Source organism: Grampus griseus (genome assembly GCF_964374135.1).
Source record: "Grampus griseus genome assembly, chromosome: 1".
NCBI lineage: Eukaryota > Metazoa > Chordata > Mammalia > Artiodactyla > Delphinidae > Grampus > Grampus griseus.
The window spans coordinates 77,375,252-77,492,417 of NC_139017.1; the positions used below are offsets into that span (position 1 = coordinate 77,375,252).

The window sequence follows — 117,166 nt, forward strand, 5'->3', positions numbered from 1 at the left end:
AAACAAAAAAAAAAAACAAAAAAAAACAAACAAAAAAAATGAGCAGAAGACCTAAATAGACATTTCTCCAAAGAAGACAACAGATGGCCAACAGGTACATGAAAAGATGCTCGACATCACTAAATTAGAGAAATGCAGATCAAAACCACAATGAGTTATCTCCTCACACCAGTCAGAATAGCCATCATCAAAAAGTTTACAAATAATAAATGCTGGAGAGGATGTGGAGAAAAGAGAACCCCCCTACAGTGCTGGTGGGAATGTAACTTGGTGCAGACACTATGGAAAACAGCATGGAGATTCCTTACAAACTATATATAGAGTTACCATATGATCCAGCAATCCCACTCCTGGGCATAGATCCAGAAAAGATGAAAACTCTAATTTGAAAAGATACACACACCCCAGTGTTCATTGAGGCATTATTTACAATAGCCAATACATGGAAAAAAACCCAAGTGCCCGTCAACAAATGAGTGGTTCAGGAAGATGTAATATATATATCACACAATGTAATATTACTCAGCCATAAAAAAGAATGAAATATTACCATTTGCAGGAACAGAGATGGACCTAGAGACTATCCTACTAAATGAAGTAAGTCAGACACAGAAAGACAAATATTATATGATATCACTTATATGTGGAAAAATATTTATATGTAAAAATAATACAAATGAATCTATATACAAAAGAGAAGCAGAGCTACAGACAAAACAAACTTATGGTTACTAAAGGGGAAAGGGAGAGAGGGGAGAGATAAATTAGGGGTATGGGATTTACATATAAAAACTACTATACATAAAGTAGATAAGCAACAAGGATTTATTGTATAGCACAGGGAACTATATCCAATATGCTGTAATAACCTATGATGGAAAATTATCTGAAAAAATATATATACATAACTGAATCACTTTGCTCTACACCTGAAACTAACACAATATTGTAATCAACTGTACTTTAATAAAAAATAAAATAAAATTGCAACAATAAAAATAAAATATTCAAGAATAAAATCAACATGAAATGAGTAAAACGTATACAAGGAAAACTTTAAAATACCCCTAGGGACTTCCCTGGTGGTGCAGTGGTTAAGAATCCACCTGCCAATGCAGGGGACACAGGTTCGATCCCTGGTCTGGGAAGATCCCACATCCTGTGGAGCAAATAAGCCCGTGCACCACAGCTACTGAGCCTGCACTCTAGAGCCCGCGAGCCACAACTACTGAGCTCACATGCCACAACTACTGAAGCATGTGTGCCTAGAGCCCGTGCTCCGCAACAAGAGAAGCCACCGCAGTGAGAAGCCACACACCACAATGAAGAGTAGCCGCCACTTACTGCAACTAGAGGAAAGCCTGTGTGCAGCAACGAAGACCCAATGCAGTCAAAAATAAATTAATTAAATAAATAAATTTTTAAAAATCAGGGTAGAAATGACAAAAAATGGACAAAAGATATGAGCAGACAATTAACCAGAATTTTATTATACTTCACTTACGATTAGTGAAACTCAAAACTCCGCTTATAAGTCATTTCTCACTTATCAGATTGGCAAAAATTCAAATGTTTGACAACAAGCTTTTTTAGAGAGATATAACTAAATAGGCACTATTATTATATTGCTAGTGGGAATACAAATTCCCCTATAGGGGAATAGCTAACAAAACTACATATTCATTTACTCTTTGACCCATTAATCCCACTTATATAAATTTACCCTAAAGATCTATGTCTACTAAGAAAAGATAAATACACATGACCTATTTGAGCATTATTATTATTATTAATTTTTTTGCGGTATGCAGGCCTCTCACTGTTGTGGCCTCTCCCGTTGCGGAGCACAGGCTCCGGACGCGCAGGCTCAGCGGCCATGGCTCACGGACCCAGCCGCTCCGCGGCATGTGGGATCTTCCCAGACCGGGGCACGAACCCGTGTCCCCTGCATCGGCAGGTGGACTCTCAACCACTGCGCCACCAGGGAAACCCTTGAGCAGTATTTTTAATTGCAAAATACTGAACCTATCTAAATATTCATACCTAGGATATGGGCTGGAAAATTATGGTACAACCACACAATGGAGTAATATGCAGCTGTAAAATTTTTAAAAGCTGGTTCAACTAGTGAAGCAGAATGAGCTGAGGGGTTGCTGAACTGGAGCAACTGAGTTCTTTCCACACCCAAGACTGGGAAAGCTTAAGGAAAGGAGGATAGAGAGGCTTCTTCATGGTAACTCCACTGGAACCAGACAACACCCTGCCTCACTGAGCCACAGGAACAGAGGCTCATGCTTTCTACTACTTGTGAATCCTCCATCATCTAAGGCAGACGAACACAAGCTAGTTTAAGGAGACAAGAGAGGGGCTTCCCTGGTGGCACAGTGGTTAAAAATCTGCCTGCCAATGCAAGGGACACAGGTTCGAGCTCTAGTCCAGGAAGACCCCACATACCATGGAGCAGCTAAGCCCGTGCGCCACAACTACTGAGCCTGCACTCTAGAGCCCGTAAGCCACAACTACTGAGCCCATGTGGCACAACTACTGAAGCTTGCACACCTAGAGGCCATGCTCCACAACAAAGGGAAGCCACTGCAATGAGAAGCCTGTGCACCACAACGAAGAGTGGCCCCTGCTCGCTGCAACTAGAGAAAGCCCACACGCAACAACAAAGACCCAACGCAGCCATAAATAAATAAATAAATCTGTGACTCTAAAAAAAAGAAAACTGGACAAAATATAGAAAAAAGTTTTCAGACATTGGACAATAAGAAGCTCTGAACTGTGACCCCTGAAAGAAAACAAACAAGGTGAATCCTACCACACCTAAACTTTCTTCTTGCAGACAATTTCTGGAATATGGCACAGGGTAGGAACGACAACGACAACAACAAAGTGCGGGAAAATTGCTGAGTTAAAGAAAATAAACACAGTTCAAGAAATCTTGAATTTTTGCACAGAGTAACTGAGGAGGGAGACATACAGAGAAGAGTTACTGAAATATACATAATGCACCCCATGAATCAATAGCTGAATGTAAGTCTGTGTATGGTAGGGTAAACCTCCATGAGGCTGGGAAAGGACAGATTCCAGGCAAAGAACAGTGACTAGGAAGAAGACAAATAATTCCTAGAGATCACACTGTGCTGGAGATCACTACAGCCAGAGTGGAAAAATGGAGAAATCTCACTGAGTATACAGGGCATCCAATAGAGACATCAAAAAGGCCATGCCTTAGAAGTGGGTCCAAGTCAGCCCTCGAGCAAAGACTACTATAGACTTGCCCTGAATGAATTTTAAAACAAGCCTCAAAAGAATCATACTGAACACAAGTAACAACTTCTGGGGAACATAAAGTTCAACAATCTTTAAAAACAAAATTCAGTAACCAACAATGTATAATTCATAATGTCCAGCTTCTAATAAAAAGTATTATACATAGGACAGGGAAATATGACAACAGAAACAAACTCAGAAATGAAAGAGATGATGAAGTTAGGCAAAAATATTAAAACATATATTATAATTATGCTTATATGGTCAAAAATGAAAAGAAATATGAGCATAAGGAGAGAAATGGAAGATATAAGTATAAATGGAATTCCTAGAGATGACAAAATATCTGAAATAGAAATATTACTGGATATGTTTAATAGCAGATTAGAGACTGCAGAAGAAATTTTCATTTAAATTTGAAGACATAGAAAAAGAATTTATCCAAAATGAATCAAAGAAAAAAAAAGACTGAAAAAAAAATTTTAGTGACTTGTGGGACGATGTTAAATAATATAGTATATCCAAAATTGTCTCAAAAAGAGATGAGAGACTGGGGTAGAAAAATATTTGAAGAAATAAAGGCTCAACAGTTTCTAACTTTTTGGAAAAGTATAAACACACAGAATGAAGACTCTCAATGAACTCTTGAGCAAAATAAACCCAAAACTCCAATAGCTATTCTCACTATAGAAAACGTTCTCTCCTTCCTACAAAAGACCATGTCTGTGTGTGCATGTTTCATACTAAGCACTGCTTTTCCTGGGAAGTCACAAAAGCCAGAGGCTTCAGCTCAGCACAGTCATGTTTCCAGAGGTGGGTGGTCGCGCCCAGGCCCCTTTCCTCCCTGGCCACACCAGTCACCAATTGGAGAAGCAAAGAGAGAAGGTGGAGAGAACAGAGCTACCCAGAACCAGCAACCCCAAACTCCCATACCTATTCTCACCCTAGAAAACGTCCTCTCCTTCCTACAAAAGACAATGTCTGTATGCATGTTTCATACTAAGCACTTCTTTTCCTGGGAAATCACAAAAGCCATCCTTTTGCTCCAAAGTAAACTGGAGAGTGAACTGGCCCCTGAAGAGGGAGTGGTAGGATCCGGACACCTGGTGTGCAGTGGATTTGAGCAGAGATATGACCACGGGAGGCAGTGGGAAGCTTTTCCTCTAACTTGGTGGCCCCAGTTGCTCCTCCAGACCTCAGCGCGTCCCCTCAGCTCATCCTTGTGACAGGCTCTCACCGTGCTCCTGGCTTCTGTCACCACTCAGATCCCTCTCCAGCCTCAGTTAGCCACCAGCAGGGCCAGATAATGGAGTCTTACTTTGATTGTGGTATTTTGGCCTCCAGGTGAAATCCCTAAGGGCTCTGCCATGCACTCCAGTCCTGTGACCCTTGCCTTCCAGGAGCCATTCAAGAAGCAAAGCCACCAGAGGTCCTTAAAACTGCAGGGAGGATGGGGTGCCCCCTTTCTTCACAGCTCCCTGTCTGCTGAAGAGGATCTGGGCCCCACTTCTCCACACTTGCTGGAGGGTCTGGAAGGAGTCAGAGATGTGGCCTGGTGGGGCAGGGCGAAAGGCAGAGAGAGGGCCTCTCCTGCAGTTGAGGAATAACCAGCCAAGGTCCACCGGGCCCAGCGCTGAGCAAAACAGGCACAGTTTGTAGAGGACCTTGGGGCACTGCTTCTGAACGCCCCAGGGGCTCGGGAACCAGCAACAGCACATTTCTCGCCTCATCCTCCGAGGGTCAACTCAGGGGAAATAGGACCTGCTTCCCAGCAATGGAGCATGTGGTCCCCACGCTGGAGCTCCACGGCAGATCGAGAAGCTCAGGACTGAGCAGCGGTGCCCTGCAGGACAGTGTTGACAGGGGCCCGACGACCTGACCCGGGGCCAGCGCAGCTGGGTCACAGTCAGGCTGGGCGTCGGTCTACACTGCAACACCCGAGTTCTTTGAATCCACGTGGTGAGAGCAGCGACTCCCAGATGCCGTCTCTTGCTTAGCCTAGACCTCCTATTTCTATTCTTTTATGAGCTCCAAGAAGGGTACTGACCTCACTCTAAATATACTGTCCGATTTTGTCATCCTAACTTCTCCCTGGGACTTGGGGGCTACTGGCCACACCAAGCCTGTTGAAAGTCTTGTGTAAATGAACCAGTGACCATTTTTAAGTGACACGTGAGCGGCCCCCAGTTGTGCTAAAGCCTAGTCTGTGTCTTCGCAGTGCTTTCGAAGGTGTGTATGTGTGAATAAATGTATGATATATATTTATACATGCTGCTACAGCGATACGTTAAAGGCCAACATAACTGGTGGACAGGGTCAGTGAGAGGAAATGAAACAATCTTTTCGGTGGCTATTAAAGCAAAATGTGTGTAAAGAAATAAGTTTTTCTTCCCCTACTTTGTCTCTAATTTCTGCACGAGTCCCTAGGCTGCGTGGGGAAGAATAGGAAAGACAAACTGTCACGAAGAGATCACCTCACTGTCTAATGCTTGAAGTCTAAGTTTAAAAGAATGATTTACCCTCTTGTCATTTTGTAACAATCCCCTTATCTAAAAATATTAAAGGGCAGTTCTTACATTTAGAGTGCCTCAGAATCAGCTGTGGAGATTACAGAAGCTCCTTCCTGGGCTCCAATCCCCTGAGGTTTCGTTGGTGTGAGGCCCTAGAGTCTGCAGTTTTTCACGTAAACACAGACCACACGTTTCTGATGCGGGTGGGTTGCGGATCCCAGTCGAAAACCTATTGTTCTATAACACTGATTCAAACCTATAAATAAGCTTGTTTTCCTTTAATTAAGAATCCTTAATTGAAAAGTGGGTAAGTCACACCACAAATGGACATAAAGATCTCAAAGCGTTCCTCGGGAAAAGTCCTTAGTTACGTTCTTTTGCCTTCCAGAATTAAAACCAAGCACTTGCTCCACAATTATTTCCTAGTAACAGTTGAGAAACTAAAACGAACGACAACATGAACAAAAAACTCACGGCCTTCCCCGGCGGTCCAGTGCTTAGACTGTGAGCTTCCACTACAGGGGGCAGGGGTTCGATCCGTGGTCGGGGAACTAAGGTCCCGCAGGCCCCGCCGGCGTGGCCAAAAATATAAATAAATAAAATAAAGATAAAACATAAAATAAAAAATAAAACAACTCAAACATTGTCACCACCACCGCCACCAGTTACCAAAAGACCCAGCGAAAGACTCAGGCCTGAGGTAGACACATGCCCCACTTCCGTAGTAGATGAAGTGACCTCGACTTCTGCCTTTACGCTTGGTTAAGTATTTTCCATGAGTGCCTTTGGCTGTCACTACAGAGGAACTCACTGGCAGAATCAGCAAGAATGGATGAAAAGTCAGCCGAACTATGAAGTCTTACTTAAAGATAAAGCAGTAAAATTTGAGGACCTCTTGCCCTGTGGTGATGCAAGCATCCCAGCAATTCTTCCTTCCTCCCTGTGCTGCCAGGGCTGGAAGGCATTGATGGTGTAATCAGTAGTCAATGGAGAACTCAAATAATGCTTCTAAGAACTTCATTTTACGGACGTTAACATTTATGAAAACAACAGCATATGCATCGTGTAAATCTCAGAGCTGGTCAGGATTGAAACCGTGTACGAGGCCCCGTGCCCTTGTCTTTTGAAGTAAAGTGCTGACTCAAGAGTTAGTGATTCGGTAATGTGAAGGTGTAGAAACAAAGAACAGCTGTTGGGCTGGGGAACGGGCAGCAACGTAGACTATAAATCCGCCACACGGCAGAATCACCGAACTCCCAGTTCACTGAAGCTACCGATGAAGGCCCGACACACACTCCTAAGTGGTTGTACAGGGCGCAGACCCCCTCCGGATGGAAAGCGCCGCCCACAAGCACATAGACCCTGGACTGGTTGAAACCAGAAGGTTGATGACGCTTGAAACTTCACTTTGATGCCAGCCAATCCGAGAACTGTCTGCGAGCTGATCACGCCCTGCTCCTCCAACGCTGTAAGGCTCCTCACTACGCCCTCCAGGGTGGGTCACACAGTCTTGAGGGCATTAGCCCGCTGTGGCCCCCTCTGCCTGGCAAAGCAATAAAAGCTACTCTTTTCTGCTTCACCCAAAACTCTGTTTCCGCATTTCTCTTCGGCACCGGTGAACAGAGGCCAAGTTTCGGCAACAGGATCCAGTCACAGATTACTTTGGGGGAAAATTCCTAAAAGCCATTCTTGTGTCTCACCCTTTGAAAAGTAGCTCTTCACCCTAAAAAAAAAAAAATGGTTGCAAAAAATGAATCTTTGGGATGGAGGAGTCTACGGTATTTAACTTTCCATAAATTATATTCTTTCCCTCTACGTGTTAGAACCCGTTCTTAAAAGCAAATGAAATCAACCTGTGTCACCACCACTGTCTTCCAATTTGCTGTAATTCCAGTGAGAACCATGTTGGGTACCCCTGTGCAGGAAATAGGGCGAGAGTCCTTTAGGGAAAAAACGGAAAGGAAAAAAGATACCTAATGTAATGCTTTAAACATGTACCAGTATCTCTTGACCTGTCAACCTAGGACAGACAGACGACCTGCAGATTTATATAGGGCTCATTATGTCCCCCATCTTATTACTGCTAAGGTGAATGTGCTAGACACTTATTGAATTGGTGTTCTATGTCTGCTGTAATAAGTGACCATGAGTTTAGTGGCTTAAAAGAACACACATTTATTATATTACAGTTCTGTAGGTTAGGAGTCCAACAAAGGTCTCACTGGACTAAAATCAAGGGGTCAATAGGGCTGCCTTACCTTCTGGAGGCTCTAGGGGATAATCTGTTTCCTTATCTTTTCTAGAGATTTTTCTAGAGATCTTTTTCAGAGATTCTCTGCGCTATTACTATCCCTGGAATAAAGCATATTTCAGATGAAATGAGCCAGAGTTTATTTCTGACGGCTGCAGAGAGAGAAAGGAGGGGAAAGGGGAAAAGCAGGGGAGGAAAGGAAGCTTCTTCCTGGAAGTTAGCTGGGTGCTGAGTTCCTTTGTTGTCGGCTCCAAGATTCTCCGGAAGAGTCAGCTTCCCCCTGGAGCCAAAGGCACCCTCAAGGATCAAGTCACTCCGCTCCTTGCTCTCTGGTCTGAAAACACAAGTTGACTGCCTTCTTCAGCCTCCCCTCGCCCCGCCCTCAGGTCTAGCCCAGTCTCACCCAGGTGGAGAAAACAAACGAAAAAACCAACCTCGCTCTTCAAGCAAACAGGTCATCTTCCTATCCCTTGTTCTGGTCATCAGCTTCTTTTTCAGAATCGTCATTTCTTGTATTCTGTATGGTGAGGAAAGGAAAAACATGGTCCCTGGTATACCACGAGATTGAAGTAGGAAGGACGTGCACAGAAAATACACCGAGTAGCACTCTGAGATGTAACCCTGAATCTACATGTCTACACACAAGACACATACATAAATATATACTTGTATCCATTGTTTTACAACTTCTTTATTTCTTAAAAACATTTTGGATCAGCATAACACACGATCCCAGAATTCCTTTCCCCGGCGTGTAACGCAGGACAAAAGGTAAGAATTCGAGGAGGCTGGCGAAATCCGCCGGTATCTCAGATAAAGGGTAATAGGCGTGTTACCTCGGCTTGGTGGACTCCCGAAGTGGGCGGGTATGATGACGTCACTTCCCCCTTCAGCAGCCGGCCCGCCCATTGGTCATCTCGGCAGGGCGGGGACAGGGCGGGGGTTGGAGGAGAGGAGCCGCCTTAGAGGTCAGGAATGGGGCTTGGCTTATGTAAATCTTGCAGCGTAGGGGTACAATTCCCGGCGAGCCACTTCCCGGGCTGTGGAAGTTTTCGGGAGAAGTTACTTGGATTTTATTAGCAGAGTGGTTTGGAGGGGCTGGGAGGCGTGGAAGAGGAGGGGGTGCGGAGGGTGGGTGGGGAGCGTGTGTGTACAGTGTAGGCGTCTAAGGCTGTACGGGGGGGCGGGGAAAGCGATTCATACTTACCTGGCAGGGGAGATACCATGATCATGAAGGTGGTTTTCCCAGGGTGAGGCTCACTCATTGCACTGCGAGTGTGCTGACCCCTGCGATTTCCCCAAATAGGGGAAACTCGACTGCGTAATTTGTGGTAGTGGGGGACTGCGTGCGCGCTCTCCCCTGGCAACAAGTGTGCTAACGGTAGAATGAAGCCAACGACACTCCTGGGGCCCCGTTCCTCTGGCAATAGCTCGGTGAAGACGGTCGTTTTCTTCTGTTTGTTTTTTTTTTTTTTTCTGTGGTGGTGGTTGTTTTGGCGCGCGGGTGCCGGAGCACCGCCACGGTGGTGGCTACGAAAGGGTGCGCGATAGCCGACCTTTCTTTTGTTTGTTTGTTCTCCTTTTGCGGGAGAAGTGAGTGTCAGCTCTCCGCACAAGCGCAGAGAGTTTGCGTTAGTACTTATGAGTTCGTCTTTAGCTGATCTGCGCCGTGCAAGACGCTGAGAGTTTCGGTAGTTTGCTCTCCTGCCTTATACTTTGAAAGGGGAGTGCTACGCCGCGCCGCACGCAGGCACGGGAACGGCATCTGCGCTCTTGCCTCAAACAACAGTAATAGTACCAGCCGGGGAACGTGCAAAAGAAAGTTTTCCCGGAGACCGGCCGTCTAGGCCTCCCCGGGGATGCCGTGGATAAGGGATCCGCTTGCCAATGCAAGGAACACGGGTTCGAGTTCTGGTCGGCGGCGAATATCCCACGCGCTACAGGGCAAGTGAGCTCTCGTGCGGCAACTACTCAAGCCTGCGTGCCTGGAGCCCGCGCTCACGATCTTCGCAGTGAGGGAGAAGCCCGGCCGCGGCAGTGGCCCCACAACGCTGAATAGTCAGTTTATTCAAACAAACACACTAAAACGGCGGGCAGACGGGCCCATCTAATGAAAGAGGGCAGGGAGTGGCCCCTGCGGGAGGGGAAGCAATCCCTTCACTTTTTACTGCCTGGAGAGTTTCCCCAGCAAAGCACACGAGGACAAATCCAGTGTGGACCTTCTTACGCTGAGAGCCGAGCTGTGAGTCCAGGGAGGCCGAACGAGCTGCTGTCCGCAGGACAGACTCCCAGAGAGGGGAGAGATGCTAGAACTAATTTAGCGAGGAAGGCAGCAGGGCCCCCCGCCACCGTGCAGCACAGTCCTGAGCCGTGCAGCTCTCGGAGGAAACTCCCCGAGGTCGGCGGAAATTTTTGACAGGACCAAGGCTCGCACAGATAGTGCTCCTCCTCCCAAGCGGACAGACTAGAAGGAAACAAACAAACAACCGCAACCAGAAAACATCGTGGTTCAGGAGGGCATGGGGTAGAGTACTCAGGAGGAATGTCTTGCGGCAGTAGCGGGAGCTCGTTAGCCCCAGACCGAGCGCTGCTCGGAACCACTTCGCAAATCATAGATGCAAGACCGGAAACGATCCAACAGTTTGCAAGTAACTTAAATGCGTCCATGAACAAAGTTCAGCGTTTCCAGGAACACACAGCTCTCCAGCAAGGCACCCTTCACAAATGCCTGGCATTCCATCACAGATTCTGAGGTATCCAAAGAGCCAGGGGAAATGACCCTTCTCCATAATGCAGAGACACCTCGGTCATTTGCAAGTGACCCAGAGCTGACACCGATGTTAAAATCACCAGAGGAGGACATTAAAACATTTATTCCAAGTGTATTCCGTGACTTCAAACAGTTAAATGTACACACACACACGGGGAACATTTTAAAAAGACCCGCTCTAACGTGAAGAGTGAAAACTACACTGTCTGAAAGGAAATGTACTGCAAGGGATTAAGAGCGAGCAGTTCGAAAACGCAGAAGAAAGAATTTTGAACAGGAATTGCGTTGACTCTGCCTTGATTGCAGATCACTTTCAGTAGAAAGCGACAGTCCCAAACGAAAGGGCGGAGGCGTCCTGAGATGGGGCGGTGAATACTCCGCGCGGGCGGTGCCATGGAGCTTGATTTATGACGTCCAGCTTGAGTAGGGGATGGCCGCCACCCGTGTGCGTGTGCCTTCATCCTCTGGCAGGTGTCCTGGAACGTACAAGACACATGACTTAGTGAGGGCAGCCCTCCAGGTGGTGCAAAGAGACCACGGGCACCGGCTTAAAAACCGGGAGCAGGCGGAGATCATCAGCTGGGTGGAGATTCCGGGAGAGGGGCGCTGGGGAGGAACTGAAACGGCAGGCGCATAAAAGCGACAGCTGAGACCTCGCTCATCAGATTCTAAGCCAAGTTCGATCCCTGGGTGGGCTCGAACCACCAACCTTTCGGTTAACAGCCGAACGCGCTAACCGATTGCGCCACAGAGACGAGCGGCTGCGAGGCATTCTTGTAACATCCTGGAATCAGAACGTATTCCCCGTCCCTTCCAACCCCAGCGGAAAAGAGATTCAAATGTCTTTATCTTATCCAACCTCGCCGGCGCTCTCAGAGACACTGAGTCTCGTGGACCGTGGACACCGACCCCGAGTGAGCTGGGGGCTCCGACGGAACAACGCCGGGCCCACGACCATCCTCGCCTGCTCCTGGCCGCCTCGAAAGCGGCCCCTCTACACGAGACGACGGCCGCCTGTCTTGGGCTCTAGTCCTCCATTTCCCACTCGTGATCGGCCTCACCCGTCGCGCTCACCGCAAGTCCCCCTCCAGGTCCGGGTGGTCGTACGGGGGAAGGACAGCAACCGGCTGTGCCCCCACCGTTCTGCCCCCTCTGGGCGCCTCCAGAGAAGGGCTCCACGAGGCACGACCCGGAGTTTGCTCACCAGGCAGCCCCTCGCCCGGAGCAGGGCCTGGCATCCAGCAGGCGCCCAATAAATGCCTCGCGGAGGATGCATTCCGCCGCCGGGGCCCGGCGTGGTGGGTAGACCAAGAATTCTTATGCCACCTGTAAGGTTTTAGTCCTCGAGGAGCCTAGATTTTTCAGATCGTCTGTTCTTCAAAACCTTTCTTCTAGCAGCTGATTTAGAACCAGATAAAAGTCCTAGAAAGGCCAGGAGGGCACCACCCCGACCTGCTCTCAACTCCCCACCCAAGGCGGTGCTGCGGCCTCAGCCTGCGGGCGCAGGTGTCGGGTCTGAGAGGCGTGAAGGAGGAAAGCTGCAGAGGAGAAAGACGGCTGGGCTAACGTGGATCCGACCACAGCTCCGTAGGTCCCCGGTGGAGCATAGCGGTCGTGGTGTGATTGGTGCGGTGATGGGAGCCTGCCTGCTTGGGTCTGAATTCGAATCCTAACAGAAAACGGGTTTCCCGTGCCTGAACAGCCCCGGCAACACCGTATGGTTCTACCTTTTGGACTTGGTGCCTTGTCCCCTACTGGCCACAGAGCAGGCGGGCGAGGTGGCGAGCCGCACACCTCACCGGAGGACTCCACGTTCTGAGGACCCCCCGACTCCGCCCGAGACCCCCACGGCCTGGAGTCAGCATTCCCTCCAGCTGCGCCCTCGCTGACGCTCCCGGTGCCGCCCACTCTGAGGAGAGCGCCCGCGGCTCCAAGAACAACCTTCTCCTCTGTCTGGGAGCATTTGGCTGGGTTGATCGGAATCTGCCCTTTTCGGGCCTCACACGTCCCGGAAAATCCTAGGGCCTAGCGCCGGCCCTGCATGGGCCTGGAGGAGTCGCTGTGTTCCTGCCGGTTGGAGCTTGGCCTGCAAAGAAAGGCTCCCGCCGATTTCGATTTCCCCGGCCTAGGCTGTGCATGCTAATTCAAGACTCAGGAGCTGCAGCGACCCAAAACAGTGAACCTCTCCTGTCGTTGTCTTTGCGAATGGCGTGCTCCTATACATAGAAAAATCCTCCATAACCCACACAAAACTACCAGAGTCAACAAACGAATTCTGTATAATGGCAGGGTACAAGATAGACAAAAATCAGTTGTTTCTATACACTAGCAGTGAACAATCTGAAAAAGAAATTAAGAAAACAATTCAATTTACGATAGCATCCAAAACGAATAAAATATCTACGAATTAACTTATCCAAGGAGGTGAAAGACTTCTAGACTGAAAACTACAAAACATAGCTACAGGTGATTAAAGAGTACCTAAGGCAATGGAAAGATAGCCTCTACGGATCTTTCTCTCTCTCTTTCTCCCTCATACTCCCAGGTTGCCTAGCCCAGCCGTCTTTCTCCTCTGCAGCTTTCCTCCTTCACGCCTCTCAGACCCGACACCTGCGCCCGCAGGCTGAGGCCGCAGCACCGCCTTGGGTGGGGAGTTGAGAGCAGGTCGGGGTGGTGCCCTCCTGGCCTTTCTAGGACTTTTATCTGGTTCTAAATCAGCTGCTAGAAGAAAGGTTTTGAAGAACAGACGATCTGAAAAATCTAGGCTCCTCGAGGACTAAAACCTTACAGGTGGCATAAGAATTCTTGGTCTACCCACCACGCCGGGCCCCGGCGGCGGAATGCATCCTCCGCGAGGCATTTATTGGGCGCCTGCTGGATGCCAGGCCCTGCTCCGGGCGAGGGGCTGCCTGGTGAGCAAACTCCGGGTCGTGCCTCGTGGAGCCCTTCTCTGGAGGCGCCCAGAGGGGGCAGAACGGTGGGGGCACAGCCGGTTGCTGTCCTTCCCCCGTACGACCACCCGGACCTGGAGGGGGACTTGCGGTGAGCGCGACGGGTGAGGCCGATCACGAGTGGGAAATGGAGGACTAGAGCCCAAGACAGGCGGCCGTCGTCTCGTGTAGAGGGGCCGCTTTCGAGGCGGCCAGGAGCAGGCGAGGATGGTCGTGGGCCCGGCGTTGTTCCGTCGGAGCCCCCAGCTCACTCGGGGTCGGTGTCCACGGTCCACGAGACTCAGTGTCTCTGAGAGCGCCGGCGAGGTTGGATAAGATAAAGACATTTGAATCTCTTTTCCGCTGGGGTTGGAAGGGACGGGGAATACGTTCTGATTCCAGGATGTTACAAGAATGCCTCGCAGCCGCTCGTCTCTGTGGCGCAATCGGTTAGCGCGTTCGGCTGTTAACCGAAAGGTTGGTGGTTCGAGCCCACCCAGGGATCGAACTTGGCTTAGAATCTGATGAGCGAGGTCTCAGCTGTCGCTTTTATGCGCCTGCCGTTTCAGTTCCTCCCCAGCGCCCCTCTCCCGGAATCTCCACCCAGCTGATGATCTCCGCCTGCTCCCGGTTTTTAAGCCGGTGCCCGTGGTCTCTTTGCACCACCTGGAGGGCTGCCCTCACTAAGTCATGTGTCTTGTACGTTCCAGGACACCTGCCAGAGGATGAAGGCACACGCACACGGGTGGCGGCCATCCCCTACTCAAGCTGGACGTCATAAATCAAGCTCCATGGCACCGCCCGCGCGGAGTATTCACCGCCCCATCTCAGGACGCCTCCGCCCTTTCGTTTGGGACTGTCGCTTTCTACTGAAAGTGATCTGCAATCAAGGCAGAGTCAACGCAATTCCTGTTCAAAATTCTTTCTTCTGCGTTTTCGAACTGCTCGCTCTTAATCCCTTGCAGTACATTTCCTTTCAGACAGTGTAGTTTTCACTCTTCACGTTAGAGCGGGTCTTTTTAAAATGTTCCCCGTGTGTGTGTGTACATTTAACTGTTTGAAGTCACGGAATACACTTGGAATAAATGTTTTAATGTCCTCCTCTGGTGATTTTAACATCGGTGTCAGCTCTGGGTCACTTGCAAATGACCGAGGTGTCTCTGCATTATGGAGAAGGGTCATTTCCCCTGGCTCTTTGGATACCTCAGAATCTGTGATGGAATGCCAGGCATTTGTGAAGGGTGCCTTGCTGGAGAGCTGTGTGTTCCTGGAAACGCTGAACTTTGTTCATGGACGCATTTAAGTTACTTGCAAACTGTTGGATCGTTTCCGGTCTTGCATCTATGATTTGCGAAGTGGTTCCGAGCAGCGCTCGGTCTGGGGCTAACGAGCTCCCGCTACTGCCGCAAGACATTCCTCCTGAGTACTCTACCCCATGCCCTCCTGAACCACGATGTTTTCTGGTTGCGGTTGTTTGTTTGTTTCCTTCTAGTCTGTCCGCTTGGGAGGAGGAGCACTATCTGTGCGAGCCTTGGTCCTGTCAAAAATTTCCGCCGACCTCGGGGAGTTTCCTCCGAGAGCTGCACGGCTCAGGACTGTGCTGCACGGTGGCGGGGGGCCCTGCTGCCTTCCTCGCTAAATTAGTTCTAGCATCTCTCCCCTCTCTGGGAGTCTGTCCTGCGGACAGCAGCTCGTTCGGCCTCCCTGGACTCACAGCTCGGCTCTCAGCGTAAGAAGGTCCACACTGGATTTGTCCTCGTGTGCTTTGCTGGGGAAACTCTCCAGGCAGTAAAAAGTGAAGGGATTGCTTCCCCTCCCGCAGGGGCCACTCCCTGCCCTCTTTCATTAGATGGGCCCGTCTGCCCGCCGTTTTAGTGTGTTTGTTTGAATAAACTGACTATTCAGCGTTGTGGGGCCACTGCCGCGGCCGGGCTTCTCCCTCACTGCGAAGATCGTGAGCGCGGGCTCCAGGCACGCAGGCTTGAGTAGTTGCCGCACGAGAGCTCACTTGCCCTGTAGCGCGTGGGATATTCGCCGCCGACCAGAACTCGAACCCGTGTTCCTTGCATTGGCAAGCGGATCCCTTATCCACGGCATCCCCGGGGAGGCCTAGACGGCCGGTCTCCGGGAAAACTTTCTTTTGCACGTTCCCCGGCTGGTACTATTACTGTTGTTTGAGGCAAGAGCGCAGATGCCGTTCCCGTGCCTGCGTGCGGCGCGGCGTAGCACTCCCCTTTCAAAGTATAAGGCAGGAGAGCAAACTACCGAAACTCTCAGCGTCTTGCACGGCGCAGATCAGCTAAAGACGAACTCATAAGTACTAACGCAAACTCTCTGCGCTTGTGCGGAGAGCTGACACTCACTTCTCCCGCAAAAGGAGAACAAACAAACAAAAGAAAGGTCGGCTATCGCGCACCCTTTCGTAGCCACCACCGTGGCGGTGCTCCGGCACCCGCGCGCCAAAACAACCACCACCACAGAAAAAAAAAAAAAAACAAACAGAAGAAAACGACCGTCTTCACCGAGCTATTGCCAGAGGAACGGGGCCCCAGGAGTGTCGTTGGCTTCATTCTACCGTTAGCACACTTGTTGCCAGGGGAGAGCGCGCACGCAGTCCCCCACTACCACAAATTACGCAGTCGAGTTTCCCCTATTTGGGGAAATCGCAGGGGTCAGCACACTCGCAGTGCAATGAGTGAGCCTCACCCTGGGAAAACCACCTTCATGATCATGGTATCTCCCCTGCCAGGTAAGTATGAATCGCTTTCCCCGCCCCCCCGTACAGCCTTAGACGCCTACACTGTACACACACGCTCCCCACCCACCCTCCGCACCCCCTCCTCTTCCACGCCTCCCAGCCCCTCCAAACCACTCTGCTAATAAAATCCAAGTAACTTCTCCCGAAAACTTCCACAGCCCGGGAAGTGGCTCGCCGGGAATTGTACCCCTACGCTGCAAGATTTACATAAGCCAAGCCCCATTCCTGACCTCTAAGGCGGCTCCTCTCCTCCAACCCCCGCCCTGTCCCCGCCCTGCCGAGATGACCAATGGGCGGGCCGGCTGCTGAAGGGGGAAGTGACGTCATCATACCCGCCCACTTCGGGAGTCCACCAAGCCGAGGTAACACGCCTATTACCCTTTATCTGAGATACCGGCGGATTTCGCCAGCCTCCTCGAATTCTTACCTTTTGTCCTGCGTTACACGCCGGGGAAAGGAATTCTGGGATCGTGTGTTATGCTGATCCAAAATGTTTTTAAGAAATAAAGAAGTTGTAAAACAATGGATACAAGTATATATTTATGTATGTGTCTTGTGTGTAGACATGTAGATTCAGGGTTACATCTCAGAGTGCTACTCGGTGTATTTTCTGTGCACGTCCTTCCTACTTCAATCTCGTGGTATACCAGGGACCATGTTTTTCCTTTCCTCACCATACAGAATACAAGAAATGACGATTCTGAAAAAGAAGCTGATGACCAGAACAAGGGATAGGAAGATGACCTGTTTGCTTGAAGAGCGAGGTTGGTTTTTTCGTTTGTTTTCTCCACCTGGGTGAGACTGGGCTAGACCTGAGGGCGGGGCGAGGGGAGGCTGAAGAAGGCAGTCAACTTGTGTTTTCAGACCAGAGAGCAAGGAGCGGAGTGACTTGATCCTTGAGGGTGCCTTTGGCTCCAGGGGGAAGCTGACTCTTCCGGAGAATCTTGGAGCCGACAACAAAGGAACTCAGCACCCAGCTAACTTCCAGGAAGAAGCTTCCTTTCCTCCCCTGCTTTTCCCCTTTCCCCTCCTTTCTCTCTCTGCAGCCGTCAGAAATAAACTCTGGCTCATTTCATCTGAAATATGCTTTATTCCAGGGATAGTAATAGCGCAGAGAATCTCTGAAAAAGATCTCTAGAAAAATCTCTAGAAAAGATAAGGAAACAGATTATCCCCTAGAGCCTCCAGAAGGTAAGGCAGCCCTATTGACCCCTTGATTTTAGTCCAGTGAGACCTTTGTTGGACTCCTAACCTACAGAACTGTAATATAATAAATGTGTGTTCTTTTAAGCCACTAAACTCATGGTCACTTATTACAGCAGACATAGAACACCAATTCAATAAGTGTCTAGCACATTCACCTTAGCAGTAATAAGATGGGGGACATAATGAGCCCTATATAAATCTGCAGGTCGTCTGTCTGTCCTAGGTTGACAGGTCAAGAGATACTGGTACATGTTTAAAGCATTACATTAGGTATCTTTTTTCCTTTCCGTTTTTTCCCTAAAGGACTCTCGCCCTATTTCCTGCACAGGGGTACCCAACATGGTTCTCACTGGAATTACAGCAAATTGGAAGACAGTGGTGGTGACACAGGTTGATTTCATTTGCTTTTAAGAACGGGTTCTAACACGTAGAGGGAAAGAATATAATTTATGGAAAGTTAAATACCGTAGACTCCTCCATCCCAAAGATTCATTTTTTGCAACCATTTTTTTTTTTTAGGGTGAAGAGCTACTTTTCAAAGGGTGAGACACAAGAATGGCTTTTAGGAATTTTCCCCCAAAGTAATCTGTGACTGGATCCTGTTGCCGAAACTTGGCCTCTGTTCACCGGTGCCGAAGAGAAATGCGGAAACAGAGTTTTGGGTGAAGCAGAAAAGAGTAGCTTTTATTGCTTTGCCAGGCAGAGGGGGCCACAGCGGGCTAATGCCCTCAAGACTGTGTGACCCACCCTGGAGGGCGTAGTGAGGAGCCTTACAGCGTTGGAGGAGCAGGGCGTGATCAGCTCGCAGACAGTTCTCGGATTGGCTGGCATCAAAGTGAAGTTTCAAGCGTCATCAACCTTCTGGTTTCAACCAGTCCAGGGTCTATGTGCTTGTGGGCGGCGCTTTCCATCCGGAGGGGGTCTGCGCCCTGTACAACCACTTAGGAGTGTGTGTCGGGCCTTCATCGGTAGCTTCAGTGAACTGGGAGTTCGGTGATTCTGCCGTGTGGCGGATTTATAGTCTACGTTGCTGCCCGTTCCCCAGCCCAACAGCTGTTCTTTGTTTCTACACCTTCACATTACCGAATCATTAACTCTTGAGTCAGCACTTTACTTCAAAAGACAAGGGCACGGGGCCTCGTACACGGTTTCAATCCTGACCAGCTCTGAGATTTACACGATGCATATGCTGTTGTTTTCATAAATGTTAACGTCCGTAAAATGAAGTTCTTAGAAGCATTATTTGAGTTCTCCATTGACTACTGATTACACCATCAATGCCTTCCAGCCCTGGCAGCACAGGGAGGAAGGAAGAATTGCTGGGATGCTTGCATCACCACAGGGCAAGAGGTCCTCAAATTTTACTGCTTTATCTTTAAGTAAGACTTCATAGTTCGGCTGACTTTTCATCCATTCTTGCTGATTCTGCCAGTGAGTTCCTCTGTAGTGACAGCCAAAGGCACTCATGGAAAATACTTAACCAAGCGTAAAGGCAGAAGTCGAGGTCACTTCATCTACTACGGAAGTGGGGCATGTGTCTACCTCAGGCCTGAGTCTTTCGCTGGGTCTTTTGGTAACTGGTGGCGGTGGTGGTGACAATGTTTGAGTTGTTTTATTTTTTATTTTATGTTTTATCTTTATTTTATTTATTTATATTTTTGGCCACGCCGGCGGGGCCTGCGGGACCTTAGTTCCCCGACCACCGATCGAACCCCTGCCCCCTGCAGTGGAAGCTCACAGTCTAAGCACTGGACCGCCGGGGAAGGCCGTGAGTTTTTTGTTCATGTTGTCGTTCGTTTTAGTTTCTCAACTGTTACTAGGAAATAATTGTGGAGCAAGTGCTTGGTTTTAATTCTGGAAGGCAAAAGAACGTAACTAAGGACTTTTCCCGAGGCACGCTTTGAGATCTTTATGTCCATTTGTGGTGTGACTTACCCACTTTTCAATTAAGGATTCTTAATTAAAGGAAAACAAGCTTATTTATAGGTTTGAATCAGTGTTATAGAACAACAGGTTTTCGACTGGGATCCGCAGCCCACCCGCATCAGAAACGTGTGGTCTGTGTTTACGTGAAAAACTGCAGACTCTAGGGCCTCACACCAACGAAACCTCCGGGGATTGGAGCCCAGGAAGGAGCTTCTGTAATCTCCACAGCTGATTCTGAGGCACTCTAAATGTAAGAACTGCCCTTTAATATTTTTAGATAAGGGGATTGTTACAAAATGACAAGAGGGTAGATCATTCTTTTAAACTTAGACTTCAAGCATTAGACAGTGAGGTGAGCTCTTCATGACAGTTTGTCTTTCCTATTCTTCCCCACTCAGCCTAGGGACTCGTGCAGAAATTAGAGACAAAGTAGGGGAAGAAAAACTTATTTCTTTACACACATTTTGCTTTAATAGCCACCGAAAAGATTGTTTCATTTCCTCTCACTGACCCTGTCCACCAGTTATGTTGGCCTTTAACGTATCGCTGTAGCAGCACGTATAAATATATATCATACATTTATCCACACATACACACCTTGGAAAGCACTGCGAAGACACAGACTAGGCTTTAGCACAACTGGGGGCCACTCACGTGTCACTTAAAAATGGTCACTGGTTCATTTACACAAGACTTTCAACAGGCTTGGTGTGGCCAGTAGCCCCCAAGTCCCAGGGAGAAGTTAGGATGACAAAATCGGACAGTATATTTAGAGTGAGGTCAGTACACTTCTTGGAGCTCATAAAAGAATAGAAATAGGAGGTCTAGGCTAAGCACGAGGCGGCATCTGGGAGTCGCTGCTCTCACCACGTGGATTCAAAGAACTCGGGTGTTGCAGTGTAGACCGACGCCCAGCCTGACTGTGACCCAGCTGCGCTGGCCCCGGGTCAGGTCGTCGGGCCCCTGCCAACACTGTCCTGCAGGGCACCGCTGCTCAGTCCTGAGCTTCTCGATCTGCCGTGGAGCTCCAGCGTGGGGACCACATGCTCCATTGCTGGGAAGCAGGTCCTATTTCCCCTGAGTTGACCCTCGGAGGATGAGGCGAGAAATGTGCTGTTGCTGGTTCCCGAGCCCCTGGGGCGTTCAGAAGCAGTGCCCCAAGGTCCTCTACAAACTGTGCCTGTTTTGCTCAGCGCTGGGCCCGGTGGACCTTGGCTGGTTATTCCTCAACTGCAGGAGAGGCCCTCTCTCTGCCTTTCGCCCTGCCCCACCAGGCCACATCTCTGACTCCTTCCAGACCTTCCAGCAGGGTCGAAGAACTTCATGACAGTGTAAAAGTTTGAGGTCTCTTACTTGTGGAAAAGCCTTAAGATCTGTTTAAAGAGAAGGTGGGGTGACTTCATGACAGCCCTACAGAAATTAAGACCTGTTGGCAAACTATTTCTCCTGTGAATTTTTTATACACAGAAGAATGAACAATGAGAACTCCGCTGAGATTTGTTTTGGAAGGAGATAGGTAAGTGGTATCAGGACATGTGTAGACAACTTAAGAGTGACTGCTGAGGGATTGGTTGCTATCAATGGTGACCTTCACAAGACCCCAGGCAGCCTTGTGTATTAGCATGGCCTAGGCAACTGGAAGGCAGGTGCCCCCAAGATTCCATGACCGCCCCCCCACCTACCAGTTCTGTTATTGCAACTCCAGACGGTAACGTCACATGCTGGGTCCTCCTCTGTCACTCCTGTCTGAGTGTGAGCTATAGACGGTGCCTTTGGCTCTGAGCGCTGGCATAATGAACCTTGTTTTTGCGGTTGCAAACCCTCAAGTTTCTCCCAACAGTAAGTTAAGAATTCCAGTTTCTGTCATCCCTCAGTCCTGATTAAACTTATGTGATTTCACATGTTTTTAATCCATCATATGTTTGGGTTTCTTCTCCCCAGTCCCTGGCTCTACCTTTTCTGCCACATGTCACCATGGCAGTATCTCTTGGCCCTTTATCTGATCCGAGGGTAGAACTTACACTCACGCAAATCAACCAGGAGCTTCAGTTGTAGCTGGCAGAGAAGAAGCAGGACTTCCAAGACCTCCCAGAGAAATTCCTTGTATCCCAAGCTACTGCCTACTCCCTGGCCAACCAGCTGCAGAAATACAGTTAAGTCCTAGGGGTCATGGTCACCAACGTGATGAATGATCATGGTCTTCCTTCTGAGAAACAAAAACTCTCCAGACTTGGTCTCCTATTCCCTTTGTCATTTTGAATTTCATTCTGACCACAATCCAGGAAAGGTAGAAGTGGCTCTTTTACCCTCAGTTCCCTGAGGATGGGAAGACTCAGGCACAAAGAGTTGAGCCACTTTTCCAGGTTTGCGGTGAGTTGTAGGGTGAGATTAGAGTTAAAATCCCAGATATTGATTCTTGGTTCAGGCACTGAACTGCCTGTTTCTCTCAGGAACAAGCTAAACTGTGTCAATTGGAATCTTTTCTGTTCTGTATCTGATCCTGCATCACTGTTGGCTAAACGACTGGGACTGATGAACTCCATCAGTTCAGGTTTCCCTGAGGTCCCATTGGCAAAGCCCTGTGCTAGTTACACTGGGGTGACATGGTGGTTACACACTGGGGGAAGCAGGGGATAGTACCTGCTTAAAGGGAGCTTAAGGATGAGTCTGCTCCTCCCTGAAACCATGGGCTACCTGTTTGAGTTGTAATGAATAATGAGGAAATTCGGACAAAGCTCTGACAATAGTCCCTGGCACAGTATAACACAGTAAGTTCAAGTTCTACTATGTCTAATAACACAAACTTTCATAGTATTTGGGCACATTTTTTCCCAGGTCCTTATGGTTTCATGTATTCTCTTTCACACAAGTGTATCCAGGTGAGTTTTTTACCTTTGAGATACTTGTTCATTACTGAAATCCCAGCACAAGGGAACCATCAGTCCTATAGTCCTAGGGGTCTTCCCAACCACACAGGAATCACCAGGAATGCCCCTGCTCAGCGTTTCACCTAAGAGGCTGCAAGTATTGGTAAGTGGCCCAGGATTCAGTGTCAGTTTGCCAAACACCAGTTCATCTTGTCTAGTTACTTTCTGTGCCCAGGAGCTTCTGTTTCCTCAGCTCTAAAACAGGGAGTAACCAAATGCCATGCAGGTGGGAGGCTGAGGAATCAGATGTGGAAATCCCTGTGTAGAGCCTGGTACCGAGGTTACATCTGTCCTTGGGATGGACCCTGCCTCTTCCCTTGAAGGCAGTGACCACAGCAGCCTGTCCAGCTTTCCCCTGAGGCAGCGTCTCTCTTTCCTCAGAGTATGAAGCATTTAAGGACATCATTGAATCTGTGCTGGGGGAGAAGCTGCTGTTTGAGGCGCTGAGGCTAGCAGAGAAGCTGGCAGAGAAGCCCACGCAAGCTGAGAGGTGAAGTAAGGAGGGCAGAGATGTTCATGGCAGGCACATGGCACAATATTTATAAACCAGCAGAACACCAATTGGTGAATTACGGACTCCAATTGTTATTCAGAGCCTCATTTACTCTGCTTTTAAAAACACTATTGACTTAAAATCACATATCATGAAATTCACCAAATTCAAGTCAACAACTCAGTGGTATTTGGTACCCTCACAATGTTATGCAATCAATACCTCATTTACCTTTAAATCACAACCCCCTCCTGACTGACTACACCTTGTCATCCATTCTTGACCCTGTCATTCTCATGTTTTTTTCCAATTCACACCAGCTGTATCTGTCCACACTCCTTGGGGATGTTCTCACAGAAATCCCTAATAGTGTGTCATCTTTGCATTTTAAAATTGTATCTTCTGTCCCACCTTAGGACATGTGATATCCTAACTCGAAGTCAGGCACGAGAGCTGACCCAGTTACGGCGGACATTACGGGAAGTGAAAGATGACTCTGTCCTACTCCAGCAGCACCTCAAGGACCTCCTCACCCACAACGACCTTGACAACCACCAGGGGCAGGGCTTCTAAGAGCGGCTGACTGAGGGACACAGGCTGGCAGAGCACCTTGCCCACAAGCTCAGCCCAGCTAAGGGGGCCACAGTACCTGATAACATTGAGCTGCTCCAAGGTCCCCTGCTCACAAGAGACTCCACACCTGCACTAGGAATGTTTTTTATCAGCTTTCCTGTTTCATGTCCCGTTTAGGGCTATGATAGGAGCAGGACTGGCTGAGTGGGAGAACAGAGGAGAAATGCACAGGGTGGAAGGCATAGTATTCCAACTGTCTGATTCCTCCCTGATGGACCATGGCCTTTGGCGCAGGAGGCAGCATCCGCCCAGTGTTAAACCACAGAAAGGACGATGTAACAGGAGGCAGCTTGTTAGAGTGAAAAGAGCTCTGGACTAAGCATGAAAGTTCCCAGGGTCCAGCCTGAGGGCGGCTGTCTTTAGTAACAGTGAGTGAGTGATTGATTTTTCCCTATCCCAGTATCTGTTTCCTCTTCTGTAAAATGGATCAACTAATCTGTTGATGGTAGCTGTAGTGATGAAATGGGGAAATATTTACGAATGCACTGCAGAAAAAAGAAAGCCCTTCACTGTGTGGTGCCAGATAAGGTACTTGATGTGGTCAGACTTGGTGTTGGGAAAGTTGTTTAGACTGGACCACTTTCCATAGAGAGACTTTCCCTTGATAACCAGCAGAAGCCACCTGGAAGAGCCCAGGATGTTCCCAGGTGGAGGGATGTGGGACATGGTTTTTCTCCTTAGAGAAAGGAGGGGATCTTGTGAGAGCTGTGAAGATTTACAGAGCCTGTGTCTTTGGCAGAATTTGTGGCAGGATGGATGATCCAGCTGTAGAAGCCAAGATGGAAGGTGGACAAGTATGCAGTGATATAAGGGAGAAAGGACACTTTAAATGTTTGTCCAATTCCAGGCAGAAGGTGTCATGATGATGATCCTCTGGTTTAGAGTCAGACTGCCTGATGGATCGGAAATCCATGCTAGGGCAATTGTTTAAAGACAATGCATTAGAACTTCCATACAGTACTAATTCATACCTAGGTATTTATGAGTCTATGACCATGTGAGTTGCTGTGTTGGTAGTGAGTGAAGTGGCAAGAAGCTGACTTCTTGGATATTTCTGAATTTGCAGAAATTCGTGAAGATGAGGAAGATGAACAAGCACAAGAGATACTCACATCTAGGTAACAGTGAACTAGCAGGAGCTGGTAATGGGTAGGTAAATTATGGACAGGGTCACAGAAAGCACAGTGAGGTCAAGAGAGTCACAGATGCCAGACGCAAGGAGAAGCAGAACTGCAGATTGTATTGATTTACTTCACTCAACCCACATGGAAATGGCCGTGTTAACTTGGTCGTCTGTTGTCTCCGTGCTACTTGTATGTACGACCCAAGGTGAATGCACCACGCTTAGGATTTCCTGCACACACAGAGAATATCTATTCTCTCCTAAAGGAACTCCAAGGTGAGATAAATATCTACTCCTACACAGTTGTTTTAGGTCCTTGGGAGGAAGGTACCTAGCAAAGGAATTAGTAGAGAAGTAACCAGAAAAATTAAGCATCAGGACAACTATCTAGAAAAAAAATTGGTTGTCATGTGACAGTAGTAAGAGAAAGAGGCCTTGGAGGCCTTTCTATTCCTAAAAAGAAGGCATAATATCTCTGGGAGTCTATAATGCCTTAATAGCTGTATTCACTTGACTACTTTATCTTAAATTGAACATGACTTAGGACCACGGGGGTAGCATCTGGTATGGAAGTTCTTTTGTGTTTCGTGTTCCTGAAGGTACCATACTGGGATGGTTGAGTCTCACTCCTCATCAGACGTTGTGTGGCCAGTGCACGGAGCACCTGCTGGTCTCCCTCTCCTGCCCCATGGCAGCCACACTCCACCTCATGTACGGGAGGATAGTTCCTTCCCTCTTTAAGGGGACTGCCCTTTTGGTTTCTCTGACACTCCCGATGCCTCCCATCAAAACCAGGCAGGGCAGCTTGGGGTCGGATCCTCTTTGTTTAATTTTCTGTCATCCCTCTCCCACCTGGCACAGCGTGGAGCTGCAGGAGGTTGAAAAGAAGGAAGTGCCTCAGGAATCCCAGGATGAATGTGTTTTGACTCCTTCAATTCTCCAAGGAAGTTCTGACTGCAACCAGCCTTACAGTGATGGCAAATTTGCATTTGATGAATCAGAAGTGGACCCTGCTCCGGATGGAGCCTGTGGTTGCTCCCATGCTGAAGAGGATGAAATTCCAACTGATCTCCCAAGTAGCCTCCATATTTGTTCCCCACACCTGTGTAGACTGAGGAAGGTCATCTCTGAAGATAGTCCCTATAGATACATCTTGCTTAAATCAGGGAAAAGGATCTATTATAAAACACAGACATCAGGTGGCTCAGGGAGCCTTTATCCCTTTCTAGGCCCCAGTCATGCCTTTGTCACCCTGACACCAGTGTCAGGCATTTGGACTCAAATCAGGTGTGACAAACTCTCATCCACCTTGGGTGGAAATCTACAGGAGGTGTTTGTCAGACCTAGTTTGGATCAAATGTGTCTTGTCACCTGCAATGACCTAATTTTTGTTTTTTTGTACAATGTCCCTGGCCTTCCTATCCCTATCCAGACAAAACGGCAGACTTGCATATACATCAGGAGAGGTTGTTTCCCTGGTTTCACTGCTCTCAGTCCCAGTCTCCATCTTCTCTATGTTGGCTTCTAACTGTTAGCTAAGCAGTCATCTGAAAACCAGGACAGACACAGCTGTACCATTGCCTTGTTTGGATGTTTCCATGAAGCAAGGCTGGGCTCTGGCAGTCCCTCAGCTTTGAATGGGGATGGTTTCTGTGTCGCACCAAAGATTCTTTTTTGGTTTGAGGGTTTATACAATTCATCCATCACTCTAGTCTCAAGTATAAATTCCTCTAAACCATCAGCAACCACATAATCTGATGGGACTAACCAATATTGTAGAAAGAATTCTAGAAAATAACTCAGCTCATTTTCTAGGATCACTGGGGAAAATATATCATTAACTATTTATACAGGCTCAGAACAAAGGATGTTGGGAGAGCACTCTACCAGATCAATAAGAGAATTTCCCTGATGGGTCTGGGGTCCAGTCTAATTCTAAGACTTAAGTGTCCTGGAATGTCTCTGCTAATGTATTATGTTCTTGCACTGAGAATATTCATGTCCTTGTGGTGTGTTCACTGAGTAGGTATGTGTGAGACGTGATTTGCTTATTGTGACCCACTGTCTCTGAATTTCTTGCTAGACAATCAAAATGATCATAAGCAAGTGGATGGACAAGAGCCAGTATCCCCCAGGTAATTCTGAAGATTTGTGGGCTGTGAATGTCAGTGGTGACAACAGGAGACCTCAAATCCAGGGAAAAACAGAATTACTAAATGTAACTCTTTCATCCATTCAGTCAACAGTCAAATATCCCTTTTCACAACGTTGTCTATTTTCATTGCGGTAGTTGTGTGGGTTTCAATTTATTAATCCTTCAAGTATAGTAACGTACAGTGAGTTGACCCTGGTGAAATAGCCAAACTTGGCAGTTCCTGTAATCAAGTGTTCTCTCCTGTGTGGTTAACAGCAGGTGAGATTCATATCGCCTTGTGCCTGTTTGGCATCAGCATGTTGGTAAATATTTGTTAGCAAGTGAAGAAACTAGAAGAAATTCATATTATAACAAAATATTGAGAAAATAGTTCCTGAAGGCAGAATATCTAGAGTCTATAATTCCTCAAAAGCTGTATTCACTTGGGCACTGCATATACAGATCAACACAATATAGCAAACAAGTTGGAACCACTATCTTAGTCTGTGTGTGCTGGGGCTCATGACTACAGCATGCAGGGAGAGTTCAGTCTCCTCCTTCAACAGCTGATTGTGTGGCCAGAGCATCTGCTGCTCTCTCCCTCTCCCAACCCATGGAAGCCACACTCCACTTCACATATAGGAGCATAATTATTTCCTTCTTTAAGAGGACTTCCCCTTTGCTTTCTGTGTCCACTCCCTATGCCTCCCATCAACACCAGCTAGGACAGCATGCTGTCTGCTCCTCTTAGTTTAATCTTCTGTCTTCCCTTTGCCACCTGACACAGCGTGAACCTACAGGATGTTGGAAAGAAGGAAGTGCTCCAGGAATCCCAAGATGAATGTGTTTTGGCTCCTTCAACTCCCCAGGAAGGTTCTAACTGCTACCAGCCTTACAGTGATGAAAAATTTGCATTTGATGAGGAGAAAGTGGGGTCTGCTCTGGATGGAGCCTGTGGTTGCTCCCATGCTAAAGAGGATGAAATTTCAACTGGTCTCCCAGGTAATCTCCATTATCTTTGTTAGTATACTCAGAGAATTAATCTGCTTAGATAGACTGTATGCTTACATATTGAAGCCTGGTTTGAACCAGACTATACAATTGCATTTAAAATAAGACATTCTACAAGTTAGTGAACTTTTCTCAGTTCCTAGTCTTGTTTGTCCCTGTGGCAAATCACTGGAACGAAGGCAGTCCTGCCAGACTCACATGTACATTGTGGAACAGGAAGTAACTTTGAGGCCTCCTAATTTTGAATGAATGTCTTATATCACATGAAATTCTCTAATTTTCATTCCTGAGCAATGTCCCTGAGTTCCCTTACGTGTCTGAGTCTGATGGCAGTCTTGTTTCTGTCTTTGGAGATGTCACTACATTGATTCACTTCTGTTAACCCACAGTCTACCTCCTTTCATTTGTGTTATCTTGTCCAGAGTCTTCTGAAACCAAAATATAAGCCCCACTGTCACACTTGGTACATTTCTCTGAAGCAAGGCAGGGCCCTGGAACTTCCCAAGCTGATGAATGGCCATTGTTTCTTTGTAGCTTTGAAGATTCTTTTTTTTTTTTTTGCTTTTATAAATTTATTTATTTATTTATTGGCTGTGTTGTACCTTTGTTGCTGCGTGCGGGTTTTCTCTAGTCACGGTGAGCAGGGGCTACTCTTCGTTGTGGTGTGCAGGCTTCTCACTGCGGTGGCTTCTCTTGTTGCAGAGCATGGGCTCTAGGTGCACGGGCTTCAGTAGTTCTGGCATGAGGGCTCAGTAGTTGTGGCTTGCGGGCTCTAGAGTGCAGGCTCAGTAGTTGTGGCGCACAGGCTTAGCTGCTCCGTGGCATGTGGGATCTTCCCGGACCAGGGCTCGAACCCGTGTCCCCTGCATTGGCAGGCAGATTCTTAACCACTGTGCCACCAGGGAAGTCCCTGAATATTCTTTTGACTTGATGGTGTGTAGATTCCACTCCCATCTAATCTCAATGTATAATTCATCTAACCCATTAACAAACAGCATTTCAGATAGAAAAGCCTGACTATTACAGCAACGCTCTAGGATGGCAGCTGGGTATTTCCCCAGGATCTGTGGGGAAAAGGATTTGTTTAGCCATTTGCACAGACTCGGGACATAGGATACTCTGAGGATGACCTGTCATATCAAGGAAATTTGTCCAGTGGCTCAAGAAGGAAACCCAGTGCCTTCTTATGAGGCTCTCTTTGGGGCCTCCTGGGCTATTTCTCTCACAATAGCCTGTTATCACACTGTGAAGACTGGCACAGGATTGGGCATTTGTGAAGGGGTTTTGCCTGATGTAACTGTCCTGTTAATTTATTTGTAGAAAACCAAACTGATCACAATGACCTTCAAGGACCAGTAGCTATTGCCACAAGGTAATTTTGAATATTTGTGGGCCGTTAATACAGTGATGACATCTGCAGGTCTCTGGTCCAGGGAAAAGCAGAAAGTGCTGAATATATTGTATCATCAATTTTCCCAACCACGAATTATCATTTTTTGTAATGTTTTCTGCTTTCATTGTGGTACTTATATTGTTTCCCATTTCTTATTAACTTTTCAAGTTTATAACCCAAGCCAGTTGACCCAGGTAAACTAAGTCAGAGTAATTTTTTGGCACTCACTCGTTATCTCCAGTGTGGTTTATGGAGTGAGATGCATATCTGTTTTCTGCCTGTTTGGCGTTAGCATGTTGGCATGTATGTCATAGCAAGAAATGTAAATAGACCATAATATTATTATACCATGCCACAGTATTTAGAGAGGCCTCGATGGCATGAGATTTCTGGGATACCAGAATGTCCCAAAAGCTGTATGCACTTGCCCGTTCCATGTGACACTCAATGCAACGTAAATGAAAGGGTGAAAGCCACTGGTACGTGACTCTATATGTTGTGAGTCATGACTGTACCATCCAGAGATAATTCAGTCTCTTTCTTCATCAGCTTGTTATTTGGCCAGAGCACTGAGCACCTAGTGTCCTTTCTATCTCCTGCCCCTGTGAAAAAACACACTCTGTCCCACACACAAAAGGGAGTTTTTCCCTCTTTAAAGGATCAGGCCCTTGGCTTGCTTCACCACTCCCTTAAACACGCCATCAGAACCAGGTAGGACTCTACGATTGCTGATCCCTCTTGGGTTAATCTTCAGTCCTGCCTCCCCACCAGGCTCAGCAGGGAGCTGCCACAGATGGTAGAGAATGGTGTCCCACGGGACTCACTGGATGAATACTGTTTGATTTACTCAATTCTTCCTGGTCTGTCAGACTCCTTCTGGCCTTATACAAGTGCTGCCTTCTTCTCATTTGAGGAAGTGGATGTCTCTTATGCTTGGGATGTAACCACTGAGTATTCTTTATCAATGTGATAAAACTCCAACTGGACTCCCAGGTAGACTCTGTATTCTTTGTATCCCACGCCTCAGGCAGTGCTGAGATGTGTCATCCCTGTGTACAGGCTCTGTAGACACAGTGATTTGAATCAGGCTCTATGACAGAATTTTAAGCACAGACATCAGGGGGGTCAGGGAGCTGTGCTCTGTTCTTCATCCAGGCCAAGCCTATGGGTCAGGCGCCAAGTTAGATAATGGATCCAAGGCAGGTGTGACAAACTCACTCACTTGCAGGTGTGCAAGTGCACAGGGATGACTGTCTTTTTTCCTGATTCCCATGAAATGTCTCTTCTTACATACAAGCCTCCCATTTTCATACCCAAAAAATGTCCCTTGAATTTCTGTGCCTTTCCAGAGACGTTGACAGCCTTAATTCCATCTTTGGATTTGTTGTTTCACTGGTGTCACTTCTGTCATCCCCAGTGTCTGTCTCCTCTAAGTTGGCTGTCTTAGTGAAGCAGTCATCTGAACACCAGGACACGAAGACCTCTACCATCACCTTGTTTGTATGTTTCCATGAACCAAGGCAGAGCCCTGGCATTTCCCTACCCCGTGAATGGCCAAAGATTCAGTGTAGCAACAAACATTCTTTTATTTTTTTTATTTTTATTTTTTTTTGCGGTATGCGGGCCTCTCACTGTTGTGGCCTCTCCCGTTGCGGAGCACAGGCTCTGGACGCGCAGACTCAGCGACCACAGGCTCCGGACGCGCAGGCTCAGCGGCCATGGCTCACGGGCCCAGCCGCTCCGTGGCATGTAGGATCTTCCTGGACCGGGGCACGAACCCGTGTCCCCTGCATCGGCAGGCGGACTCTCAACCACTGCGCCACCCTGGGAAGCCCAAACATTCATTTTGATTCAAGGTTTTGTAGATTCCATCCATCATTCTGCTAAACCAGCCAGTGTATGATGATAAAAGCCTGAATATTACACTATTCTGTTGGGATGCAGGTGAGCTATTCCCCAGAATCTGTGGGGAAAAGATGTGTTTAACTTTTTACTCAGACTTGGAAGAGGATACTGTGGTGACGATCTACCAGGTCAGGGAGATCTTGGCTGATGGCTCAGGAAAGCAAACCAAGGCAGGTACATAAGACACAACCTGAGGCCTCCTGTAATATTCTTCTTAAAATATCCTATCGTCCCACTGGTGATGTTTTTGTCCCCATGGTAGTATTGGATACTGGATTATTATCGTACACAGGATGATCTGCTTAGTGTTTCTGGCCCGGTCTGAATTTTTTTTTTTTTACATTTTTATTGGAGTATAATTGCTTTACAATGGTGTGTTAGTTTCTGCTTTATAACAAAGTGAATCAGTTATACATATACATATGTTCCCATATCTCTTCCCTCTTGCGTCTCCCTCCCTCCCACCCTCCCTATCCCACCCCTCCAGGCGGTCACAAAGCACCGAGCTGATCTCCCTGTGCTATGCGGCTGCTTCCCACTAGCTATCTATTTTACGTTTGGTAGTGTATATATGTCCATGCCTCTCTCTCGCTTTGTCACAGCTTACCCTTCCCCCTCCTCATATCCTCAAGTCCATTCTCTAGTAGGTCTGTGTCTTTATTCCTGTCTTACCCCTAGGTTCTTCATGACATTTTTTTTTCTTATATGCCATATATATGTGTTAGCATACGGTATTTGTCTTTCTCTTTCTGACTTATTTCACTCTGTATGACAGACTCTAGGTCCATCCACCTCACTACAAATAACTCAATTTCGTTTCTTTTTACAGCTGAGTAATATTCCATCGTATACATGTGCCACATCTTCTTTATCCATTCATCCGATGATGGACACTTAGGTTGTTTCCATCTCCTGGCTATTGTAAATAGAGCTGCAATGAACATTTTGGTACATGACTCTTTCTGAATTATGGTTTTCTCAGGGTATATGCCCAGTAGTGGGATTGCTGGGTCATATGGTAATTCTATTTTTAGTTGTTTAAGGAACCTCCATACTGTTCTCCATAGTGGCTGTATCAATTCACATTCCCACCAGCAGTGCAAAAGTGTTCCCTTTTCTCCACACCCTCTCCAGCATTTATTGTTTCTAGATTTTTTCATGATGGCCATTCTAACAGGTGTGAGATGATATCTCATTGTAGTTTTGATTTGCATTTCTCTAATGATTAATGAAGTTGAGCATTCTTTCATGTGTTTGTTGGCAATCTGTATATCTTCTTTGGAGAAATGTCTATTTAGGTCTTCTGCCCATTTTTGGATTGGGTTGTTTGTTTTTTGTTATTGAGCTGCATGAGCTGCTTATAAATTTTGGAGATTAATCTTTTGTCAGTTGCTTCATTTGCAAATATTTTCTCCCATCTGAGGGTTGTCTTTTGGTCTTGTTTATGGTTTCCTTTGCTGTGCAAAAGGTTTGTAGTTTCATTAGGTCCCATTTGTTTATTTTTGTTTTTCTTTCCATTTCTCTAGGAGGTGGGTCAAAAAGGATCTTGCTGTGATTTATGTCATAGAGTGTTCTGCCTATGTTTTCCTCTAAGAGTTTGATAGTTTCTGGCCTTACATTTAGGTCTTTAATACATGTTGAGATTATTTTTGTATATGGTGTTAGGGAGTGTTCTAATCTCATACTTTTACATGTACCTGTCCAGTTATCCCAGCACCACTTATTGAAGAGGCTGTCCTTTCTCCACTGTACAGTCCTGCCTCCTTTATCAAAGATAAGGTGACCATATATGCGTGGGTTTATCTCTGGGCTTTCTATCCTGTTCCATTGATCTATCTTTCTGTTTTTGTGCCAGTACCATACTGTCTTGATTACTGTAGCTTTGTAGTATAGTCTGAATTCAGGGAGCCTGATTCCTCCAGCTCCGTTTTTCGTTCTCAAGATTGCTTTGGCTATTCGGGTCTTTTGCGTTTCCATCCAAATTGTGAAATTTTTTGTTCCCTGTCTGAATTTATCTGTAGGAAATTTTACTGTTCTTGAGGAAGAGGAAGACCAAGACCTTATCTGTTCTAGGTAACTATGAAGAAACATGGGTCTTGATTCAGTGGTGACATCTGGTCATCTCAGGTGCAGGGAAATCTGAAAGTGCTGAATATGCCTATTTCTTCCATTCTGACAACCACAAAGTGTCCCTTTTAATAATGTTGTCTGCTTTCACTGCAGTACTTGTATAGGCCCCTTTATGAATCCCTCTCAATTATAGTAACCTACAGTCAGTTGATGCAGGGGTACTAATCAGCCACCCGATTTCTTGCAGTCTCCTGTTCTCTCCTTTGTATTAAAACCAGCATGAGATGCATATCTGCCTCTGTCTGTTTGGCCTTACCACACTGGCAGGTATTTGATGGCAAGGAAAGGAACGAGAAAAAAATTCGTGTCACATCTCAGTATTAGAGAAATTGGCCTTGAAGACACAGGACTTCTAGGAGCCCATTATGCTGCCAGAGCCTATTCACTTGGCTGCTACATGTAAATTTCACCAAAAACTTATGCTATAGTTGAAGCTGCCTTTATGGTTTCTGAAGGCGTGTGTGATGTGACTGCTGTGTCCTGGGGTAGTTCAGTGTCCTTCTTCCTGGGCTCGTTTCTGATCAGTGCTCAGAGCACGTCATGCTCACTTTCTCCCCCTCCCTCTCTCTCCCTTTCCCTTTGCAAGCACCCGCCGGCCCCAGATAGGAAAGGATTTTTACACCTCCCTTTATGGGGACTTCCCATTTCTTTTCTGTGACTGTTAGGCAGCTAGCTACAGATGAGCAGCAGGGGAAGGCAGAGGTGGAGACTCAGGATATGTGAGCCAAACAAGGAGGGGCTGAGGGACAGGTTGCGGTCAGCACGTCCTGAAGCAGCAGGAAGCACCTGGCCGAAGGGGAATTCCCCGAGGCACGCAGGCGCAGTTTGAGCCAAGCGATAACCGGAGATAATCCCAACTTCATTATGTCATCATTATAATAGAATTTACATGTGGTTTCAATCCCCCCCTCCCCGCCATGGGCTTTTCTTAGCGAATTTGGGTAAAAACATGGAATTATGGGTAAAAGCATGCGCAATATAACCCGTCACTCACGTGACGAGACCTTGTCCCTGGATCTTAACCCAACTCCTACCCTTAGGTTCAAAGCGCTTATAAACACCCCGCGCCCCTATAGCTGGGCTGGTTTCACTTCGCAGAAGCCAGTCTGCGCTCTCTCCGAGAGTGTGTCTATGCTTTAAGGAAACTTTGCTTTGAACTTACACCCGAAGTGTTCGTCTGCAATTCTTGGCTTAATATTACAAGGACCGAGATGGCTGGTCCAGATTCATCTATTGACCTCCTCGGTTGAAACCCTCCAACACAACGCACACCAAACCCATAACATGACCGGTCCCTTAACCCTCCCATCAAAACCTGCCAGGACTCCGTGTTCACGAATATTTGCTGTTTAATCATCAGTCCTCCCGACCCCACAAAGCTCAGTCTGGAGCTGCTGGCGTTAGAAGAGAATGAAGTCCAGCAGGACTCACTGGATGAATGTGATTTGGCTGGTTCTATCGGCCATCGTCTGTCAGACTCCTGTACTCCTTACACAAGTGCCTCATTCCAATCGGATAAAAGGGAGGTCTCCACAGTTCTAGACGTAAATGGTGAGTACTCCCGTTATAAAGAACATTAAGATCCTAGTAGGTCACGAGGTAGCATCTGTATTCTTTGTATCCAACAACCAGTACAGGCTATGAGCGGCATCCCTGTAAACAGGTCCTCAGACTGATGTTGATTTGAATTACGTTCTTGGATTTAATTTTTTAAAGGCATCCATCATGTGCCTTTTCATTCTTCTTGTCCCAGGCTGACCTCTTCACCTGGACCCCCCTCACCAGTGCAGGCATTCGGTATCAAGTCAGGCTAGAGAGGGGAAGTGGAGGGGTAAGGGCAGGATCTCGGCTGCCACCGTCTCACCTGCAGGAATTTGTGTAACAGACCTCTTTTTTTCAAGATAAGGATCCTCATACTCATGAAATTATGTTGCTAATTTTATTTATTGAAGAGTTTCTTACAAAGTCTCTGGCTTTCCACACGTTTTCAGTCTGCTCCATATTTGCAGTGTCTGTTATATTGTTCACCAGCTCCAGGCTTTTTCCCTGGGCTGCCTACCTCCCTCTGAAGCATTTACATATCAGATCCTGAACATAAAATCCTGTCCATGCCCTGTGATTTCCAGGAAGCCAAAGATCTGTCTCTGGTGTCCCATCCTTCAGAAATAGCCATGGTTCTCCTCCTTTGTGTAGCAACAATGAGCCTGCCACGTGTGGGTTATAGTTTCAATCGTGTGTGTAGTCTCAGTGGTATAATCTCATGGGAGCTATCCACAACCTGTACACCTGATGGGGTTATTGACCTAATTTATGAGCAAGTTCCCCTTGGGCAGCAGTTCATAGGGCGTGTAGATTAAAACCTGGTTTGCGTTACTTCTCGGGCTATGTTTTTGACTTTTCTTCTATGAGAAGCATTTGGATTGTTAGAAGCTTTACTCATAAAATCATCTTGAAAAAGTAGAAGAAACCCCATTGTGTATTGGACTATATCTGTTTTCTTTTATAATTAAATTGGCCATGAAAAATGGTTCTTGTTCAGTGTGTGCCTTTTCACAGTGGGACCATCCTCTTTCCTGTTTCCCGTTCCTCCTGAGGTACAGAGAAGCAAAGGCTTTCTCAGGATTATAGTAGTTCACAAACCAGAAATGGAACACGTAGTTATTGTGCACCTGTTGTATACCATGCACCTTACTAAGCAAACTCCATGTGAGCCATAACCCATTCAGTCCTCGGGGGACACTCTCAGGTAGGTGTGTTATCTCATGGTAGAGCCGAGGGCACTGAGGCTCAGCAAGGTCCCTTCACTTGCCCAAGGCTCCCGGCCACTGGGCTGTGGGACACTGGCCTGTCCTTGGCCTGACTCCCTGGCTCAGGCTCTGTCCGCTCCTCTCAGCAGTCGGACCCGTCAGCGACTAAGAGAGGATGTTGCTCACGTTTTTCTTTTTGCCCTGAACCAAATGATTTGAAACTATCTGAATCTTAAACACAAAGTTGCCAGACTGGCGCAGAGAACTCCTGTGGTCCCTCGCTCAGATCTGCCAGCTCCTAGTCCATCAGTGCACTTTGTTCCATGAGCAGAGCCGGCTGCTCATCCAGCCCCTCCAGGCGAAGCCACAGCTCCACGAGCCTCTCCGTGGAAAATCAGCAGGGGGTGAGAGGTCCGTGTCTCTCAGCGCCTCCTGCCCCCAGAATTATCTGCTCTCACTCAGGGTCCAGGGAGGCCTTGAGTTTGGCTGTGCTGGTGCCCTTAAAAAGCTGCAGCGCTCTATCTCAGAAACACCAACAGCCAGGTCTGAGTTTCCATGAGGAGGAGAAGAAATTCTCAGACACACGTCTCAGAAGTGAGATGTGTGTGATATGGCACAGCCCTGCCAGGCCATCATTCACAACGGGCCAGGAAAGGCCAAATTCCCCACAGATGGGCTGAGAGGAATGAATGGAACATGTAACTAGTACACAGATCCACCTGTGTCTGGGTTCTGATGATAACCTGAGGACAGTGTGGCTAGCTGGGATGCAGCAGCATGGGCACAGGTTGTCGGGTCTGCCTCATCCTCTCTGTACAAGGAGAAACCCTGTAGAAACCATACAGACACTAGATTTTTCAATTACAACTTGACCTTGTATTGGAGGCTTCCCCACACAGTAATTATATTGGTCAGTACTGTCGATGTTTGATGAAATGTTTTGTCCTTTTCCCATTGCAAATGCAAAGAATATTCCAAGCATAGGTAGACAAATAAAATTACATGATGAAATTACACAGTGAGAATTAAAAACAATCCTAGACATTGATTCAAAATCACATTGGAGAGTGGGGATACCAGGTTTTGACAGTTCTTTCACCGACCAGATTTATTAATTTAAGAGGTTTTACCCTTCAGCCCAATGTGAATTATCATAAAATCTGATTAAGTGTCCTAAAATTGATGATTAATGATTAATGAACTCTGCCTGGAAGAAATAGGAAGGGCACGCTGGGCTGAGAGAAGTGCTTGTGGAAAAAGCCCTGGAAGCTCAGAGAGGCTCCTGGTGCAGGGCTGGGGTCAGGGAGGGGCCAGCCGCGTCCAGGAGGATTTGTAGAAGGGAGTTGTGGGAAGTGATGTTGCAGAAGAAAGAGGGGCAGAAGGCAGGAGGACTACAAAGGCAGGTGAGGAGTTTAGAGTCTGTGTAGTAGAGGAGGGAGGATGAATTTCCACAAGCCGAGGAGCATGTGATGAAACAGGATTTGGGGGTAATAAGACAGGTGACCTTTGGTAGTGTGGAGAGGACAGAATCAGAGAAAGCAGTTAGAAGGAGATTGGATGAATCATTGATGAGAGTCCGACATGGATGCTCTCTGGAAGACTAAGTGGTAACAGATATATGAGAGACACTTTAAGGAAACAGTTAAACAAACCTCGCTGAGGATGAGGATGTATGGGGGGAGGTGGGGGGGGCCACAGCAATGTGCAGCAGGTCCTGTGGGCCATGACTCCACCTGAGCCTGACCTGAACTGGAGGAGGGTACTTCATACCTTTGGTTAGCCCACGTTCTGAGAATATGTGTTCATTTCACAGGAGAAATATCAAAATATTTGATTAGGAGCACTTTCCAGACCCCACTGGAGGGGTGTGTAACATAAGGAGTGTGCACTGTATCATCAGTCTAAAGGAACACAAATTCTGATTCTGCAGCACTTCTGTACCTAAGCTTCCAATGAGGGATTCAGGCCTCTACTACACTACTTCTATCTGCTAATACCATCCGTCCCCACTCCGCCCCATATGGTAATAGAATATACACATGTATGGGTGAGTGGAAAGGTAGACAAAAGTTAAATGTAAGGAAGTTCGAAAGGTTCCAGAACTGTGAAACATTCTATTAACTTGGTCCATATACTGTAGATTCTCAATTCCTTTTTCTGTTGGTACCTGAAGGCTTTAGGCCATACTTCTTCCCCTTTTCTTTTATTCTTGTGGGTAGATATCAACAACTCTCTCCCCCATGCTTTGAGGCCTGTTTAGAGCCTTCTCTCTAGGCTATAGGACTAAGGCTAATAGCTGAATAATAGGCGTGACCTCATATGCCATCCGAAGCCCTCTAGATTCAAGTGGGTGATTTTTCATTTCAAGGATGCTGCAGCCTAGCACCTGCCATCTCAGCATGCCCAGGCACAGCCATAAAAATGACATCTCCTTCATGTACGTGATGTCTGCCTTTATTGTCTGGGTTATTGGGTGGTTTCGCTCATAGGCAGGGACATCAGAAATGGGTGTTTTGGGAGGGATTAGCTCAGGAAAACTTGGATTGGTCCTACTGAACCCTCTTTTCCTTTCAGGTGACACCTGGGAGGACTGTCACCAAAGGCCTTTGAGTTTCCAAGGCCCAGGGGTACAAACTTCACAAGCACAGCTGCAGAAAAGCACCCACATGACCAATTATCTGCAACTGCAGCTGGACCAGCATTTCAATTGTGGGCACAGCAAAGCCACACTTGGTCTTTCCTCCACCATCTGGGGCTTTACTGCCAACCCCGATTCTGGAAGCCAAGGACCACTCTTCCTAGATAAAAAATAAAAGGGGATTAGGAAGCTCAAGTTGTCTCATGGTTGAGGTTGGAGGGGGCAATGGGGCCTTTCCCACTCCCTCTGTAGTAGGTCTGGTTGAAATCTGTGATGCTGTACCAGAGTGAGGTGAGCAAGAGCCTGGGATTTAGGACCAGCTCTGCCTCAGGCCCTGGGTTTGCAAACTCCTGATTGTTTCACTGGGCCAAGTTATTTATCTCCTTAGGTATTCAGATCTCACATCCCTCATCTGAACTCTTGAAAAATTACATCCCCATTCCATGTTTGTTGGGAATATTAAGCAACATGATGTCCAGAAAGCCTGATCAGTAAAAATGGTTTGATAACAACTATGAATATATAACATCTAACCATTGTGTCTTTCTGGTGCTTTAACACTTACAAAATGATTGCACATGTGTTGTTTCCTCTGAGGTAGAGCACTTTTTTGATCCCCACTTTCTCTGGGACCCGTGTTCCCTTGCTTCCTCAGAAAGGTAGGTTGGCCAGTATTTTCCTCTCCTTTCAACATCCACCCTCAAGTCAATTTTCCCCTGCTAGGTGCTCTCAGTAACAGTGTATTAGTAACATTCTGTAGCAATGTAAACCCTGGCCACACAACTCAGCCTCCAGTTTAGTTTTCATATCCAGGTTATTTTCCTTTTTTCCCCTCTTTTTAAAATAAAGGGCCACCCTCACCCATGAGGTGTACTGATCTATTTTATGCCACTCCATTTAGTTCATAATCTTCACTCATCTCCATGGCCATGTCCTCAGTTTTCTTCTCCTTGGGATCCACCTCTGCTCAGATTTTCTTTTTTTCTTTCTTTGTTTGTTTGTTTTTGCGGTATGCGGGCCTCTCACTGCTGTGGCCTCTCCTGTTGCAGAGCACCCGCTCCAGATGCGCAGGCTCAGTGGCCATGGCTCACGGGCCCAGCCGCTCCGCGGCATGTGGGATCTTCCTGGACCGGGGCACGAACCCGTGTCCCCTGCATCGGCAGGCGGACTCTCAACCACTGCGCCACCAGGGAAGCCCGGAACTTTTTCTTTCTTTTTTTTTTTTTTTAAATCAGTTTTATTTTTCTTGAATTTTTCTTTTGGCATTTGGGAACATGTTTGCCCCGTGGCAATCTTACCAGTACTGGGTAGTGTTAGGAAGATCAACAAAAAGCAAATACAAAAATGTCTCCATTGGTTTCCACTCACCATAAACTTTCAGGCAAAGTTCCTGGACACTTTCCTTACCTGATGTCCCTCCTGGGTGGGGGAGTAAGTCATAGTAAGATCATGCAAAACAACGGCTCCTGTTGCCTGTGGTTTTATCTTCAGAGCTGGGTTTGGATGCTTCCATTGGAATGAAGAACCCTCCCAAGCTGGAGGGTGAGGTCTTAGCTGCCAGCAAGCATGAGTGTCTGGTCTGTAGCAAGATTAATGCCTTAAGTCTCCTGAAACAGAAGATTATCACAAGAAAACTGCTGTTCAGCAAGTGGAGACTAGCATGCCAATTCCCTGGCCTTCAAGCTTAGGGTACAGAAGTAATCGCATCTGAGGCTCTTATGTGTACTTCTTCCTTATACTCTTTACCTAAGATTATAGCTCAGTCTCCCACTATTTTTTCTCTTCCTCGTTTGTTCACTCAACAGCTGATGCTACCTTGTCTGGTCTTTCCTCTCTTTTCCATGGGGGCTGCCACCCTGCCAGGCCCTTCCATCTCCATCTCTTGTTTGCACTCTGAACTCTGTTGAGTTCCTATAGCTGCTGTCCTGATATTCCCTCTGACCTTCCCTTTTAGCCACAGGGAAGCCCAGATCCATGGTCCTCCTCATCAGAAGAGCATCATTTAGGCCGCTGAACACATAGTCCTTCGCCTGATCTCACACACTTTCTTGGTTTCTTTGCCTTATTCTCCCTTGCCCGCTCCCAAACTCCACTGCCTATTTCTACCAGGATCATGTGTTGATGAATCTCTTGTATGTGGGTTGGCTTTTGGAGAACCTTATCTAGGAAAGCCCTTAACCCTCAACTCCTGCACATGAATAAGAAGAAATGAAACAGGAAAAAGAGCCCTGATTACAAAAACTAAGTAAGAACCTGGGTCACAGGTGGGAGTGCTGGACTGGCCTGGAGTCACCTCAGCCCCAGGTGGGCAGTTCTGTGCTACTGTGCATGGGGCTTCCAGGGACTCACTGGAGCTGGCAGTAGGTGGGGGCAGTAGATGGCGCCCTAAAGGGACATTAGCCAAAAGGAGATGCAGAGGCCAGGTTTTCAATATGCATAAAAGCATGAAGTGCATAGGCATTCAGACCTCTCCCCTGTTTTCAAATGACTCCTTCTACATGTTCAGTAAAAATCCTGAGAAATGAACTCAGTTGGAATCTGAGGCCAAGGAATGTAGGAGAGCATTGTAGTGAATAAACTTTGGGCCAGATTTATGAAGACCCAGGGAAATACACAAGAATCCAATATAATCATTGCTTCAGACAAATCTAATTGAGAAGGCAAGTTATTTATATGAGAGTGTCAGAGAAAGACCAAAAAATCCTTAGGGCCAATGGGAAAGAAATCTGTGCTGGAGTAGATGGAGAGAAGAAAACGAATGGTGTGAAATAGTGTAGGTCTACTGAGTAGTTCTAAATCATGCTATTATAAAATAAAAACTGGGTGAGTTTTTTTTTTTGTGGTACGCGGGCCTCTGTGCTGTGGCCTCTCCCGTCGCGGAGCACAGGCTCCGGACGCGCCGGCTCAGCGGCCATGGCTCACGGGCCTAGCCGCTCCGTGGCATGTGGGATCTTCCCGGACCGGGGCACGCACCCGTGTCCCCTGCATCGGCAGGTGGACTCTCAACCACTGCGCCACCAGGGAAGCCCCCTCTTTTTTTTTTTTTTAATGAGGGAACCGGCGGTAGGAGCTGGAGGAGGAGCCCACCGGGCCCTTTAGACCCCCTAGTGGCACAGGATGGCTGCCCCACCCTGGGAGTGCCAGCAGCCTCCCTGCAGAGGCCCGATGGTATGCCCAGGCTGCCCCCAGAGCAGGGTCCATGACACACTGGCTTAAATCTACAATTACATATATTCAATGATGACCAGCTGTACAAAACTCAGTTTCCTCAGTCAACTCTTGATGAGTGGAGTTCATCCTTAAAGATTCCTGATGATGGAGTAAGGACTCCCTAAGTTTGGCATATTTAATACTTGTTTTCTATTGCTTTGATACATGGACAGCTTGACTGAATACGAAGGACTTGTCTACAATGAATTTATTGATTTTTAAAATAATATGGTCTCGGTTTTTATGTTCTGTTGAGATGTAGAATATAAACTTGTTTTCTTTACATTCATGGCAAAGGGTGGTCTGGAACTTCACAGGAAATTTTTTCTTTTTTCAAAAAATCTTTTAGCTCTAATAGGAGTTGACCATTCCAGTTCTGTTTCTCCCAGGTCTCTATGACTTTCTCTCTGATCCTTTCTCATTATCTTTTATTCATTTCTCTTCTGTTTGATACTTTCATTTTTTAGTTCAATGTCCCTTATAATTTTAGATAAATATCCCTTATGTACCTTGTCATTTAGCCTCTTTTTCAGAGAATTTTCTGTTCCTTCAGTTTTTTCTAATCTCTGCCAATTCTAATTTCTCATTTCTTCTTTCTTGTCTACTTCTATTTTGTGCTGTGTATTTCTTATGTGAAATTTTGGAGCTTTTCCCCACGTATGTGTGTGTGTGTGTGTGTGTGTGTGTGTGTGTGTGTGTCTACAAATGCTTTGTTCAGAAACAATTCCGATACGGATGCCATTTTACATTTTTCCTATGTTTTGTGATTGATTTTTTTGTGTGTGTGTGATTGATTTTGAAGGGAACGTTTTTATGAGCTGAAAATTTTGACTCTCTATGTTCTTTTTTCTTCTGTCACCTTGGAATAAATGTCTGCTGTATGATTTTCATTTTACCATGACTAGGTGTACCTGAATGAGAAACTGCCATTCTACGTAGGAACAGATGAGTGCTTTGAGTGGCTTCGTCGATTTCTTAGGTCTAGATGTCTCTGTCTTGTGTAGTTACTCTAGCACATGTAAGGTTTTGGGGAAAGCCATGGTGTGTCTCCTGATTCTGGGATTCTGTTTCTTCCAGTAGGATCTTTAATTTCTACCAGTTGCTTCATTCTTTTTCTTCACCACAAGCATCCAAAGGATGTTACCTTCAGCTTGGTCTCACACCTGATCCCAGTAATTGTGCCTCCCCAAGACTGTCATGCTCTGGTCCTCTGCACTGTCGAACCCCTTCCTGTCAATTCCCCAGACACCAGAGCTTTAGTCGACCAGGTCACAGGCATCCTCTGAGTTTATCCACATACTCTTTCTGTGAGTAATTTTACCAGGGTTCCCTCCTGAGTATGCCCTCCCTCTGACCTCTCCTCTATGTGCAGAGTCTTTGCTGATCCCTCTACTGCTGTGTGGCTCCCAGACCTGGGTAAAAACAAACCAGTTGGAGTCCACAGTGCACTCTGGCCCCTGGTTGTTTGGGGCAGGGTTTTGAGTGGTGTCCTTGACTCTCTATGTTAGTCCCTAGCCCTCTGAAATGCATGTGGAGAGATTCAGCTGCCATTATCCTAGGTAGACCTGTGCTCTCCTATCATTCTTTTTCAAATGCAGATTTTCAATAGTACACAAAATAGACAGAATTATATAACAGAATATCCCCATCTTTGTCAGCCACGATCAACAAATACCAACTTATGGCTGAACTTGTTTTACTATAATCCACTCACTTACCTTTTCCTATATTCTTCAAAGCAAATCTCAGACATCACATTTCATCTGTAATTAGTTCAGCATGTTTCCCTAAATGAGGACTCTTTTTGAAAGTATTATCATCATAGCATTATAATTATTCATAAATTAATTCAAAATCTTTAATATCATAAAATCGTGTTCAAATTTCCTGTTATTGTTTTTGTTAGTATTCTTTCTTGGGATCCAAATAAAATCCACAAACTGTAATCAGTAGGATATGTGTTTAAGTCTTTTACATATGTTTCCCCTCAATTTCTTCCTCCCTCCCTCCCTTCCTTCCTCCCTCTGTTCCTTCCTTCTCCCTTCCTCTCTCTCTCTCTTGCTCTCTCACTCTTGCTCTAGCTCTCTCTTGGTCTTTTGCTGTCCTTTTTTCTTTTTTTTTTAATCATTCATTTGTTGAAGAAACTGAGTTGTTTGTTCTGTAGCATTCTGACAATCTAAGTTGTATAACTGGCTGTACTTTAATCACTTCTTCTGTCCTCCATTCTTTCTTTTTGGTGGTAGAATCTATAGCAGTGCTGTAATGTAATGAAAATGCAAGTCACATATGTAATTACAATTTTTCTAGTAGCCACAATGAAAAATAAAAAGTATAAGCACACAACAATACAAATATAATCTTCTACATAGCTAATTAATACGACACATTAAAGGAAATATAATTCTACCAAAGTTTTAAAGTTGTGTTTGATAGAAGAATATTGTGCATGTCTTCAGCTTTTAAGTTTACATTCACATGAATTATAAATTAAATATAATTAAAATCCACTTCCTCAGTCCTACTAGCTACATTCTAAGTGTTCAACAGCCATATGTGTCTAGTGGCCCCTATTTTGGACCTGGCAGATACAGAGACGGATGAGATTCACATTTGCTATCTTGGCAAGACTACCTCAGAAGTGGTGTGTGCTCTCTGGTCAGGAGGCACATCAAGTCCTGTGTGTCTCTTCTAATAATATTAGCAGCCCTCGGACTTCAAGGCCTAGATCCATTAACTGTTATGTGGAGTAAAAGGGTGATATTCCGTGGTCATGTATTGTTTAAGTGGAACACTTCTATGAAAAGAAACTTCCCCTAAATACTGTTTAGTTACTTAGTGGTACCCTCTGTAAAGAAAACTGCAGCTTAATGAGCAATTCCCCAAGCATCCTCTGTGGTCACCAGTTAGTTTATTTCTTTTTTTTTCCCCTGTGCTAATATGAATTCAAAGTTTCAAACACATTGAAGTATTTCAATTCATGGCAATATAGTCTTTACTGATACTCCAATTATCCTCTCTTTCAGCAGTGAAAGTGACTTTAAGCTGGCTCCTTCATCCTTTTGATAAGATCCTAATAGCCTTTGAGACCTTTCCTGATATCAGTATGACAAGGTTCTTCTGTCTCATCCTGAATATTTTCTGCCCCTGAGTTGGACTCAGTCATTTCTCTAAGAATCTCTGGTTTCTTTTTATGCAAAACATTATTCTCAAGTCAAATTGTGTAACCTAAAGATACTCATTGGAATTGGTTTATTTCTAGGTCTTTCCAGTGGACAGAGCTAGGAAATACTCATATTTGTATTTATGTATTCACATATATCCACATTCACAATTCAAATTCAGAACTACAGGCTTTTTATTGAATGTCTATCGTACATCTGCATCTCTTTTCTCTAATACCAGTATTTTTGTTTTTAAGGACACTGGGCGTAATAGAAATACAATATCTTTTACAGTCTCCTTTGTTTTTTCCCGCATTATACAGACAAAAGAATAAAGAACTACCAACAATGCCAATAATAACACAACTGAGAAAAGCAGTTTTAAAAATTTTGTCACAGTCCTGGGGTATATATAAATTATTGTGTTTTATGGTCTTTTCGGAGAGTTCTTATCCATATGCTTGTTCCACAAAAGGCATACACAGGTTCATTTGTCACATTGTGTTTTCAATGTCTAGAAGTGACATTTAAAAGATTAATTTAATTTGATAATGATAAAAAATGAATGTGGTTTCCAACTCAAATCAAACCAAACAAGGCATATTCACTATAGTCTAGCCTTGACTTAAGATCTGCAAGTGTCCCAAAGGCCTGGCTGGAGGTGGGTCAGGGATCCCTGCTCTCCTCGGACACCGGAATCCTTGGCCTTCCTCCTTCTTCTGGCCGAGCTTGGAATGAAACGACGAGATCTCCTGGAGTCAAGGTTCAAATCTTAGCCTAACAGCGGCTTTCCTTGTCCAATTTAGACTTCGGAGTGAGAAATTCTGAAAAAAATCGGTACAAAATGGAATAGAATCAATTAAAATTCAGAATAAGGTAGGGCACCTGAATACAATACAGTACTTCCCATCCAGGCCTGGAAACCTCGACCCGAAAGCTAAGACGCTGTCACCCTGGCTGCTCAGCGACGTCACAGCCCCGCACCGCGACCCTTTTACTCACAGGGACACGCGCGCAGTTAGTTACAAGACGTGCGGTGCGAAGCCCCCTCGCGGGGCAGGACGCAGTGGGCGCAGCCTCTGTTTTTTGCCCCCGCGACCCAGGGTGACCCAACGATGGGGTGCCACCGGCTCGGTCGCTGCGCGCCTGGCCCGGGGCCTCCGATGGTCAGCGACGGGCAGAGTCGCCGGGGCCCAGCGGAGATGCCGCGGGCTCGTCTCCGCACCTGCCCGTCCCGTCCGTATGGAGCGCACGGACCGCCCCGCTCCGGGACGCGGGAGTGGGAAAGCGTGTCCCATCTGAGGAGTAAAAAAAAATCCCCTTCTTCTAGTTAAAGAGAAAGGTCCCACCGAGATTTGAACTCGGATCGCTGGATTCAGAGTCCAGAGTGCTCACCATTACACCATGGAACCCTCTACCGCCTACTCTGCTGCTCCCGCCGCTGAGCCAGGCCGCGCACAGCGCCGGGGACCCAGGAGCGGCCTCCGGCCGAGCACTCTCGTTATCCCGCCCCGAACCTGCGATGGCAGGAGGCGCCTGACTCGCGTGCCCGCGGCCGTCTCTTTTAGGTTTCTACCTGGTTAAAAGACACGAAATCCATTCCAAACGAACGATGAGGAAATGTGTTCAGGGCTTCTCCCCCGTCCACCTGCGCTGTGAACGATCCTAGTTTTTTCTCCTGAGAAAATCCCCCTCCCCGAGAACACAAAACTTTTTTCCCCCTCTTTTCCCAGTTGCTCTCTTCCGCTGCTCTGGAAGGTCGGAACATGCTCAGACAGACTTCGAGTTGCCGTGAGCTGTTCTTTTTTTTGAGATCGCGGGGCTCTGTCAGTTTCGTTCAAGCAGAAAGTGTTCTATTTCTGTTAATATCGGATCGGAACCGGAAAACGTTTGATTACATGGTAGCCAGCACCACCGCTCTAATCGTGCGTCAGAAACACACTGAAAACAAATCCCACACAGGAAAATTGTTTATCACAGGGCCGAGTAGAAAAACGCTTTTACACCGCCAGAGTCCACGATAGTAAGAAAGCGGGGGATGGGGGAAAGATGTAGAGAGCATACTGGGGACCTGAAAATTACACGGAAACAATAAACCGCACAACCCGGTACTGCAACGCAGAAACTAAACATAAAGCGATCATAACTTAACACAAGTTACATTTAAATTTACTTTATGAATAATTTGTTTTGAGCTTATTTTTCTATTCGTTTTTTTTTTCCTGTGTGCGAGTCTTTGCAGCATGGGAGGATTTTCTCTGTTACTGGAGTGTACAAGCTTCACACACGGAAATTCAATAGCTATAGCTAACAGGCCTACGTTGTTCCGTGGCAGCTCGGTAATGTTACCATAATTCCAATCTCTGTTTTCCGTAGTAGACACATTTTTACATACTGGGTTGCAGAAAAATACCGCAGTTGAAGCGATTATTATAGTTTTTGTGTAGTTCAATTAGTTATTTCTTTTATTATAACACCAATTGCTGGGGGAAAGCGCGCACGCAGTCCCCCACTACCACAAATTATGCAGTCGAGTTTCTCCCATTTGGAGAAATCGCAGGCGTCAGCACACTCGCAGTGCAATGAATGAGCCTCGTCCTGGGAAAACCACCTTCATGATCATGGTATCTCCCCTGCCAGGTAAGTATGAGCTGTTTTCTCCGCCACTCAGTACAGCCTTAGACGCCTACACTGTACACACACGCTCCCCACCCACCCTCCGCACCCCCTCCCCTTCCACGCCTCTCAGCCCCTCCAAACTACTCTGCTAATAAAATCCAAGCAACTCTGCTAATAAAATCCAAGCAACTTCTCCGGAAAACTTCCACAGCCCGGAAAGTGGCTCGCGGGGAATTGTACCCATAAGCTGCAAGATTTACATAAGCCGAGCCCCATTCCTGACGGCTTAGGAGGCTTTTCTCCTCCAACCCCCGCCCTGTCCCCGCCCTGCCGAGATGACCAATGGGCGGGCCGGCTGCTGAAGGGGGAAGTGACGTCACCATGGCCGCCCACTTCGGGAGCCCACCAAGCCGAGGTAACACGCCTCTTACCCTTTATCTGAGATACAGCCGGATTTTGCCAGCCTCCTCGAATTCTTACCTTTTGTCCTGTGTTACACGCCGGGGAAAGGAATTCTGGGATCGTGTGTTACGCTGATCCAAAAATTTTTTAAGTAGTAAAGAAGTTGTAAAACAATGGATACAAGTATATATTTATGTATGTGTTTTGTGTATAAACATACAGATTCAGGGTTACATCTCAGAGTGCTACTCGGTGTATCGTCTGTGCACGTCTTTCCTACTTCATTCTCATGGTATCCCAGGGACCATGTTTTTCCTTTCCCCACCATACAGAATACAAGAAATGAAGATTCTGAAAAAGAAGCTGATGACCAAGGGATGATAAGGGATAGAAAGATGACGTGTTTGCTTGAAGAGTGAGGTTTGTTTGTTTGTTTTCTCTTACTGGGTAAGACTGGGTTAGACCTGAGGGCGGGGAGCGGGGAGACTGCCGAAAGCAGGCAACTTGTGTTTTCAGACCAGAGAGCAAGGAGTGGCGTAACTTGATTCTTGAGGGTGCCTTTTGTTGTAGTTTCTTAGGACAGGGCCGAAAGTAAGCTCATTACACGAGATGAATTGTGCCAAAGCACAGCAGTAGAGGGCTGCCGCTCGCTCAGGCAAAACAGCGCCGTCTGTCCTGCTGTGGTAACTTTTATTAAAGCATTATCTAGGTTTACACTTTAAGACTTGTTTTCTTAACATTTCAGAAGTGCCAAAGCAGCAACCTATGTTTTTATTTATTATACAAGCAATAATTGGCTTTCGTGAGTACCTGCCGTGCTTCGTCCTTGAGCGCAAGAACAGCACAAAGTTCCCACCATTATTTTGATTATACTGAAGTAGCACAAGGACATTTCCTTGCGTTCCCACCACTCTGATTATACTGAGGACATCTCATGGATCAGTGCCCAAAGCACTCAATGCTTCTTTTGCAGGCCCCCGGTTTGCCGGGGGTGCGCTCGAAGCATTCAGAACTGTTCACAACTCTGGCTTATTCGCAGGCCCCCAGTTTGCCGGGGGGTGGCGCTCAAAGCAATCAGGACTGTTTGCAGTTCTGGCTTATTCGCCAGCCCCCAGTTTGCTGGGGGGGGGGGGCTCATGGGTCACGTCTCCTTTCCATGTCCTCAGTTATCCCACTACAGCCTTTGGCTTAAGGGGGAAGCTGACTCTTCCGGAGAATCCTGGAGCTGACAGCAAAGGAACTCAGCGCTCAGCCAACTTCCAGGAAGAAGCTTCCTTTCTTCCCCCTGCTTTCCCTCTTTCCCCTCCTTTTCCTCTCTGCAGCCATCAGAAATAAGCTCTGGCTCGTTTCATCTGAAACATACTTTATTCCAGGGATAGTAATAGCTCAGAGAATCTCCAGCAAACTGGAGAACCAGACTGTACAAACAGGGAAGAATAAGAAAGGCCAATGGAAGGGAGCACACAGACCAAATGGGAAGGACACTAGTGCCCCCTGCTGAGTGACAGACCCTGTAGCTTTGCACAGGTGACACTACTGGCCCTGGACACTAGACACTGCCAATGGCTCCATGACTTCTGCTGCACCTGGTCGGTGTTAAACTAAGGATCTTGAGGTAGGGAGATTCTTCTGTTGCAGGGGACAGAAAAAATTTCCCCAGGGCCTACTCCTTGTGTCTCTCAACTCCTGTCAAATGCTGGAGTAGCTGTTGCTGATGGGGATTGGCCAGCTCTTGGTAATAGACCCACATCTTAGCCCCTAGGAAAACTAAGTCAGCGAGTGCGTGATCCTTAAAAGTTGCAGAATGTGGGAAGTTTCTCATACAAACAAAGGGGGCTCAGATACTAGATGGCCTAGATATGACAAAAGACCCTCCTGTGCCCAACACCCTGTAGCCAGCCCTGTGGGGAGCATTATAAATCCAGTTCTGAAGCCCCTGCTACCCTGTCCCAACCATACACCCGTGAACACCCAGTTTTGGATGGTGTTAGACTTTTACCCTGAGCACAGGGTGAGGGTTTCGACTCCTTATATGGTGATGGTTGATATATCACTCAGTATTATTTACATTATCTACACTGAGAATTGAAAAGTTTGAAAGTTCACATTTCTGGGGATAGAGTAATTGTTCTAAAGCCATGGTAACAAATAACCACCAGAAGTGGTTTTTAAATCCTCTCTATCTACCAGTGTCCACTGTAGGAGTTTCCTGTTGCTATTGTAACACATTACCACACACTTAGTGACTTAAAACAACACACATTTTTTATCTTATGGTTCTGGAGATCAGAAGTCCAAGATGCATCTCACTGGGCTAAAATCAATCTGACAGTGGAGGTGAGGTTCTTTCTGGAGGCTCTAGGGGAGAATCTCTTTCTTTGCCTTTTCCAGCCTCTTGAAGATGCCCACATTCTACTCTCACAGCCCCCTTCCATCTTCATAGCCAATCACAGCTGATCAGGTTATTCTCACAATGCATTATTCTGAGACCAAATCTTCCTCCCTCTTTCACTTATATGGACCCTTGTGATTCCATTGGACCCTCCAGGATAATCTCCCCATCTCAAGGTCCTTAATTTAATCACACCTGCAAAGTCTCTCTTGCCATGTCAAGTAACATGTTCACAAATTCCAGGGACCAGGATGTGGACATCTTTGGGGAAGCATTATTCTGCTGCCACAGCCAGTCTCCTCAGTGAACACATTTCTGCAAACATATCAGTCAGTGGTGGCTCCTCTCTTCTGAAAGTCAGCCAGGTGAAAACAACTGAGTCCACTGCCTTTGAGTGTCAGCCAGTCAACAGCCGTGCCCCGTGTTGAGGCATCTGAGTCAGAGAGAGAGAAGGAGAAAGTCTGTGGGGAGAGGAATCTGAGGCCCCAGTGCCTGGGAAGTTCCCAGGGACCAGAGCTGAGAGCTGCAAACACCTTCATGGGAGGAGGAGGCTGGAGAGGGTGTTAGGAACTGAATGTATGTGTTCCACCACCTGCCCCCCAAATTCATATCTTGAACCCTAATCCCTGTGGGGCTGTATTTGGAGAAGGGGCCTTTAAGGAAGTAATTAAGATTAAATGAGGTCATAAGCTTGGAGCCCTGATCTGACAGGATTAATGTCCTTAAATGAAGAGAGCTTGGGTCCTGCCCTATCCCAGCTCAAGCAAGGAGAAAAGGCCATGTGAGGACCCAGCGAGGCATCTGCTGTCTACAAGCCAGGAAGAGAGCTCGCAGCAGAAACTGAATTGGCAGGAACTTCCAATCTTGATCTTGGACTTCCAGTCTCCAGAATGTGTGAAAACAGATTTCTGGTTAAGCCACCCTGTCTATAGTATATTTTTCTGGAAACCCAAGCTGACTAATACAGATGGTCGCTTAGCCATTGGCCTAAGCAGCTTCTCCTATGTGGTCCTTTCTGGGATCTGCCCCAGTTTTGTTCATTTCTTGTAATTAGCACTCACCACCTGCTTTGCCCTTCTTAAGGGTGATCCATGACTTTGGAATGAGGATTGATCACCTGGTTTAGGATTTCAATAGCATAATTTGCCACATGTAGCAATGACCTGCACCAAGGATCTTCTTAGAATTTCTTTTGAATGAGTTTGACATCTTCCCAAATTTCAACCTAGCATGACTTGGACAGCTGGACTGAGATTCTGCAGAGTGACCCCGTGACCCCATGTGGCCTGCATTTCCTTTTCTCAGGAGAGATTTCCGTGCTTTGGACTCTCCAGAACCACAGACCAGGGTTTGGCTACTGGTAAGGGATCTGTGCCTAGCTCTGGGGAAACCTAGGGAGAAAGGAAAGATCCCCAGAATCAAGGCATGGGAGGCTGCTCTTGTGGGGATAAAGGAGTCTGGAGGATGAGAGGGGAGGCTGGGGTGTGTGTGTGTCCAGCATGAGGTCAGGGGAAGTTCAAGAGAGGGCAGCTGCCATTCTGGGACCAGAGGCTAGAACCTCCATGGCATTCATACTCTGGCCATCATCCTCCTTATTCTTCCTCAGCTTCCGCCTCCCCCTTCCTCGCCATCCTCCCCTATCTTCTCCCCAGGCTTTTTTGTTCCCACTCCTCCTTCTTGTTCCTGCCCCTCTTGCTCCCATCCTCCCATCCCTTCCCCCCGACCCCCAGAGCAGGCCAACATGGGAAGGGACTGCCCCAGTCTGAGAGGACGACGAGGGAGTATCTTCCACCAGCCTGAGAAACACAAACACGTTGCTCTCTGGTCAGAACCTGGTTTGGAGGAGACAGAGCAAGATGGCTCTGCCTGAGGAGCTCATCCTCCACAGACAACCCAGGCAGCACGGGCCCTAGGCCGACCCCGGGGATGTGTGGCCAAAAGTCAGGAAGCTCTGGACATGGATTGCTGACATCTGGTCCACAAGATTCCGGACAAGTTAATATCTTGGTGCCTGCCTTCTTTACAAGGCAAGTTCCAAGGGAAGGACTGTGGCTCCCCTTCCTGGCCGCCTGGCGAAGGCACACAAGGATCCCTCTGTTCATGCAAGGATGGGTCTGAGAAAACCCTCCCATCTGTTCCACGGAGACCAGCTGAAAGTTCATAGTGAGAAGTTAGTGGCGTCCCAGGTGCACCGACTCTACCACCACCTTCACCTCCTCCACCACGCACTCTTTGTCTCCGATGAGATTTCTACCATCAGAGTCAGCCTTGGAGGGGGGGAAAAGGCCACACTTTGGGAAAAAAAAAAAAAAAAGATCTAAAGAGACTAGTACTTGTGCAATTTTATGGACAGCAGTGAAGCACTCCTAGGGTTCTAAGCTGACTTTATCTTGATTCACTGGTCTAGATTGTGCCTTCAGGTAGTGTCTTATTTTAACTAAACTTTGTTGAAATTAGAGAAGTTCTTTTCTTCATAGTTCCAATATTAGTTGGCATCTGAGTTAATAGTTTTGTGACCAGCAGAATAATACTGTCTCCCCCAGGATGTGCCTGCTGTAATTCCCCCACCTGTTCATATATTACACCACATAGGAAAGGCAACTTTGCAGATGTGATTCGGGTAAAGACCTTGTGATGAGATTATCTTGGGCCATTCAGGTGGGCCCCATGAAATTACATGGGGCCTTAGAATTGAGAGGCAGAAAAGGTCAAAATGGTGTGAAATTAGAAGGACTCTACCTGCTGTTCTGGTTTTGAAGTTGTAGGAAGGGGTCAAAAGCCAAAGAATGTGGGAGACGTCTAAAAACTTGCTAGGAAAGCAAGGAAAGAGATTATCCCTTACAGCCTCCAGAAGGTAAAGCAGTTCTGTTGACCCCTTGATTTTAGTCCAGTGAGATCTTTATTGGACTCCTAACCTACAGAATTGTAATATAATAAAAGTGTGTTCTTTTAAGACACTAAAGTTATGGTCACTTGTTACAGCAGAAATAGAAAACCAATTCAGTAAATGTCTAGCATATTCACTTTAGCAGTAATAAGATCTGGGGGATATAATAAACCCTGTATAAATTCTACAGGTTGTTTGCCTGTCTTAGGTTGACAGATCAAGAGATATTTGTACATGTTTGGGCTTCCCTGGTGGCACAGTGGTTAAGAATCTGCCTGCCAATGCAGGGGACACGGGTTCGAGCCCTGGTCCGGGAAGATCACACATGCCGCGGAGCAACTAAGTTCGTGTGCCACAACTAATGAGCCTGTGCTATAGAGCCCGCGAGCCACAACTACTGAAGCCCGTGCACCTAGAGCTCATGCTCTGCAACAAGAGAAGCCACCGCAATGAGAAGTCCTCGCACCGCAATTAAGAGTAGCCCCCACTCGCCGCAACTAGAGAAAGCCCATGCAGCAACGAAGACCCAAAGCAGCCAAAAATAAATAAGTAAAATAAATAAATAAATAAAATAAATTTATTTTAAAAAGATGTTTGTACATGTTTGAAGCATTACATTAGGTACCTGCCATCTTTCTTCCTTTCCATTTTTTTTCCTAAAGGGCTCACCCTATTTCCTGCACAGGACCCGACATGGTTCTCATTTGAATTATGGCAAGTTGGAAGACATTGGTGGTCATGCAGGTTGATTTTATTTTTAAGAATGAGTTCTGTTTCTGACATAAAGAGGAAAAGAATGTAAGTTATGAAAAGTTAAATATTAAATATCTTCCATTCCAAAGATACATTTTTTGCAACTTCTTTAATAGGGTAAAGAACTACATTTCAAAGGGTGAAACACAAGAATGGCTATTGGGAATTTTCCCCATAAGTAATTTGTGACTTGATCCTGACCAGCTCTGAGATCTGTATGATTCATGTTGTTGCTTTCATAAATGTTATGTCCATAAAATGGAGTTCTTAGAAGCAATATTTGAGTTCTCCACTGGATTTAGGAAGAATTGCTGGGATGCTTGAATAACTGCAGAGCAAGAGGCCCTCAAATTTTCCTACTTTGTCTTTAAGTAATACTTCATAGTTTGGCTGACTTTTCATCCATTCTGCTGATTCTGTCAGTGAGATCCTCTTTATTGACAGCCAAAGGCACTCATGGAAAATGCTTAAACAACCAAGTGTAAAAGCAGAAGTTGAGGTCACTTCATCTACTATGAAAGTGGGGCATGTCTCTATCTCAGACATGAGTCTGTTGATGGATGTGTTTGTTATTGTTGTTGGTGGTTGTGATCATGGTTGAATTTTTTGTTTGTGTTGTTGTTTGTTTTAATTTATTATTACCTCTAGGGTATAATTGTGGAATGATAGCTTTATTTTAATTCTGGAATGCAAAAGAACATAACTAAGGTCTTTTCCCAAAGGAAGATCTTAAGTTCGTTACGTCAACATTTATGGTGTGACTTAAACACTTTTCAGTTAAAGTTTCTTAATTAAAGGAAAAGAAATGTATTTATAATTTTGATTCAGTGTTATCGAGCAATGTGTTTTAAACTGTGATCTGTAGCCCACCTGCATCAGAAACATCTGCTTGTGTTTATGTGAAAAATGTAGACTCTAGGGCCCCATGCCGATGAAATCTCTTGGGATTGGAGCCCAGGAAGTAGCTTCTGTAATCTCCACAGCTGATTCTAAGGCACTCTAAATGTAAGAACTACCCTTTTATATTTTTAGACTGGAGATTTTTACAAAATGACAGGAGAGTAAATCATTCTTTTAAACTTAGACTTCAAGCATTAGACAGTGAGGTGAGCTCTTAGTGCCAGTTTGTCTTTCCTATTCTCACCCGCTCAGTCTAAGGACTGGTGTAGAAATGGGAAACAAAATAGGTAGTGAAAACTTTTTATCTCTTTATATACATTTCCCTTTAATAGCCACCAGAAGGACTTTCATTTCCTCACACTGACCCTCTCCGTCAGTTATGTTGGCCGTTAACATATCACTATAGCAACACATATAAATATATATTATACATTTATACACACATAATCACGTTCTAAGCACTGTGAAGACACAGATTAGGCTTTAGCACAACTGGGAACCTCACACATGTCACTTAAAAATGATCACTGGTTTGCTTTACACAAGACTTCCAATGAGCTTGGTGTGGCCATTAGTCCCCAAATCACAGGGTGAAGTTAGGATGACAAAACAAGACACCATACTTAGAGAGACGTCAGTACACTTCTTGGAGATCATAAAAGAATAGAAATAGGAGGTCTAGGCTAAGCATAAGATGGCATCTGGGAGTCACTGCTCTCACCACGTGGATTCAAAGAACTCAGGTGCTGCAGTGTAGACCAATGCCCAGCCTGTGACCCAGCTGTGCTGGCCCCGGGTCAGGTCGTGGGGCCCCTGCCAACACTGTCCTGCAGGGCACCGCTGCTCAGTCCTGAGCTTTTCGATCTGCCGTGGAACTCCAGCGTGGGGACCACATGCTCCATTGCTGGGAAGCAGGTCCTATTTCCCCTGAGTTGACCCTCAGAGGATGAGGTGAGAAATGTGCTGTTGCTGGTTCCCGAGCCCCTGGGGCGTTCAGAAGCAGTGCCACAAGGTCTTCTACAAACTGTGCCTGTTTTGCTTAGTGCTGGGCCCGGTGGACCTTGGCTGGTTATTCCTCAACTGCAGGAGAGGCCCTCTGCCTTTCGCCCTGCCCCACCAGGCCACATCTCTGACTCCTTCCAGACCCTCCAGCAGGTGTGGAGGAGTGGGGCCCAGATCCTCCTCAGCAGACAGGGAGCTGTGAAGAAGGGGGGCAGCCCATCCTTCCTGCAGTTTTAAGGACCTCTGGTGGCTTCGCTTCTTGCCTCTGATGGCTCCTGGAAGGCAAGGGTCACAGGACTGGAGTGCATGGCAGAGCCCTTAGGGATTTCGCCTGGAGGCCAAAATACCACAGTCAAAGTAAGACTCCATTATCAGGCACTGCTGGTGGCTAACGGAGGCTGGAGAGGGATCTGAGTGGTGACAGAAGCCAGGAGCACTCTGAGAGCCTGTCACGAGGATGAGCTGAGGGGACGCGCTGAGGTCTGGAGGAGCAACTGGGGCCACCAGGTTGGAGAAGCTTCCCACCACCTCCTGTGGTCATATCTCTGCTCAAATCCACTGCACACCAGGTGGCCGGATCCTACCACTCCCTCTTCAGGGGCCAGTTCACTCTCCAATTCACTTTGGAGCAAAAGGATGGCTTTTGCAATCTCCCAGGAAAGGAAATGCTTAGTATGAAACAGGCGTATATAGAAGCAGCCTGTTGTAGGAAGGAGAGGACATTTTGCAGGGACGTCGTCCTATTAAAGTTTATGTTCTGTTTACTTGCTGAGGAGGGGGAGGGGCCAGGTCAGCAGGGACCTCAGAGATCATCTAACTCTAGTGCCCCCTCTTATAGATGAGGGTCAGCAGGCTCACAGAGACTGGGGCCAGCCAAAGCCACACAGCCACTTAGCAACAAGCCTGGGATTAGATCCCAGGCTTGGGGCCTTTCTAGTGGACTAGGGGAAGTAGAGAGGAAACTTCCAAACTGGTGAAGCCAGTGAGTATGAGAGGTTGTTGGGTTACCTTTGCTGGGAGAGGAATGAGTCTTCATAGAGGCAATGTTGTGAGTGTTCTTCTAAAAAGGCTTAGGAAAGAAAGGAATCATCAGAGGAAAACGTAAGGGATTACCAAAAAAAAAAAAAAAAAAAATCATGGCCCAGCCCCTTTTCACACTGCGGGCTCCACATTCTCTGAGGAACATTTAGGAACATTCTTAGGAATATGCTCAATAGCTTATGGCAAAGCTTTAAAGTCCAAGGTAAAAGTGTTATTTTCTGATTTTTTTCTTTTTTCTTTTATTTTTAATTGAAGTATAGTTGACATACAATGTTATGTTAGTTTCTGGTGTACAGCACAGTGATTCAGTGATATATATTCTTTTTCATATTCTTTTCAATTATGGTTTATAACAGAAGATTGAATAGTGTTCCCTAAAAACAGTACGACCTTCTTTTTTATCTATTTTTCTGCTTTATTTATAGTTTGTATCTGCTAATCCCAAATTCCTAATTTATCCATCCCCCACCCGCTTTCCCCTTTGGTAACCATAAGTTTGTTTTCTATGTCCATGAGCCTATTTCTCTTTTGTAAATAAGTTAATTTGTGTCATATCTTAGATTCCATATATAAGTGATATCATATGATATTTGTCTTTCCCTTTCTGACTTACTTCATTTAGTATGATAATCTCTAGGTCCATCCATGTTGCTGCAAATGGTATTATTTCATTCTTTTTTATGGCTGAGTAATATTCCATTGTGTATATCTACCACATCTCCTTTATCCATTCATCTGTTGATGCACCTTTAGGTTGCTTCCATGTCTTGGCTATTGTAAATAGTACTGCTGTGAACCTTAGGGTGCATGTATCTTTTCTTTTTTTTTTTTTAACATCTTTATTGGGGTATAATTGCTTTACAATGGTGTGTTAGTTTCTGCTTTATAACAAAGTGAATCAGTTATACATATACATATGTTCCCATATGTCTTCCCTCTTGCATCTCCCTCCCTCCCACCCTCCCTATCCCACCCCTCCAGGCTGTCACAAAGCACCGAGCCAATATCCCTGTGCCATGCGGCTGCTTCCCACTAGCTATCTACCTTACATTTGTTAGTGTGTATATGTCTGTGACTCTCTCTCGCCCTGTCACAGCTCACCCTTCCCCCTCCCCATGTCCTCAAGTCCATTCTCCAGTAGGTCTGCGTCTTTATTCCTGTCTTACCCCTACCCCTTCATGACATTTTTTAAAATTAAATTCCATATATATGTGTTAGCATACGGTATTTGTCTTTTTCTTTCTGACTTACTTCACTCTGTAAGACAGACTCTAGGTCTATCCACCTCATTACAAATAGCTCAATTTCATTTCTTTTTATGGCTGAGTAATATTCCATTGTATATGTGCCACATCTTCTTTATACATTCATCCCATGATGGGCACTTAGGTTGTTTCCACCTCCGGGCTATTGTAAATAGAGCTGCAATGAACATTTTGGTACATGACTCTTTTTGAATAATGGTTTTCTCAGGGTATATGCCCAGTAGTGGGATTGCTGGGTCATATGGTAGTTCTATTTGTAGTTTTTTAAGGAACCTCCATACTGTTCACCACAGTGGCTGTATCAATTTACATTCCCACCAACAGTGCAAGAGTGTTCCCTTTTCTCCACACCCTCTCCAGCATTTATTGTTTCTAGACTTTTTGATGATGGCCATCCTGACTGGTGTGAGGTGATACCTCATTGTAGTTTTGATTTGCATTTCTCTAATGATTAGTGATGTTGAGCATTCTTTCATGTGTTTGTTGGCAATCTGTATATCTTCTTTGGAGAAATGTCTATTTAGGTCTTCTGCCCATTTTTGGATTGGGTTATTTGTTTTTTTGTTATTGAGGGACATGAGCTGCTTATAAATTTTGGAGATTAATCCTTTGTCTGTTGCTTCATTTGCAAATATTTTCTCCCATTCTTAGGGTTGTCTTTTGGTCTTGATTATGGTTTTCTTTGCTGTGCAAAAGCTTTGAAGTTTCATTAGGTCCCATTTTTAAATTTTTGTATTTATTTCCATTACTCTAGGAGGTGGGTCAAAAAGGATCTTGCTGAAATTTATGTCACAGAGTGTTCTGCCTATGTTTTCCTCTAAGAGTTCGATAGTTTCTGGGCTTACATTTAGGTCTTTAATCCATTTTGAGCTTATTTTTGTATATGGTGTTAGGGAGTGATCTAATCTCATACTTTTACATGTACCTGTCCAGTTATCCCAGCACCATTTATTGAAGAGGCTGTCCTTTCTCCATTGTATATTCCTGTTTCCTTTATCAAAGATAAAGTGACCATGTGTGCATGAGTTTATGTCTGGGCTTCCTATCTTTTAGTATGATCTATCTTTCTGTTTTTGTGCCAGTACCATACTGTCTTGATTACTTTAGCTTTGTAGTATAGTCTGAATTCAGGGAGCCTGATTCCTCCAGCTCCGTTTTTCGTTCTCAAGATTGCTTTGTCTCTTCGGGATATTTTGTGTTTCCATACAAATTGTGAAATTTTTTGTTCTAGTTCTGTGTAAATGCCAGTGGTAGTTTGATAGGGATTGCATTGAATCTATAGATTGCTTTGGGTAGTAGAGTCATTTTCACAATGTTGATTCTTCCAATCCAAGAACATGGTATATCTCTCCATCTATTTCTATCATATTTAATTTCTTTCATCAGTGTCTTATAATTTTCTGCATACAGGTCTTTTGTCTCCATACGTAGGTTTATTCCTAGATATTTTATTCTTTTTGTTGCAATGGTAAATGGGAGTGTTTTCTTGATTTCACTTTCAGATTTTTCATCATTAGTGTATAGGAATGCCAGAGATTTCTGTGCATTAATTTTGTATCCTGCTACTTTGCCAAATTCATTAATTAGCTCTAGTAGTTTTCTGGTAGCATCTTTAGGATTCTCTATGTATAGTATCATGTCATCTGCAAACAGTGACAGCTTTACCTCTTCTTTTCCGATTTGGATTCCTTTTATTTACTTTTCTTCTTTGATTGCTGTGGCTAAAACTTCCAAAACTATGTTGAATAAGAGTGGTGAGAGTGGGCAACCTTGTCTTATTCCTGATCTTAGTGGACATGCTTTCAGTTTTTCACCATTGAGGACGATGTTGGCTGTGGGTTTGTCATATATGGCCTTTATTATGTTGAGGAAAGTTCCCTCTATGCCTACTTTCTACAGGGTTTTTATCATAAATGGGTGTTGAATTTTGTCAAAAGCTTTCTCTGCATCTATTGAGATGATCATATGGTTTTTCTCTTTCAATTTGTTAATATGGTGTATTGTGTTGATTGATTTGCATATATTGAAGAATCCTTGCATTCCTGGAATAAACCCCACTTGATCATGGTGTATGATCCTTTTAATGTGCTGTTGGATTCTGTTTGCTAGTATTTTGTTGAGGGTTTTTGCATCTATGTTCATCAGTGATATTGGCCTGTAGTTTTCTTTCTTTGTGACATCCTTGTCTGGTTTTGGTATCAGGGTGATGGTGGCCTTGTAGAATGTGTTTGGGAGTGTTCCTCGCTCTGCTATATTTTGGAAGAGTTTGAGAAGGATAGGTGTTAGCTCTTCTCTAAATGTTTGATAGAATTCGCCTGTGAAGCCATCTGGTCCTGGGCTTTTGTTTGTTGGAAGATTTTTAATCACAGTTTCAATTTCAGTGCTTGTGATTGGTCTGTTCATATTTTCTATGGCTTCCTGATTCACTCTTGGCAGGTTGTACATTTCTAAGAATTTGTCCATTTCTTCCAGGTTGTCCATTTTATTGGCATAGAGTTGCTTGTAGTAACCTCTCATGATCTTTTGTACTTCTGCAGTGTCAGTTGTTACTTCTCCTTTTTCATTTCTAATTCTATTGATTTGAGTCTTCTCCCTTTTTTTCTTGATGAGTCTGACTAATGGTTTATCAATTTTGTTTATCTTCTCAAAGAACCAGCTTTTAGTTTTGTTGCTCTTTGCTATCATTTCCTTCATTTCTTTTTCATTTATTTCTGATCTGATTTTTATGATTTCTTTCCTTCTGCTAACTTCGGGGTTTTTTTGTTCTTCTTTCTCTAATTCCTTCAGGTGCAAGGTTAGGTTGTTTATTCGAGATGTTTCCTGTTTCTTAAGGTAGGATTGTATTGCTATAAACTTCCCTCGTAGAACTGCTTTTGCTGCATCCCATAGGTTTTGGGTCGTCGTGTCTCCATTGTCATTTGTTTCTAGGTATTTTTTAATTTGCTCTTTGATTTCTTCAATGATCACTTCGTTATTAAGTAGTGTATTGTTTAGCCTCCATGTGTTTGTATTTTTTACAGATCTTTTCTTGTAATTGATAGCTAGTCTCATAGCATTGTGTTCGGAAAAGATACTTGATACAATTTCAATTTTCTTAAATTTACCAAGGTTTGATTTGTGACCCAAGATATGATCTATCCTGGAGAATGTTCCATGCGCACTTGAGAAAAATGTGTATTCTGTTGTTTATGGATGGAATGTCCTATAAATATCAATTAAGTCCATCTTATTTAATGTATCATTTAAAGCGTATGTTTCCTTATTTATTTTCATTTTGGATGATCTGTCCATTGGTGAAAGTGGGGTGTTAAAGTCCCCTACTCTGAATGTGTTACTGTCGATTTCCCCTTTTATGGCTGTTAGTATTTGCCTTGTATACTGTGGTGTTCCTATGCTGGGTGCATAAATATTTACAATTGTTATATCTTCTTCTTGATTCGATCCCTTGATCATTCTGTAGTGTCCTTCTTTGTCTCTTCTAGTAGTCTTTATTTTAAAGTCTATTTTCTCTCATATGTGAATTGCTACTCCAGCTTTCTTTTGTTTTATATTTTCATGAAATATCTTTTTCCATCCCCTTACTTTCAGTCTGTATGTGTCTCTAGGTCTGAAGTGGGTCTCTTGTAGACAGCAAATATATGGGTCTTGTTTTTGTATCCATTCAGCCAATCTGTGTCTTTTGGTAGGAGCATTCAGTCCATTTACATTTAAGGTAATTATCGATATGTATGTTCCTATTCCCATTTTCTTAATTGTTTTGAGTTCGTTATTGTAGGTCTTTTTCTCCTCTTGTGTTTCTTGCCTAGAGAAGTTCCTTTAGCAGTTGTTGTAGAGCTGGTTTGGTGGTGCTGAACTCTCTCAGCTTTTGCTTGTCTCTAAAGGTTTTAATTTCTCCATCAAATCTGAATGAGATCCTTGCTGGGTAGAGTAATCTTGGTTGCACGTTTTTCTTCCTCATCACTTTAAATATGTCCTGCCAGTCCCTTCTGGCTTGTACTGTTTCTGCTGAAAGATCAGCTGTTAACCTTATGGGGATTCCCTTGTGTGTTATTTGTTGTTTTTCCCTTGCTGCTTTTAATATGTTTTCTTTGTTTTTAATTTTTGACAGTTTGATTAATATGTGTCTTGGTGTATTTCTCCTTGGATTTATCCTGTATGGGACTCTCTGTGCTTCTTGGACTTGATTAACTATTTCCTTTCCCATATTAGGGAAGTTTTCAAGTATAATCTCTTCAAATATTTTTTCAGTCCCTTTCTTTTTCTCTTCTTCTTCTGGAACCCCAATAATTCGAATGTTGGTGCACTTAATGTTGTCCCAGAGGTCTCTGAGACTGTCCTCAGTTCTTTTCATTCTTTTTTCTTTATTCTGCTCTGCAGTAGTTATTTCCACTATTTTGTCTTCCAGGTCACTTATTTGTTCTTCTGCCTCAGTTATTCTGCTATTGATCCCATCTAGAATATTTTTAATTTCATTTATTGTGTTGTTCATCATTGTTTGTTTCATCTTTAGTTCTTGTAGTTCCTTGTTAAATGTTTCTTGCATTTTGTCTATTCTATTTCCAAGATTTTTGATCATCTTTACTATCATTATTCTGAATTCTTTTTCAGGTAGACTGCCTATTTCCTCTTCATTTGTTAGGTCTGGTGGGTTTTAATCTTGCTCCTTCATCTGCTTTGTGTTTTGCTGTTTTCTCATTTTGCTTATCTTATTGTGTTTGGGGTCTCCTTTTTGCAGGCTGCATGTTTGTAGTTCCCATTGTTTTTGGTGTCTGTCCCCAGTGGCTAAGGTTGGTTCAGTGGGTTGTGTAGGCTTCCTGGTGGAGGGGACTAGTGCCTGTGTTCTGGTGGATTAGGCTGGATCTTGTCTTTCTGGTGGGCAGGTCCACGTCTGGTAGTGTGTTTTAGGGTGTCTGTGGATTTATTATGATTTTAGGCAGCCTCCCTGCTAATGGGTGGAGCTGTTTTCCTGACTTGCTAGTTGTTTGGCATAGGGTGTCCATCACTGTAGCTTGCTGGTCATTGAGTGAAGCTGGGTGCTGGTGTTGAGATGGAGATCTCTGAGATATTTTTGCCATTTGATATTATGTGGAGCTGGGAGGTCTCTTGTGGACCAGTGTCCTGAAGTTGGCTCTCCCATCTCAGAAGCACAGCACTGACTCCTGGCTGCAGCACCAAGAGCCTTTCATCCACACAGCTCAGAATAAAAGGAGAAAAAGTAGAAAGAAATAATTAGTAGAAGTAGAAAGAAAGAAAGAAAGAAAGAAAGAAAGAAGTGAAGGAGGGAAAGAGGGAGGAAGGAAGGAAGGAAGGAGGGAAGGAAGGAAAAAAGAAAGAAAGAAGATAAAGTACAATAAAGTAAGATAAAATATAATAAAGTTATTAAAATAAAAATATAATTATTAAGAGAAAAAAAATTTTAAAAAGGCAAAAACAAACAAAGAAAAAAACGGATGGATAGAACCCTAGGACAAATGGTGGAAGCAAAGTTATACAGACAACATCTCTCACAGAAGCATACACATACACACTCACAAAAAGAGGTAAAAGGGAAAAAATCATAAATCTTGCTCTCAAAGTCCATATTCTCAATTTGAGATGATTTGTTGTCTAAAGGAGTGAAGGAAGGAAAGAAAGAAAGAAAGAAAGAAAATAAAGTAAAGTAAAATAAAGTTATTAAAATAAAAAAATAATTATTAAGGAGAAAAAATTTTTAAAAAATGGACGGATAGAACCCTAGGACAAATGGTGGAAGCAAAGCTATACAGACAAAATCTCATACAGAAGCATACACATACACACTCACAGAAAGAGGAAAAGGGGAATAAATCATAAATCTTGCTCTCAAAGTCCACCTCCTTAATTTTTCTTTTTCCATCCCCTCACTTTCATTCCGTATTTGTCCCTAGGTCTGAAGTGGGTCTCTTGTAGATAGCATATACATGGGTCTGTTTTTAATATCCATTCAGCAAGCCTGTGTCTTTTAGTTGGAGCATTTAATCCATTCACATTTAAGGTAATTGTCAACATGTACGTTCCTATGACCATTTTCTTAATTGTTTTGGGTTTGTTTTCGTAGGTCGTTTTCTTCTCTTGTGTTTCCCACTTAGAGAAGTTCCTTTAGCATTTTTTTCTAGATCTGGTTTGGTGGTGCTGAATTCTCTTAGCTTTTGCTTGTCTGTAAAGCTTTTGATTTCTCTGTTGAATCTGAATGAGATCCTTGCTGGGTAGAGTAATCTTGGTTGTAGGTTCTTTCCTTCCATCACTCCCTTCTGGCTTGCAGAGTTTCTGCTGAGAAATCAGCTGTTAACCTTTTGGGATTTCCTTTGTATGTTATTTGTCATTTTTCCCTTGTTGCTTTTGATAATTTTTCTTTGTCTTTAATTTTTGTCAATTTGATTACTATGTGTCTTGTTGTGTTTCTCCTTGGGTGTATCCTGCCTTGAACTCTCTGTGCTTCCTGGACTTGGATGGCTATTTCCTTTCCCATGTTAGGGAAGTTTTCAACTATAATCTCTTCAAATATTTTCTTGGGTCCTTTCTCTCTCTCTTCTCCTTCTGGGACCCATAAAATGCAAATGTTGTTGTGTTTAATGTTGTCCCAGAGGTCTCTTAGGCTGTCTTCATTTCTTTTCATTCTTTATTCTGTTCCACAGCAGTGAATTCTACCATTCTGTCTTCCAGGTCACTTATCCATTCTTCTGCTTTCATTATTCTGCTATTGATTTCTTCTAGTGTATTTTTCATTTCAGTTATTGTATTGTTCATCTCTGTTTGTTCTGTAATTCTTCTAGGTGTTTGTTCTTTAATTCTTCTATGTCTTTGTTAAGCATCTTTTAGATCTTTGCCTCCATTCTTTTTCCGAGGTCCTGGATCATATTCACTATCACTATTCTGAATTCTTTTTTCTGGAAGAATTCTTTTTCTGCCTATCTCCACTTCATTTAGTTGTTTTTCTGGTGTTTTATCTTGTCCCTTCATTTGGTACATAGTCTTTTGCCTTTTCATTTTGTCTGTCTTTCGGTGAATGTGGTTTTTGTTCCACAGCCTGCAGAGTTGTAGTTCTTCTTGCTTCTGCTGTCTGCCCTCTGGTGGATGAGGCTATCTAAGAGGCTTGTGCAAGCTTCCTGATGGGAGGGATGGGTGGTGGGTAGAGCTGGGTGTTGTTCTGGTGGGCAGAGCTCAGTAAAACTTTAATCTGCTTGTCTGCTGATGGGTGGGACTGGGTCCCTCCATGTTGGTTGTTTGACCTGAGGCGACCCAGCCCTGGAGGCTACAGGCTCTTTGGTGGGGCTAATGGCAGACTCCGGGAGGGCTCACACCAAGCAGTACTTCCCAGAAGTTCTGCTGCCAGTGTCCTGGTCCCCGCGGTAAGCCACCGCCACCCCCCACCTCTGCAGGAGGCCCTCCAACAGCAGCTGGTAGGTACAGTTCAGTCTCCCATGGGGTTACCACTCCCTCCCTGAGTCCTGATGCACACACTACTTTGTACATGTCCTCCAAGAGTGGAGTCTCTTCTTCCCCCAGTCCTGTCAAACTCCCGCAATCAAATCCCACCAGCCTTCAAAGTCTGATTCTCTAGGAATTCCTCCTCCCGTTGCTGGACCCCATGGTTGGGAAGCCTGACATGGGGCTCAGAACCTTCACTCCAGTGGGTGGACCTCTGTGGTATAAGTTCTCCAGTTTGAGAGTCAACCACCCAGCAGCAATGGGATTTGATCTTATTGTGATTGCACCCCCGCTACCATTTCATTGTGGCTTCTCCCCTGTCCTTGGATGTGGGGCTTCTTTTTTGGTGAGTTCCAGTGTCCTCCTGTTGATGATTGTTCAGCAGTTGTGATTCTGGTGCTTTTGCAAGAGGGAGTGAGCACACGTCCTTCTACTCTGCCATCTTCCCATCATTTTCTCCCTTTATATTTGTTAGTATTTTTTAATGTATTTAGGTGCTCCTATATTGGGTTCATATATGTTAATGAGTGTAATATCCTCTTTTTGTATTGATCCTTTTATCATTATACAGTGTCCTTCTTTATCTTTCTTTATGGCTTTTGTTTTAAAGTCTATTTTGTTTGATATAGTATTCTTATCCTCGCTTTCTTGTCATTTCCATTTGCATGAAATATTTTTTTCCATCTCCTTACTTTCAACCTATGTGTGTTCTTCACCCTAAAGTGGGTCTCTTGTATGCAGCATATTTTTTTTTTATCAAATGTACCACTCTATGTCTTTTGATTGGAGCATTTAGTCCATTGACATTTAAGGTGATTATTGATAGTTAGGTATTTATTGCTACTTTAAACCTTGTTTTCCATTTGATTTTGTATTTCTTCTTTGTTGTTTTTCTGTTTGTTGTTTGATGATTGTCTTATGTATTATGCTTGTCTTCTCCTTTTGATTTTTGTGAATCTATTGTATGTTTTTTTTTGAGGGTATTAAATTGTTTATTTATTACACATGATAATGGATGATACACAAGCTTCATTCCCATCTATATCTGGTACCATAATCCAATTTAGATATATTGCATAGGATGTGCCAACAATCATATATTAATAATCAAAAAAACTCCATGACTTGGCTTGGGTGACCCTTTTCACAGTGAGCTCCAGGTCACAACGCAGTAACTGTCAGTTCAACGACACCAAAGTTTCAGAAGACAATAGTTTCTCCACCAAAGCAGGTTGTAACTAAATTTCTTTTTTTTTTTTGTAAATAAATTTTTGATGGAACCTGGCATCACCCTGAAGGAATACTAACTTCACACTGTTGGGGTAGTTTACCAAAATGGTTTCAGAGTAGACTAACTTTACACAGCACATTAAAAAAAAAAGACACATTTATTCAGCGTCATGATCAGACTATTACATTTAGCAATCAACAGCATGGGTGCAAAAAAAAAAATCTACATTAAAACCCTTTGTTGGAATGCTTTACACTTTCCACAGGACAGAAACTAAAATAACCTGTTATACAATTAGTCACAAATACAGTCCTCAAGTTTTTTTGCCCATACACATGAGTATTGTCTAAAACATGTCTTCTTTATAGCAGCGAGGCCCTGCCACCACTGTGCTTGGCTGAGTTCACAAATTTGTTGTAACCTGTAGCTTCTCTGTCACTTCTCTGGCTCTCCTCTCCTGCTAAGCTTTGTTTCCTGGCTGTAATCAAAACCTTCTGCCACTTCCATAGCTACTGCTGGTGCTGGAACCACCATAGCCACCTTGGTTTTGGGGTTTGGCAAAGTATTGGCCTCCACCACCATAGGGGCCAGAACTTCTGCCTCCAAAGTTTCCTCCTTTCATGGGTCCAAAATTTGAAGATTGATTGTTGTAACTGCCAAAATCATTGTAGCTTCCACCACCTCCAAAATTACTTCCATCATTACCAAATCCATTATAGCCATCCCCACTGCCACCATATCCACCACCACCATGGCTACCACCAAAGCCACCTCGACCACTGAAGTTTCCTCCATGACCAAAGTTGTCATTCCCACCAAAACCACCTCCACGACCACCACCAAAGTTTCCAGAACCACTTTGACCTCTTTGGCTGGATGAGGCACTAGCCATCTCTTGTTTAGATAGGGCTTTCCTTACTTCACAGTTGTGGCCGTTCACAGTGTGGTATTTCTGAAAGACAATCTTGTCTACAGAGTCATGGTCATCAAAGGTTACGAAAGCAAAGCCTCTCTTTTTGCCACTGCCTCGATCAGTCATGATTTCAATCACTTCAATTTTCCCATACTGTTCAAAATAATCTCTTAGATGATGTTCTTCAGTGTCTTCTTTAATACCACCAATAAAAATCTTTCTCACAGTTAAGTGGGCACCAGGTCTTTGAGAATCTTCTCTTGAGATGGCCCCCTTTGGTTCCACAACTCTTCCATCCACCTTGTGTGGCCTTGCATTCATGGCCGCATCCACCTCCTCCACAGTGGCATATGTGACAAACCCGAAGCCTCTGGAGCGTTTGGTGTTTGGATCCCTCATTACCACACAATCTGTGAGCGTTCCCCACTGCTCAAAATGGCTCCTCAGACTCTCATCGGTTGTTTCAAAGCTCAAACCTCCGATGAAGAGCTTCTGCAGCTGTTCGGGCTCTTTGGGTGACTGACTTAGACGTGACGGCAGTGGAGGAGGGGCGAGACATCAACGATGCTTACTCGGCGGCGTCCACGAGCAGAAAAGCTATTGTATGTTTTTGATTTGTGGTTACACTGTTTTTCAAGTATATTAACCCATTACTATATCTACTTGCTTTAGACCTGTAGTCATATAGGCTCGAACACATTCTAAAAAAAGATCTACATTTTCTTACTCTCCTCCCCCACATTTTATGATTTTGATGTCCAATTTTACAGCTTCATGTTTATCCCTTTTGCTGTTCATTGTAGTTACCATCACTTTCACAAACATTTTTTTTTTATTTTTAAAAAATCTGTGTACTAGCTTATTTAAGTGATTTACTTTCCAGTTGTGATTTTCTTTCCTATAGATTTCTGCTTTTTTTCTATTTAGAGAAGGTCTTTCAATATTTTTGGGGGAAGTAAGCTTAGTATTGCTGAATTCTTTTAGTGTTTGCTTGTCTGAGAAATTCGTTATCTCTTCTTCTATTCTAAATGATAATCTTGCTGTGTAGAGTATCCTAGGTTGCAGGTTTCCCTTTCAGGACTTTGAGTATATCTTGCACTCCCTTCTGTCCTGCTACATTTCTGTAGAGAAATCAGCTGATAGCTCTATATGGGGGTTCCTTTTTAATTAACTCTTTGTATTTCTTTGCTATGATTAGAATCCTTTCTTTAACTTTTGCCATTTTAATTATAATATGTCTTGGCATAGGTCTGTTTGGGTTCATCTCTTTGGGACCCTCTGTTCTTCCTGTAACCGGATATCTGTTTCCTTCTTTAGGTTTGCGAAATTTTCAGCCATAATTTCTTACATTTTTGATCCCCTTTTCTCTTTCTTTTCCTTCTGGGATGCCAATTATGCATAGCTTGGCACACTTTATATTATCCCACCAGTCTAGTATATTGATTTCATTTTTTAAAATTTGTCTTTCTGTCTGCTGTTCTGATTGGGTGATTTTCATTATCCTATCTTCCAGATCACTTATTTGTTCTTCTTATCCAGCTTGCTATTTATTGCCTTTAGCTCAGCTTTTGTTTCAGCAAATGAGTTTTCTAATTTTAATTGGCTCCTCTTTATAGTTTCTAGTTCCTTCTTACAGTAATCTGAATTTCTGTCAATAGTTTTTCTTAATTCCTTCAGCATTTTCATTACCTCCTTTTTGAACTCGAGGTCTAGTAGACTGGAGAGGTCACTTTCATTGTTCTTTCAGGGGAATTCTCTTGATCTTTTAATGGGGAGTGGATCCTCTGCTTCTTCATTTCATTTATATTTCTCTGACTCTATGAGTTTAGGAGAAACAGCTATCTACTGTGGTCTTTTTTTTTAAACATCTTTATTGGAGTATAATTACTTTACATTGTTTTGTTAGTTGCTTCTGTATAAGAAAGTGAACCAGCTATACGTATACGTATATCCCCATATCCCCTCCCTCTTGCATCTCCCTCCCACCCTCCCTATCCCACCCCTCTAGTTGGTCACAAAGCACGAGCTGATATCCCTTCCCACTAGCTATCTATTTTACATTTGGTAGTGTATATATTGTCAATGCCACTCTCTCACTTCATCTCAGCTTACCCTTCCCTCTCCCTGTGTCCCCAAGTCCATTCTCTACATCTGAGTCTTTATTCCTGTCCTGCCCCTAGGTTCATCAGAACCTTTCTTTTTTAAATTAAATTCCATATATATGTGTTAGCATACGGTATTTGTTTTTCTCTTTCTGACTTACTTCACTCTGTATGACAGACTCTAGGACCATCCACCTCACTACAAATAACTCAATTTTGTTTCTTTTTATGTCTGAGTAATATTCCATTATACATATGTGCCACATCTTCTTTATCCATTCATCTATCAATGGACACTTAGGTTGCTTCCATGTCCTGGCTATTGTAAATAGTGCTGCAATGAACATTGTGGTACATGACTCTTTTTGAATTATGGTTTTCTCAGGGTATATGCCCAGTAGTGGGATTGCTGGGTCATCTGGTAGTTCTATCTACTGTGGTCTTGAAGGGCTGGTTTTTTTTTTTTTTTACATCTTTATTGGAGTATAATTGCTTTACAATGGTGTGTTAGTTTCTGCTTTATAACAAAGTGAATCAGTTATACATATACATATGTTCCCATATCTCTTGAAGGGCTGTTTTTATGTGGGAGCATCCCTGTGTAGCCTCTGTGAGTCTAATATTTTTGCTGCAAGGGCTATTTTTAGTATGGATTCCTGCCTTGTCTTTCCTCAGTGTGTGCTGGCCATTATCCCCTTGATAGGGCATGTAATTGTTGTGGTGACCAGAGCTTGCACTGGATGTTTAGTGCGGCCTCCTCTTTGCTCTGTGGTTGTCACAGCCCTGTTCAATGCAGGGTCTCCTCCCAGTTGTTGAAGTAGACAGCCCCAGATCCATTTCTGAACTGTGGTGTGAGGCACATGGGACTGGAGCACCCCTGCTGGGAGAGGAGCCACTGAGTATTCATCTTTAGAGGCTTTCCACTGGAAAGTGCACTCTGTGGTGTTGCCTGTCACCTCTTGTGTGGGATCACAAAGTACACTGTTTTTGACACTGCCCTTGGCCTTGCTTCAACCATGGGCATTCAGGCAACTGGCCCAGGTGTCTGTCAGTCACTGTGCTCACAAAGCCACTAGCACAGATCCTTTGGCACAGAACCGCTGAAGTCAGGCACCAGGACTACCATAGTTGTGTGCCTGGACCCACTGTGGGAGCTACTGAGTCAACTCAGATCCTGGCTCCATCTCCACATATATGTGCCAGAAAAGCCTGCAGCCAGCCCATATCCCAACACCCACCCTAGCCATAGGATAACCAGTAAACTGCTCAGATGTCCTGCAGGCACTGAGTTTGTAAAGCCACCCGCAGCAGGTCAATCTGTGAATTGCACAGCCACAGGGAGAAGACTCAGATTTCAGCCCTACTTCTGAATTCCCACTTGGATCAGCTTGGATTTCAACCCTGACTCCATGTGTGGGCCAACCTACCAGTGTCTGTGTGCTCCCAGAACTCTTAGAGGTGGAGCTGCACCCACTGTGAGCACACCAGAATAAGGCTGCCATGGCAGGCCCCGTCCCTCCCTTAGGGAGTGTGTTAACAGTGGGGCTGCAAGGCTGGACCCTGGGCTTCTTCCTGCCCATACTGCTGGTTGTGACTTGGACCATACGCCAGCCCCTTCAGACTGTCTGTACACAGCCAACCCCAGTCCTCTCTCTGGGTCTGTCCCCTGAAGCCCGAGTTTCAGCCCTCTGCCCCTGTGTATACCAGCCAGTGTGTGTCTTGGGCTGGGGAGTGCCCGGAGGTGGCACAGCCCCTCTGTGCTGGTCTGTCTCTGTTTTGCCTGCTGCAAACTGGCTGCTGCACTCTTCTCTGAGCCTCTGAATCTTCCTTTCTGTCCTGGATGATCTCCCTACCAATGAAGGGGCTTCCTAAGGTGAGGGAACATTTCCTCTTTCACAGCTCCTTCCCAGGGACGCAGGTCCTGTCCCGATTTCTTTCCTTTTGTCCTACCCAGTTATGTGGTGACCTTTCTTGCAATTTTGGTTTTATGAGATCTTCTGCCAGCATTCAGCAAGCATTCTGTGAGAACTGTTCCACATGTAGATGTATTTTTGATGTATCTGTGGGACGTGAGCTCCACATCCTTTTATTCTGCCATCTTGACCCGGCCCCACTAGCTTCTGATTTTTAAGCCATTTTTAACACCTCAAGTTTTGTTCAAAGAGCTTGCTAGAGAATATGTTACTGTTTTAAATAAACATTGAGAATGTCTGCCATATATATAAAATCTTTCCCTTTAAGTTTTAGTTTTTATTATTACCATATTCTCTTTTAGATCAATAAGAACCAACAATTTTCTTTTGTGTTATTGTTAACAGAAAAAGATATGTCCAAATCAAATTGCTTTCTTCACCATGACAGTATGCAATGAAATCAATTTAAAAAGTTATATCTTGCTGTTATTATTTATTTATATTTTGCGGTACGCAGGCCTCTCACTGTTGGGGCCTCTCCCGTTGTGGAGCACAGGCTCCGGACGCGCAGGCTCAGCGGCCATGGCTCATGGGCCCAGCCGCTCTGCGGCATGTGGGATCTTCCCGGACTGGGGCACGAACCCGTGTCCCCTGCATCGGCAGGAGGACTCTCAACCACTGCGCCACCAGGGAAGCCCCTTGCTGTTATTTTTTCATAAGGTGTTATAGGAAACCCCAGAACACAAGACAGGCCTCAGGATCCCTTTACTGAAAGCTCCTTCAGAGGCAGACCCCATATGTCCTCTGACCTCGAGAATCAACTGAACTGCATTTCTCCCCACTCCTGACCTGGCATAAAGGAGACAGAATTGGAGTAAGGAGAGAAGATGATGACAAAGTAAGGGTCAACCGAGAGGTCAAGGGAGGTTGCTGATTAGGGTGGAGGGCTGATGAGGATGGAATCTAGAGGGATGCCCATGAGGACCCGAGCTCCCACAGATGGACCAGACATCTGCTCCTGGAAGGTCAGAGCAGGTCAAGGATCACCTGCACACTCTGATGACAGACGGTGATAGGTTTGGGGTGGGCTTTATGGCTCCGACTGGTGCAGTAGTTTCCTTACCTCCAAATTCGTCCTTGCCTTCTTCAAAACATCGTGTGTCCTGGTCACTGAAACGAGAAAGCAGCCCCCAAGGCAGAAATTACCAGTGGGCCCACGCTTGCGTTGGATTTGTGTTCTAAAGCTTGTCTTTCTGGACACTCAACTCGGGGTCTCTTGCTGCCCCCCACCCCGTGTCCCCTCCTCTGCCTCCACGATTACTGATGGCACAGGAGGTTTAGAGACGTCACATCAGTCTCCCCCATCCCCTAACCTCTCTGGTCTCTGTCCATTCACAGCACAGGTGGCGGACCTGGAAGGACCCCCATTTCCTGTCCATTCCCTGGCTGGGGGCACCCACACTGGCTGAAGATAAACTGTTCCATGCTCTCCTTCTGCTGGTTGGCGGTCTTCAGATGCTCAGCTGTGCTCTGAAGGAGACTCTCCTGTTTGGATAGTTTGGTTCTCAGTTCCAGAAGCTCCCTTTTCATGGACTCTCCCTGGGAAGAAAAACAGGCTCTCTGTCAACGGTCAGAAGGCCTAAAGCACCCTGTGTTCGGTGGCTCTTTACAGCTCCAGATAGGATTCTACCATCTTCTCAAGTAGTTTTGGAGCAGATTTCCCTCATCAAAGCCTCTCAATCCCTCCAGCAGGTGGTGGTGGCTCAGGATGGGCCATGAGGTGGGAGCACTGAGGACCTGGAAGCCCCGGTGCAGATTAGCAGAGGCTACACTCCTGTTGCTGCGGAGAACCTGACTCCAGGCCACACTGAAGCTCCCAGCTGTGAACAGGAGCTCATGCAGATTTCATGCTGACTATAGTTATATCACTTGGGCATCACAAGTAAGACTTGGTCGTTGGGAATATTACGCCTGGATATCACGCCTGGGGAGCCAGGGCTGGCCTAAGGTAGTCTGCTAGTTGGTTAATATTTGAATATTTGTGCCAATCTCAAGATGGCAAAACAATCCTTTCTTTTTTTCCTTCCCCCCAGCACCACACGGCTTACAAGGCCTTAGTTCCTCCACCCAGGGACTGAACCTGGGCCATGGCAGTGAAAGCACCAAGTCCTAACCACTGGACTGCCAGGGAATTCCCCAAACACCCCCTCCTTTGGAATTAGCATAGTTGGGTTCCCTAAAGTATCAGCGATATTATTTGGGGGTTAGAACACCTGGGAGGGATCCTGAAACCTGCCTATCCAAGGTCACCAACCAGAAAGCAGTCTGAGATCTGAGAGCACCACGGGGAGGCTGACTCTCCCCAGGCCTGACCCTGAGACGCAGATGTAAGTGATTTTCTGGGATTCCAGGGGGTGGCTACAAGAGGCTGGGTGACTCCTGGTGACGTTCTGTGATCCTGCCTATGTGGACCTGGAGGTGGGGGTGGGCTAGGATGGGAAAGGAGATGTTGATTTTTTTTTTTTTTTTGCGGTACACGGGCCTCTCACTGTTGTGGCCTCTCCCGTTGCAGAGCACAGGCTCCGGACGCGCAGGCTCAGCGGCCATGGCTCACGGGCCCAGCCGCTCCGTGGCATGTGGGATCTTCCCGGACCGGGGCATGAACCCGTGTCCCCTGCATCGGCAGGCGGACTCTCAACCACTGCGCCACCAGGGAAGCCCGATGTTGATGTTTTAACATGGTCCTGAACTTCAGCACAGCCAAACTTCAGAAAGTTAAAGAAACGGAACATTTAGGGGTTACCAGGGCTCTCGTGTCTCTGCCTCCTCCATGTCTTTTCCTTCTGCTCTTTGATTACTTATCCTGGGGGTCAGGGCTGTGGGGAGAGGGGATGGAGTCAGAGCTGCACTGAAAGCAGCCACCGCAGAGGAGAGGTCTGCCTCCATCCTGACAAAAGAACCAAGGCAAAAGGAAGGCCAGCTTATGCTACCAGGGGAAGAAAAGCGAGTATCTGCTCACCACATGCACACGCTCTGGGGAATGGGAACCTCTATCTGTGCAATGCCCTTGATCCTCTGATTTAATATGGCCCACTTTGGTTTTAGGGAAAACACTCTGCTTCCTGACACTCACTGTTTTCTAAATCCTCACATACTTTCTGTGCAGTAATCCGTTCTTGAATTTTGCCAAGGATCCACATCAAAATTTCTTGTCTACAGTTTTTAGTATATATTGTTTTCATCATATTGCAAATAGAGCTATCTGTCCTTTCCTGGTCTTGCAGCATCTCTCTGATCTTCATGGTTTCTCAAAGACTATTGACAGGGATTCTGAGAATAAGGCTCCGGGGCTGTCAGTCGTCTGGGGTGGAATCACCTGGGCCTGGCAGATTGAGCTCATTAAAATCTTACTGTCTTCTCACCTGGGAGGTCTGTCTGGTCTCTCCAGGCATGCAATGGTAATTTAGAAGTTCTACCTTCTCCCTTATCTATGGCTTTTGTTATCTTCCCAAGCAGTGACCTTTCCTCTCACATCTCTTGCTCTGAAGAGGCTAATTTAGAAATAACTCTTGATGTCTCTCTCCTTTTCCACAAGCAATCTTTCATTCTGGGCTTAATCCTTTGGACAATACTCTTAGTCTTTTATGACTATTCAATAAATATAAGTAAAAATAATTTGTTAATTATGATATATTGATTTGATTAAATCAATCAACACTTAGGTTGGACTTCGGTCGGCTCCCCAATCCCCCCTCAGCCCACAGAGGAAAGGATGCCCACCTGTGGATGCCCACTGACTAGTGTTGGGAAAGCTCTGGAGGATGTTTTGCTGGTACCTCCAGACACAACTGTATGGTCAGACCATTCAAGATGGCTGTTCTCTTGCTCTCTGTCCATTCTCTGCTGACCAGCCCCTCCTTCACCTACATGACTATCCAATCTGCTTAACTATAGGGCTTAATCAGTAACCACCTACATGCTTGCCCCCACCCCCAGGCTCTGGTTTCCCCGGTGAGCCTACTTGACATCAATTCTCCCTATAAATGGTCGCCTCCCTCACCGAGTAGTGAAGATTGCTGCCTTGTTCTGCCTGCTGTTTGCCGAACACTGTGGAGCGTCGCTCCAGGACCTTTGTTTAGGACTTGTAAGATTCTGTATCTGTTGAACGTTGTTTCTGTCACTGTCTATGGGCTGTTTCTCTGGTGTTGCAGCTGGGGAATTACAAGGCTTGCAGACCTGCACGGTGCAGCCCAACAATAATCGTGAGAATTAGTAACCAAAGAGGAGCCCTGAGTGTATGAGTAGGAGGTGGTGAGGAGATATGGGGATAGCAGATCAGCATGGGAGGGATACACAGAGCTGCAGCAAAGTCCGAAGAAACCTGAGAGAGTGTATAGGCCTCATGTTCCTTCCTTTCCTAGGTCCAAACTAGCTGTGAGTTGTGGGCAGGTAGAACAGGCACTAACTGGAATCTAGTTTGATAACTAATGACAGTATCTGCAGGGGGATTGCACAGAAGTGGTGGATTTCCTAGAGCCCTAGTGCTTGGAGCCTAGGAGTCTGAGGGCCCGTGGTTGGGAATTAGCAGAAAGTAGCCCTTTCTAGAGTGAGAATAGCTATGGGAGTTTGGGGTTGCTGGGTCTGGGTAGCTCTGTTCTCTCCACCTCGTCTCTTTGCTTCTCCAGTTGGTGACTGGTACGGGCAGGGAGGAAAGGGAGTAACCACAGTTTGCGGCTCTTGACCACTCACCTCTGGAAGCATGACTGAGCTGAGCCTGAAGCCTCTGGTTTTCTTCCCTAAGGACTCTGTTCTCATTGCAGAGCTGAGGTGTGGACTCCAGGCCCGGACTGTAGAAGTTAGAGGTGGGTCCTGTCCCAGGAAGTGCAAGCAGGCAAGTTACACATTTGGGTAACAGATGCTCTCTGTGTTGCTCATTCTGTATCTCCAAAGATACTATCCCAACCCAGCAGAAAACCCAGAGAACTCGCATCCTGGGCCTAAAGCCTGACGGGCTGAATGCCTGGCTTTCCTGTGGCTCCTCTGAGTGGGTTCTGTGCGTGCATTACCACGTGCCCTGGCTGTAGCTGTTCAGGAGGCCCTTTCCCCTAAATAGCTGCTGCTGAGGTGTGGGCAGGACAAGGGCGTATGGAAGGGATGGCTTCCAAGTGTCAGCAGCCTGGCGGGGGTGGGGGAGGAAGGCCACCTCGGTAAGCGGCTGGAGGAGGCCCTGCAGACCTGGCTCTACCACTTGCCAATCACAGGACCAGGACACAGAAGTCAGCAGGCAGATATGAGCAGATTCGGATGGAAGAGAAGTCAGAGGATCCTGGGGACCAGACCTGGTTAGACCTGCCGCAAGGAAAGTTACTCTCTGAGCTCAGATACAGCTGCAACGGGAGCATAGTACTTGCCCCCTGCCTTGCTGATGTAAGGAGCAAATACAGAAAAGCAGACCTCAGTGCTTTGAAATCTGCGAAGGTCTGCCTAGGGGTTGACCTCCAGCAGCTCCCTAATTACAACCAGAAACAGGAAGACCTGGGCCTCTCCTACCGCTTCCGCGGGCAGTGGAGCTGAGCCTGTGTTCCAGCTACTCCCGCAGGCGGTCGTTAATGCAGATGGACTCCTCCAGGCACTGGCGCAGGTTCCGGATTTCACCAAGGTGCTCCTCTAGCAGGTCAGTCCCTGCAGTCACCCAGCAGGACAGGAGGAGGTGTGAGATGGAGAATCCTGGTCACTAGTGGGGCCCATATGGGGGGGGTGGGGTTTGGCCAGTGGCCTCTCAGCAAGATCCCTAAACATCACCGGTCTCTCTCACGGGCATCCAGGAGCTCAGGTGACTTTGTTTAAAGAGTAAATTGGCTTCAAACACAGGACAGCTGGTGCTAACCAAGCCCCATGGGCCTCCTCCCATGCAGGGGTTCGTGTAAGGGAGTTGTAATTGTACATGTACAGCTACCAGGGTAACTGGTAAGTGTAAGGGGTTTTACATGGTTTAGAAAAATCACTGAAGGCTGTGGATCTCAGTCTAGGACCTAGACAGGTGTGGCCATTTCCTGAGTTGACTTCGAGTGTAATAGGGAAGGCCTCACTCTACCCTAACACCTTTCCTCTTACTGACCCTTGACTGAACATTCGTTAGCAAGGGACAAAGCCCTTCCTCCACCCTTAGAGTGAAGGCCTAAGGTAAAAGATAGTACCTCATGTCAACTCATCCTATGTGATTAATGACTAGTACCCAACGCTTCCCTCAAATTACTTTTAATCTGGAAAAAAGAAACAGTCTGCGCTGATCCAGGGATCTGAAGGCTGATGAGAGAGTTGGAGAAAACACCCTCAAGAAAATAAAAAAGATGCGGTAAAGAGCAGTGGGTGGGGTGCTGATGACCAACTACGTCAACTGCCTCATTTTGCTTTGGACGCAGCCTTTTTCTGAAAATCACAATTCTCTTGCTGTTGGAACTGGGCTGCATCCCAGCCTTCAGCTGTACAGGTAAACCTCTCCAGCTGGTAAGATGTCTCTCAGACCTGACCAGGAGAGTTTGGAGGGAGAGGGAGAGTTTGGTTTTGTACACAGGATTTATGTAAGGGGTAGGGATCTGTGTAGAAATAGCGCCACCCCCCCTTTCTGTAACAACTCCTGATTGATGGAAGAATGTTCTGTGACTGTTCATGCCTGGCATTCTGGAAGGGTCTGAGAGTGGGCTGTGAGGGGACCAGGATGCAGGGACAGAGAAGAATGAATGTGACAGCACAGAGGTAGCCACGGACTTTCTCATACCCTTGCTCAGCACCGAGGCCCTGGGCACAGAGGATAACGGATGCACTTAGGAAGGACTGAGCACTGCTAGGGCCCTTTCCTTTTATCCCCACTCTGTGAGGCAGATACTAGAGGAGAAATGGAAAACACTACCCAGATAGGAAAGGCATGGATCCTAACTGAGATTTCATTTCACTGGCTGACATGCTCGGCTTTGTGCTTTACCTGTGGGTTTGGAGTTAAGCTGGTACATGGGGGAGCCTGAAGATGGTTCCCCAGATATGCTCCCTTTCTGAGGCCTCATCATGTCCCACTGGCCTCTGCTGCCCAAGTACCCAGGCTCGAGGATTCTGCCCAGTTCTATGGTGCCCCTCAGAGGAGAGAGGGGCTGGGCAGGGTTGAGGTAGTGGGAAGAGCTGGCTTCTAAATGGTTGGTTGGCAATGTGGCTGGGGAAGCAGGATGAACACTGCTGACACCTGGGCAGAATGAAACATGAATGAGAACCAGTATCAGAACAGAAGGATCGGCAAGGAAGCATGTGATTGCTAAGAACAGACACTAAAGGGGACATGGCTATCAGAGGTCCCAGTCTGCTGGGAAATTCCAATTAGATGAGGATTCCCATCCTAGAGGCTATAACTTTTCACCCCTTGTATTTGCTAGCATGAGACACCAAGAGGTAGGGGATGAATAACGTATCAGAAAGTCACTAGTGTACACAAAAGGGAAGTCCAGTGGCCCTAATCCTGGCTCCTGTGATAATTCTTCATGACAGATTCCAGGGAAGTTCCAGAAGTAGAACTCACTGGGAAAATCAGAGGTTAAGAGTGTGATGGGCCATAGCATTGAGCACACCTGTGAACGGGAACATTTGTGTCCCTATGAGTACTTGCTGTACCCAGAAGCTAACCTGCCAGCTTTTGGGGTTGTCAGAAGAGGAAGGGGGTATAAATCCAGCTAGACGTGGTGGCCCCAGTTACTCCAGAGTGAGGAACTTCTTTGCTGAGGCTGGGGGAGGTTCTAGGTAAGGCAAGAGGTGATTTCATTCTTACCCAACATGGTTCCAGGAACTGGAATATGTCATCACTCATGTCTAAAGTCATGAACACTCTTCCATGGGGGAGGGAGGGCCTTTCATTTCATAGGCTGGTGCTTTCATAGATCCTATGAAATCATGGGCCTTCCCATTATCTCTGCTTCTGTGTAAAAAGAAGCCCAACTTGGTGGAGAGAGGGAAAGATGTGAACAGGGCCATAGTTTAGGATATTCACATTCAGAAAACTACCTTCTTCCAGGGATTATCAATATGGGCAGTAGGTAGCTCCACCTAAGAACTAGGAGTGAGGAGTGAGGTCATGGATTAAGTGTTCAGTGGCTTTTATGGCCAAATATGTTGCTAAGGTTTCTTCCAAAATAATGTATTCTTATGCATTTGCTCGTTTGCAACTCCAAAGGCCCAAAGCCATATTTCCCTGTTGCCTTGTGGTCCTTGTCATCATCTTCAGTCAATTTAACCTGTAAATTGAAAGTCTCTATATCATTACATAATCTTAGAGATAGAAATATATGTACAGCTTGTTTACCTGAAAAGACTGCTGTTTCTCTGTGGACCAGTGGAGTTGAGCAGAATTCTTTTGTTCTCAATAAGTCATCTCAGACTTTTTTCTAGACAATGATGATTTTTCTATTCATGGTAACATTTTTATAAAGAACATATACTACCTTAGTTGAGTCCTATTGAGAAAATGGTTCCCATTGTACAAAATAAATCATCACTCTCAACTAGCTTTTCCCCACTGAGCAAGTTCTGGCCAACACTTCAGAGGTTTTTAATAAGCTTGGTAATAATTGCTTAATACATGGTATTAAGGTTATTTTTAATAACATTTCAAATAGATCAGTGCAATGTGACTTTGGGCAAGTCACTTAACTTTTTAGGTTTCAATTATCTCAGTTTAGGAAGAATTTGGTTAACTATTTTTTTCTGCTACAGATACACTTTTGAGTTTCCCCACACAGCAGTGTCATCCCTCAGTTTATATGGGAGTTGTGATGGAGGTGTGACCCCAACTTTGAAAAGCAATCTGCTCACTCCTTCCTTCACTTAGTCATGACTGCTTAGTGGAACACTTGGAAATTGTGGACATTGTCACTCTTGTGAAACCACCAGCCTAGCCAATCCCAGCAGAGTTATAGTGCGCACATATCAGGGGAACTTCCCACATTTCCAGCTCACAAACCATGGGATGATGTAAGTTAGAAGATGACTCTCTGTCTTGCCCACATCTCTCTTCCTGACCCCAGCTGCTGTGCCTTTAAAGGTTATTGTAACTGTGTGGAATATATCCTTTCCACCCCGATCATGGCTTATATTTCCCCATGTACATCTGAAACACAGATTGGCATGTGCCAATCCAGGTAGATCCAGCACCTGTTGCATAGAAACTGCCCTTGCATCTTCTCTTGTTGAATATACCAGTTGTCCAAAGGCAGATAAAAGTAACATCAGATTTACTACATGTATTCAAGGAGACATATGTGAAATTTTTAAATGCCTTTGACAAGTAGGAAAGAGATACTATGGAATTGTAATGAAATTCATAAGTTACATATAGAGTTTAATTCTCATAGAAACTTAAAAAAAAAACTACAGTCAACAGAAGAGGAAGTAGGGGGATAGGCATGCCAAAACTGACTTCAAGTTATATAAAACCCAATATGTTGCCATGGGGGGAATTTGAATCAACATTATAATGGGATATATCAAGAATAATAAAGTTGGGAGGAATATACCTTTGCTAAATTAACTAGTCATAAGCTTAAGTGAAGTAGAGTATTATTCTCAAATTGTCTCCACGCTCAGAAGTATATGAAAGATTGGTACAGACTAAAAGAAGAATGTGTACAATTTTACATTTTTCTTCGAGGAAAAGCACCAAGGACAATTCAAATAGAAACAGACTGATGAATGACCTGAATATAGCCCTCAATAAATGAAAGCTACTGGGAAGTATTGCTGCCTTGTTGGTTTTCTCTGTACACACAAGACTGAACAAGGAGAAATTCTCAGATTTTAGAGTGTTTGCAAGGATCAGAAATTGCAGGAAGCCAGAAATTGAAAGGGGCTGTAGGGAAGGATGGTCTCCTTCATTGGAGGCCTTCAGAGAGGAGATAAAGAGCCTTTACTCTGAGTTATTGAGCCCTGTTCTCTGTGGCCAGCATTCTAAGGTGATGTGGGGTCTGATAAAGCTTCCTGACTTACAAGGTGTATCTCAGGGGGCTGCATTTAAACCAGAAGAATCACAGCCTTCTCATTTCCAGCATAATTCAAAAACACCTTTGTTTTCATTAGAGTTATTCACTGTTGCTTGTTTCTCTTCTCACACACTTTTGGATCCTTCACTTCCACCTCCTGGCTGTACCTCTCTTTGTCCTCCCACCCACAAATGGCTCCAGAGCGCACATGGCTGAGGAAGCAGTTATCTGTATACCATTCCCTAGGGCTGACTCTTCACTTAGGAGCTGCTTGTGCTACCATATTCAGATATGACCTCTTTGTCACCTGACCTCTTTATATATATATTTTAAATTTTAGTATATATATTTTTATAATGTTGTGTTTCAGGTGTACAGCAAAGTTATTCAGTTATACATATATATTTTTACAGATTCTTTTCCTTTATAGGTTATACAAGTTATTGAATATAGTTCCCTGTGCTATACAGTAAAACCTTGTTGTTTATTTTATATATAGTAGTGTATATCTGTTAATCCCAAGCTCCTAATTTATCCCTTTGGTAAATTTATCTCTTATTTCCCCTTTGGTAACCATAAGTTTGTTCCTATGTGAGTCTATTTCTGTTTTGTGAATAAATTCATTTGTATTATTTTTTAGATTCCACATATAAGTGATATCATATAATTGTCTTTCTCTGACTTCACTTAGTATGATAATCTCATAATCTCTCAACAGAGAGATTAGTATGATAGATTAGTATTAGAGATTAGTATTACAGAGATTAGTATGATAGATTAGTATTAGAGATTAGTATGATAATCTCTCAACAGCAATCTCTGTTGCTGCAAATGGCAATATTTCATTCTTTTTTATGACTGACTAATTTCCATTGTATATATATTATATGTACCACATCTTCTTTATCCATTCATCTGTCGATGGACACTTAGGTTGCTTCCGTGTCTTGTCTATTGTAAATAGTGCTTCCATGAACATTGGGATGCAGTTATCTTTTCAAATAGGGTTTTTGTCATTTCTGAACATACACCAAGGAGTGGGGTTGCTGGATCATATGGTAACTCTATTTTACTTTTTTAAGGAACCCATATTGTTTTCCATAGTGGCTGCACCAATTTTCGTTCCCACAATCAGTGTAGGGGTCCCTTTTCTTCACACCCTCTCCAGCATTTAATATTTGTAGGCTTTTTGGTGATGGCCATGCTGACCAGTGTGAGGTGATACCTCATTGTAGTTTTGATTTGCATTTCTCTAATAATTAGCAGTGTTGAACATCTTTTCATGTGCGTTTTGGCCATCTGTATGTCTTCTTTGGAGAAATGTCTATTTAGATCTTCTGCCCATTTTTCCATTGGGTTGTTTGTGGTTTTTTTGATATTGAGATGCATGAGCTGTTTGTATATTTTGGAAATTAATCCCTTGTCAGTCACATTGTTTGCAAATATTTTTTCCCAGTCCGTAGGTTGTCTTTTCATTTTGTTTATGATTTCCTTTGCTGTGCAAAAGATTTTAAGTTTCATTAGGTCCCATTTGTTTATTTTTGTCTTTACTTTCACTACTCTAGGAGGTGGATCCAAAAAGATATTGCTGCAATTTATGTCAAAGAGTGTTCTTCCTATGTTTTCCGTTAAGAGTTTTTATAGTATCTGGCCTTACATTTAGATCTTTAATCTATTTAGGGTTTATTCTTGTGAATGGTGTTAGAGAGTGTTCTAATATCATCCTTCTACATTGTAGCTGTCCAGTTTTCCTAGCACCACTTAATGAAGAGACTGTCTTTTCGCCATTGTATATTCTTGCCTCCTTTGTCATAGATTAGTTGACCATAGGTGCTTGGGTTTATCTCTGGACTTTTTGTCTTATTCCATTGATGCATATTCCTGTTTTATTGCCAGTACCAAACTGTTTTGATTACTGTAGCTTATTACAGTAATATTAATCAATAATATTACTGATTATTATAATCTGAAGATGAGGAGCCTGATTCCTCCAGCTTCGTTTTTCTTTCTCAAGATTACTTTGGCTATTTGGGGTCTTTTGTGTTTCCATACAAATTACAAAAATTTTTGTTCTAATTCTGTGAAAAATGGCATTGGTAATTTGATAGCTATTGCATTGAATCTACAGATTGCTTTGGGTAGTATAGTAATTTTGACAATATTGATTCTTCCAGTACAAGAACATGGTATATCTTTCGATCTGTTTGTGTCATCTTAGATTTCTTTCATCAGTGTTACAGATTTCAGAATACAGGTCTTTTGCCTCCTTAGGTAAGTTTATTCCTAGGTATTTTATTCTTGTTGATGTGATGGTAAATGGAAATTTCTCTTTGTGATATTTCATTGTTAGTGTATAGAAATGCAAGAGATTCCTGTGTATTAATTTTGTATCCTGAAACTTTACCGAATTCATTGATGAGCTCTAGTAGTTTTCTGGTAGCATTTTTAGGATTTTCTATGTATGGTATCATGTCTGCAAACAATGACACTATTACTTCTTCTTTTCCAATTTTGATTCCTTTTTTTTTTTTTAAGAAGAGGTTGGGGGTAGGAGTTTATTAATTAATTAATTTATTTTTGCTGTGTTGGGTCTTTGTTTCTGTGCGAGGGCTTTCTCTAGTTGTGGCAAGTGGGGGCCATTCTTCATCACGGGGTGTGCGGGCCTCTCACTATCACGGCCTCTCTTGTGGCGGAGCACAGGCTCCGGACGCACGCAGGCTCAGTAGTTGTGGCTCACGGGCCTAGTTGCACCGTGGCATGTGGGATCCTCCCAGACCAGGGCTCGAACCCGTGTTCTCTGCATTAGCAGGCAGATTCTCAACCACTGTGCCACCAGGGAAGCCCTGGATTCCTTTTATTTCTTCTTCTTCTCTGATTGCTGTGGCTAGGACTTCCAAATCTATGTTGAATAATAGTGGTGAGAGTGGACATCCTTGTCTTGTTCCTGATCTAAGAGGAAATGATTTGTTTTTCACCGTTGAGAATGAATATAGCTGTGGGTTTGTCATATATGCCCTTTGCTATGTTGAGGTAGTTTCCCTCTATGCCCACTTTCTGGAGAGTTTTTAGTATAATTGGGTATTGAATTTTGTCAAAAGCTTTTTCTGCATCTATTGAGATGATCATATTGTTTTTATTCTTCAGTTTGTTAATGTGGTGTGTCACATTGATTGATTTGCATATATTGAAGAATCCTTGCATCCTTGGGATAAATCCCACTTGATCATGGTGTATGATCCTTTAAATGTGTTGTTGGATTTGGCTTGCTAGTATCTTGTTGAGTGTTTTTGCATCTATATTCACCAGTGATGTTGGCCTGTAATTATCTTCTTTGTGGTATTCTCTCTGGTTTTGGTGTCAGGGTGATGGTGGCCTCATAGTTGAGCTTGGGTGCGTTCCTTCCTCTGCAATTTTTTGGAATAGTTTCAGAAGGATAGGTGTTAACACTTCTCTAAATGTTTGACAGAATTTGCCTGTGAAGCCATCTGGTCCTGGACTTTTGTTTGTTGAAAGTTTTTAAGTCAGTTTCCATTTCAGTACTTGTTATTGGTCTGTTCATATTTTCTATTTCTTCCTGGTTCAGTCTTGGAAGTTTGTACCTTTCTAAGAATTTGTTCATTTCTTCTAGGTGTGCATTTTATTGGCATGTAGCTTTTTGTAGAAATCTCTTGTGATCCTTTGTATTTCTCTGCTGTCAGTTATATCTTTTTCATTTCTAATTTTATTGATTTGAGCCCTCTCCTTTTTTTTCTTGATAAGTCTAGGGTCTTGATAAGTCTAAAGGTTTATCAATTTTGTTTATCTTTTCAAAGAACCAGATTTTCATTTCATTGATCTTTTCTATTGTTTTCTTTGTCTCTATTTTGTTTATTTCTACTTTGCTCTTTATGATTTCTTTCTTTCTTCTAACTTTGGGTTTTGTTTGTTCTTCTTTCTCTAGTTGCTTTAGGTGTAAGTCTAGGTTGTTTATCTGAGATTTTTCTTGTTTCCTGAGGTAAGATTGTATTGCTATAAACTTCCTTCTTAGAACTGCTTTTGCTGCATCCCATAGGTTTTGGATCATTCTGTTTTCATGTCATTTTTCTCTAGGTATTTTTAAATTTACACTTTAATTTCTTCAGTGATCCATTGGTTGTTTAGTAACATATTGTTTAGCCTCCATGTGTTTGTGTTTTACAGTTTTTTTCCTGTAATTTACCTCTAATCTCATAGAGTTGTGGTTGAAAAAGATATGACTTCAGTTTTCTTAAGTTTACCGAGGCTTGATTTGTGGCCCAAGATGTAATCTATCCTGAAGAATGTTACTTGTGCACTTGAGAAGAAAGTGTGTTCTGCTGCTTTAGTATGGAATGATCTAAAAATATCAATTAATTCCATTTGGTCTAATTTGTCATTTTAGTCTGTGTGTTTCCTTGTTAATTTTCTGTCCGGATGCTCCGTCCACTGGTGTAAGTTGGGTGTTAAAGTCCCCCACTATTATTGTGTTACTGTCGATTACCCCTTTTATGGCATTAGCATTTGCCTTATGTATTGAGGTGCTCCTATGTTGGGTGCATATATATTAACAATTATTATATCTTCTTCTTGGACTGAGCCCGTGATCATTATGTAGTGTCCTTCCTTGTCTCTTGTAAGAGTCTTTATATTTTATTTATTTAAAAAATTCTTCCACTCCCCCAGCTTTATTGAGATATAATTGACATATAATATTGTGTAAGTTTAAGGTATTTAATGTGATGATTTGATATATGTGTACATATTGTGATATTTTTAGGACATAATGTTGATGCATCCTTCACCTCTCATGATCACAATTTTTGATTGGTCTTATGGTGAGAATATTTAAGATTTACTGAATTAGCAGTTTTCAATATACAATACAGTATCAGTAACTACAGTCACTATGCTATACATTAGATTCCCAGAACTTTTTCATTGTGTAGCTGGAAGTTTAGGTTTAGATTACTTCCATATCTTGGCTATTGTGAATAATGCTGCAATTAACATGAGAGTGCATATATTTCTTTGATACCTTGTTTTCATTTCTTTCTTTCTGGACTACATACCCAGAAGTGAAATTGCTGGGTCATATGGTAGTTCTGTTTGTAATTTTTTGAGGCACCTTCACACTGTTTTCCATAATGGCTGAACCAGTTTACATTCCCACCAACAGTGCACAATTGTTCCCTTTTCTCCAACATTTATTATTTGTCATCTTTTTGATGATAGCCATTCTGACAGGTATGAGGGGATATCTCATTGTGGTTTTGATTTGCATTTCCCTGATAATTAGTGATGTTGAACATCTTTTCATGGACCCATTGGCCATTTGGATGTCTTCTTTTGAAAAATGTCTATTCAAGTCCTCTGCCCACTTTTATTTTATTTTTAATAGCTTTATTGGAGTATAATTGCTTTACAATGGTGTTCTAGTTTCTGCTGTATAGCAAAGTGAATCAGGTATATGTATACATATATCCCCATATCACCTCCCTCTTGTGTCTCCCTCCCACCCTCCCTATATTAAAGTCTATTTTGTCTGATATGAGTATTGGTACTCCAGCTTTCTTTTGATTTCTGTTTGCATGGGATATCTTTTTCCATCCCCTCACTTTCAGTCTGCATGTATCCCTAGGTCTGAAGTGAATCTCTTGTAGACAGCATACATACCAGTCTTGTTTTTGTATCCATTCAGCCAGTCTATGTCTTTTGGAGCATTTAATCCATTTACATTTAAGGTAATTATTGATATGTATGTTCCTATTGCCATTTTCTTAATTGTTTTGGATTTGTTTTTATCAGTGTTCTTCCCTTCCTCTTTTGTTCTCTTCTCTTGTGGTTTGATGACTGTCTTCAGTGTTGTGTTTGGGTTGCTTTATCTTTTTTGTGTGTGTATCTATTGTAGATTTTTGGTTTGCATTTCCCATGAGGTCTTGATATAGCAGTCTACATATGTACAAAGTTGTTTCAAGTTGCTGGTATCTTAATTCCAAATGCAATTCCCATTTCCTGCAGTTATACTCTCCTCTTCTCATGGTTGCTGCTTTTGAGATCATTTTGTGCCTGGATGATTTTCTATTACTACTTTATGTTTGCCTTCACTAGTGAGCTTTCCCATTTGTGATTTTCTTGCTTCTAGTTGTGCCCTCTTTTTTTCCCCTCCTAGAAAAGTTCCTTTAGCATTTGTTGTAAGCCTGGTTTGGTGGTACTGAATTCTCTTAGCTTTTGCTTGTCTGTAGAGCTTTCTATTTCTCCGTCAAATCTGAACAAGAGCCTTGCTGGGTAGAGTGTTCTTGGTTGTAGGTTGTTCCCTTTCATCACTTTAAATATATCCTGCCACTCTTTTCTGGCCTGCAGAGTTTCTGCTGACAAATCAGCTGATAACTTTATGGGGATTCCCTTGTATGTTATTTCTTGCTTTTCCCTTGTTGCTTTTTATATATTTCCTTGTATTTATTTTTTGTCAGTTTGATTAATATGCATCTTGGCACGTTCCTCCTTGGGTTTATCCTGTATGGGACTTTCTGCACTTCCTGGACTTGAGTGACTTTTTCCTTTCCCATGTTAGGGAAGTTTTGGCTATAATTTTTTCAAGTATATTCTCAGGTCCTTTCCCTTTCATTTCTTCTTCTTGGACCCCTATATTGTGAATGTTGGTGCATTTACTGTTGTCCCCAAAGTCTCTGAGGCTGTCCTCATTTCTTTTCAATTTTTTTTCTTCATTCTGTTCTGTGGCAGTGATTTCCACCACTCTGTTTTCCAGCTCACTTGTTTGTTCTTCTGCCTCAGTTATTTGGCTATTGATTCCTTCCAGTGTGTTTTTCATTTCAGTTACTGTGTTCATCTCCGTTTGTTTGTTCTTTAAATCTTCTTTCTCTTTGTTAAATATTTATCTTTCCAGTCTGTGCCTCCATTCATTTTCTGAGATTTTGAATCATATTTACTACCATTACTCTGAATTCTTTTTCAGGTAGATTGCCTATCTCCTCTACATTTAGTTGTTCTTGTGGGTTTTTATCTTGCTCCTTTGTCTGCAACATATTTCTCTGTTGTCTCATTTTGTCTGACTTTCTGTGTTTGTGGTCTCTTTTCCAAAGGCTGCAGGATCATAGTTCCTCTTGCTTCTGGTGTTGGTGCCCCGTGGGTGAGGTTGGTCCAGGGGCTTGTGTAGGTGTCCTGGTGGGAGGGACTGGTGCCTGCCCTCTAGTGGGTGGAGCTGAGTCTTGTCTCTCTGGTAGGCACGGCCGTGTCAAGGGGTGTGTCTTGAGGAGGCTGTGAGTTCAGTATGACTTTAGACAGCCTGTCTTTTGATGGGTGGGCCTGTGTTCCTAACTTGTTGGTTGTTTGGCCTGAGGCTTTCCAGCACTGGAGCCTGCAATTGTTGGGTGGGGCCAGGTCTTGGTGCCAAAATGCAGACCTCTGGGAGAGCTCACACTGATCAATATTCCCTGTGGCCTCTGCTACCAGTGTCCTTGCCCCTACAGTGAGCTATAGCCCACTTTTGCCTCCCCGTGAAATCCTTTAAGACCTCTAGGTAGGTCAAGCCCAGGTTCCTATGGAGGTACTGCTTTGTGCTGGGCCCCAGTGCACATGAGACCTTGTGTGCACCCTCCAAGAGTGGAGTCTCTGTTTTCCCCAGCCCTGTGGAGCTCTTACACTCAAGCCCTGCTGGCCTTCAAGGCTAAATGTTCTGGTGGTTCTTCCTCATGATGCCAGACACTCAGACTGTCTTGGAGAGCTACTTTTATGTGGGAATTTCCCTGTGTATCCTGTGTGGGTTTAACATTTTTTGGTGCGAGGGCTGTTTTTAGTAGAGATATCTGCCACCTCTTTCCTGAGTTATGCTGGCCATTATCCCCTTGACAGGAGGTGTGAGTGACGCTGTGGTAGCCAGAGCCCACACTGGATTTGAGCAGAGCCTCCCCTTTGCTCTGTGGTTGTCACTGCCTTTTTGGGGCGGAGTCTGTTCCCTATTTGTTGGAGTAGAGGCCCCCAGATCTGTTTCTTAGCTGTATTTTTGATCTGTGGTGTGAAGTAGGTGAGATTGGAGCACGGCCACTGGGAGAGAAGCCACTGAGTGTTCCTCCTCTGGAGCTGTTCACCCATGGGTGTGCTCTATTATGTCACCTTTCATCCATTGTGTGAGCTCTTGGATGACACTGTTGTTGGCACTGCTCTCAGACCCACCTTATCTGTGGTTATGCAGGCAATTGGCCCTAGTGTTTCTCAGGCATTGTTTTCATCAGGCCACCAGCGTAGATCTACTGAAGTCAGGTCCCAGGATTGTAGTAATCATGGATCTGGACCCACTGTGGGTGCTAAGGGGGCAGCTCAGACTCTGGCCTGGCCCAACTCCCATGTGTATGTGCCCACAATGTCCACAGCTGCTAAAGCTAGACCTGTCTTGGCTGCAGGAGCACTCATTGTCTGTTCAGATGTTCTGCAGGTGCTGAGTTTGCAAACCAGTTGCAAGGGTGTAAATCCACAGTTTGTGCAGCTGTAAGGAGAGATTTCAGCACTTTTTCCTTAGTTGAATGGCCCCTGGGGCTCAGCTGTGGTTTCAGCCCCACCTCTGCATGTGGGCCACCCACAGACGTCTGCTCCTGAGGCTGCCCTGGAGCACACAAGCCCGCCCCAGTGGGGAGGGGGCATGAAGGAGCATGGGGAGCAGCTGGGGGCACAAACGCTTGCTCCTGCAGGGAGGGGTGCAGAGGAGACAGCAGCCTGGGGTGCGAGTGCCCACCCTGGTGGGAGCCCTTCTTAGTGCTGGGGAGGCAGGGGCTGGCATGTGGGAAGAGAGCCTACAGTGGTGTCCCTGCCCTTTGCACGTCACTCAACAATGACGCTTCACTTCTGTGGTGGTCCAGGCTTCCTCCACAAGCATTCCTGGTTGCAGAGCTCCTCACTCCTCTCCCTTCACGCTGTCTCCTCATAGCCAACAGCAGTCCTCTCACCAGGTATGCTCTCCAAATCCCACGTTCTGGCACCAGGCCCCCGTCCACACCAGTGGATACACATCTCAGGCTGGGGCATGCTGGGCTATGGCACAGACCATCTGTGTAGGTCTCATTCTTTCATGCCAGCTACAGACCATTTGCTGTGCTCTCCTCTGAGCTCCTGAAGCTCTCCTTCTGTCCCAGCTGATCTCCCCGCCAGTGAGGGGGCTTCCCCAGATGCAGGAACCTCTCCTTTCCTTCAGCTTCCCCACCCAGGGGTGCAGGTCCCATCCCACTTCCTCTCCTCTTCTTTTTTTCCTTCTTCATTCTTTCATCCTACCCAGTTATGCGGGGATAACTGGGTCCTTGTCCTTTTATGTGTGCAAGGTCCTCTGCTAGTGTTCAGCAGGTGCTCTGTGACAATTTTTCCATTTGTAGATGTATTCTTGATGTATTTGTGGGGAGAGGTGAACTCCACGCCCTCCTACTCCACCGCTATCTGGACTTTCCTATTTTTAATTTTTAAAGGAACGTCCATAGTGTTCTCCATAGGGGCTGTATCAATTTACATTCCCACCAACAGTGTGGGAAGGGTCATTTTTCTCCATACCTTCTCCAGCATTTATTATTTGTAAAATTTTTAATGATGACCATTCTGACTGGTGTGAGATGGTATCTCATTTTAGTTTTGATTTGCATTTCCCTAATAATTAGCGATGTTGAGCATCTTTTCATGTGCCTGTTTGCAATCTATATATTTTCTTTGGAAAAATGTCTATTTATTTCTTCTGCCCATTGTTTGATTGAGTGATATGTTTTTATTGTTTGTTTTTTTACTGTTTTTGTTTTTGAGCTGTATGAGCTATTTATATGATTTGGAAATCAATCCCTTATCAGTCACATCATTTGCAAATATTATCTTCCATTCTGTAGGTTTTCTTTTTGTTTTGTTTATGGTTTACTTTGCTGTGCAAAAGGTTTTAAGTTTAATTAGGTCATATTTGTTTATTTTTGTTTTTATTTCTAGTACTCTAGGAGAATGATCCAAAAAAATACTGTTGTGATTTATGTCAAACAGTGTTCTGCCTGTGTTTTCCTCTAAGAATTTAATAGTATCCAGTCTTATATTTAGTTCCTTAATCCATTTTGAGTTTATTTTTGTGTATGGTGTTAGAGAATGTTCTAATATCATTCTTTTACATGTAGCTGTCCAGTTTTCCCAGCATTGCTTATTGAAGAGACTGTCTTTTCTCCAATGCATATTCTTGCCTCCTTTGTCATAGATTAATTGACCATAGGTGTATGGATTTATTTCTGTGGTTTCTATACTGTTTCATTGATCTATATTTCTGGTTTTTTGCAAGTACCATACTGTTTTGATTACTGTAGCTTTGTTGTATAGTCTAAAGTCAAAGAGTCTGATTCCTCCAGCTCCATTTTTATTTCTTAAGATTGCTTTGGCTATTTGGGGTCTTTTGTGTTTCCATTCAAATTAAAAGATTTTTTGTTCTAGTTTTGTGAGAAATGCCATTGTTAATTTGATTGGATTGCATTTGATCTGCAGATTGTCTTGGATAGCATAGTCATTTTGACAATATTGACTCTGCCAATCCAAGAACATGGTATATCCTTCCATTTGTGTCATCTTTCATTTCTTCCATCATCCTCTTATAGTTTTTGGAGTACAAGTCTTTTGCCTCCTTAAGTAGGTTTATTCCTAGGTATTTTATTCTTTTTGGTGTGATGGTAAATGGGATTGTTTCTTAATTTCTCTTTCTGATTTTTCATTGTTAATGAATAGAAATGCAAGAGATTCCTGTGTATTAATTTTGTATCCTAAAACTTTACCAAATCCATTGATGAGCTCTAGTAGTTTTCTGGTAGTGTCTTTAGGATTTTCTATGTATATTACCATGTCATATACAAACAGTAATGGTTTTATTTCTTCTTTTCCAATTTGGATTCCTTTTATTTCTTCTTCTTGTCTGATTGCTGTGGCTAGGACTTCCAAAACTATGTTGAATAATAGTGGTGAGAGTGGACATCCTTGTCTTGTTCCTGATCTAAGAGGAAATGATTTGTTTTTCACCATTGAGAATGAATATAGCTGTGGGTTTGTCATATATGCCCTTTGCTATGTTGAGGTAGGTTCCCTCTATGCCCACTTTCTGGAGAGTTTTTAGTATAAATGGGTATTAAATTTTGTCAAAAGCTTTTTCTGCATCTATTGAGATGATCATATGGTTTTTATTCTTCCGTTTTTTAAATGTGGTGTATCACACTGACTGATTTGAAGATATTGAAAAATCCTTTCATCCCTAGGATAAATACTACTTGATCATGGTGAGTGGTCTTTTTAATGTATTGTTTGATTTGGTTTGATAGTATTTTGTTGGGGATTTTTGCATCTATGTTCATCAGTTATATTGGCTTATAATTTTCTTCTTTTGTTTGTGTGTGTTATCTTTGTATGGTGTTGATATCAGGGTTATGGTGGCCTCATCGAATGAGTTTAGAAGTGTTCCTTCCTCTGCAATTTTTTTTGGAATAGTTTCAGAAATATGGGTGTTAACTCTTCTCTAAATGTTTGATAGAATTTGCCTGTGAAGCCATCTGGTCCTGGACTTTTGTTTTTTGGGAGTGTTTATATTACCGATTCAATTTCAGTACTGCAATTGATCTGTTCATATTTTCTGTTTCTTCCTGGTTCCACCTTGGGGATTGTTTAATTCTAAGAGTTGTCCATTTCTTCTAGGTTGTCCATTTTATTGGCATATAGTTGCTCATAGTAGTCTCTTATGGTCCTTTGTATTTCTGTGGTTTTGGTTGTCACTTCTACTTTTTTATTTCTAATTTTATTGATTTGAGCCCTCTTCATTTTTTACTTGATGAGTCTGACTAAAGGTTTTTCAATTTTGTTTATCTTTTCAAAGAACCATTTTTTAGTTTCATTGATCTTTTCTATTTTCTTCATCTCTATTTCTGGTCTGATCTTTACTATTTCTTTCTTTCTACTAACTTTGCATTTTATTTGTTCTTCTTTCTCTAGTTGCTTTAGGTGTAAGGTTAGGTTGTTTATTTGAGATTTTTCTTGTTTCCTGAGGTAAGATTGTATCACTATAAACTTTCCTCTTAGAACAGCTTTTGCTGTGTTCTATAGGCTTTGGATAATTGTGTTTACATTTTCATTTGTCCCTAGGTATTTTTGATTTCCTCTTTGATTTCTTTAGTCATCCAATGGTAGTTTAGAAGCATATTGTTTAGCCTCCAGGTGTTTGTGGGTTTTTTTGCAAATTTTTTTTTTTGAGTTGATTTCTAATCTCATAACATTCTGGTCAGAAAAGATGCTTGATATGATTTCAGTTTTCTTTCTTTTTTTTTTTTTTTTTTTGCTATACGCAGGCCTCTCACTGTTGTGGCCTCTCCCATTGCGGAGCACAGGCCCCAGACGCACAGGCTCAGCGGCCATGGCTCACAGGCCCAGCCGCTCCGCGGCATGTGGGATCTTCCCGGACCGGGGCATGAACCCGTTTCCCTGCATCAGCAGGTGGACTCTCAACCACTGCGCCACCAGGGAAGTCCGTGATTTCAGTTTTCTTAAATGTGCCAAAGCTTCCTTTGTGGCCCAGCATGTGATCTATCCTGCAGAATGTTCCATGTGCACTTGAAAAGAATGTGTGTTCTGCTTTTGGACAGAATGGTCTAAAAATACCAGTTAAGTCCCTCTGCTCTAATGTGTCATTTGAGGCTTGTGTTTCCCTATTGATAGTCTGTCTGAATGACTGTCCATTGATGTAAGTGGGGTGGTAAAATCCCCCACTATTGTGTTACTGTCATTTTCTCCTTTTATGTCTGTTAACATTTGCCTTACATATTGAGGTTCTTCTATGTTGGGTGAATATATATTTACAATTTTTATGTCTTCTTCTTGGATTGATCCCTCGATCATTATGTAGTATTTTTCTTTGTCTCCTGTAATAGTCTTTATTTTAAAGTCTGTTTTGTCTTATATGAGTATTGCTACTCCAGCTTTTGATTTCCATTTGCATAGAATACCTTTTTGCATCCCATCACCTTCAGTCTGTATGTTTCTCTAGATCTGATATGGGTCTCTTGTAGACAGTCTATATATGGGTCTTGCTTTTTTATTCATTCAGCCAGTCTATGTCTTTTGGTTGGAGCATTTAATCTGTTTACATTTAAGGTAATTATCAATATGTATGTTCTTATTGCCATTTTATTAAGTGTTCTGGATTTGTTTTTGTAGGTCTTTTTTCTTCCTTTCCACTTTTGTTCTCCTCTCTTGTGATTTGAATACTATCTCTAGTGTTGTTTGGATTCCTTTTTCTTTTCTGCCTGTATATCTATTACAGATTTTTGTGTTTTGGTACAAGGAGATTGTTTGTTTGTTTTCTGTTTGTTTGTTTTACCATGCCATGCAGCCTGTGGGATCTGTTCCCTGACCAGAGATTGATCCTGGGCCAAGGCAGTGAAAGCCCAGAATCCTAACCACTATGCCACCAGGGAACTCCCCACCATGAGGTTTTGATATAGTAGTCTATATATATACAACATTGTTTTAAGTTGCTGATCTCTTACTTTCAAATACACTTCAAATATCTAGCAGTTGTACTCTCCTCCTCTCATGATTACTGGTTTTGATATCATATTTGTGTGTGGTTGATTTCCTACCTTTACTGGTTTTTGTTGTTGTTGTTTGCATTTACCAGTGAGCTTTCTCATTTTGTAATTTTCTTGTTTCTATCTGTGGCCTTTTCTTTTCTGCTTGGAAAAGCTCCTTTATCATTTGTTGTAAAGCTGTTTTGGTGGTCCTGAATTCTCTTAACTTTTGCTTGTCTGTAAAGCTTTTGATTTCTTCATCAAATCTGAATGAGAGCCTTGTCGGGTAGAGTATTCTTGGTTGTAAGTTTTTTCCCTTTCACCACTTTAAATATATCGTGGTACTCCCTTCTGGGGAGTTTAAACTCTACAGGTACTCCCTGTAGAGTTTCTGCTGAAAAATCCATTGTTAACCTTATGGGAGTAACCTTATGGGGATTTCCCTGTATGTTATTTGTTTCCTTTCCCTGTTGCTTTTAATATTTTCTCATTATGTTTAATTTTTTTCAATTTGATTACTATGTGTCTCAGCATTTTCCTCCTTGGGTTAATCATGTATGGGACTGTCCGCACTTCCTGGACTTGGGTGACTGTTTCCTTTCCCATGTTAGGGAAGTTTTAAGCCATCATTTCTTCAAATATTTACTGAGGCCTTTTCTCTCTCTCTTCTCTTTCTGGGACTCCTATAATGCAAATGTTGGTTCATTTGATTTCGTCCCAGCAGTCTCTTAAACTCTCCTCATTTCATTTCAGTCTTTGTTCTTTATTCTGTTCCATGGCAGTGATTTCCACCATATTGTCCTCCAGCTTATTGGTTCTTCTGCCTCATTTATTCTGCTATTGATTCCTTCTAGTGTATTTTTAATTTCAGCTATTCTGTTCTTCAACTGTGTTTAGTTCTTTATATTTTCTAACTCTTCATTAAAAAATTCTTGTAACTTCTTGCTCTGTGCATCCATTCTTTAATGAGTTCTTGGGTTATCTTTAAGATCATTACTCTGAACTCTTTCTCAGGTTGATTGTCTATCTCCACTTCACTTAATTGTTCTTCTGGGGTTTTATCATGTTCCTTCGTCTGGAACATATTCCTCTGCCATCTCATTTTGTCTAAATTTCTATTTGTATTTTTATGTATGTGGAAGGTTAGTTATGTTTCTGGCCTTGGAGAAGTGACCCTCTGTAGGGGATGTCCTATGTGTTCCAGCAGTACACTCCCTTCTCATCACCCAAGGGCCAGGGGCCAGCTGGTCCCAGGGTAGTCTCTGGTATGTGTTTTCAGACTCAGTTCTGCAGATTGTGAGCCTGTAGTTTTCTTGCTTCTGGTGTCTACCCCCTGGTGGGTGAGGCTGGTCTAAAGGCGTGTGCAGGCTTCCTGATGGGAGAGGCCAGTGCCTGCCCAATGAGGGGTGGAGCTGGGTCTTGGCCATCTGGTGGGCAGGGCCATGTCAAGAGGTATGCCTAGAGGTGGCTGTGGGCTCAGGAAACCTTTAGTCAGCCTGGCTGCTGATGGATGTGTTGGTGTCCCCACCCTGTTGGTTATTTGGCTTGAGGTGTTCCAGCACTGGAGCCTATAGGCTCTTGGGTGGGGCTAGGTCTTGGTGCAAAAATGTTGGCCTCCAGGGGAGCTCACACTGATGCATACCCCCCAGTACCTCCACCACCAGTGTCCTTGTCCCCAAGGTGAGCCACAGTCATGCCCTGCCTCCTCAGTAGACCCTTCAAGACCAGCAGGTAGATCCGGCCCAGGCTTCTATGAAGTCCCTGCTTTTGCCCTGGGTCCTGGTGTGCACGAGAACTTGTATGCACCCTCCAAGAGTGGAGTCTCTGTTTCTTCCAGTCCTGTGAACCTCCTGCAGTCAAGTCCTGCTGGCCTTCAAAGCCACATGCTCTGGTGTCTCCTCCTCCTGATGCCAGACCCCCAAGTGGAGAGCCTGTGTGGGGCCCAGAATTCTCACTCCTGTGGGAGAACTGCGTCCATATAATTGTTCTCCAGTTTGTTGGTCACCCACCTGCCGGGTATGGGATTTAATTATATCATGAGTGTGCCCCTCCTACCATCTTGTGTGGTTTCTTCCTTATGTCTTTGAAAATAGACTATCTTTTTTGGTAGTTTCCAGTCTTTTTTATTGATGGCTGTTCAGTAGTTAGTTTTTTGGTATGCTCATGAGACGAGGTGAGCTCAAGGTCCTTCTCCTCTGCCATCTTGTCCAGGAAGTCTTGAGTGATATGTTTAATGATCCCTCCCACTTTCTTATTGTTTCCATTTCTATGAAATATCTTTTTCCATCCCCTCACTTTCAATCTATGTGTGTCTTTTGCCCTAAAGTGGGTCTCTTGTAGGAAGCATACTGTAGGTTCTTTTTTTTTTTTTGAATTTTATTTTATTTTTTTATACAGCAGGTTCTTATTAGTTATCAATTTTAAACATATTGGTGTATATATGTCAATCCCAATCTCCCAGTTTATCCCACCACCACACCACCACCCCCTAGGTTCTTTTTTCTTTAATCCAATCTGCCAGTCTGTGTCTTTTGATTGGAACATTTAGTCCATTGACCTTTAAAGTGATTACTGATTCACTTGTATTTATTGCCACTTTAAACCTTGTTTTCCAGCTGATTTTGTAGTTCTTCTTAGTGCCTTTCTTCTTTTTGTTTTTCCTTTTGTGGTTTGATGGTTTTCTTTTGCGTTATGCTTTAGTTCCTTTCTTTTTGGTTTTTTAATTCTATTGTATGTTTTTGATGTGTGGTTACTCCGGTTTTCAAGTATGTTAACACATAATTATGTCTACTTGCTTTAGATTTATGATCATATAAGTCCAAACACTTTCTAATAAATCTACATTTTCTTACTCCCCTTTCTCACATCTTGTGATTTTGAAGTCGTATTTTACATCTCATATTTATCCTTTTGCTGTTCATTGTAGTTATAATCACTTTCACAAATTAAAAAAAAATTTAATCTATGTACTGGCTTATTTAAGTAATCTTCAATCCTTTTATGTATTTTCCTTTCCAATTGTGTTTTCCATTTTCTCTAGAATAATGCTTCTTTTTTATTTAGAGAAGACCTTTCAATACTTCTTTTAAGTTAGGTTTAGTATTACTGTGTTCTCTTAGTTTTTGCTTTTCTAAGACATTCTTAGTTTCTCCCTCTACTCTAAATGATAATCTTGCTGACTAGACTCTTCTAGGTTGCAGGTTTTTCCCTTTCAGGACTTTGAATATATCATACCACTCACTTCTGGCCTGCCACGTTTCTGTAGAGAAATCAGATGATAGCCTTATGGTGTTCCCTTGTAACTGACTGTTTGTTTTTCTCTTGCTACCTTTAGAATTCTCTTTATATGTTTAACTTTTGCTATTTTAATTATGATATGTCTTGGTTGGGTCTGTTTGGGTTCATCTTGTGTCAGACCCTCTGTCCTTCCTGTACCTGGATATGTGTTTCCTTCTTTAAGTTTGGGAAGTTTTAAGCCATAATTTTTTCAAATACATTTTTAATCCCCCTTTCTCTTTCTTCTCCTTCTGGAATCCCTATTACATATAGGTTGCCATGCTTTATATTATCCTATAGGTCTTGTATGTAGTTTTCATATTTTATTTGTCTTTTTTTACTGAAGTATAGTTGATTTACAATGTTGTGTTAGTTTCTGGTATACAGTAAAGTGTATAATATATATAATACATAATATTATGTTTTATCACAGGATATTGAATATAGTTCCCTGTGTAAAACAGTGGAACCTTGTTTCATTTGTCTGCTGATCTGCTTTGGTGATTTCCATTATTCTATCTTGCAGATCACTTATTTGTTCTGCATTATTTAGTCTGCTATTTGTTGCCTTTAGTTCAGTTTTTATCTCAGCAACTGAGTTGTCTAATTTTGATTGGTTCCTCTTTAGAGTTTCTAGTTCCTTTTGCAGAGATCTGCATTTCTACAGATAGTCTTTCTTAACTCAGTTAGTATTTTTATGACATCCTTTTTGAACTTGGGGTCTGGTAGACTGGAGATGTCTGTTTCATTGTTTGTTCTTTCAGAGAATTTCTCTTGTTCTTTTAATTGGGAGTAGTTTCTCTGCTTTTTCATTTTAGTTAAATTTCTCTGACTGTATGAATTTAGGAGAAACAGTTATCAACTGTGATCTTGAAAGGCTGTTTTTGTGTGGGAGTATTCCTGTGTAGACTGGGTGAGTCCAACATTTTTGGTGCACAGGCTGTTTTGGTATGGATGCCAGTCATGTCTTTCCTCAGCGTGTGCTGGCCATTATCCCCTTGATGGGGGTGTGTTTGGTGTTGTGACCAGAGCCTGCACTGAATGTTGGGTAGGGCTCCTCTTTGCTCTGTGGCTGTCACAGACCTGTCGGGGGCAGGGTCTTCTCTCTGGTTGTTGGAGTAGAAGTCTCCAGATCAAGTTCTCAGCTGTGGTATAAGGTAGGTGGGACCGGAGTGCTCCTGATGGGAAAGGAGCTGCTGTGTATTCCTCCCCAGGGGCTGTCTGCCATGAATTTGGACTCTGATGCTGCCCACCACCCAGTGTGTGCACCCTCAAAGTCCGCTACTGCTGGCGCCGCCCCTAGACCCACCCCCAATGCAGGAACTCCAATAATCGGCTCAAACGTCAGGTCCACGTTTGTTCTATCAAAGCCCACTAGGACTGAAGCTATGCCCCAACCTTGGGCACAGTGACAGTGGAGCTCCTATGGCAGACCTGTGCTCTGTCCTGTGCACACATTTAATGGTGGCCTGGACCACACTCCAGGCCTTTTGGGCTGTCTCTGTGCAGCCAAACCAAGTCGTCTTCCCAGGTCTGTCTGCTGAAGCTTGAGTTTCAACACCTAGCCACTCTGTGCACCAGCAGGCATGTGTCTCGGGTTGGGAAGTGCAGCAACATGGCAGCCGTCAGTGCCAGTCCCTCTCTACTCTGCCTGGCAGCAAGCCAGCACCCACACACTTCTCTCAAGAAAATTCCAGACCACGTCAGCTTCCTATCAGTTGAAGTGGACCTTCCAACCAGCGAAGAATGTTCCCAGGGCTAGAGAACTGTTCCTCTTTCACAGCTCCCTCCCAGGGGTGCAAGTTCCATCCTCATTCATTTTTTCTTTTTTCCCCCTTTTTTCCTACCCAGGTACGTGGGATCTTTATTGCAGCTTTGGTTGTATAAGAGATCTTCTGCCAGGTTTCAGTGGATATTATGTGAGAATTGTTCCACATGTAGATGTATTTTTCATGTGTTTGTGGGGGGAAGTGAGCTCCACGTTGTTCTACTCCACCATCTTGAACTCCTCCTCACCTGACCTCTTTAAACCATTATTTCGTTTCAGCTCATCCACATGGGCTTGGAGGAAATTGGGTCACTGATAAGATGCCTAATGCATCTCTTCCCCATCTCTCCCAATAGAAGAGGCAGTAACAAGGGTTTTCAAGAAAACATTCTTCCCCCAAATACTGACAACCTCCAGCACTGGGAGGAGAAGAGATAAGCTGAAGCTGGACTAAAAGAGCTAAAGGCTCAGATTGAAGAATCTACTGTGGGCCCTCGATGTAGGTCCTGCTTCCTGAAAGGGGGAAGCTTCTTGTGAAATGCCATCAGGGACAAAGGACTACAACAGCTGAGTCCTCCCTTGTTTGGAGTCATGTATAGGTCTTTACTTTCAGATAAAATTCACTACAATTGCACATATTTATGATTTCTTTTCTTCTACTAACTTTAGGTTTTGTTTGTTCTTCTTTCTCTAATTGCTATAGGTGTAAGTTTAGGTTGTTTATCTGAGATTTTTCTTGTGTCATGTGGTAAGATTGTATTGCTATATACTTCCCTCTTTGAACTGCTTTTGATGCATTCCATAGATTTTGTATCATTTTCATTCATCTCTAGTTTTTTTGGGTTTTTTTGCGGTACGCAGGCCTCTCACTGTTGCGGCCTCTCCCATTGTGGAGTACAGGCTCCAGACGCGCAGGCTCCAGACGCGCCATGGCTCACGGGCCCAGCCTCTCCGTGGCATGTGGGATCCTCCCGGACCGGGGCATGAACCCATGTCCCCTGCATCAGCAGGCAGACTCTCAACCACTGCGCCACCAGGGAAGCCCCATAATCTCATGATTTTTTGTATCTTTGTGGTATTGGTGGTTATTTCTCCTCTTTCATTTATTATTTTGTTGTTTGTGTCTTCTTTCCTTCTTAGTGAGCCTGGCTAAAGGTTTATCAATTTTGTTTTTCTTTTCAAAAAACCAGCTCTTGGTTTCATTATCTTTTCTATTTTTTAATTGCTATTTTATTTATTATCTATTTTGGGGGGCCCCACCATGGGGCATGTAGGATCTCTTTTTTTAAATTTTTAATTCATTAATTTATTTTTATACAGCAAGTTTTTTTTATTAGTTATCCATTTTATACATATTAGTGTTAAGGTTAACACTATATATATATATATATATATATATATATATATATCAATCCCAATCTCCCAATTCATCACACCACCACCCCCTGGGACTTTCCCCCCTTGGTGTCCATACGTTTGTTCTCTGCACCTGTGTCTCAGTTTCTGCCCTGCAAACTGATTCATCTGTACCATTTTTCTACGTTCCACATATATGCATAATATACGATATTTGGTTTTCTCTTTCTCACTTACTTCACTCTGTATGACAGTCTCTAGATTCATCCACATCTCTACAAATGACCCAATTTCGTTCCTTTTTATGGCTGAATAATATTCCATTGTATATATATATCACATCTTCTTTATCCATTCATCTGTCGATGGGCATTTAGGTTGCTTCCATGTCCTGGCTATTGTAAAGAGTGCTGCAATGAACACTGGGGTGCATGTGTCTTTTTGAATTATGGTTTTCTCTTGGTATATGCCCAGTAGTGGGATTGCTGGGTCATATGGTAATTCTATTTTTAGTTTTTTAAAGAACCTCCATACTCTATACTCCATACTCTATACTCTATAGTATAGTGCCTACTCTATAGTTCTCTATAGTGGCTATATCAATGTACATTACCCCCAGCAGTACAAGAGGGTTCCCTTTTCTCCACACCCTCTCCAGCATTTATTGTTTGTAGATTTTCTGATGATGCCCATTCTAACTCATGTGAGGTGATACCTCATTTTAGTTTTGATTTGCATTTCTCTAATAATTAGTAATGTTGAGCAGCTTTTCATGTGCTTCTTGGCCATCTGTATATCTTCTTTGGAGAAATGTCTATTTAGGTCTTCTGCTCATTTTTGGATTGGGTTGTTTGTTATTTTAATATTGAGCTGCATGAGGTGTTTATATATTTTGGAAATTAATCCTTTGTCTGTTGATTTATTTGCAAGTATTTTCTCCCACTCTGAGGGTTGTCTTTTCGTCTTGTTTGTAGTTTCCTTTGCTTTGCAAAAACTTTTACGTTTCATTAGGTCACATTTGTTTATTTTTGTTTTTATTTCCATTACTCTAGGAGGTGGATCAAAAAAGATCTTACTGTGATTTATGTCAAAGTGTGTTCTTCCTATGTTTTCTTCTAAGAGTTTTATAGTGTCCAGTCTTACATTTAGGTCTCTAATCCATTTTGAGTTTATTTTTGTGTATGGTGTTAGGGAGTGTTCTAATTTCATTCTTTTACATGTAGCTGTCCAATCCTCCCAGCACCACTTATTGAGGACTGTCTTTTCTCCCTTGTATATCCTTGCCTCCTTTGTCATAGGTTAGTTGACCATAGGTGCATGGGTTTATCTCTGGGCTTTCTATCCTGTTCCATTGATCTATATTTCTGTTTTTGTGCCAGTACCATATTGTCTTCATTACTGTAGCTTTGTAGTAGTCTGAGGTCTGGGAGCCTGATTCCTCCTGCTCCATTTTTTCCCTGAAGACCGCTTTGGCTATTTGGGGTCTTTTGTGTCTCCATACAAATTTTAAGATTTTTTGTTCTAGTTCTGTAAAAAAATGCCATTGGTGATTTGATAGGGATTGCATTGAAACTGTAGATTGCTTTAGGTAGTATAATCATTTTCACAATATTGATTCTTCCAATCCAAGAACATGGTATATCTCTCCATCTGTTGGTATCATCTTTAATTTCTTTCATCAGTGTCTTATAGTTTTCTGCATACAGGTCTTTTGTCTCCCTAGGTAGGTTTATTCCTAGGTATTTTATTCTTTTTGTTGCAATAGTAAACAGGAGTGTTTCCTTAATTTCTCTTTCAGATTTTTCATCATTAGTGTATAGGAATGCAAGAGATTTCTGTGCATTAATTTTGTATCCTGCAACTTTACCAGATTCATTGATTAGCTCTAGTAGCTTTCTGGTGGCATCTTTAGGATTCTCTATGTATAGTATCATGTCATCTGCAAGCAGTGACAGTTTTACTTCTTCTTTTCCAGTTTGTATTCTTTTTATTTCTTTTTCTTCTCTGATTGCCGTGGCTAGGACTTTCAAAACTATGTTGAATAATAGTGGTGAGAGTGGACATACTTGTCTTGTTCCTGATCTTAGAAGAAATCCTTTCAGTTTTTCACCATTGAGAATAATGTTTGCTGTGGGTTTGTCATATATGGCCTTTATTATGTTGAGGTAGGTTCCCTCTATGCCCACTTTCTGGAGAGTTTTTTTTTAATCATAAATCGGTGTTGACTTTTGTCAAAAGCTTTCTCTGCATCTATTGAGATGATCATATGGTTTTTCTTCTTCAATTTGTTAATATGGTGTATCACATTGATTGATTTGAGTATATTGAAGAATGCTTGAATCCCTCGGATAAATCCCACTTGATCATGGTGTATGATCCTTTTAATGTGTTGTTGGATTCTGTTTGCTAGTATTTTGTTGAGGATTTTTGCATCTATATTCATCAGTGATATTGATCTATAATTTTCTTTTCTTGTAGTATCTTTGTCTGGTTTTGGTATCAGGGTGATGGTGGCCTCATAGAATGAGTTTGGGAGTGTTCCTTCCTCAGCAATTTTTTGGAAGAGTTTGAGAAGGATGGATGTTAGCTCTTCTCTAAATGTTTGATAGAATTCACCTGTGAAGCCATCTGGTCCTGGACTTTTGTTTGTTGGAAGTTTTTAATCATAGTTTCAATTTCATTACTTGTGATTGGTCTGTTCATATGTTCTATTTCTTCCTTGTTCAGTCTCAGAAGGTCGTGCTTTTCTAAGAATTTGTCCATTTCAATTTTATTGGCATAGTTGCTTGTAGTAGTCTCTTAGGATGCTTTGTATTTCTACAGTGTCTGTTGTAACTTCTTTTTCATTTCTAATTTTAATGATTTGAGTCCTTTCCCTCTTTTTCTTGATGAGTCTGGCTAATCCTTTATCAATTTTGTTTATCTTCTCAAAGAACTAGCTTTTAGTTTCATTGATCTTTGCTATTGCTGTCTTTGTTTCTATTTCATTTATTTCTCCTCTGATCTTTATGATTTCTTTCCTTATACTAACTTTGGGTTTTGTTTTTTCTTCTTTCTCTAATTCCTTTAGGTGTAAGGTTAGATTGTTTACTTGAGATGTTTGTTGTTTCTTGAGGTGGGATTGTATTGCTATAAACTTCCCTCTTAGAACAGCTTTTGCTGCATCCCATAGGTTTTGGATCATAGTGTTTTCATTGTCATTTGTTTATAGGTATTTTTTGATTTCCTCTTTGATTTCTTCAGTGATCTCTTGGTTATTTAGTAACGTTCTGTTTACTCTCCACATGTTTGTGTTTTTTATGTTTTTTCCCTGTAATTGATTTCTAATCTCATAGCGCTGTGGTCAGAAAAGGTGCTTGATATGATTTCAATTTTCTTAAATTTACTGAGGCTTGATTTGTGACTGAAGATGTGGTCAATCCTGGAGAATGTTCTGTGAGCACTTGGGAAGAACATGTAATCTGCTGTTTTTGGATGGAATGTCCTATAAATATCAGTTAAATCTATCTGGTCTATTGTGTCATTTAGAGCTTGTGTTTCCTTATTAATTTTCTCTTTGGATGATCTGTCCTTTGATGTAAGTGAGGTGTTAAAGTCCCCCACTATTATTGTGTTACTGTCAATTTCCTCTTTTAGAGCTGTTAGCAGTTGCCTTATGTATTGAGGTGCTCCTATGTTACAAGCATATATATTTATAATTGTTATATCTTCTTCTTGGATTGATCCCTTGATCATTATGTAGTGTCCTTCCTTGTCTCTTGTAACATTCTTTTTTTAAAGTCTATTTTATCTGATATGAGTATTGCTACTCCAGCTTTCTTTTGATTTCCATTTGCATGGAATATCTTTTTCCATCCCCTCACTTTCATTCTTTATGTGTCCCTAGGTCTGAAGTGGGTCTCTTGTAGATAGCATATATATGGGTCTTGTTTTTATATCCATTCAGCAAGCCTGTGTCTTTTGGTTGGAGCCTTTAATCCATTCACGTTTAAGGTAATTATTGATAAGTATGTTACTATTACCATTTTCTTAACTGTTTTGGGTTTGTTTTTATAGGTCCTTTTCTTCTCTTGTGGTTCCCACTTAGAGAAGTTCCTTTAGAATTTGTTGTAGACCTGCTTTGGTGGTGCTGAATTCTCTTAGCTTTTGCTTGTCTGTAAAGCTTTTGATTTCTCTGTTGAATCTGAATGAGATCCTTGCCAGATAGAGTAATCTTGGTTGTAGGTTCTTACCTTCCATCACTTTAAATATGTCATGCCACTTCCTTCTGGCTTGTAGAGTTTCTGCTGAGAAGTCAGCTGTCATCTTATGGGAGTTCCCTTGTGTGTTATTTGTCGTTTTTTCCTCATTGCTTTCAATAATTTTTCTTTGTCTTTAATTTTTGCCAATTGGATTACTATGTGTCTCAGTGTGTTTCTCCTTTGGTTTATCCTGTATGGGACTCTCTGCGCTTCCTGGAGTTGGGTGGCTATTTCCTTTCCCATGTTATGGACGTTTTCAACTATAATCTCTTCAAATATTGGGTCATTTCTCTCTCTCCTTTCTCCTTCTGGGACCTGTATAATGCGAATGTTGTTGGTTTAATGTTGTCCCAGAGCTCTCCTAGGTTGTCTTCATTTCTTTTCATTCTTTTTTCTTTATTCTGTTCTGCAGCAGTGAATTCCACCATTCTGTCTTCCAGGACACTTATCCGTTCTTCTGCCTCAGTTATTCTGATATTGATTCCTTCTAGTGTATTTTTCATTTTAGTTATTGTATTGCTCATCTCTGTTTATTTGTTCTTTAATTTTTCTAGGTCTTTGTTAAGTATTTCTTGTATCCTCTCGATCTTTGCCTCCATTCTTTCTCCATGGTCCTGGATCATCTTCACTATCATTACTCTGAATTCTTTTTCTGGAAGGTTGCCTCTCTCCACTTCATTTAGTTGTTTTTCTGGGGTTTTATCTTTTTCCTTCATCTGGAACATAGCCCTCTGCAGTTTCATCTTGTCTATCTTCCTGTGAATGTGGTTTTTGTTCCACAGGCTGCAGGACTGTAGTTCTTCTTGCTTCTGCTGTCTTCCCTCTGGTGTATTAAGCTATCTATGAGGCTTGTACAAGTTTCCTGATGGGAGGGATTGCTGGTGGGTAGAGCTGGCTGTTGTTCTGTTGGGCAGAGCTCAGTAGAACTTTAATCCACTTGTCTGTTGATGGGTGGGGCTGGGTTCCCTTCCTGTTGGTTGTTTGGCTTAAGGCAACCCAAAACTAGAGCCTACCATGGCTCTTTGGTGGGGCTAATGGCGGACTCTGGAAGGGCTCACTCCAAGGAGTACTTCCCAGAACTTCTGCTGCCAGTGTCCTTGTCCTCACGGTGAGACACAGCCACCCCCAACCTCTGCAGGAGACCCTCCAACACTAGCAGGTAGGTCTGGTTCAGTCTCCTATGGGGTTACTGCTCCGACCCCTGGGTCCCAATGCACACACTACTTTGTGTGTGTCCTCCAAGAGTGGAGTCTCTGTTTCCCCCAGTCCTGTTGAGGTCCTGTAATCCAATACCACTAGCCTTCAAAGTCTGATTCTTCAGGAATTCCTTCTCCTGTTGCCAGACCCCCAGGTTGGGAAACCTGACATGGGGCTCAGAACCTTCACTCCAGTTGGTGGACTCCTGTGGTATAAGTGTCCTCCATTTTGTTAGTCACCCACCCAGCAGTTATGGGATTTGATTTTATTGTGATTGCGTCCCTCCTACAATCTCATTTTGGCTTTTCCTTTGTCTTTGGATGTGGGGTATCTTTTCTGGTGAGTTCCAGTTTCTTCATGTTGATGATTGTTCAGCAGTTAGTTGTGACTCCAGTGCTCTCGCAATAGGGAGTGAGAGCATGTCCTTCTACTCTGCCATCTTGAACCAGTCTCTCTATTTATTATCTTTCCGATCATTGTTATTGTTTTCCTCCCGCTACTTTGGGCTTGGCTTGTTTTTCTCTAATGCCTTTAGGTGATAGGTTAGTATGTTTATTTGAGATTTTTCTTGTTTCTTGAGGAAGGCCTGTAACAGTATAAATTTCCATCTTAGGACTACTTTTGCTGCATACAATAGGTTTTGGTGTGTACTTTCCGTTTTCATTTGTCTGAAGTTATTTTCTGATTTCCTCTTTGACTTCGTCACTGAGCCATTGGCTTTTTAGTAGCACGTTGGTTAGTCTCCACGTGTTTGTTCTTTTTCCATTTTTCTTTCAGCAACTGATTTCTAGTTCCATACATTTATGGTTGGAAAAACTGCTTGATATAATTTCTGTCCTCTTAAATTTGTTGAGATTTGTTTTGTGGTCAGCATGAAATCTATCCTGGAGAATGTCCTATGTGCACTTGGCAAGAATGTGTATTCTGTTGTTTCTGGATGTAATGTCCTACTGTCTGTTAAGTCCAGCTGCTCTATTGTATCATTTAAGATCACTGTTGAGTTATTAATTTTTTGTCTGGATGGTGTGTCCATTGATGTAAGTGGGAGGTCAAATTCCCTTAGTATTATTGTAAATATCTTCCTTTATGTTGGTTAGTATCAATATTTGCTTTTATATTTAGTGGCTTCTGTATTGGGTGTGCATATGTTAAGGAGCATAATATCCTCTTCTTGTACTAACCCTTTTATCATTATATAATACCCTTCTGTTTCTTTTATTATAGTCTTGGTTCAAAGTCTATTTTGTCTGATATGAGTATTGCTACCCCCACTTTCTTCTTGTATCTGTTTGCATGAAATATCTTTTTCTATCCATGCACTTTCAGTCTCTATGTGTCTTTAGCTCTGAAATGAGTGCCTCTTAGCATATAGAAGGGTTTTTTTTTCCAATCAGCCACCTATGTCTTTTGAATGGGTCATTTAGTCTGTTGACATTTAAGGTAATTATTGACAGGTATGTACTTATTGCCATTTTATTGTTTTCCATTTGTTTTTGTAGTCCTTCTCTGTTCATTTTCTCTTCTCTTTGTTTCTTTGCCTTGTTTTGAAGATTTTCTTTAGCAGTGTGCTTTTGTTCCTTTCTTTTTAGTTTTCACATATCTTTTGTAGGCTTTTGATTTGTGGTTACCATGGGGTTCATAAATGTTGACCTATATCTGCTTGTTTTAAACTACTAGTCATTTAAGTTTAAACACATTCTAAAAGATTTATGTTTTCTTCTCCTCTCCCCCGCATTTCATTTTTTGATGTTGTATTTTACATATTCACGTTTATCCCGTTTATTGTAATTTTAGTTGCTTTTATGATTCTTCCCTTTTCTTTTTTTCTTTTAAGCCTACAGCACCCAGTATTCCCAGGTTGTCTCCCATCCAAGTACTAACCAGGCCGACGCTGCTTAGCTTCCAAATCAGACAAAATAGGACATGTTCAGGGTGGTATAAAAGTAGACCTTTTCTCTTCTAATATTCATACTTAAGTGGTTGATCCTCAGTCCTTACTATATATTTCCCTCACCTAGTGGGATTTTCCCTTTAATATAGAGTCTTATTCCTTTTCCACTTAGAGAAATCTCTTTAACATTTCTTTTAGTGTAGTTTTAGTGTTGATGAACTTTTTAAGTCTTTGCTTCTCTGATAAGTTTTTTTTTTTAATAAATTTATTTATTTTTGGCTGTGTTGGGTCTTCATTGCTGCACATAGGCTTTCTCTAGTTGCAGCAAGCGGAGACTACTCTTCGTTGCGGTGCACGGGCTTATCACTGTGGTGGCTTCTCTTGTTGCAGAGCACGGGCTCTAGGCATGCGGGCTTCAGTAGTTGTGCTGCACGGGCTCAGTAGTTGTGGCTCACGGGCTCTAGAGTGCAGGCTCAGTAGTTTTGGCGCACAGGCTTAGTTGCTCTGCAGCATGTGGGATCTTCCCGGACCAAGGATGAACCCGTGTCCCCTGCATTGGTAGGCGGATTCTCAACCACTGAGCCACCAGGAAAGTCCCTCTGATAAATTTTTATCTCTTCTATTCTAAATGATGATATTTCTGGGTAGAGTATTCTAGGTTGCAGGTTTTTCCCTTTCAACAAAAAGGAAAGGGAATATATCATGCCAGTTATTTCTGAACCTCAGAGTTTCTGAGAAAAATCAGCTGATAGTCTTATGGTGATTCCCTTATATATGAGTCTTTGTTTTTCTCTTGTTGCCTTTAGAATTCACTCTTTATCTTTAACTTTTGCCATTTTAATTATGATATGTTTTGGTGTGGGTCTGTTTGGATTCATTTAGTTTGGAAACCCTCTGTGCTTTCTGTTCCTGGATATCTGTTTCCACCTTCATCTTTGGGAAGTTTTCAGCCATAATTTCCTCAAATACATTTTCATTCCCCTTCTCTCTTTCTTCTCCTTCTGGGAACCTAATAATGTAAATATTCATTTACTTCATATTATCCCAGAAATCTCTTAAGCTGTTTTCATTTTTAAATTTGTTTTTCTTTATGCTGTTTTGATTGGGTGACTTCCGTTATTCTATCTTCCAGATCACTTATGCCTTCTTCAGTATCACCTAGGCTGCTGTTTATTCCATCCTTTAAAAAAAATATTTCAGGTGGGTGGTTTGTTGAATCTGTGGATGCAGAACCCACAGATACGGAGGTCCATCTATGTCCATCATTTCTGTGTATTTCTGTAGTATATGTTCCTTTAAAGAAAATTGTTTGATTTAGAAATATATTAGTGAGTACATATCTAATTTTTCTAACTCCTGCCCTATTGCCTTACAAAGAAGTTTACCTAGTCATATTCCCAACCATGTATGAGAATATCTTTTTTCTCCCCTCTTGCTAACACGATGGTTTTTACCTACAATTTATTTTGGCCAACAATTAACTTCTTATTGAGAGATTTCCTCAAATGTGTTTACGTTCTTTGGTTTACCTTAAGTGACATCCTGGAAAAGCTGAAATGAATATAATCTTTCTCTATTCTCTTCTATTTTACACTGCACCAGTCTCTCAGATAATGTGAGCCAAGTGAAGTACAAACCTATCACTGTTGCTGGGTGGATGCTGCTGCCTGCTGCATTCACATTTTATTCTGGATTTTGAGGGTGAGGGATGGATTCACCAGAGAGATTTGCAGTTGGGTTGACTTGACTTCCTTTGACAGAAAACCCAGGCCACAGCAAATTGGGAACTCACTCACTCTGAGGAGTGAGTTCTCCATGATTGGGCATGAGCAGAATAAAAATGGAAAACAGATATTTAAGTTTAAATTCTCATTAGGATAAGACTTTTAAAAACTAGATCTTTTCTTTTTTATGGCCAAAATAAGAGGTGAGGTTGCATTCAAAGAACTTTGTGGGAAGTTAATAACAGTGGCTGATCTATTCTCTTTGAGTTGGATCTCTATGCTGCTAACTGGTACTTGCTGTAAAATCTTGTCTGGTGAACTCAGGAGAGCAGAGAGCTAAGGGAAAAAAAACCTGCCATAGGAAATAGAGATAGATGATGGATTCACAGATAATGTTACACGAAGTTAAGTGTTGTACCTCTGTAGTCTCTGAGAGGTTTGGTTGTTAACAACAAAGAGACAATATTTCAGCACCTGAAGTTTTCTTCATAGTGTCCTACATGTTACTAGGGCTTGAAAATAGTCACATGAAGGTGAGCACAAGCTTCTTACTGTGATTTTTTGATTTTTTTGTTTTGTTTTGTTTGTTTGGTTTTGGTTTGCCTTGTTTTTCTTTACAGGGATTTGCATACATATTTGTAAAAATTAAAAAATCAGGAGAGTACAGATAAGCATCTAAATTTGTTCCTTATCACTGCATATTAACAGATTACAAAGAGTGGTTTAAAGCAACACACATTTGTTATCAATCTTCTATATATCAAAAATCTGGAATGACGTGGCTGTGTTCTCTGCTCACAGAAATGGCCAGTATATCCTCCCCCCGGAACAGGGTTGATATTGACCACATCATCGTTCTGACCATCTCCCATGAGGGGTTGCCCTCATGGTCTCATGCTCCTCTGGGATCCTCTTTATTGACCTGAATTCTATCCCCCACGATTTATTTCAGCTCACCTGAAAGAAAGTGGCTCAGGAGAAAGCCTAGAACTGTGGGGCCCCAGAACTGATCTCTGTCATCTGTTTCTTCAAGAAGTAGAGAAACAGAGATCTTCATAAAGAAATGATCCATATGAGGGCTGAGATGCTCCAGCGATTAGAGCAGAGGAGAAAACCTAAAAGACAGTGGAGGTACTAAAAGCCCAGACTGGGAAAGCAGGGTCCTCTTTGTTTTTCATCTCAGGTGGGGACCCTTCTTGGGAAAGGGTACATTTCCTCTTGAGAGGCCATCATGACAAGGGATTTGTTTTGATCCAGCTGAGTCATTCTTGTTTCCACTAGGCTTTGGGGATCTACATTCTAGACTTTGTTTAATGGTCGAGCTTTTTCCTTGCATGAGAATCTCCCTGGAATTTTAGTCTGAGATGCAATTTTTTGGGCCTTATCCCCAGAAGTTTTTAACAGGCCCTGTAGCGACTGTAATGTAGGCATTCTATACTGTGCAGCTAGTGCCCAGGGATTGGAACCCTGTCTGCTGTATGATATCACAGTTACTCAACTAAGGGTAATACTGCCTTCTCTGTTTTACATTATATATTCTTCTCTATTACACATGAGATCACTATGTTCAAAGAGAGTAATGAAATCATCATATGAAGCATACTTGGTACTTGGTGGAGGTGGTATTTGCATCTTGGACTGCTTTTCCTAGGACTGTGCTTTTATTGCTTTAGCACTGACCTAGGATAAAATATGAATGGAAATATGGTTGGGACTAGAAGACATTGGTAAAAGTTAGTTACTCTTGGTACCTGGTATTTATGTGCTTGACAAATACTTACTGAATATTCTATCTGGCAGGCTCTTGAGGAGGCAGTGGGGAGGAGGGATGAACAAGGTACACAGAGTGCCTGCTCTCAGGAAGATGACCTCTAGCACAGGAGCCAGATGTGTTACAGAGAATCACACACACACACACACACACACACACACACACACACACACACATACACACATATATATATATATATACTGTGATGTATTTAATACTCATGTGTTCCTTGGTTCCATTGACTCAGCAGGATTGAAAATTGAGTATAAATATAGGACTAATGAAGAGTGAAAAAAAATTATTTTTAGGAATGATCCTTAGATATTTTTGTTTTAATGGTGGAAATATGTATTTTGATCCAATGTCCCCTGAAACTCAGCCATTGTTGGTTCCTGGTGCTTACGGATAGAAAAGATTGTGGCCAAGACTTACTTGTGTGGTGGCTCTGCTGCCACCAAGTGGTGTGTTAACTTGGGAAAATCTCTGTGTCTCTCGGGGTGTTATTTTCCTCATCAGTAAGATAAGGTTGTTATTCAAATTTTCCAAAGTCCCTTCCTGTTCAGTTTTTTTCTGAGTGGATGAGGGACTGAGATGTGTGTTAAATGTGCCCTGGGAACTGCAGGCAGTTCCTTGTTTGTGTATCTCCTACAGGGACCTGAACTGAGCCCACACACTGAAAACACAGAACTGAGGCAGGAGACGGAAGAAAGAAAATCAGCAGGTTTGGAGGATGAGAAAAACCCAAAGAAAAGCAAGGTAATGGTGGAGGAGGTGGTTGCCAAGGAAGGTGAGAATAAGGACCAGCTGAGTTCAGAAAAGTCAAGAGAACGTGAGGAATGCACACAGCATCATCCAGGTCCTCAATGAGCAGCCTGAGCTGAGCAGGGAGGACTGAGAGAGTAACTTACTGCACAGTGAACTTGTGCACCTGCCAAGGAGATCCACAGGACGGATCAGGGCTGGTTTATACTGCTGGGAACACCAATTCCAGGAGGAGGAGGATGGGACCTTGATGCTCTGCCCTAGACCCCCCAAACCTCAAACTTGGAACTGCCCACATAGTGGATGCCCTCCAAGTAAGTGTGCATTAAAACAGATAAATAATGTTTGGAGAAGAATTACTCATTTTTACCAGGGACCAGGCTAAGGGGACCCTTGTTTCTAAAGCAGAGATAGTAATAATATTCTTCTGCATTTACAGTTTGGAAGGCTTTATACACAACATCTCTTAACTGTATGTTGACTGCTTAATTTGCCTTACGCTGTGTTAACAGCTTGGAGTTCAGATATCAGTAATATTTCCATGAGGAAATTAAAGCAGTGAGAGGAAGAATACAAGTGCATAGTGTCAACAAAATGTGATGGGCCTCCTCAGTTGGGGTGTTGAGGCAGCCTAGAGGATGGGAGGGGAGGCCAAGGACGTCTCTTCCTAATGACAGAGTGAACCATTGAGAGGAATCCCTGAGGACAGTCGTGTCTTCATCAGAGTCACCACAGGTGAGTGTCCTAGGACAAGGATAGTGTAGGGAAGGCTCCTCTCTAAGGAAGAGGTTTGCTACATCCTGGGAGAAAGCAGAGCATCCTTGACAGGACAGTTGGGCAGGAATGTAGTTGAGATGAGTGGAGATTTGCAACCATGTTTACTCAGTCAGTGAACAAATGTTGCCAAGAGCCTTCTCAGTGCTTGACTCAGCGCCAGGAGTCATGCACACAGAGATGAATAAAATATTATCCCAAATTTCATGGAGTTCTCCATCTAGTAACAACAAAATCATGAGAAGTGTAGTGGTGGTGGGTTCATCAGACAAAGTGGTCAGTGCTGGCTAGGCCTGACCTCTTGGATGGTCCTAGTCTTCCTTCTGTTTTTTTTCCAATAGCTGCATGGTCTCTTCTGGTCCAAGAACCCTGGTTCTCAGTTAGCTTTGAGCCTCTCAGGATCCAACTAACACCTGGGCTCCATGTTGCCTCAAAGCAATCAACACTGCCAAGGTCTCCAGAGAAAACTGCTAATATCAGTAGTTACTGACTATGTCCTGGCCAGCTGGAGAGATAACGAGGCAAGTTTGATATGTCTTATAGTACCACTCTTTTCATAATGATTCATGGTTAATGGTTTTCTCTCTGAGAATTTAGATACTTTCCAGACTTCAATATTCTCTCAATATCAAAAATAATTTGAATATCGACTATATTCCTAGAATTGAAGAACGTGGTGTTTTAACCCCAATTTTTAGATCACATAACTAAAGTAAAAAAGGAGTAAAGCAAATTCCAAGTTTGCAGTGAGACTGTAGGATGGTCTGGGACTAAAATCCTGGTTTTTGATATTCAAGTGTTTGAAAAACCCAGTGACTTCTGTTTTCTTGAAAAAAAATAATAACCTAACACTTCCTAATTCCCTCCTCTACTTGTCCTATCAAGTTCTATAAAATATAACATTTCTGCTCACCTAGATAACTTGGATTCTAAATTAGTTGAGCTCCATGAAAACATTTACTGAGCCCTTATGGGTAAATCATTGCTAATTCCACTGGGGGATACAGAAGGTGGGTGTATAAATCTTTACTGAAAAGAGTTTAAAGTGACGGTTCCCAGCTTACCCTGGGTATCTGTAGGTGAGAACATCAGTAGCAGACACCAATAGGCTCATCTTGGTCAAAGGGAAGGTATGAGCAGGAGCAATGACAGCGCCTGGCTTTCTATTTCCTGAAGAGTCAGGTCAAAAGCATCTAGAGAGTCTCCTGCAGAAAGTGTCCTGGCTGCAAACTGTCATCTTTGACTGTCAGGAATCCTTAGTATGGGCTCCCGCCTTGTGTTTCATTTCATAGATTCTATTTAGATTTTAGCAAATTCAAGAGAAAAGGCAGAGGGATAGACTTGAAAAAATGAATAATGTGTGGTTGGGCAATGACTCTAAAAAATTAAGGTTCCACTTAGTAAGTGAGGTTTTAGGGAATACAATGCATGGGTGGGGTTTAGTGTCATGTAGTGAGAGAACATTTACTGCATTTAGCGCATCTAATGACTTGTGAAGGCGACAGGTTCCTCAAGTGAACCAAATGATGGCCCTACCTACCAAATGAGAGAGAGAGAAACTCACTTCCTTTGGTCTTACAGAAACAGGAGGCCCTTTAATGCACTTAAATAAGTCAGGAATTTCTGGACATGGATGGCTAACATCTGGTCCACAGGATCCCAGACACATTATCTTGGTGCCTGCTTCTTTACAAGGCAAGTCCCAAGGGAAGGACCACAGTTACCCCCTCGTGGTCTCCTGGGGAAGACACACAAGGATCCCTTTGTTCATGCTAGGGTAGGTCTGAGAAAACCCTCCAATCTGTCAGATTCAGACCAAATGAAAGTTCATAGAAGTTAGTGGGGTCCCAGGTTCACCGACTGCACCGCGAACTTCACATCCACCACCACATGCACTTTGTCTTGGATGAGATTTCCGCCAACACAGTCAGGCTTTGGAGGGGGGAAAAATGCTACAACTGAAAAACAACCTAATCTAAAAAGACTAGTACCTGTGCAATTTTATGGACATCACGGAAACACTTCTAGGGTTCTAATTTGGCTTTGTCTTGATTTGCTGTTCTAGATTGTGCCTTTTTGTAGTGTCTTAATTTTACTAAACTTTGTTGACATTAGAAAAGGTGCTTTTTGTTGTTGTTGTTTTGTTTTTTATTCCAATAATAGTTGACACCTAAGTTAACAGTATTGTGACCAGCAGAATAATGACCCCCCAGGATGTCCCTGACGCAATTCGCGGAACTTGTGAGTATATTACATCACATAGCAAAGGAAACTTTGCAGATGTGATTAGGATAAAGACCTTGAGATGAGGAAATTATCCTGGACTGTTCAGGTGGGCCCCATGTAATTACATGGGGCCTTAAAGGATGGAGGTAGAAGAGAAAGTCAGAATGATGTGTCATGAGAAGAACTCTAAAAACTGCTGTTGCTACTTTTGAAGATGGAGGAAGGGGCCACAAGCCAAAGAATGTGGGTTGCCTCTAAAAATTTTTTAGAAAAGGCAAGGAAACAGATTATTCCCTAGAGCCTCCAGAAAGTAAGGCAGCCTTGTTGATCACTTGATTTTAGTCCAGTGAGATCTTTGTTGGATTCTTAAACTATAGCACTGAAATATTATAAATGTATATTCTTTTAAGCCACTAAACTTATGATCACTTGTTACAGCAGCAACCAATTCAAGTGTCTCGTTCATTCACTTTAGCAGTAATATAAATTCTTTAGATTGTTTGTCTCTCTTAGGCTGACAGGTCAAGAGATATTTGTACATGTTTGAAGCATTATATTAGGTAACTGCCATTTTCTTTCCTTTCCATTTTTTTCTAGGGGACTCTCACCCTGT

The 117,166-nt window shown here is 43.6% G+C and overlaps 2 protein-coding genes and 2 long non-coding RNA genes across 4 annotated transcripts; 2 read left to right on the forward strand and 2 right to left on the reverse strand.

Annotated features, from left to right (window-relative positions):
* Nucleotides 1-21,289: 21,289 nt before the first annotated feature.
* On the forward strand, nucleotides 21,290-40,449 carry LOC309826665 (NBPF family member NBPF4-like; the record flags this gene model as incomplete). The annotated part of the gene is given in 13 exon segments (XM_082660957.1): nucleotides 21,290-21,335; nucleotides 22,936-23,044; nucleotides 23,464-23,617; nucleotides 23,621-23,692; nucleotides 24,747-24,829; nucleotides 25,665-25,879; nucleotides 26,887-26,938; nucleotides 27,725-27,939; nucleotides 29,269-29,320; nucleotides 30,113-30,292; nucleotides 34,737-34,927; nucleotides 38,698-38,925; nucleotides 40,253-40,449. Coding segments are annotated over 13 exon segments (1,794 nt in total).
* Nucleotides 40,450-48,149: 7,700 nt separating this feature from the next.
* Nucleotides 48,150-53,916, forward strand: LOC309827200. The gene is made up of 3 exons (XR_014297179.1): nucleotides 48,150-48,166; nucleotides 48,486-48,573; nucleotides 53,720-53,916. It is a non-coding gene; the product is annotated as an uncharacterized lncRNA (long non-coding RNA).
* A 13,638-nt stretch (nucleotides 53,917-67,554) lies between these two features.
* Nucleotides 67,555-68,423, reverse strand: LOC309833425 (heterogeneous nuclear ribonucleoprotein A1-like; the record flags this gene model as incomplete). The annotated part of the gene is made up of 1 exon (XM_082671715.1): nucleotides 67,555-68,423. The coding sequence occupies exon 1, from the start codon at nucleotides 68,380-68,382 to the stop codon at nucleotides 67,555-67,557; it is 828 nt and encodes a 275-aa protein (XP_082527841.1). The 5' UTR covers nucleotides 68,383-68,423.
* Nucleotides 68,424-76,747: 8,324 nt separating this feature from the next.
* LOC309831742 lies at nucleotides 76,748-79,416 on the reverse strand. Its single transcript, XR_014297631.1, has 3 exons — nucleotides 78,981-79,416; nucleotides 77,549-77,680; nucleotides 76,748-76,867 (listed from the first exon to the last, which is right to left on the reverse strand). It is a non-coding gene; the product is annotated as an uncharacterized lncRNA (long non-coding RNA).
* Between the last annotated feature and the right edge of the window lie 37,750 nt (nucleotides 79,417-117,166).